The sequence below is a fragment of the Mus caroli genome, unplaced genomic scaffold (assembly GCF_978045245.1).
Source record: "Mus caroli unplaced genomic scaffold, Mus_caroli_1 scaffold_17, whole genome shotgun sequence".
Taxonomy (NCBI): Eukaryota; Metazoa; Chordata; class Mammalia; order Rodentia; family Muridae; genus Mus; species Mus caroli.
Genome location: NW_028227272.1, coordinates 52,704,251 through 52,833,295, shown reverse-complemented (window position 1 = coordinate 52,833,295; position 129,045 = coordinate 52,704,251). Strand labels below are relative to the sequence as shown.

Here is a 129,045-nt window from a genome sequence, read left to right as displayed (position 1 = left end):
CTTCTCCACCATATATACTGACGGTTCATTAGGGGTCACTCACTTAACCTGGAGCACAGCAATTCAGCTAGCCTGGCTAGTCAGACAGCCCCCCAGGAGTCTTTGCCTCCTATGCTGGGATTATAGACTTCTATGCCGTGCACTTACATTTTACAGTGGTGCTGGGGACCTGAACTCACACACCTTACACTTGCATACAATTCACTTCAACCACTGACCATCTCCTCATCCTCTCTCGTTATTATTATTACTATTAATTATATTTTAAAAGTTGCATTTAGTTATTTCTGTATTGTGCATGTGTGTATGTGTGAGAGTGTGGGCGTGTGTGTGCTATGGTGTGTGTGTGTAAAGGCCAGAAGACAACTTTTGAGGGCTGCTCTGCCCTTTTTACATGTGGGTCCTGAGATTGAATTTGTGCCTTCGGGGTTGACTGTTAAGTGCCTGTTTACCTTCTGAGCCGTTTCCTGCGTCATCCAGTTGTGTCATCCAGCTGAATGAGTACAAAGGGTTGCCTAGGGACCACTTTGAAGAAAGAACTATTAGAACTTTCTTATAGTGAAATGGAGGAGAGAAAGCATCAGACCTTTCCTGCACACATATGGAGAAGGTTCCATGTGCATTGAGCAAAGAAGCCTCAGGCCAACTCAAACAAGCCTCAAGACAAGTCAAACTTGCTGAGCCTAACTGCACTTCCTGTTTCCAGAACAGTGTGGGAATGAACCTATGGGATTTTGTTCTCGTCGCTTGGTTGGTGGGTTGGTCGGGTTTTGTTGTCCTTTAGACTTTTCTGCAAAGGTGGGGTGTGTACGGTGAATGCATTTAGATGTGCGGGTGCGTGTGTGCACGTGCAGAGGCCAGAGTAGGACTCCTGGTGTCTTCCTTTGGATGTCTGCTGTTCAGCCTTGAGTTAGGGTTTCTCTGTCAATCCGAACTTGCCCTTTCTGCTAGGCTGGCTATTGACAGCTCTCAGCACGCGCCTGTCTTCACCTCTTAAAGCCAGGGCTGTGGGCACATGCAGCTGGACTTGACAGTTGTACGTGAGTGCTACAGATTTGCACTCAGGGTTTTGTACTTGGAACAAAAAGTTCTCTCTCAGCAAACCTGACCATCTCCATAGGTCATGAAGAGAGTCATTTGGTGGGTATATTGGTGCAAAGAGGGAAAATGAGTTGGGTCACCTCCCTCCCTCCCTCCCTCCCTCCCTCCCTCCCTCCCTCCCTGCCTCCCTCCCTCCCTGCCTGCCTGCCTCCCTCCCTCCCTCCCTCCCTCCCTCCCTCCCTCCCTCCCTCCCTGCCTCCCTCCCAGCCTGCCTGCCTGCCTCCCTCCCTCCCTCCCTCCCTCCCTGCCTGCCTGCCTGCCTGCCTCCCTCCCTCCCTCCCTCCCTCCCTCCCTCCCTCCCTCCCTCCCTGCCTGCCTCCCTCCCTGCCTGCCTTCCTTCCTCCCTCTCTCTCTTTCTTTCCCTCTTTCTTTTATATGCCTATATGTACATGTTTGTGGGTGCACGCACCTATATGTGAGGTGTGCATGTGTGGTGTGTGTGCATATGGAAACTTGAGGACAGGCTTGGGTATCCTACCTTAGGTGCTGTCCATCTTTGTGTGTCTCTCTGTGTGTGGTCTGTACATGCTTGTGTGTATGTGTGTACACACATGTGTGCTACCACACTTGGTATTTCCTTACATATGTTCTAGGGGTGGCACTAAGTTCCTCCTGTCTATACCACCTATGACATCTCCCAGAGGTTAGGTCTCAGACCTGTCAGTCACATTTGTGGCAGCATGGGATATGGGATTAGAATTCAGAGGTCAGGCCAGCCCCAGCAGCCGGAGGCTTCACTCGGGTGAGAGCTGAGCTTGGGGGTGATATTTAAAGTTCAGGAAGAGTGAAAAAAAAATCTCAGGTCTGGTGCACACTTTTAATCCCAGCACCTGGGAGGCAGAGGCAGGGGAATCTCTGAGTTCAAGACCAAGCTGGTCTGCAGAGGGAGACTGCCTCCGATAAAACCAAACAAACAACAAAAATCCAACCCAAACCAGAAGTCTCAGGTGTCAAAGTGCTCTGTGTGGAAAGCGGTGGAAGCCTTCCCTGTCCATCTGAAATGGAACTTCTGGCTTTCTTTACCTGATGCCTGCTGGCACATCAGACCACTCACCCTTCATTATGCAGCAGTTCGATTGTTGTCTGTCCCTGCTGTGAATGTCAGCTCCACAAGAGACTGCATTTCTGTCCAGCGCTGTTCAGCACACCACCCGGAAGGGTGTCGAGATTGCTATACCTGCTCCTTAAGCAGTTACTGAATGAATCAGTGAATACGTGCGATTCTGTGCTAATGGAATCTAGATTGGTTTAAGTTGGTTATAGTCCAGATATTGCCTTTTTGTTCCCTGCAGAAGGTTTTTTTCCTTTAACAAATGCTGTTTGATAAATGAACACTAACACAAATCAAAAAGACTCAGCATGAAGTATTGGCCTTGTTTCTGCTTGCATTTTCCCCATTTGTGCCTTCTCCTGACTAAGATCAGTGGTGTCCTCCTCAGCCACTGTGCCTAAGAAACTAGATGTGTCTCTGTCTAAAAATTCAGGCCTTTCTGGTTACCCCTCTCTTTGCATCTATATTTTTGTTGTTATTTGTCGAGTTTTGGGTTTTTGCTTGCTCTCTTTCCCCTTTACTTGATGAACTTAGGCTCTTATCTCATTGTAGCTGGGTGGGTATCAGAGCTCCATTTACAAATAACAAGTATGCCTGTCACCCTTGTCTACACGTTTCTACAGTAATGTTGCTGCTATGGAATAGGGCCATGGAGTTGTCATGAAATACAACCGTAGGTTGGTTAGGCATTTAAACCAATTCCATTCTCTCCTAAGGAACCACACAAGGTACATCTGAGACTATTTTTGAATTCTCTTATTATCACATACCTCCTCTTTCAGCAGTCTGAATCCTATAAGTGACATTGGAATTATTGGGTGAAGGGATTTAAATGAGGGTGCTCTAACAGATGGGGAATTCCTTTGTTGGGGGGGACGCTATTGAAATCACTGGGGAATTGTACCAGGTGCCCCACACCAGTGTGAAGATCGTATGAGGCACAGAACACCAGTTGGTAAGAGTTATACCCATCTGGAAACTTGGGGAAATGGCCGAGAGTCACTGATCAAGGATTCTGATGAAACTTTGGACTTATAAAACTAAAGCCAAAACCAAAACCCAACAAAACCAAACCAAAACCAAACACCTTGCTTCCATCCTTAGTTCTTTCTGCAGAATCTTTTTTTTTTTTTTTTGTCATCCCCCCCCCACCTCAGACTCTTTGTTGGGTTTCTCTGGGACTCTATACTGTATTGGTTGATGTAGGTGGATAGAGCGGTTGCCCTGCAGGTAATGGGACAGGCCTGTAAAATCTAGAATGAGATTCAGGAGCTGGAATGTTACCTGATGTTTGGAAACGGGAAAGATGGAAGAATGTTGAGAGGAGCCCTGATTTGCTGACTCATTGCTGATTGGCACATCTTCAGGAATTGTTCATTCTAAGTTTTCTAATGTATTAATTCAACAGTACAATATTTTAAATGATATCTGGCTCCTTTTAAACCAGTTTAATGACACAAATGTGAAAGTGTGTGTGTATGTGTGTGTGCTATACAGAAACAAGCTAAGACTGAGCTACATTCTGAGACCCCAGCTAACTTTTATGTTTTGATTCATTAAATCCATTTGCCTGACTTGAACTTTAATAGTTCTTTTACCCATAGTTGATTTTTGTTAATGTCTTGCATTGTTCATCTGGAACGCATAGTTAATTGAGGGATGTAGATTCTCTAATGCTTTATCTCGGGTATAACGACACACACACATGTATGTTTCATTAATTTAAAAATGGCCTCATCACAGAAGTCTTTATGTACCCATCAGGGGGCTATCCAGCTCAGGCGATCTGACAGAGATTGCCTCAAAGTTTACTTTTTCATTAAAAACCTTAAATTCTTTCATTGTCAACAAATACTGATAGTTATTCTTCTCGAGAGAGCAGATTTACTTTGTAATTAAAAAGATCAGAATATCTAGGTTGCCTTTCACATGAAATTGGTATTTTCTGACAGTGGCTCGGCTTACAGCCCAGTGTTTGATTAGAACAAATTGCAAGCCCTACTCTTCACCCTGGTGAGCAAAGTACGATTTTTTTTTTCAAAGCACTCTTTATTTTTTCTTTTAAAGATTTATTTATTTATTTTATGTATATGAGTACACCATCGCTCTCTTCAGACACACCAGAAGAGGGCATCAAACCCTGTTGCAGATGGTTTTAAGCTGGGAATTGAACTCATGACCTCTGGAAGAGCAGTCATTGTTCTTAACCACTGCGCCATCTCTCCAGCCCAACGCACTCTCCTTAAAGACAATTATCGTACCTCACGGTACTGCACAAACATCTATGTATGTCTCTTCCTTCACACAGAAAATTAATGTGATATTAATGTAATACTTCAGGGATCAGTATGAATAAAATTTAGAATCATGATTCTGTCTAAGATGCCCTTGAGTGAAACATACGATTTTGTTCCCCTAGCCTTAAGTTAAGATTAAAAATGGTGAGTGCACATTTCAGATGTCTCAACGCCAGCTGCATCTGTAATCTGCTGGGCTGATATCAGGTGAGGGAGACCAAGTAGCAACAGCAGTCTGTAGAACTGTCCTCTCAGGTGGAAGCAGAATTCTTCACAAGAGCTGTTTGCTGAGGTGCCCTGTCATTTGAAAGTGGCAGTGCAGTCATTCCCCCCCCCCCCATTTCCCTCCCCTTCCTGTCAGCAAATCAATGAGCAGCCATTCCTGCCTTCTTGCCTGCTTACTTCTGCCAATACAGTATGGTAGCTCACCCTCTTTGATACTGGTGTCTCCATTTCAAATAGGAAATGCTGTTCTAAACTATTTACGGTAATAAGAAAGTTCATTACATTTACACCTAAAGAATTCTGCTCCATTTTTAGAGCTCTAACAATGCTGTTACAACACTACCTGTACCATAAAACAGTTCAAACTGTTCTGTCGTATGAAACGCAATAAAGTAAATTATTAACACCTGTACTGCCAGGGTGTCTTCAGGTCACTTTGGAAGAGATTTCTCCTTTCCACGAGTCACAGAGCTCTAGGATACATTATTTTCATCTTTTCCATTGTCCTGAGATGCAGACGGTGTGCATCTGAGCCTAAAAGGCCACAAGTCTTCTCATCTTCATCTTTAGAACAGCGTCAGACCCACATTAGACAAATGAGGGTTTTAATCATTGTGACAGCTCACGTGTGTGTGTGTGTGTGTGTGTGTGTGTGTGTGTGTGGTTTGCGCATGTGTGTAGAGAGGAGACAAAGATCTGAAAGGAGGGTAGAGAGAAGATGATGGAAGCAGAGGGTTAAAACGTGTGTTCTAGAAGGTTATCTAACCGGTGGGGGCAGGGAGCAGCTAGTGGGGGAAGGAGATGAGTTGTGGAAGGAACAGATCATATAAAAATGCCACAGTGGCACCCATTGGTTTGGTATGCTAACTTAAAAGTTAATCACACACAAGAAAGGAGGCAACATTATTCAAGAGCCCTTAATTGGGCCTATTGAAACAGTGGGGGGTGGGAAGAACCACAGGCAGTCTGCTTCTAGTATAAACCAGAAAAGGAGTGTTTGTACTCATCACCTATGACCTTCAGGCGAAGGAAGGGCTGTATTTACACCAATCACAACACTGTTCCGTCTGCAGCAGTTGCAGCAGTCTCTCCTAGACTACCACCAGGGGACATGCCTTCAATCTGGCAGGAGTGGGAAGGGTTCCAGGGTGGGGGGTGGGGTGGGGGTGGGGGAGGAAGTGTGGCTCTGAGGCTGTACCTTCAGAAGCTGAAATTGTGTTTTAGAAGCTACAGCTGCCCTGTAGCTCTCTGGAGTGTTGAACATGGTTTGACAGTTCTTTTCTCTCAAGGCTGCCTGCGCACAGAACAAGAGCCTAACAGCTAACAATTAGGGGAATCAAATCCCCTCACTTCCCCATATTTGTTTATTTCCAGAAAACAAGCAGGTGTGTGAACAGCAAGGCGTCATTGATATTAATTTTAGCTGTGCTTTTAGTCATGCTCCACACCTGCCTAGCCCTGTAGCACCTGTAGGCTGCCTGCTAATCACCCTCATCAGCCATGCTGGATCTGTGGATTCTGCCTAGCCGAGCCTAATGATCTAGTTATTTCTACCTTCCTCTTTGCCACTGTTTCTTCTTCTAGGTCAGGTCTTTTTTTTTCTTTTTTTTCTTCTTCTTCTTAGGCCACTAGGACTCCCCTCAGTCTCATCTTCTCTAAAACTGTTTCATTTCTGCCTGCTTCAGATTCCCTTACTTACTTACTTAGACCTTTAAAGTTCTAGTAACTTCGCTGGTCCCTGTAGGTGCTCCGCTCAGGTTACCTTTCACATTTATGCTATTTTCCCCTTGGCAGTCCTAAAAGGCACTGCAGATTCTTCCCTGACTCCTGGCCTTAATTCTTGGCAGATGATTTTCCTGCAAACGCTTTAGGGCCATCCTTTAGGGCTCATCTCATTCTTTGCGAAGACTTCCCCCTTCTCCCCCTCTCCACAAGAAAGTCTCTTTTTAGGCTGTTCACTGAACTTTGTACCTCTCACGATGCTTAATCATAGTTCCTTTTCATCTGTGTGTGTATACCTTACCCCCACGTGTTAAGATGTTATTCGAAAATTTAGACTTACTCATTCTTTCTCTCCCTTAAAAATAAACTTCCCTTGACGGTTCGCTAGATGGATTTGCGGCGAAAGTATAAACATTGAAAAAAGTATTCAAGGTAGAGGCATCAAAATTCCTGTGTTTATCAGGACAAGGTCAAGTTGTGCAGAATAAAACGTTACATAATACGTAAAAAATAATATAAAACATACAAAGAATATACACGCATATATGCGTATTCATCATTTTGCTATAAGACTTTTTTCTAGTATTCTGTTTATTCTAATACTGTACCTAAAAAAAAAAAAGATTACTTATGGCCCAGATATGAAGTTAGAAAAACTGCAAGAGCTCTGAAATTGAGTCCAGGCCAGAAAGTCCGCGGGCAACCGCTTCCAGGTTTGGAGGCGGGCTAAATGTTGGAGGCAAGGGAGGAGACTGAACTCTGCACGCACCGCTCTGGCTTCCCACTCCCCGAATTGGGCGGACCTGTTCTTGCAGCAGCCCGGGGCTCCCGCTCGCCCCCGGGCATCGCAGCCCCTGCGCAGACAGCGGTTGCCACGGACCCCGGGCCCCTGGGGATGCGGTGCGTCCAGCGCAGGCCAACCGGGGAGGCTTGGAGCTGGCCCCGACGGGGGTTCGGGGCGCGGGTGCTAGCCGGGGTTTCCAGGTGAGCCGCCGGAAAACAACCGGTCGGCCCGGGCGGGGCGGGGCGAGGGCGGAGGGCACATTGCCTCATCCCGGGCATTTTACTGGAAACTAGACACATCCGGAGGCGGGGCGGGAGGCAGCCCAGGCGCCGCCTCACCGGGCGGAGCGCGGAGGAGGAGGAAGAGGTCAGTTCATTAAATAGCCCGGTCCCCTCCGGGCGCGCACGTACTAGTCGCTCTGCCCTAGCCAACCGCGTAGCCATCCGGTGGCGCAGGTGTCTGGGGACCCGGAGCGCCTAAGCCTGGGAGCATGATCGTGGACAAGCTGCTGGACGACAGCCGCGGCGGAGAGGGGCTGCTGGACGCGGCCGGCGACTGCGGCCTCATGACCAGCCCGCTCAACCTGGCTTACTTCTACGGCGCCTCGCCTCCTTCCGCCCCCGGCGCCGGCGACACCGGCTACCTGTCCGCCGTGCCCTCCGCGCCCGGCTCGCCCGGCTCCGACTCCTCCGATTTCTCCTCCACTTCCTCCGTGTCCTCCTGCGGGGCCGTGGAGTCCCGTCCCAGAGGTGGCGCCCGCGCTGAGCGCCCTCAAGGTACCCACCCGCGAGATTCCTTGCCCCTCTATTCGAGGTTCACACTTTGGGAGGATGGGGAGGGACTTCCCTCCACCCCCCCATAGTCGAGACGCTAAGCGGCCCCTGTGACTTCCTTAGCGGCGGGACAGACGAGAATAGTCATGAGTGACTAGATGCCTTGTCCTGATTCTGGCACGTTGTCCTTGCTTAGACCTCTGCGGAGTCCAGCGCCCAAGGGACCCTGAGGGCTCGCGCGCTGGCTTCCTGGAAAAGAACTTGAGAGCCTCGGATTCTCTTTTCTTCCATCTCACAACCCTTTCCCTTTTCACTTCATCCCCGACCTCCGAACTCAAGAACCTCTGAGAAATTACTACACTATTATGAGGTTTTTGGATCTGATGGCGAGCGATGTAGTTTCCTTCTTGTAACTTTTTCAGTGAGAAGCAGTGGCAGAGGATAAAGCGTTGGGAACTGGATTTTAAGCCACCCATATTCCTAATCTATTTGTAGGGATGAATCAAAGAAAACCCACTGTTTGGGACGTAGAGGATAGCCTGGTTCGGGAAAAGTGATTTAGTGTTCTGCGCTTAGTTTACGATGTTGGCGTTTCAGAGGCTTGCTCAGAATTCTGATTTTCTCTGTGTGCTTGAGAATGGAAAAGTTACATCTAGCGAAGCCCTTTCTTTAGCTGTGGGTTGTATGGTTTCCTTTCTTCACGAACCGAGTTGCATAATTTGGGGGGGATGCAGGAAACAGGATGCAGTTGTGGGTAGATTTAAACACCGCCTAAATTTTCTCAGTTGTTGGAGCTTCTCATCGCAATTATTTTAAAGAATGACCCCTTGCTGTTCCCTAACGCTGGCTACTCACAAGCTTTGGTTGTCTTTTATTTTTAAAAAGTTATTTTTGATTTAAAACACTGTGTCTTAAGCCACAGTGTTGCCCACAGCTACCTGAAAAGCGAGGTGTGCGTGCTTTGACAGCCCTTTCTGAAGTCCGTAGGCCCGTAAGCCCATGGACATCTGGCTGAACCTATCGATTGTTTCTAGTTCTTGGTTTACCACACAAGGCATGGGAGATTCCTGAAACTACGTTTTCTTCTCCCTATGACGTGGGCATGGAAGTTTTAACCCTTGTCACTCCAGAGGAGTGCTGCTAGATTCTGGCCATTGGGGTGTTTGTGGAAATTACTGAACTTGAATCGAAAGGCTATTTAATCATTTTATTTGCCCTCATCACTGTCTCTATGTCACATGTGTGGCACAAATAGCCAAATTATGCGTTGTTCTCTGTTTGTTTTCCTCTTCATCTTCCAAATATGTTCAATTCATGGACAAGAGCTTGTTACATAGTTGTGGCACTCAGTAAATTCTAAACTGCCTTCTGAAGTTCTAAGGTGAATAGGCCTGTTTCCGTTTTACTTAGAACGCCCATGTACGTAAGTGAGGGGGAAATCCTGTGTGTGTGTGGAAATGTGCTAAGTGAATTTAACAGAAATTAATTAAGGGAATACTAAGAAATCTTAAGTCCCTATTGCTGACTTAAAGTTCGCCTTGGTGCCTTGAGATCTTTAGAGGAAGTTAGGTGAATGGCATAAAGGTACTTTGTAATTTCTATATGAACATAAAAGACCTTGTTTTAAAAACTACAAATGCCTCATTCTGCTCCAAGGATTTCTCAAAGTCAAGACTAGTTATATATAAGTCTCCGATCTTGGCAAAAGCTCTGTTCCTATTTCATGAGTAAATAGTAGTGAGAGACAGAGAGGCTTTCTTTGTTGGGCCCAAGGATCCTCTGCCACATTTGATAGAGCTTTAATTCCTTAGGGTGCCAGGTTGGAGGATCAGTCAACACAGACCCACTTGAGAAGTACTCGATATAGATAATAGGAACCCATTGACCAAGGATGTTGGCAAGGCTTTGAGCATGGGAAAGGCTTTGCAATCTGCTGCTTGAGGGCTTTATCCACCAGGCTGCATCTGGGGGGGTTGGGGGGGAGCTGTCGGGATTCATGTCTGAAGAGATGTCATTGAGATTTGTCCTTTCCTTCTGAACAGTTGAGCCCCACATGGGGGTTGGCAGGCAGCAGAGAGGCCCCTTTCAAGGTGTTCGGGTGAAGAACTCAGTGAAGGAGCTCCTGCTACACATCCGAAGTAACAAACAGAAGGCTTCCGGCCAACCCGTGGATGAGTTTAAGGTGGCGGCGTCTGTTCTTTGTTTTGAGTGGGTGGGAGACTAGTCTGTGAAGGTTATTGTGGTTTTCTAACCTAAGTCCAGTTAAGTCCCTTGTGGTCTTTCATAGGTGACCAAGTTCCTAGAACAGGAGGTAGATATCTGTCTGAGTACGCGGGACTCCCTGCCCTTGGCTCAGTGCCAGGTGTGTCCGAGAAATTTAATGAGCCAACAAAAGAAAGCCGTTTGAGGACAATGGGATTCTGAGGGTTCAGTACACAGAGAACATTTTGATTAGAGAGGAATGAATCAGATGGTCTTACTTATTTTATCCTGACCAGGATTGAATAGACTAAAGTGAAAACAGAGAGGGGGGGGGGTGCTGGGAGGAGAGAGAGAGAGAGAGAGACAGAGAGAGAGACAGAGACAGAGACAGAGAGACAGAGAAAATATGAGAATGAGAATGGAGATAGCGTTCTGTCAGGATTTATTTCCCCAGAGGCTTATGGGGTTCTGTAGAGGGTAGGAGAGACAGATCTTCAACCGAGCGAGAAACTATATTGTATGTACTAAGCTGGAACCTTTCCCTTGCAGACACAGAGTGTGAACATTGAGCAGCTGACAGGTAAGAGCTCCATCTATTTTTTTTTTTTATAATCTTACCGGGTCCTTTTCGAGTGAAACGATTCCGTGGGGGATATAAATGGAATTTGTCAGGTTGGAATGATGACAGATCGCACCTTCTTTCTTTGGGAACAGACCTGAAGAGTGCAGTGTCTGCAGTGGGGAAAAGAAAGGGACCCGATTCTCTGTCCGATGGACCGGTTTGCAAGAGGCCATCTCTGTTGCCTTCTCACTTCGTGGTAAGCGTCTCCCTGTTTTCCTCTGAACACTCTGTGGAACTCATTCTGGGATATTGTTGCTATTGAAAAAAACAAAAAACAAAAAACCAAAAACATTTTTGCTCCCTGGGATAGAAGCCGGAGTCATGAACCTAGCACTGAGCCTAACCCCTAGCTTTTGGAGTTGTTTTAAAGGAAGTGCTTATGAGAGCTGCTTTTTCCTCTCCCTTTCCAGACATCACCGCAAACACCTACACCTGGGGAGAGCATGGAAGATGTTCGCCACAGCGAATCCAAGCTGGATAGCAGTGCTGCCCTGCTTCAGAATATTATAAACATCAAGAATGAGTGCAACCCAGTTTCACTAAACACTGTTCAGGTTAGCTGGATGAGCCCCACGGTTCCCCAGAACTCCCCAAGAGACCAGTGCCAGGATTTCCATGGAGGCCAGGCCTTCTCTCCACCTCAGAAATACCAACCGTTCCAAGTCAGTGGCTCACCACAGATGATGGACCAGGCGTCAATGTACCAGTATTCGCCACAAACACAGAACATGCAGCAGCTGCAGCAGCAGCCGCCGCTGCCACCACAGCAGCAACATCAACATCAACAGAATTATCCCCACCACCCACCTCTGCAGTTCAGTCCTTATTCCAGAATGTCCCAGTCTCCCAAGTATGATTCCAACCTCTTTGATGCTCAAGAGCCACAGTTCTGCACGGGCCAAAGTTTTGTGTCTTTACTGACTGGCCAAGGGGAACCTGAGTCTCTTGCTGTTCCCGTTCCGGCTCCCATCAGCTTTCCACCCCAAACTGAGACTCAGCTGCAGACCTTCAGCCTGATGCCAAGCAATGCCTGTGAGGCCGTCGTTGGGGTGCATGATGCGGGCTCCCACTCTTTGGGCACGTCCCTGTCACTCCAGAACATCATGGGAAGCCAGATGAACACCACCCAGCTAGGGAAGTCATTTTTTCAGTGGCAGGTAGAGCAGGAAGAAAGCAAATTGGCAAATATTCCCCAGGACCAGTTCCTCGCTAGGGATGGAGATGGTGACACGTGAGTATCTTTTTATTTCATGTCCTTTCACGCTTGAACCTTATTAGTTGGCTTGATGGTGATAATTCATATTTCAAGGAAGGCTGTTCCTTTTATCTTTTTCCCCCTCAAAAGAAATTACTTTTTGTTTTAAATTAAAAATATGTACTTTCCGTGAATAACCTGCTTTGAAGACTAATGTAGATTATATTTTTAGAGGAGAAACAGTTAGATCATGACTAGCCATCGATAAGGAGTGAACCAGTAGGCTAGATCCTATCCAGTACTAATTAATGTCTGTAGAGCTTTGGGTAAGTTACTTAAACTCTCCCTGCTTCTAGTTCTTGGCACATAAACAATAATGTTTTCAGGCATAGAATTTTTATCAGTATTAAAAAAAAAAAACAATAGGGCTGGGCAGTGGTGGCACAAGCCTTTAATTCCAGCACTTGGGAGGCAGAGGCGGGTGGATTTCTGAGTTCGAGACCAGCCTGGTCTACAGAGTGAGTTCCAGGACAGTCAGGGCTACACAGAGAAACCCTGTCTCGAAAAAAAAAAAAAAAGGTTTTTAAATGCTCAGCCTGGTGTTTAGCATTCTTATCCTTATTCCGTTTCAGTTCAGGTAGACTACCACCATGTCAGAAATGCCAAATTTCTCCTCTGTGTTGTTTCATTTTGAGTGTATCAATGTTTCATAAATAGGGTGAAGGAAATTTTTCTCTGATCAACCTAGTGAAGTCAGAAACAATTCATCTTTCTCTTGCCTCTTCACCAGGTTTCTCCATATTGCTGTTGCCCAAGGGAGGCGAGCGCTCTCCTATGTCCTTGCAAGAAAGATGAATGCTCTTCACATGCTGGACATTAAGGAGCACAATGGACAGGTGAGGGTGCTGCCTTGGCTAAGATAGAGTGCTGGAGTGAGTGGTAGCCAGTCTACAGTGCAGACTGTTTAAGAGCCTCAAATCAAGAGACTTCCGTTAATATTAACTTGGAGATATTGACTTTTTGCCACCATTAACCTTGAAGTTATTAATGCTTACTTTGTAGTTGTTTGGCCAAAGATTGTGTATAATTAAGCCGCACCCTAAGCTTATTTTAGTTTCCTCTTCTTGCTGTGTTTGGTTGCTTATTAACAGGGTTTATTTTCTTTCTGTGGACATTCCTCTCAGCCACAGTTTAGTTTCATATTCCTTGTTATGATAGGTTACAGGTTTTAAAAAAAACCATCTTCTCTCAATATGTCCACAGAGTGCCTTTCAAGTGGCGGTAGCTGCCAATCAGCACCTCATTGTGCAAGATCTGGTGAACCTTGGTGCCCAGGTGAACACCACGGATTGCTGGGGAAGGACACCTCTGCATGTCTGTGCGGAGAAGGGCCACTCCCAGGTGCTCCAGGTAAGAAAAGAGGCCAGAAAGCAGGCTTCCGTTATCAAAAGATGTGGGGCTTGGATATGAGCCGTTTCCCGTAGACTGCTTGTTAAAACAATAATGCTTTGAGTTGATTTATCCCTTAGCCCAATAGTAGATGCCTATTTGTCTACCCCACCTTTGGATAACAGGCGTGTATTTTAAAACCTTGCAGGCCATCCAGAAGGGAGCTGTGAGGAGCAATCAGTTTGTGGATCTTGAGGCAACGAACTATGATGGTAAGAGGCTGATACTTTATTGGCTAAAGCACTGCATGGAAAGTGGGGTGCATGAAATCTAAGAGCATTCAGTGTCCTAAGACAGAAAGAAAATAAAGCAAGTTGTTCTACAGGTAAAACCGCCTCAGTATATGCGGATTATCTTACTAGGTTTTATGGAGCCCAATATAAGTGAACCGAGGAAGCATCCTAAGGATAGTTACAGGGACCAGAAGACTTGGCGGGATGCCTGACTTGCTTTGTACCCTTTTTTCCTAGGCCTGACTCCCCTCCATTGCGCGGTCGTGGCTCACAATGCTGTGGTGCACGAACTGCAGAGGAATCGGCAGTCTCATTCACCCGAAGTGCAGGACCTCTTACTAAGGAATAAGAGCCTGGTGGACACCATTAAGTGTCTGATTCAGATGGGAGCCGCAGTGGAGGCAAAGGTAACTTCACAGTGGAAGGGCGTGGCGGAGGAAAGTGGGCGTGGCGGAGACCTGGCTTGCAAGCGCAGATTAACTCCTCCCCCCTCCCCCCACCCTCCCCACCCCAAGTTTTAAGTTGGTGGAGAGAGGGGCTTTATATGTGTAGTTCAGAAGCTAACCTTTGAAAAGATCTTTTCATCCGCTTTCTTGATTTCTTTTTAATCTGTGGGGTTATCCAAACAAACGGATCATTTAACTATGAAACGAGTTAATCTTTGTTTTTAATGAAGCTGGAAATCGATGGTACTTTGATTTCCGTTTTCATGACAGTGCTTTTTTGGAATGATTTCAGTTCTTTGTGCGATCTGGAATTTTTAAATTTTGATTTTTTTTTAAAAAATATTTTTATAATGAGATTTTTACGTGTTTTCTGTGCGCTTGTGTGTCCCTGTGGAAGTCAGAGGATCACCCGTGGAAGTTGGTTCTTCCCTTCCACTCTGAGTCCTGGCACTTAGCTCAGCTGTTTAGAATTGGTAGCATGCACCTTACCCCCTGAGCCATTTCTCTGGCCCTCTGTTAAACTGGAAAATATTCTTTCTAAATCTGGGGATTATTTATCAAGTATCTGCTGTGTCCTGAAACACCGTGTTAAATACTTTGGGGATTCAGATGCCCACGTGGGTCCCCATAGAGCCTGCTGCTGTCCTCTCCCACTATAGCACTACATGGTGGCTGCCAAGTCTGGCGACATAATACACCATCAGTGGACTTTGATATAAATAAGAAAGTAACACTTTATATTTCTACATTGTTAAGGGCTGCTCTGTGTATGAGTGGAATGTGACAAGAATCAAGTAGGAAAATTAGTTGGGAATACAAGAGGAATAGGAGAGCCCATGTACCCTGGGCTTTGGGGAGACTGAAGAAGGAAGCGTCTGAAGTTATCTCTAAAGCTGCTTTAGACTTTTGAGAGAGGAGGGCCAAAGCATATTGTCTAAAGCGGCTGTTCTCAACCTGTAGGTCACAACCCCTTTGGGGGTGAGGGGGGCGTCAAACCACCCTTTCTCAGGGGTTCCGTATCAGATATCCTGCATAACAGATATTTGCGTTATAATTCATAACATTAGCAAAATTGCAGTTATGAAGTAGCAAGGAAAGTAACTTTTGGTTAAGGGTCAGCCCACGGTGAGACTGTATGAAAGGGTCACCGCGTTAGGAAGGCTGGGGACCGCTGCTCTGAGGCGTGGCATCTGGAGTTTCAGTCTTCGCCTTTCTTGCCTTCCCAAGGATCGTAAGAGTGGCCGCACAGCCCTGCATTTGGCGGCGGAAGAAGCAAATCTGGAACTCATTCGCCTCTTTTTGGAGTTGCCCAGTTGCCTGTCTTTCGTGAATGCCAAGGTAATTTTCAGAACCTCAGTGCTGCCAGCGTCGGCGTGACCTTCCCACCTCCACGCCTTTGAGCTCCTTTCCTGGAATGGCCCTCTGCCTGACGCATGCGCGGTTCTGTCGCTTTGCTTTCAGGCGTACAATGGAAACACCGCCCTCCATGTTGCTGCCAGCCTGCAGTATCGGGTGACACAGTTGGACGCAGTCCGTCTGTTGATGAGGAAGGGAGCCGACCCCAGTACTCGGAACTTGGAGAATGAACAGCCCGTGCATTTGGTCCCCGATGGCCCCGTGGGAGAACAGGTGAGGGCCACTGGAGGGAGTGGAAGTTGCTTTAGGCCCTTGCAACTGAAATATAAAGAGGGAGGAAGTCGTTCAGGGCAAAGGCCAGCTGATGCTCTGCCGGTATACTTGTCAGTGTAGAATATTTGAAGTAGTTCAGGCACAAGTAAATAAATGCCTAGTGAATATCAGTTTTTATAAGTCTGTCTCCTAACTGATCCTCCATAAGAGATGGAAAAGAACCTACAATATTTAAAAAATTATCCTGTTCTTATTAAGTGTGGTTATATTTCATCATTGGGGGTTGAATAGTTACACGTGAGTAAGCTCTTCTCTGTAAGAACTTAATCTTTTAAGAAATTATTTTTGGCAAACATCTTTTTTTCCAGAGGGAATCATCGTGTTCGGCAGTATTGGATAGACAATTATATACGCTATTAATCATAAGTTAATTTACACAGGTTGGCGTTTTCTTTGATTCCAAGCTGTCATCAGAACCAAAATGGCCTAGTAACTTGCCCACGGAACTCTTAGGAAGTTTGTGGCAGTTTTCCCCGCATATCATTTAAAAGTTGCAAAACCTTTTTAGGCAGGTTTAACTTCGAGAATTAAACCTGTATTTAGAGAGGACAGGAAGCGTGATTAACTAGGAAATGGCAGTCTCAAGCTCAGTAGTGGCTGCTTCCTCGTGGTATGCTGTCACACACCCAGCCCTGAGGCTGGGGTATGAGGCTTGTCCTCATCCCTAAAGGTTCTTACAGTGCTGCCGTTCTTCCTTCTGTATTGTGTGTGCTGTCACAGAGAGGGGCTTCTCTTTTCCTTCCTCGGTAGGCGGTGGCCGTTGGACAGGTTTCCTTTCAGAAAGCAGCTCTCAGCAGCAGCCACCAAAATCTCTTCCTCTAATTGCTTCTAATCTCTCGTGGGCTGAAAGGCAGATACCACAATTTGTCTGATTGGAATACAAAAAGTCAGCCTCTAAATGAGTGTGGGGGCTTTCCTGAGACCAGTAGAGCTACACACAGTTGCTTGGACATTTGGATATCCTGGCCGCTGCTCTACCACGAGTTTGACTTGGCTGTGCTCCTAAGTTAGGGGTACTGTAGAGGGTTAATGAGAGGAGTGAAAATCTGGGAGACAGATACCGCTTGGAGCATTGGAAGTAAGTTCCACGATTCATTTCTCTTCCAGATCCGACGTATCCTGAAGGGGAAGTCCATTCAGCAGCGAGCACCACCATACTAGGTCCACTGGTGTGGAGCCTGGTTCAGCGACACTCACTGTCAGTTAGGCAGTCCTGATGTATCTGTACATAGACCATTTGCCCTGTATTGGCAAATGTAAGTTGTTTCTATGAAACAAACCCATTTAGTTCACTATTATATAGTGGATTATATTAAAAGAAAAGAAGACAGATATCTAATTTTCTTGGCAGATTTGCGTATTTCATACCCAGGTATCTGGGATCTATATATCTGAATTTGATCTTGAATGGTAAAATTGCCTTCAATAACCAGTAGCTTTCGGGTAGGAAAAAAAAGACTCATGGGAAAAGACTTGATTTGTGGCATAAAGCATTGCTCATGTAGAGATTGCCAGGTCCAGATTAGGTGGGCTTGAAACATGAGGTGAAAAATGAAAGCATTTGAAAGGGGACAGAAATTTGGATGTGAAGTTGACGTGCACTTTGCCGTCGTCGATGCTTCTTTGGTCAGATGCAGACCTGGCGGTTAATAATGCTCTCACTCTAGGTGAGGGAGGCCTCTCGATAGGATGTGATCTTTGAAGCTGTATATAATTCTTAGTTTTACCTTTTAAAATCTTGTACATATTTGATTTGAACCACGGACATTTGAAATGTGTAAATCAATCAAGTAGAAAAGAGCTAGTGAATTGTTAACTACTTTCAAGATTGTGTACCCACAAAGCAACTTTTACTGTGTAATCGTCCAGCTAGAGTTTTTCACAGATAAAGCAAATGGGGAAGTGGGTCCCAACGTTGCTGTGGTTGCAAGTGGGTTTCTCTTGCATTGGAAACAGACATGTTTGTAGGCATTTGCATATTCTTGAAGAGACTGTTTTATGAATCACCTCTTAGATTTATGTGATTTACCTAAGTTGTTGAAGTTTCTGTTTCTCCTTAAGAGAAATTCAAAATTCAACATTGAAGCATACTTTCTCGTTTTCTGTTGTCAGATAGTAATAATGTGCTGTGATGTTTATGCTTATTCATAAAGATGCTTTACTTTTTAGTGTAATGTTAGTTCTTTTAACATTATTTTGCTTAAATTTGATAATGCCCGACAAGAATATGTTTTGCTTTGATTTATACACTGATTCTTTGTGACAAATATGACCCATTAAAAAAATGCCTTTTAATAGACTAACTTACCTTTTGTAGCTAGGTACTCATGTTCTTTTTTAAAAGATGCCCTTTGGATTGGATTGGATTGATCATGTTTTTTAACTCAGCGTGTTTTATGAATGGAAGCTAAATACAGATATTTGGCATCTCTAAGGTGGAATGAGCCCACTCCATGCACTGATAAAACTCATGCATAGTTTTAAATGAACATTAATAAACTCATGTTGTCTTATGTGTTTTCTAGTGCCTTATTTGTGTGTAGTTTGAAGAATACTATTTTTTTTCCCACTACTAAAAATGGACTCTAGGGCCTTGTGTGTGCCAGGCAAACTCTTTAGCTGCTGAACTCTAGTTCCAGCCTAGAAAAGGTATTCACAACAAAGACAGAGTATTACAAACAAAACCTTTAAGTTTCTTACTTTTGGATTTGTGTGTGTGTGTGTGTGTTTGTTTTTGAGAACATTTCCTGAAATTATATGCCGTTTTTAACATCCAAAAATGGCTTGCTATATTCATGAGAAGTTTACGTTCCGAAAACACAACTGTTTTCGGAACAGTTAAACTGTTAAACTCAGAAGTTTATATAATAGGAAAGACGGGCAGGTCAGTGGACACAGCAAACAGTGTAGGCATTATCCGAGTCATCCTGAGAGGGAGGGATGCCAATCTCTGAACAGTACCAAGTAGTGTTTTCTCTTTCCCCACTATTACAATTGCTGTACCTGTATCCTGGTTCTTGAGAGTACCCAACGAAAGCCTTGAATTCTTGGAAAATGTACATGAGTGTATGCTGTATGTACAGGAATGACTATCCACATTGCCACCATCTTCTTGAGTTCAGCTATGGACAATTGTGATAAAAGATTGTCACAGCTGAGCTATTGACTATTAACCTTCCCTCAGAAGGAGGCAGTAGGAATGTCAGTGGACTCTCACCTGAATATCCAACCATTCCTCCTAATTAGTTGTATTTCTGCTCTAATTTCAGGGTCTTGGGAAGGGGCTAGTCTATTAGGCTGTGGAAGACTCTGGGGAAGAGGGTCTACCTGTGAGGCATGGACAATCCATACGGGGCATACATTTTTTTGGTGTGACTAATTTGGGTTCATCAATGCTCCTGTTGGTAACCCCCCTACTCAGTCTATATAAACCTGATTAATACACTTGTTGGATCTCCAGGGGGAACTTATATGGTGGTTGTCCCTTCCCAGAGTGAAAGTTTTTAGTCAGCATATGTGCAATGATGCATACAGTATCAGGCTTAGTAGCCCTAGAAGAACATGGCTCATAGGCCAAGGCTCTGTTTCACAGTTTTTCTTTTAGATAATGTCTTGCGCATCGATTGTAAATGTACCTGCTTGGATAGCCATCAGAGTAGGAACAGAACACACTACTGAACATGCCTACACAGTGGGTTCTCCTTAATGAACTTATGAGGGCTCCATAATTAGTGTTCTCAGCAATCCGTTCTTTCACAATCTAGTTAAATCTAGTGTTTAACAAAGGGGTGTGTGTGTGTGTGTGTTGCACATGCATAGGGGATAATATAAGGCGAAGATGTAAGAGGTGTGGTATGCAGCTGGGTGTAATAGTGCACATCTTTAATCTCAGCACCCAGGAAGCAAAGGTAGTTGGGTCTCTATTTGAGGCCAGCCTGGTCGACCCTATCTTGAAAATTCACAACCAACCAAGCAAAATAGAGGCATGCCATGTACTTTATTGGGTAGACTAGTTGAAGCACCGTTGTGAGAGATTCTAAAAAGGACTGTACATCTGGGAGGATTCAAGGATAGGGGATTTGGGCTAGATATGGAAGAGTTGATCCAGATGCTCAGAAAGGGAGGAGGAAAGTGGAAGAAATAGAAAACAGTGAGACCTGGGTGGTGATCTCTGTGCGGTTTGGTTAGAATCTAAGATAGTCAAGTGCTTGTACTTGTGTTCTACATGGGACTGGTAATAGTCTTATCACACTGAGAAAGATCCTCAGCCTTCCTAGGCGCTTAGCAGGGAGGAAGTACAGTGGTGGACTCCGCTGCAATGGTATGGAAGGCAGCCCCACAGAGGCCAAGACCGCATCCCATACTCGTTGCTTAGCGTGTGGCCAAATAGTAGGAGATTCATGAAACATTAGTTAAATGAGTGAACAAGTTCATGCTAGTTATGGTTAGAACCACTGGTTATTGGGGGAGGAAGTACTGTGAACAAGGGTTCACTATTAATGAATTAAAGTCTAATGTATTTAGCAATGTAATTTTACATCAGTCATAGGTAGGGATAAGGGGCCTTGTTGGGCTCTTAAAAATTATCCTGTGTATGTCCCTCTTTGCAAACAATATTAGTTTGGGTATAGACTACAGAGTCCCCACAAGTCACACACCAATGTTTCCAGCTTTGTTAGCCAAATTAGTAGCATTTAATGTCAGGAGTGGAAAAATTTCTAAAACTCTTCTAGCTTTTAGAAAATATCGACTTCTTTTTAAATTATGTACTCATTTTTATTTTATGTGCATTGATATTTTGTTTGTATGTGTGTCTGAGCACTGTTGTTTAACCTGCATGTGTGTCTGTGAGAAGATGTAAGATTCCCTGAAACTGGAGTTAAGGACAGTCGTAAGCTGCCATGTGGGTGCTGGGAATTGAACCCAGGTCTTCTGGAAGAGCAGTTAGTGCTCTTAACCATCTCTCCAGTCCCCTCGCCCCCCCCCCCCCATATCAACTTATACATAACATCAAAGTTTCTGATAGCATCAGTTACTCTATTCTTGAATAGAGTATAATTATTTGCAGCTTCTTTATATTGAAAGTGGCCTCGGGGAGAAATCAACTTCAAAGTTCTGAGGTCAGTGTATAAAGTTTGAGCTTATTTAGACCAGTATCAGACACACAGTTGATAGATATCTCATGGTTTTTAATTGAACCTTGTGTGGCTTTTCAATACATTCCCCGTCCCTGCTTGACACAGTGTATACCTTAAAGTGTATTTTATCTTTGACATAGAGCTCATGCTCTGATCCAGATCTATTTCTCTTCATTCACCATGCACAAATCCAGTTTCAGGGTTCTTCTTAAAGGTCACACTGTACAAGGGAAGTATTTCCAGGAAGGTTGTAGATTCCTCTCATATATATATGTATGTGTGTATATATATATATATATATATATATATATATATATATATATGCCAATAGAGTTGGAGCATGAGAATAGCCCAGTGGTTGTAAAAAAAGAGGTTTAATTTTTAATTTTACAAGAAATAAGTTATCATTAGTTATATTTGTTTTCTGTTTCACGTATGAATAAATCTGCTGTTTTTCATGTTGGATCACAGTATCTAAAGTTGCTCATGGGGGAAGCAATATGGTCATAAGATTAAACACTAGTTCTCTACTCGAAGCATTTGACTTTGTAAAGATAACAGCAAGGTGGGAGCTCGAAGGAGGTTGCAGATGTTGGAATGTGAAGCATTAGGCAGCTGGTCCTGAGTCCACATGGCTCACACTCTAGTTGATACAGGCTGCTCTCCTTGAGTGACAGCCTTCTGGCTATTGTTCTGCAAATCAAGTCTTCATCAGCTTTGGGAGCGGTTTAGATGGATCAAGCATGTGTTTCCTGTTAGAACAACAGATTAGCCATAAGTGGGTTTGACAGGAGAGATGCATGCCAATTGGGAAATAATACTAGATTCCTTAGCTTAACAGATTCAAGGCTCAAGTTTGACAGCTTTGTTTTTAATCAGCTCATTATCTGTCAGTCCTCTTGGCCTGCCTTCCATTTGCTGCCAATGCCTCTCCTATAGAGCTTGAGTGCCAAGAGCTTGCATCAGTGTGGAACCTCAGGGCTGGTCTCCACCAGTGCCCATGACTTTTTCTCTTTTGGCACTCATTCATTACTGAAGACCATGTTCATGGAGAACAGACTTTCACAACTGGGTTATTTTTTTTTTTTTTAATCTTTCTATCTGGAATTTAAAAAAAAAAAGATAAACATCTGAACTTGACTTAGCAACAACTTCAAATAAAATGCAATATACTATACTATATATATCTTGGTTTAAAGGGAAACAGACCTCTTCAGGGACCCACTAACTGATTTTTTTTTTTTTATAGATCCAATAAAGCTGTTTATTAAGACAGATTGCTTTTCAGTCTCTTTAAATTTTATGGGTAACTGTTGGTTTTTTCATGTGATATAGTAAAGATCTATACAGAGAAATTTAAGTATGCATACTATTTCTTTTCCTATATATTCTAGCCCCACAGAGAATAAAATGTAGCATGTTAAATACAAGGGGTTTAAACAGTTGACAAGTTTATCTTTTATGGCATCTTCTATTTCCCAAGAGGTATCAATAGGTAGTTTTATTTTTCTTTTAACCAAAGTTCTATAGAATCTACTACAAAAGGCACATTATCTGTTGAATTAATTTTTGTTTCTATTTTTTGCTTGTCATTACTGCATGCCAAGGCTTTTGCATGTTTTCTAGATTGCTACAATAATTTTTTTGTTTGTCTTTTTTGTATGTGAGATGAGTATGAGTAAATGTGGTGTGTGTGTGTGTGTTTGTAGTGTATACATGGTTGACATTTTCCTTGATTGCTTTTCAGTTTATCCATACAAACAAGAGTTTCCTCTGGCTGTAGTAGAAAGAGGATGCCAGAGTGATTTTAAGTCTGAGAAGGATTCAACCCTCAATTAGTGGCTTGGAGGATAAAGGAAACGGCATGTGCCATGGAACACAGTAGTTCCTTTAAATCCAGAGAGCAACTAGGCTCTCAAATCTTTTACACACAAGGGAACAAACTCTTTCAATAACTGAATAATCTCAAAAGCCAATCCTCCTCCACAGCCCAGGTAACACTGGTTGAGTTTCACATTAACATTCCAGGCAGATAATGAAGCCAAGCCCATCCAGAATTCTGGCCTGCTCAACTTCAGGTTAAACACAATCGGCTTTTTAAGCTGCTAAATTTGGAAGAATGGCACTCAAAAGAAAAACAGACACCACAAACAGGTAATACAGTGTTCGAGCTTGTAGTACAAGTTTGTGCACTCCTGTTATCCTAAGACTCTGAATCAGCAAGAGAGATTTCCCAATAAGTGGACTCATCGTACAGGCTTTGTTTATGATTCCTACTGTTATCCATCAGTTCCCCATGGCAGGCAGAAATCAAAAGAAAGGGAGGTCTCGGTATTGCCATTGTTTCTAACACCAAGTGTGTAAGCACTTCTTTGAGCAGAGGAAGGTAATAGGACAGCATATGTGACTACCAGTACTGTCAGCCGACTGGTCCTACTCTGACCATTCACGAGCGTTATCAGGAAGGGGCAGGTAGAGAGCAGACATTAACCTCGCCAGCAGCTGTGATGTCAGATGGTGTGACCTGCTTATGAAATAAATACAGATACACACCTCAGAAACTGGTCTTAAAAAAGATGGTTACTCAGAGTTCTTAGAAAGTTGAGAACTGCAGTTACAGCCTTCTTGCCACCTAAAATCAGAACCAATGCGCATCTCCCCAGGTATGAATATGCAAGGCAAATGGCTAGACATTCATGTGGAGTACCTGGGTGTAATTCATAAAGAACATATTTCTAATAGAATTTACTTCTGAATGATTCATCATAGACTCACCATGAAGATAAGGCTTCCAGTTTAAAGGGATGAATGTCCTTTAAAAATCAACTTTTTTTAAATAAAAAATTTGGAGGGGAATTCAAACATAAGGACTGTAGTTACATAATTTAATCTCTTGCTCTATCCTTTGATATTCAATTCCATGTCTCCCTCTCAAATTCATGACCATGTCATCTATAATTGTTATTTAGAAATGATTATGTGTATATATTGTTTTTGCATATATATACATATATGTATATCCTTATCATAAAATGGTCTTATGATTATACAAAATCAACTTTGTGAGGTATAATTCATATGCAGTAAAATGGATGCATCTTCAGCGTACAGTTCAATAATGTGTGCACCCATGTAATCAACACTCAAGTCAAGATGGAAAACATTTCCATCTCCCCAGAAAGTCACCCCACCCTACCTTTGCCATCAGCCCCTCCACACACTGATAAAGGTGACTATTGATCTGTTACTACAATTTAGCTTTGCCTCTACTAGCCCTTAATGGAAATGACAGCACACAGTATATTTACTCTTTCTGTTCAGCATCTCTCACTCATCCTCGTGTTGTTGAGTGTCATCAGCATTGATGCATTTATTGAGGTATATTTCTATTGTTGACTAGTTGTGTAAATAGCAGTCTGTTAGTCATCTTTTGGTGGCTGTCTTAGGGTTCTATTGCTGCAAGGAGATGCCATGGCCACAGCAACTCTTATAAAGGACAACATTTAATAGGGGCTGGCTTACAGGTCAGAACTTTAGTCCGTTATCATCATGGCAGGAAGCATGGTGGCACGCAGGAAGTCATGGTACTGGAGAGGTAGCTGAGAGTTCTATATTTGGATTCACAGGCAGCAGGAAGAGAGAATGAGCCACAAGGCCACCCCCAGTGACATATTTTCTCCAACAAGGCCACAATCACTCCAGCAAGGCCACATCACCGAATAGTACCACTCTCTATGGGTTTATGGTCCATAAACCACCATAGTGGCCTTTGGGGTTTCTTTCAATTTTCAGTTTTGGCTTTCATGAATAGAGTTGCTACAGATAGCCTTTGTGTGGGTGTATGTTCTCATTTCATTTTGGTAAACACCCAGGTGGGGAGTTTATACTTGTGGATGTTTAATTTTATCAGAAACTGCTGAGCTGTTTTGTTTTGCAAACCTCTTTATCACTTGTTACTTCCTTGTACCATCTAAGAGATTTAACTTTGTCCATCCTCTTGAAGAGTTAGCACTGCTAGGCCTGTCAGTCTTAGCTCATCTAAAGGGATTTCTAGTATTACTGTATTATTTTATTTTTCATTTTTCCCTAATGGCTAAGGTAATTGATAATTATTTGTTTATTGACCAATTGTATATATATGTTAAAATAAGACAAGTTGGTTTTTTTTTTTTTTTTTTTTTTTTGGTGTTTTTGTTTTTACCTCAGGCTGGCTTCAAACTTATTATGTAGCCAAGGATGACATGGAACCTCTGATCATCCTTTATGGCCTGAGTATGGGGACTATTGGCCTGCAGTACTATGCCTACTTTGAGTGTTTATGGGGCTTGAATCCAAGGCTTCATGCATGCTAGGCATCAGCTAGATGGAGGTGACACTTGCCTCTAATCTTAGTATTCAAAGTCTGTTGGGGGACAATCACAAGTTAGAGGTTAGCCTAGGCTGCCTAGATACTGAGTTTGAGGCCAGCCTGACTTATAGAGTGAGACTTTGTCTTAAAACTGTATAATGATTACTGTTGCTACTTAGTTTTAAGTGTTTAAAATATACATATATTCTGGATATTTCCATTGACGATTTATTTCAAAAATATCTTTCAGTCTGTGGCTTGCCTCTCCATCATTTCTTAGGAAGGTACTTTGACCCATTCTCTCTTTCTCTTCTGGATGTTTTAAATAATTATAGAATTTCGAATTGTCCTAGTATGTCTGTGATCCCTACTGCCATCTTTGGTTTACCATGACTTATTTGTTATTACTGTCATTGAACTTTTCAGCCTCAGACACTTCACAGTTTTCAAAATAGAGTTTAAATTTCTCTGCTGGGATTTCCTCTTTTCACTCATGGGGTTTCAACTTCCCTTAGTTCTCCCAACACATGCTCTTCCTTCAGTGATGTTTATAGTAGCTAAACTAGAATCTCAGGAATAACTATCTTTGTGTTCCCCTTTTCCTGGGGAGCACATCTGCTTGATTTTTGTTGTTGTTTCAGGCCCAGCAAGTGTTTAACTGTGTAGACGTTAATAGTTTATGTATTGTGTAGACGCTAGGCTCTAGAATTTAGTAATCTAAGCATTACCTTTCTCTACTCTGTAGCGCAGTTACTGGCTGTCTTCCTGGAAGTTCTATATGCTTGTTCTCTTGCTTCCTGAAGTTTTCTTTGGAAAGCTCAATGCTTTACAAGTCCCATCTGTTTTGCAACAACTCTATCCCCAAATTTCGTTTTCTTTGTTGACATCTAGAGTGGACCTTACTCTAGATTAGGGTTCACTTCTTTTCTGGTATCTCAGTTTGGGGCTTAGTGTATTAAGAAATTGAACACACGATTTGGCCACCCGCGTCCAGCAGCATTGTATGATGTTCTTGTTCTTTCTTTTTGTTCTTTGTAGTTATGACAGGCCTTGGGATGTCTTGCCATGGGCATGCTTATCTTAGACCCAAGCCAAGAATTTGTAAGGAAGCTTCCATACCGCTTTTGGGGCATTCTCTTCTTCCCACTTTTACATACCATCCTTCCTTCTCAGTGTTGTATACTGCAGACATTGACTGCTTCAGTTCTCATCACTGACTTCCGCTGACCTGTTTCCTCAGTTCAGTAGGACTGTGACACTTGAAGTTTGAACTTCATCTTCCTGTGGCATATTTGGAAAATTGTACCTAGCATTGTGCTCTAGATCCAGGGCAACCTTTGTGCTTACTAAGTGAATTTTTGCTTTCTCAGTGTTGAATTTCCCTTGTCCAATGCTTAAAAGCCTCATGTTGTGTCTCTAATGGTAGTGTTTAGAGTTGGAGAGCTAGTCTAATACTAGTTGCTTTATCATATTTGGAAGTACAAGTTTGAAATATATACTTTTAGAGATTACATCACAGGACCTTGAGATATGGTTGATATGAGCTTAGCGTGAGAAAAGCCTGGCTTCAATCCTATGCATATTAGATTTCATAATCAGATACCAGATCTCATAAACAGGAATGGATTTAACAAGGATGTATTCCAAACTTTTATTTAAACTGAAAAAGAAGTTTTAACATCATGAGTTCATCCAGTGTCCTATAACACTGGCTCTATTCATAGGAAGTGAGTATGGTAGAATGTAGTTTCTTTGTAGTTCTTAAAACTATGTAGCCAGCTTCTCTAAGAAACTAAAAGAAAGGGTCTAATATAGCACTTATAAGAATAACTTACTGTTTTTGAATACTCCATGTTTTAGGTGCTATTTTTAAATTTTATTTCTATTAACTATAATAATATATTCTTCATAATATCATCTAATTTATCCCCAGTTAATTGAGAATTAACTACTAGTCAATACTCAAACATTTACTAGTAATTGCTAATCTATTTAAATATGAAGTCAAAGTACAAATAGATGAAATAATTTTCTTATAGTGGCATATCTGGTAGGTGGCAGATAAGGAAACCTGTGGAAAGCTTTTGCCAGTGTCTATTCAAAAAGTGTTGTACACACTTAAAAGGTTTTAGAAATACAACCCATGTGAATTTATGAATGGAAGGTAGACCTTTGTGGTATGTGAGAGCCTGTGGGCATGTGGAAGCTCCTACCTTTGGGGTATTTTCAGATGTAATTTTATTTTAGCCATGACCTTCAATTGGTTAACATATGCTTCAGAGCCTTGCTTCAATACCAGCACTACAGGGAAACTTGTTACATGCTTTTATAATAGGCCACTCTTTATTTTTTTCAATCACACTTATCATCAGACTAATATAACTATTTACTCACTAGATTCCTTTCCTTATAGACCACAAGCTCCATCCAGCCCAGCAGCCAGACACCCTTTCTGGGATGGAGTACTTAGTAAGTCTTTGCTAAGAGGATGACTGGCAGGTTCTCACCCTTCTCAACTTCCTATAAACTCAGTGCAACACCGATGATTTCCTTTTTTTTTTCCTACTTAAAAAAATAGCACATACAGTAAACATTATTTTAACAGACATTTATAAATTAGATAGCCACTACCACAGTCATGATACAGAATAGGTTCTATCTTCCCACCAAACATTCTCTCTTGTTAACTGTTTCTGGTTAAACTCTACATACCCAGCCTTTACTTAATAGCAATCACTGAGAGCTGGTCGTTTAGTCTGGGCTTTTCTCTCAATTTCCATTTTGGTTTCTCTGTTCTGTATTTGTCTTAATGCTGGCTTGCATGCCCACTTTATTAAATGATTTAAACATTTAGATTCATTGCCATTTTACCATTCACATGGAGTCATTTGAGCCAATGACTTGACCACCAGGAAGAAGAGGGATGTGAGATCACCTGGGTACCGTTGGAGGTCTGTTATTTCTCCTCTTCCATGAACTCTAGATGCTGTGTTCTCCTCTTTTCCTCTCTTTGCCTGAACTCATGCTACAGAGACTTGTGGAGGCCATTGTAATGGCCTCCATATTGGCTTCCAGGTTTCTGATGTTTTCCTCGTGGAGTCTTTGCATTTCACCTCCAGGGTAACATGTAAGACCTTAAGACCCCCCAAAAATACGTCATGGGAACACTACTGAATCTTAGCACTCGGCACAACAGTCCCACTTCTTCACAAGGTCCTTGCTTATTTCTGAATTATCCTTACTGAGTCTTGTTTACTTCATTGTATGATGTTCCAGTGTTCCCAAACTAGTTGACATTTCTAAAGGTGTCCTGTGTTTGTTCAGCTGTCCTGAAGGCCTTTCCTCACATTATCTGCCAAGAAACACCTATTTATCATCAAAGATAACACATGTGACAGTGCTTGCTTGCTTTCTAAAGAGCACCTGACTGTTGAGGTTTTGTCTTTTAGTGTTGATTGTAATGCTAAGTGCTGGCCTCCAAGATTTGGAGTCTGTGAGTAGCCTTTGGGACCCCGCCCACTGGTAACTGGTTGGTAAATAAAGATGCTAGCAGCCAATACCTGGGGAGGAGAGACACAGGTGGGGTTTACTTTTCATGGGCTTGGGACTATGAGGAGAGGGAGAAGAGAGAGAAGGACCATGGGATAGAGAATCAAGAAGAGTCGCCATGGCCACTAGGTCAAGATAACGTGCCCCACAGCAGCCCAATTGGGTTAAGAGCAGCCAAGATGGAACATAGTAAATAATAGGTGGTAATTTGGTGTTATTGATGGAAAAGTAGATTCTAACAACACAGAGGATAGGCAGTTAGTTGTCCAGCTATTGTGCTACCTAAGGCATACTTAAATATAGAGGCTGTGTGTGTGAGTCCTTCATCTGGGAATAAAAATGGTCAAATAAAAATGGAAGGAACCCCATGCCGGTATTTTTAAAATATTTTATACAACATGACAATTCTTTATTTTGTCTCCACAGTTAAATGGCTACCTATCTGTCAAAAAACCCTGTCATTTCTAATAGCATCTCGTGCTCACACACTTATATTTCAACCAGTAGAAGTACTCTTTGAGGGGCTGGAGAGATGGCTCAGTGGTTAAGGGCATTGACTGCTCTTCCAAAGGTCCTAAGTTCAAATCCCAGCAACCACATGGTGGCTACAGTGTACTCATATACATTAAATAAATATGTCTCAAAAAAAAAAAAAAAAAAAGAAGTACTCTTTGAGCTAAGTCTGTCTCTTGTTTCTTTGAATGCCAGTGTCTAGAACAGCATCTGCCTTGTATAGGCACTCAACACCATTCTTACAAATTGATTAAAATGTAATGATAAACATTTCCCCCTCCCTTTCCTTCTACTTTCCCTCCCATCTCTGTCATCTCCCAACTTCTTCCCAAATTCATGGCCTTTTATTCTTGAGCCATTGTTATTACACAAACACACACATACACACACACACACATGAATATATATATATATATATACATATAACTTGTTGAATCCATTCAGTGTTGTCTGCATGCATAGGGCTGAGCACTTGATATTGGGTAACCAATCCAGGGGTTCATCACTGGGGAAGATTAATTCTCCCTCCTCAGCAGTTGTTAATTGCTCATAGCTCTTCATGTAGGGGTGGGGTCTGTGAGATTTCCTTTGTCTCTGTTGGATGTCAACTAGTATTGGAATTGCTTGGCTTTAGTTTAGGCCACCATGCTCTGTGCTCAACAAACGTTTGAGGAGGACCACTAATGCACCAATGAATAGAGTTTGTTATCCTCCTGCCCACCGAGCACGTCAATGCATTTTATAAATGTGCTTACAATGTATTTAGTTTTTAATGTCCTAGATTCCTGTGTCGATACCAATGATCCTGTGTGTGTGCACAGGCATGGGTACCTATGCCGGGGTGTATTCTGATATGTGGAGGCCAGAATTTGATATTAGGTGTCTTCTTCAGTCACTCTCTGCTTTTTTTTTTTTTTTTTTGGAGACAGGATCTCTCACTGATTCTGGATCTTTCTGAATTGGCCACCTGAGCTGACCAGTAAGCCCCAGTGATCTTCATGTCTCCATGTCCCCAACACAGAGAGGGCAAACACTTGTCACTGCTCTTGGCCTTTGACATGGGTTCTGGAGGAGTGAACTCAGAGGTCCTTACACTTGCACAGCAAGTTTATGACCTGAGCTGTTTCTGTTTTGACATCTTCTCTGGCCCTCTGGCAGACAGTATGCAGCTATGTGTGGCTTTGCCACTTGGCATTATTTCAACTGGGCTGACCCATAGCTGTTTGCTTTCGTAAAGAAACTCAGCTTGCAACTATGGAAATGAAAAAGGGAAAAGCAAGGGATGTCGAAAGTGAACATGAATTTCCCACTGGTGTTGTGTTGCTGGCTTTGAACTTCCTCTCCGCTGCAGCTCACACGTGTGTCTGCTGTGTGGCGTTCAGAGCGTTGTTTACTCTCTGAACTCTCGCCTCTTGGGTCTTGGTTTGGGTTGAAGATATTAAGGTATTTGCTGTGCAAGTGGAGATTTAGTATTTCAGTTTTATTATTTTATTTTATTTTAGTGAAAGGAATAGTGTTGAGTTTCTTCACAGTATCATAGCCGAGCACGTCATTCCATTATATAAAACAAAGCAAAAATTAACTAAGCATGCTGGGACTTTCTCCCTCAAACTTCATCCCCCTTTAGTGCCTGGAATTTAAAATGATTTTGTGGAAAACACCCAGAAGTTCAAAGTAGAGATTTTTTTTTTCTTTTTAGGTTTACAACATAGCCCAGCCTCAAACTTGCCATCTCTCTGTTTCTACCTCCTCAGTTGAGGCATAGCAGATGTGGACCACCACGCCGAGCTGAAAGTGAAGGGCTGAAGTCTTGGTCAGTGGGATACTTAGGTCAGCAGGATATAAAGGTCCTGATGTTTCTCTTTGACAGCATTCCAGAATCATCCAAGTTTGCATTACTAGACCCTCCGGGTCTATAGCCGTGAGGAGCAGGATGTGGGCATATTTGACATGGTGGTACAAGTGGGAATAGGGAGCAGGGACGTGGGATGCCCAGCTGCTGAAGGATGGAAGACATATGCCATCTCTTAACCTGTGTTCAGCTATGACTTGAAAAGTTGCCTCAGGTCTCCAGGAGGTAGGCTTTGTTTCACTGTAACAGTTTTCTGCAGTTAAGCTCTGGAATTAGAGGTGGTTAATGGGAAGGCAGTGGGGAATTCTGCATAGAATAGAATAGAATAGAATAGAATAGAATAGAATAGAATAGAATAGAATAGTAAGTTATGTGACATTTGTGAGACTACAAGACATTTTCAGAGAGAGCGTTAAGCCATTTCTCAAATGTTGCTTTGATCAAGCACCTCCACAGGTCTCTGAGGTATGAATGCTACTTGTTCCTCAGGACAGGCCCTGGTTGTGGTGTTTTCTTGAAGAACAGCTTCCATGAGACGGTAAAGGTCAGTTCTCTATCTATATTGTCCTGGTTCTAGAAGTTATACTTTCTTGATGTTGGGATCTGGATCTAAATGTCCCCCGAAGGTTTAAATGTTCTTGAAGGCTTGACCAAATAATTGTGACTTTTCTGGGAGGTGCTTCAGCCTTTAGGAAGTAGCACCTAGTTGGAGGAGGTGGGTCTCTGTGGGTGCATTCTTGAGGATTGTATAGAGGAGTCTGTCTTTCCCAGTCTCTCTTCTCCTCTCTTCTGAGCAAACTTCTGGCTTTGATGTTCATCCTTGCCAGCATCCCAGAATCAAAAAGATCAAGTGAGCATGGAGGGCACTGTGGCTCAAATGAGTCTTTCTTCTTGTAATTTAATGTTCTGAGGCACTTTGTCACATCAAAGGAAAGCTGACTGACACATTGAAGAGAATTAGATAGACTTGCCTTCAGAGTTAGAGAACTAGAAAATGGTGCTAACAGATAGAACATGCACTAGAGGAGGGAAGGGACCATGGAGGCACTGGGATGGGTTCCATAGAATCACTATCATACCTGTAAGTCAAACAGTAGAGTGGCTTTCTGACGGCAGGACAATATCAGCCAATGCTATTCTCCCTTGATGTCATGAAGGTTGACTGGCAAGGCTGGCTGATCTGCCTGTGCCACTGTGGAGTGGACTGCTCCTGAACCAGCTGTTCCCAAACTCAGAAAGTATAATTCCAACTTTTGGACAAGGTCCCCTATGGGCAGGACATAAAGTCCGGTGCATTTTCTCTGGAGGGAGAAACTTTCTTCAGCCCTAAGCCAGAGAGATCCCTGTATGTTTGTGTGACATTGGTCATGTCATTCCCTCTGTCAAGGTCTGGTGTTTTCATCTCTATGATGTTACCACCTATAACTTACATAGGCTGAAAATACTTTTTTAAAAAATTTTATTTGAAACAGGGTTTCTATGTGTAGCTCTGGCTGTCCTGGAACTGTGGCCTTAAAACTACAGATAACTGCTTGCCTCTGCCTCCCAAGTGCTGGGATTAAAGGCATGTGCCACCACCACCTGGAGACTGAACAGTAATTTAAGTGCAAAATGCTTGGTATAAAACAGATACACAATTATACACATTTCTAGGGCCAAATAACGTTTTATGATTTTAAAAATTATTCTCCCTTACCGATTGCATTCTTCTAAAGTAGGATTGTTGTGACTAGACCTAAAACTGGAATGAACACACACAGAGAGACAGAGACAGAGAGACAGAGAAATGCAATTTGGAAGCATAGGTCAAAATTGTTAGAGAACAACAAGCCAAGATGATTCTCTTTAATGTAAGTGTACTGTTTGCACCCTGCCAAAAGCACACACACAGGCACACAAATCTTTGATATTGCCCTAAGAAGAACAGGCTCCAGCAATGTTTGTATCTGTGGCAAACACTCTTAAAACGTGTTACTACAAATTGTTGTGTTTTGTGCCAACCGGTTCACACGGAGTACGGTTTTCTTCTCCCATCTCATTCTCGTAATTTTGTGCTGCTCTAACTCATTGCCTCCTCTGCCATGTTGGTCAGCCTACCTTTGACCCTTCCTTACCTGCTCCCTGCTCCCTCAAGTCCTTTCCACAAATTGGGAAGGCTTCCCAATTTCTCCCTCATTTCTAGCCTCCCACTCCTTGCCCATTTGATTGGGAAGGGTATCCAGAGTCAGCAACTTGCCACCATAATGCCAAGAGTAGCACCCAGGGAAAGCCTTTGTACTTTGATTCTGAGGCCTGACACTCTTTGCTCCTCCCAACAGCTTTGTGTGGTAGCCTATCTCACTTTGAGGAGTGAAGAAGCTGATGTCGAAGGAAGTGTCAAAGCAAACAACACCATCATGGCACAGCTCATTCTGTATTTAACTAACCGTCTACTGCATGTATCTTACAATTTATCTTACGTTTATCTCCATTCCAGAGAAGACTCTGGCCTTGACCAGTTGTTCCTGAATCCCACATTCAAAAACACCGTGAATTTTAGCGCTGTGCGTTAGAGTAGTGTTTTATGGAGGTTCTCGAATTTATGAGCTTTTGTATTAGGAAAGTCAAAAGGGAAGTTGTCAGGGTAGCTAAACTGCTGATCATAAAAAAAAAAAAGGAGGAGGAAAGCTATTATTTAACATGAAAAGAGAGAACATTTGAGTTACCAACATAAAATGTAATTTGAATAATTGTGAGTCTATAACCTGCTTGCGTCTGCACTCTTCCCACTTAGAGATTTTCCTGAATGCTATTTTAGAATCTTAGTCAGCAAACAGTGGGATAAAGATGGATGGAAAAAAAAAAAGACAACCCAGACCCTTCTGCTAGTTCCTTGTTGTGGTTGTGAGATGAATTTTATGATCGAAAGTGCTATTTAAAGAACGAGGGGCAGTTTTCCGCAGCTGACTGTACACAATTTTAAAGGAAGAACATGAGCGCTTTGTTTTCGTCTATTGGGCTGTAGCTCTAACCTCAAATTTATTTAAATTTTACAATGTCCTGTAGAGGTTGGTAAATATTTTTCTCTTATGTTATTGCAGGCCAGATATAAATAATGGTATTAATAATCGTAATATAGTCTATGAAATCCTCTCATCTCAATAGCAGTTTTTACAATGGGAACCCATGCTTTGAAAAAGACACTTCATCTTATTTTCTATTTAAGCATACATGCGTGTGTGTGTGTGTGTGTGTGTGTGTGTGTGTGTGTGCATGTGTGTGTAGGTAGGTGCACATGGGCCCAGGAGCTCATGGTGGCCAGAAGTGGGCACTGGATTCCCTGGAGTTGGAATTATAGTCAGTTGTGAGCTGCCTCAATTGGTACTAGGCAGTATACATTCTGAGGCCCTGAGCTGTCTCTCTTGCCCAGAAACTCATTCTTTATATTAATCAAATTGAGCTGGAGACGCAGAGAGGAAAAAGGCAAACTCTAAAGTGCTTCAGGATTAGTTTGCCTTCGTATTGGTTGGTGATGTCATGGTACACATTCTTTTTCTTGTTTGTTTTTCTGCTTTTTAGAGGCAGGGTTTCTCTGTGTCTTGGGCTGTCCTGGAACTCATTTTGTAGATCAAGCTGGCCTTGAACTCATAGAGATCCATTTGCCTCTGTCTCCTGAATGGTGGGATTAAAAGTGTGAGCCATCACACTCATGGCAGACAATTTTTTTTGAGGTATAAGAAACTACAGTAGCCAATGGATAGTTATGAAAACCTTAGCGCTCAACACATTATGTTTCCACTCTTTTATCTATACTCAGCATATTATGCCTTTACACACATTCATACACATTTTAAACTGTCCTACTGTCAACTTTCAGTAATGTGATTATCCTTTTGACCAACACACTTTCTGATTCTACTGTCTCCTTTTTGCAAAGCTTGGCCCCATCTTGCAGACTGTCTGTTCCTGCTGTTATCTTTGGTTACCTGTCTCAATCAACTTCGTTGCTGCTATTGACTGCTGCTATTTCACTGACGCACCATTGTCCATGCCATTCTTTAAGGAACAGGTTTTGTCATAGTCTCAATTGTTTGCATTTATTATTTCTTTTTTCTTCTAGAAAAGCTTTCTTCATTCATGATGAGTACCAACTAATTTTTACACATTCACATAATCAGAGTTCCAAAATCTTCCTGATTGTGACTTGATGGCTATTAATCCTCCATAGTATTCTGTGATTCCCTCTGATGATCATCTTGGTACTGGATTCTAAGTTTTTGGTTTAATACCTTTGAGTCTGTAGAACTAGCGTCTGTCCGTGACTTGTACATGATAGTCAATATTGTTATACTGACCAAGAAGATGACTTCAAGTGGACTTACAAAGATAATTTTGAGACATGGAAAAAGCTTTCAAGGTACTTCAAAGGCAGTATTCACTGGGTGTATACAATATATACTCCAGTTTTAAAATAAAATTTTAGGGGTCCAGAAAGTTGTCTCAGGTTAAAGTGCTGGCTGCTCTTCCAGAGGACCTGGCTTTCTTTCCCAGCTCTTACATGGTGGCTCACAGACTTATGCAATTTGAGTCTAAGGGCTTCCAACAGTCTCTTCTGGCCTCTGCAGGCATATGCACGGCACACAGACATACATGCAGGCAAAGCATCCATCAGTATAAAAATAAAATTTAAAGTGTGCCATGATTTTAGACACCACTTAGTGGCATATTGCTTGTTCACTATCACTTCTAACAATATGACTTTGGAAATCCTTCCTACAAGAGGCTGGATTTTGGCATCTAGATACAGAAGTGATGCTGCACAATGAACTTTTGCAGTTTTCTTTACATACCTGGGACCTTGAGATGCTGCTTCTGCTCAGCAGCTCAACTGACTCTGAAAATAACACATGAAGAGGAATTGAGGCATCTGACCCATGGTCCTGGCTAACTTCCTAACTGGCATCTTTGAACCGTGAGTGTACCAATGTGAAGGTGGATCTTCAGATGGCTCGCCTTGATGTAGCATGGAGCAGTGACTGCTGTTTCTACTAAACAGGTTCAAACTACACACAACTGAGCACATCACACCATGCTCTTTTCAAATCACTCATTTTGGGTTATACAAGCATAGCTAAGTAGTCCATAAAGCATGTAAATACAGATCATAAAGTTTTAATTTATGTATTATGCTATTGTCCTTGCTTCAGAGATGAGGAATGTCTAGGACAGAGTTCAGGCTGATCTCAGTTGTGCTGTTACTGTGTGTATTTGGCTGGAAGTCGATAGTTGAAAGGAGAGACATCTGGGTCAGACATGAGAAGATATTGGTTCGAGATTTATTTCTGCAACTTACTACTGAGTAAATCTGAGCAAGAGGGTTAGCTTGCTTGAATCTGGCTCATTTCTTCTTTAAAACTGACTGGGATTACTAAGCTTATATTACCCTTTCTTTTCTGTTCATTCATTTGTGCATTCATTTTTTCACTTATTTAACAAGATTTATAGATTAACTGTAACAAACTATGTAAGCAGCCAGGAGATAAAGATACTATATTAGTTTTCTTCATAGAGTTTATAGTTTAGTAGAGGGATTATATATAATGGATTTATTGCAAAACATCTCAATAAATGCGATCTTATACATAAACACAGGGTTGCATTGTGATGAGAAGAGAGAGCTATCAGCTCTGCCTTGGGTAATGTGGGATTAGTCCATAGAATGGGAGACATCAGATCTGTCTCAAAAGGCAAACAGACATCAGCAAGTGGATAAAGGTCCATGAGATGTTTCAGAACTGGAGAGATACACAGAGTGGTAAGACGTAAGAACGTATGTGTCTGTAGCTAACTATAAAAGCTTGATTACAGGGAGCCACCGGGCAGCTTTTGGAGATCTTGGTGCACTCTGTAAAGGATCTTGTGTGTACTGGTAATGGGAACCACAGAAGTAATTAGATCATACAGGTAACAGGCTTGAGCTGAGATCTGGAGAGTAGATTTTGTAGCGGGCATGCAGGAGGGTAATGCAAACAGGATGCTGGCAATCTGTTTAGCACGCAGATTCAAAAGTTCAAGAGGAGGCTGATGAAGGTCTGAGCCAGGGTAGAAGTGAAGGCTAGAGGAAGAGTTGCTTGTGTCAGACATATTTAAGAAACAGAAAAGATAGAATTTAAAACCAGACCTTTGAAGAGATGTAGGGATTGGGTGTAATACTCTACGTTTAGTGATAAAATATGCACTCCGCAAAGGTGAGGACAAAAACTCTCACGGAAATCAACTTAGAAGGAGAAAAGATTGATTTTTGCCTCAGGCTCTCAGAGGATTCCAGCCTCTGCTTGGGCCTGTTAGTGTAGGCCCCTGGCAAGGTGCAACACCACAGTGAGACAGAAAGTCATGGTGAGGGTGGGAGCAGGATAGAACAGAGCAAAGCTGCCGACCTCCTGGTGGCCGTGGAGCAAAGACACACTGGTGTCAACTCGACCTTACCTCCCGAGTTTCTCCCACTGCTCAACGGCTCACCATCATCAACCCTTATGACTCGTTCACCTTCCAAAGGCCCCACCTCTCCCCATGGCTATTTAGGGACCAACCCATCAGGACAAACGCCCTTTAGAAACATTTCCTATCCAAACTGGAATGTGATTTTCAAGAGAAATAGTTGAAGAAATAAGCTTTTGCCTCCATTCGTTATTGCTTGCTGAATTACTTTTCTTGGAGAGATGGGAACAGATGCTTGCTTACCCTGGATAAGGCTTTGGTGGCAGGCCAAAGTAATGATTCCACCCAAGTGTAACTTGGTGAATGAATGAGTTTATTGAACATGCTTACAGAAGTATGGATTAGTCGGTACTTATAGGGGCATAGGTCCTCTCCAAAGCTGCACTACTGGTATCCCAGCTTCATTCAACTTTCTGCCTCCTGCACTCCAGAACTTTCCTTAAGACTCTGTGCCTCTGGTGGCTACAAGAGAGGGAATATTGCTTGTGCTCCCAGGTGAGGGCCCTGTGACCCTCCCTCTGCTTCTCTTCCTAGGGAGTGTTCACAGCTCCACCACTCTTATCTTAGACTTAGATATTACTCTTGTGTTCTGATTTTTGCCTAGTCTCTAAGACTAAGCAGTCTTTAGGTTATCCCAACAACCTCTCTGTCCATGATGGCTGTGTAATGTCCAGAGGAAACCACCTTCCCTTAACAGCTGATAAATAATTAATACAAGCTCAGTGACGTGACAACACTAACACTGATGGAAATGGAGAGAAATGTGGAGAAAGACTGGGAGGCAGTGGGTAATGGTAGGTAGGATCTCAGATCCAAGTCCTCGGTTCTGCCGTTAGGGTATGGACCTTTGCTTGATGGGGAGCTTCTCAGAAGATAAATGCTAGCGAGGAGCATCAGCTTGTCTTCCTCTATTATCTTCCTTTTTGGTATGAAGGGTTGGTCCGAAAAAGGCGGCTGTTTGTTCACTTCTCACAAACAGTGAGATCTGGAGGAGTCTAGTGAAGTCGATTGCACATAGCACGTCAGGTTGAGCAAGAAACCCTTCCTGTTCCTCCTGGCCTCAGTTACATAATGCCCCAGGGAATGAATGGCCTTTATTTGCTCTAACTCAGGAAAAACTGAGGATTGACCATATCGTCAGATAGTTTGAGTTCATCGAACAGCCAGTCCAACATCAGAAAGAAGGAAAGACATAAACAAAAGCACACATAGAAAACAGAATTTGAGATCTGAGATCTGAAATGTTAGGAAATGAGTCTGGAGGGAGAGGCTAGTGTGTGTGTGTGTGTGTGTGTGTGTGTGTGTGTGTTTTGAGATGCAGTCTCATATAGCCCAAGCTTGCCTTCAACTTAGGTAGCTGAAGATGACTTTGAACCTCTAATCCTCCTATCTCTTCCTTTTTAGTGGAAGACTGTAGGTGTCCATGACTATATCTGGCTTCAGGGCAGCTACTGAAGGCTTCTTTGTTGTTTAGGATGTTAGGATATGGAAGAGTAGGGTCTCCAGAAATAACTCAGTCAACTAAGACCCAGGATCGGGTTGCAATCTATGATGTCTTGAAGCTATCTATGTATAGAGGTAGTCTGTGGTCCATAGCAAGCATGGGAAGGGCTTGATTTCAATTTGTTGTTACCTTAGCAAGGACACATACATCTGTTATGAGTACTTCCCCTTAATAGTGCCCAGGTTTGAGAGCCCTTTACTTGCGATTCTGACACTAACCAAGACACCAGGCTTCATTATTTTGCCATGTTACCATTCCTTTTACCTCCAGCCTGGGAACCCTTGCCTCTTTCCCGGGGTAGTAGGAGGGGGAGGAGAGAACAGAAAGTTCCCTTGGAGCATTAATCACCTAGGAGAGGCAACTGGCAATAAAACCCACAGGGAGCCTGGGCTAGGCTGGCTTTCTAAGTGTGGCTGAGACCCAGCAAATAACTCATTCTGATTATACCACCCAACCCTTGGGTGAAAATGAGTCAGTCCAGGGAGCATCCAGGCGGAACCCTGGAGCAGCTGGGTCCTTTACAGAGGGGGAGGAGGAGGGGGAGGGGGAGGAGGAGAGGGGGAGGGGGAGGGGGAGGAGGAGGACCGCATTGCCATTATTAGGGAGCAAAGGATTCCCAGGGGTTCTGGGAGTTTCTGGGCTTTCTGGTTTTCTTCTTGACTAGATGATCCCGTTTTAGTTTCCTTTCTAATAAAATTCTCTTCGCATTTCTATGCCTGTGCTTGATCAATCCTGAACTACGTAGAAATCACTTGCCCACGAACTACGCAGAAATGAGGAAGCAGAGTCAGATGCAGTTTATATTGACCACTCGGGATGGAAAGGCAGTTTCAAAAAAATCTGAGTTGTAACCACTGAGTCCCCTGCCCCAGTGCCTCTGACTTAATACTCCCGCTGTAATCTCACCCTGCTGTGAATATGGCCCACCCGCAGTGAGAATTGCTTCCTCTGTGCTTGTCCTCTACCCATAATTCCACTTTCTTACCCGGAAACACCCTTGACCTTTAGTAGTGAAGGGAGACAAACCCCGAGGCAGAAACCACAACCACAGCCATTGTCTTCTTGTGCAAAACTGGGGCTACCACCATGTTTTACTGCTAATCACTCTTTGACTTTCTTTCCTTGGCAAGTGGACTGCTCTTCCTCTACCCCCATCCTGTCCTTTCTTTGGGTCCATTTGTCCAGAATCTAAAATATATAGGATCCCATCTTCACCAGCACTAACATAAATATGGTGATGTAGTTATTTTATTATTTTAAAAACCTTTATGTAAGTGCATGTGTGTGTATGTGTGTGTGTGTGTGTGTGTGTGAGAGAGAGAGAGAGAGAGAGAGAGAGAGAGAGAGAGAGAGAGAGTAGTTTCCCATTGTGTACACAGGTCACAGGATAATCTTTGGGGTCCTTTCTTGCCTTCCACCTTGTCTGAGACAGCCTCTTGTTCAGTACTTTGTACAACGGGCCAACTGGCCCACGCGTAAGCTCTTGGGGACTTTCCTGTCTCCAACTCCCATTTTGCCGCTGCGTCCAGCATCGCTGTGTCCAGTTTTGTGTGGGCTCTGGGGATCCGAACTCAAGCCTGCATGCTTGCCCTGACCAGTGCGTTAAGTGTTTGGTTCCGAAGCCATTCCCAGTATTTATCACAAGTGCCCCTGTTACTCTGAGCTTCACATTAGCAGCTGAAGGCATATTCCTCCCAGATCCCCAGCGAAATACTTCAGCTGAAATACTTCAGCTTCGGTAAGAGGATCTAGCAAAGAGAAACTTCCAGAATTCCTGTCTCCCAGCAACAAGATTCCCAGACTTTCCCACAACCTCTGTCGGATCTTTGGGTCTTAATTTTCTTTCTACTAATGTGACTATTCAAATTATCTTAAAACAACACGGATTAGTCATGACTCAAGGTGCAGTTTTGAAGCCTTGCTTCTCTATGTGACCTCCCTTCCTCTTCCTCCGGGCACGAGCAAGCCGAAGGAAGAGGTGGGCTGGGGAAATGGAGTTGTTTTTTGTGTGGGTGAGTATCATAACCTTTTCTGGTTGTTTGCTGCTACACCAGTAGCCTTCTCTTAACCAACCCCTTCCCACCTCTTTACCCTCAACCCCACCCCCCGAAACCACAACCACAGTTAAATAATTAAGGGCACGAAACAAATAAAACTGCCTGTGTGTGAATATGTCTCTCTGGTCACGCTATCCCCATGAGAGACACCACCCCATCAACAGAATTCTACGGGCGAGGCAGGTTCACAATGGACGGGAAAAAAGAAGGCCAGCAAGTCTGGGCAATGGCCTGTTGGTTTTTGGAAGCTAGAGGAGGGTGGGGCAGAGGCACTCCCAAGAACTCTGGCAAACTTAGGTGGGAGAGAAAGAACAATCTCACCTCCTCAGCCATTGGGGCCATTTATTCATGTTCCAGCTCCTGGCTGTTTGGGAGAGTCTCCAGGCACTGCAGCTTTGAATGTGAATGAGACAATTTTAACACTTTTTTTTTTTTTTTGAGACAGGGTTTCTCTGTGTAGCCCTGGCTGTCCTGCAACTCACTTTGTAGACCAGGCTAGCCTCGAACTCAGAGATCCACCTGACTCTGCCTCCCAAGTGCTGGGATTAAAGGCGTGCGCCACCACGCCCGGCTTCTAATGAAAACTTTTAAGGAGACTTCTAAAGTTGCTGTCTCAGAATCCAAAGGATCTACTTAAAAATCTAACTAAAGAGTTAAATTTGAGACCGATAATTACACCTTTTGCAAATTTCTGGGCTTTGGAATCCTGGTGTGAAGTAACAAGGTTATCTATCCATTTAGATCCCCTAAACTGAAGAGGGAAATTTACAAAATACAACCTCTGAGCTTCACCCACGGTCCGTGAAATCAGAACGATTTCCAGTGAGTTTAAAACTTCCTGTTGAGTTTAACGAGAAGCTAGGTAAAATGTTGCACTCCATCCTGCCAACTAGCATTTCTAGGCATTTGATAAGTATTTGGCGTGATGCTGCATCTTGGGTCCAGAGATAAAGAGGTAACGTGCCCCCGCGCCCCCTCCTCCACCCTCACCCCTTGAGAGGGATCGAGAGTGGGTCTCCAAGTCAGAGGAGGGCTCCAAGTTTCAGGAAAGGGGGGAAACCAATGGAGAGCAGGCAGAGGAGGGCGACTGTGTCGAGAGCCCTAGAAAAGAAGGTCTGTATTGCAGAGCAGAGCAATAAATACAGTCAGACTCTAAACCGCTATCTACTGACCACAGAAAGCTCACTGAAGGCAGGGTTGAGATAGATCAGTTGCAGCGGGACTTCAGTTAGCTGAGGCAAGGGGGAAACAAACACGAATGAGCGCTATACTTTGTTCTCTTTCCTTATGTCAGAATATGGCCATCACTGGCCTTAAGTTGGTTTGTTTTTTGGTTTTGTTTTTTAAAATTCTGTATTACAAACACTGCAAGTCGGATAGTCAGCCGGCACACCGCTACCTAACCAGAGGGTCCTTTACTCCCACGAGGCTGGCTGCTTGACAGAGGGTGTTGGAAAATATTGAACGCCAAGACATTTACTGTCTTCCCTGGGCTTACATCCTTACATCCTCGTATTATGGTTTCTGTATTTATTTCTCAAAGCTCAAGCCTGGGAAATTTTGGTGAAGGCCCTGAGAGATAAGTTAAAAATATATATCAGTTTTAAAAGTAAGCCACAGGCCTGGCTCTCTTGGTTCAGCATCTGGTTAGAATCAGGCAGTCTTGGACTCATATTCTACCTAGGACCTTCACCCACCATCTCCTCTTCCCATGTACTCTTTTAACATTTTTGTTTTGAGAGAGGGTCTGGTTAACTTATCTGGGGCTGTTTTTAACTTTCTTTTCAGCTCAGGCCTTGAATTTGCCATTCTCCTGCCTCAGAGTAGCTTGGATTACCATAATCTGGCAAGTTGACTTTTTTTGCTTTCTTTTTAAAAAAATTCTTACTTATTTTTAGTTTACGTGTATGGGTGTTTTGCGTGGCCTTAAGTCTACGAACCTTGTGCTCATGAAGGCCAGAGAGAATATCATTTCCCCTGGAACTGGAGTTTACAGATGGTTGTGGGTCACCATGTGGGTGCTGAGAATTGAACTTGCGTGTACAGGAAGAGCAGCCAGTGAGTACACTTGATCACTGAGCCATCTCTCCAGCCTCAGGATGATTTTCTTATGGAGTAATTAAAAATAATGTGCAATGTAAGCTTATGCGTGGTATAAAAATTTTAAAAAATTAAAAAAGTATGTCTGGTAAGACACACACAGAACTTATTACCACTTAACAGTGCAGTTCCTTGGTGTTCAGATGATTCACTGTGTGTGTGTGTGTGTGTGTGTGTAATTATCTCCAGATCTCTTTTCATTGTGTAAAACTGAAGCTCCAAGGTAAAATAGTTGCCCCCACCCTCTTGCCCCACTCCTAGCTCTGGAAACCACCATTCTATGTGTGTATTAATTTGATGACTCTTAAGTACCTTTCACAAGTGAAATTCTACTGTAATTGCCTTCTTTTGATTAGCATATTTCCCTTAGCGTGATTTCTTTAAAGTCTATCCAAGTTGGAGCACATGCCAGAAATCCTTTCTTGTAAAGTGCTGAGTCATACTAACCTGTGTGTCCAGGCGGGCCCAGCTCTGGTTCCCCTGCATCCATCCTTCTGTTGGGTGTGTTGCTTCCCACCTTCTGTCTGTCGTGAACCCTGTGTCTATAAAGACAGATGCAGGGCTATCGGCTCAAGCCTCTGCTGGACAGACTTTTTAAGGAACTGCACGGCTCTGTTCCATGGTATCTGTGTAATTTCTCACCCCTCTGAGTGTGCAAGGATCCCAATTTCTCTCCCTCCACGCCAGCACATGTGACTTTCTGTATTTTAGAAAAGTTATCATGGGAGCCATGCTCCAGGATGAAGCAGTAGCTCCCTGTGGTTTATGAGTGGCATACTTAATATTTAGTGATGCTGAACAATTTTTTGGTAATGTGCTTATAGGCCGTTAGTATATTTTCTTTGGGGAAATGTCTGTGAAAGTCCTTTTCCCATTTTGAGTCAGGTTTTGTTGTGGTTGAGAGAAAGAATAAAATCGTTGCAGTGTACATTTTGAGCAGCATTGCCAAGTCTCATGAAGACTTTATTATTTACTTATTTTCTTTCTCTTTCTCTCTCTCTCTCTCCCTTTCCCCCTCCTCCTCCCCCTCTTCTTCCCTCCCTCCCTCCCTCCCTTCCTGTGATGACATAGCCTGCTGTGAAACAGTTGGCTCCCCTGGGGTCAATCACAACTTTTTTTTTTTTTTTTTTTTTTTTTCGAGACAGGGTTTCTCTGTATAGCCCTGGCTGTCCTGGAGCTCACTTTGTAGACCAGGCTGGCCTCGAACTCAGAAATCCGCCTGCCTCTGCCTCCAATCACAACTTTTAAATGAGGGTGAATATTGCCCAGTTACTCCCTGAATTTTAACTTAGGATACCTGTGCGCACCAGTTGTTTCAGTTGGTAACTCTCTCCTTTGCTCCTACTCTTCTTTTTAGTACTAGGGATTGCAGCCCGGGCAAGTGCTCTACTACTGAGTTGTCTCTCCCTCACTTTTCACCTTTTGCTTTGAGCCAGGGTCTTGCTAAGATGCTCGGGCAGGCCTTGGCCTGACCCTTCTCCTGCCTCACCTTCCCAGGAACTGAGATCACAGGCCTGTGTTTTCAGGTCTGGTTAGATGCGGGGACTCTTGACACACAGGAAGGCACCTGCTATTCTTTTTGGAAAAGATGTAGTCCTACATGGATGGCTGGTTTCCATCAGGAGTGATAGCTCAGTATCAAGTCTGGACATGTTCAGTTTGAGCTACTCAGCTCTACTGAGCACTTAAGCACACTTACGCTTTAGGATCTCAGGGACTGAAGTGTGGTTTATGACTCACAAACCTAGTAGGCTGTCCAATTCTGTGATTTTTAGTAAATTCGCAGAAGTTGGCTGCTAGCATCACAGTTCTCTTTCATGATATTGTCACCATGTCACATAGAATCCCCCCCTTTAAAAATCTCAGTCAACCCCCAGTTTACTCTGTCTCTAGATCTGCCCTATTTGGCATATTTCATCCTATTTGGAGCTGTTTTTGACTGGCTTATTTCATTGAGTCCAGTGTCTGACAAGGGATGTCTAACACTCTATCACATGGATAGACTAGTGTGTAGCTCACCTTTGACAGGCAGCTGGATTGGTTCCCAGTGTCGGACATTATTTCAGGAATGCAAGTTTATGTTGATACACATCTTACTTCTCCCTTTCTCATTCTTTTATTGTTTTTTCCAGTCTTGAGTGTGTGTGGTATACATAGATGTGTGTATGTGTACGTGCATGTGTGGGGTGCATTTGTGTACCTGGGTGTGTGTGTACCTGTGTGGAGGCCTGATAATGATGTCAGTAATCAGCCTTCATCTTTTTTATTTTTGACATTTTTCACTGGGGCAAGGTCTCCCAATCTAAGCTAGAGCTGGCCAATGTAGCTAGATCCATACTCACCTTGCTTGTTTGTTTACTTTTTCCCCCTGAAACACAGTTTGTCTGTATAACCCTGAGCTGCCCCAGAATGCTCTGTGTACAAGGCTGGCCTTGAACTCAGAGATCCCTGCCTCTACTTCCTGAGTGTCGACTCTCACCAGCTGGTTGGAGCTAGCTTGCTCTAAGGACCTCTGGTCTCTGCCTTCTGAGGCTGAAATATAAGCAGGCCACTACACACAAGGGACATTGTGTGTGTGTGTGTGTTCTATATTTAGTTACTGGGCCATTTCGTGAGTCTTCTTTCTGTCGTTTTGATTCAGGATCATGCAGCTCGGACTGGTTTTGAACTTGCTATGTAGCTGAGAATGACCCTGTACTGTTTTTTGTTTGTTTGTTTGTTTGTTTTTAATTTGCTTCCCCCAAACCCCACCCCAACGGAGGACCAAATCTAAGTGAAGCATTGGGATTGACCACAGGTCCTCAGGTCCTTAAACAAACTAGATTCCCAGTTCCCCATTTCTGTTGAGTGGGTCAAAGTAGAAGTGAGGAATCTTATTGTTAATTTGTGTTCAGTTAAAAACAGCATAGGCATCAGGCACTACTATTAAGATGAACAAAAATATCTGGTGGAGAGGTGGGCAGACAGAACAATGGAGCTGTCCCTGTGCTGTGGAGAGAAGAGAACTGGATTACACATCCAGTGTAACACATACAGTGTAACACATACAGTGTAACACATAGGTGTTACACATAGGGGTGTTGACACATAGGAGAGAAGGCCGAGTTCCACATGTCATTGCCCAGTGGAGTCAGTGGGGTGGTGTGCATGAGGGGTTGTCACCTCAGGGGTTGCATACTATACAAATTGGGTCTTTCTGACCTTTGTTGTAAGAGTTCCATTACATAAGGGGCTCTTACAACAGAGGTCAGAAAGACCCGATTTTTATGAATATGTGAAGGATTTAAAAGAAACAAAAACTCTAAGGGAGCTATGTAAAGGGTCAGCCAACTCAAGAAGATGCTTATCCACACTTGTAACTACAGAAATTCAAGCAAAGCGAAAAGGAGACCCACGGAAGGAATACAACCCCAAGGACAGATAATGGCAAGTTTTAGCAAGGACATAAAGAACCAGGACCCTCATACAACCCCTGAGGTGACAACCCCTCATGCAGATGTACATTTACAGTGCAGCTCCTTTGGAAAAGCAGGCATGCTTTGTTTGTGGTGTTTGGTTTGATTATTATTATTATTTAATTTTAATTTTTTACAGTCCAGTTGTTATCCCCCTCAGGTCCACCCTGACTGTTCCTCATCCCATTCCTCCTACCTCTATCTCCAAGAGGATGTTCCTACCCCGCCCCCCATCCCACTAGACCTGCCCACTCCCTGGGGTTGTTGGAAGAGAGAATGAGCACATGGCTAATGTTTTTTTTTTTTTAATTAGGTATTTTCCTCATTTACATTTCCAATACTATCCAAAAAGTCCCCAATACACTCCCCTACCCACCCACTCCCACTTTTTGGCCCTGGCATTCCCCTGTACTGGGGCATATAAAGTTTGCAAGTCCAATGGGCCTCTCTTTCCAGTGATGGACGACTAGGCCATCTTTTGATACATATGCAGCTAGAGTCAAGAGCTCTGGGGTACTGGTTAGTTCATAATGTTGTTGCACCTACAGGGTTGCAGATCTCTTTAGCTCCTTGGGTACTTTCTCTAGCTCCTCCATTGGGGGCCCTGTGATCCATCCAATAGCTGACTGTGAGCATCCACTTCTGTGTTTGCTAGGCCCCGGCCTTGTCTCACAAGAGACAGTTATATCTGGGTCCTTTCAGCAAAATCTTGCTAGTGTATGCAATGGTGTGAGCGATTGGAATCTGATTATGGGATGGATCCCTGGATATGGCAGTCTTTAGATGATGGCTAATGTTTTAAAGAGTAAGTTGGACCACAACTTATTTTGCTTCCCTTGTTCCCCCCCGTTCCATCCCCTACCCTGCACTGAACATCTGCTTTTCTCTTGTGAGAGGAAGTGAAAGATTTGGGTTAGGCATAAAACCCAAACTCATCTTTAAAGCATTCTTCTCCTTTAAGAGCTTTCACCCACGACCCTGCTGGGTCAGATCAGCATGGGTGTACCTTACATCAACAGCGTTAGAGTGAATTTTACACAGTGTTTTTTTTTTTGTTTGTTTGTTTGTTTGTTTTTTGTTTTCCCTAGGAAGTACAACCGTGGCTACTGTATCTGAGCATCGTGAAGTTAAAAGCTTGCCCTTGTCGAGGATGCTGACAAGAGTTAAAAAAAGACCATCCTTTGAATGTCACAAAACTTTCTCTTGTCTTTTTTTTTTTTAAACTGATGTGTTGCCGACAAGACAAGAAGAAACATCTGAAGAGGATCAGTGGTGGAGCCGGGGATTTTTCCATATTCAGATCTTATGTGTATCTACAGAGGGCTTGATAGAGTAGAGAGAGACCAGGATTCTTGGGGAAGTCTGTCTCTAGGGAAAAAATGTGATTTATTTTAATTTTGTCTTTATAAGGATGACAATGGTTACATCTTCCCATATAGAAACATACTGGGCTCTTCTGTAGCAGCTGATGAAGTAGCTGTGACTAAGGTCCTCTTCTACTCTGCCATTGCCAAAGTACACCTACAGTTAGGGCTGTGATCCCTTCCCCCCAAAGTAATAGCTAGCAAGTACACATCTGTTATACACACGCTAATGTGCGGCCCGACCTGCTCTAACCCATTTAACTGTGCCTCAGGTGCATCGATGCGTTCATTATTTGTGGGGATTGGAATGTAGAAACACCTGAGGTTGGTATCTGGAGAAGGAGAAACTGCCCCTCGTGAAAGAGCTTTGATTCAGAAAAACCTAGAAGACTCTTGAAGGGCATATTGAGCAGCAGAGTCATTTTCTCTGCCTTGAATTTTCTTGAAACTTCCAGAATCCAGCTGAGGCAAAGAAGTAAGTGGGAAGAAACACCTGTCTCGATTTTCTTGCTTTTGGTTTAACATTATTTTCAAGTTTATAATTTTTATGATTTTAAAATAAGCTTGTTTTGCCAGGTGGTACCTGGTATAGCAGATTTTTGCTATAGAAGGGTGTGCCCCTTCCCTGGTCCATTAGTACAGAATGCACTACCATAGTTTAAAGCCCAAATGTCCCCCAAAGTCCACATGTAAAAAGTGTGGCCTCCAACACGTGGTGTGGCTGGGAGGTGCTGGAGCCTTTGAGTGGAGGTTGCCTGATGTCTTAGCTTCTTTTCTTGTGACAAAACATCCTGACAGGGAGAAAGGGTTGGCTCTAGTTCACATTTCAGAGAGCACCATGGCAGGGGAGCTAGGGTGGTAGGAGATGAGAGCAGCTGGTCACTTAGGCCCACAAAGAAACATAGAGCACAGAGTGCATGCTTGCTGGTACTCAGCTCACATTCTCCATTTTTATACCACCTAGGACCACCTACCTGCCCAGGAATGGTCCCAGCTGCAATTACTATATATATATATATATATATATATATATATATGAAAATAAAATATGAAAATCCCTCACAGGCACACCACCCAGGAACCTGACTCCTAGCTAATTCTAGGTTCTGTCAAGCTGATAATTAACACTATATAGCACATGCTGTTCAGGGGATATTGGGTTTCAGGCCCCTTCCTGTCTTTTTCTGACTACCATTAGGTGAACAGGCTTCCTGTACCATATGTCCCTGCCCTCACATACGGTGCCACCATAGACCCAAAGGAACAGAGTTAAACCATCCAAGATTTAAATGTCTGGAACCATAAGTCAAGATAAACCTTTCCCCTTTAAAGTTGATTGCCTTAGGTATTTCGTTACAGCAATAAAGAGCTGACTCACGTATTTCACAAGCAGGACTCCGCTCTACAGTGGTCCTAGAGTTCCTTTTAGTGTATCTAAAATTTAGGCAGGCTTCTTTTTTGACTCCTGGCTCCTGACCTCGGCTTCTTAGCATGCTTACTTCAGAAAATTTCTCCTTAAGACATGTATCTTATAAAATGTAATTTTTGTAAGTCACAAATGGCTTTCTGTGTGGGCTGAGGGACTTCCATTTGTAGTGTGACCATCAAAAAGCAAACAAACAAAAACATGAGGCCTCTACCTGTGTGAGGAGCCCAATTTCAGAGAGCACCAACTGGTAAACAGACGGTCATTTGACTTTGACAAGGCTCTCTCTCCAATGTCCTTCATATATGTCCATTAGCTCACCCTTTGTATTAAAAAACTGCTTTACCGTGCTTGCTTCAGCAGCCTGCATACTAGGTATGACTGACTGAGGTGACCTAGAGAATATTAGCATGATCCCTGTGCAAGGATGGCATGTGGATTCTTGAAGTGTCTCATACTGTTTTGCTAAATCAGCGTAATCCCTACTTTCTAAGTATTTGTTCTTATACTCATAGTTAAGTACAGTGCTTATCTCTCATCAAGGAAACCTCTCTTTGTATCAGATGGAGGCCATTTCAGAAAATCACAGTCAGTCAGAATGCAGAGATGTGGAGCCCATTCCCAATGGATACATCTACAAAACAATTCCCGAATCTCAAGGAACATTTGGGAAGTGATGTGTGTGTGTGTGTGTGTGTGTGAAGATTGTAAAAGCCCAAGGACCAGTGAGTTTGCTGTGAGATGCTGTGAGGTTGTGTCCCCTAGTAACATTAGAAACTTGCATCATTATTGCCTAAATATGAACAGAACAAGGACTACAATAGATGTGCTGACATGGATGGGGAAAGCCCATGATGCCTCAACCCCACACAGAGAACTGTAAATAACTAAGGATGCTGAGAGTGGGAGAAATGATCCTACCCAGGGAAGAGCACACCAATGCATTATCCAATGCCGAATGGTCAGCCATGATAACATACACTTAGGAAACATTATATAGACGGAGCAGGCTATATTTAGGAGTATATATGTGTATACACATACATACATGTAACAATAATTAATGAAAAAGGAGCTCATGAATTTGAAAACTATCGAGTGGTGGGGTATGGGAGGGTCTGGAGGGAAGAAAGTGAAGAGGAAATTATGTAATTATATTATAATATTAAAAGTAAAAGAAATAATATATTTTAAACACACACACAAACACACACCATCCCTTCCCTTCCCTTTTGTTTTAAGGGAATTGAATTCACTCTTATCACTTAGACTTGACTCCTTTAGCTGTCTCTCCCTCCCACGTAATATTCTTAATAATTCTTTAAGAATTTCATCAATGCATACTTTTGGTTATATTCATTCCATGCCTCTCCCTAACTCCTCCCAATCCACTCCCTCCTGACTCCATGCCTCTCCCCCCTCCCAACTCCGTGCCTCCCCCCTCCTCTCTTTAACACACACACACACACACACACACACACACACACACACACTCGACTCATCACGTCAAGTTTGTGCTGCTCACATACTCATGGGTGTGAGGTCATTTCATGGTTGACCTACCCTTGTCCTTTAAGGTCCATGCCCTTAAAAAGAAAAGCCCTCCTGTTCCTGGTCCAGAATCCATCAACTACCAATAGCTCCTCTCTGGGGTGGAGCTTGCTGAGCCCCTCTCCTCTCCTTGCTGCTGTCTGGATGTTGTGCAGGCAGCCATAGCTGCTGATAGTTCATGAGTGAAGTGGTCCTGCCACATCCAGTAGACCACAGTTTCAGTGCCATCTTCCTGACCTTTGTCTCTGGCAGTCTTTCTGTTCCTGCTTCCTTGATGGTCTCTGACCCTTGAGTGAGGGGCCCGATGAAGACGTCTTATTATTGGAGGGGCACTTCACATATACTGACTTTCCACCCTTTGGCCAGTTGTGGGTTCCTGTGTTAACTGAAGGCAGCCATCTTTGATCATGTGTTTGTTTAACTCTACCTGGTGCAGTCTTTCTTTGACATATGGAAACTTGTGTAAGTAAAATAGTATTTTACTTAACCTGATTCCCCAGTGAGTTTGAAAAGCCAATAGCCCAGAACACAAGATGACTTTGTTTTTAGTTTTTTCTTTTTTTTTTTTTTTTCTTTTGGTTTTTCGAGACAGGGTTTCGCTGTATAGCCCTGGCTGTCCTGGAACCCACTCTGTAGACCAGGCTGGCCTCGAACTCAGAAATCTGCCTGCCTCTGCCTCCCAAGTGCTGGGATTAAAGGCATGCGCCACCACGCCCAGCTTCTTACAAGATGACTTTGTTATGGTGCACTGCTATTTCGAGTCATTACTGGGGTCTTGTCATAGAAAATATTTTTTCATACTTTAATTATATGTAATAATTCTAAAACCAAACTGCTTTTCATATTTTCCTTGTCAAGAGGTCTACTATATACCCCAATCATACCCACATGATATAATATACAGAAAATGCATACACACACACATACGGCACTTTATAAACATTGCTTCATTAATTTTTATAGCATTTCTGTGTTAGGTACAATGATTTATTTCATAAATAAGGAAGTTGAGACTCAGAGAGGTTGAGTAAGCAGTATACAGGTCACACACCTTGTACGTATCAGACGTATGATACAACCCAATCAGCCATTCCTCACAAAGCGCACATCATCCTTGAGCTATCTTGCTAGGATTCTGCCCCCAAGTCTGTATTTCCAAAGGAGCCAATAACAAGCTTGCCATGTTTTATCTGTATGCTACCTTCCAGAGGTACCGTAGAAAATCTCGCTACTGTGTACAGGGTTTCGTCTCAAAGCCATCTGCTCCCTCCCCATTTCCTCTGTGTTTGTCACCTGTCATTCTGCTTTGTGACAGGGTTCCTGGAGCTGAGCAACCAGGCTGATCTGGGTTCAGGATTGCTCAGCCAGGGACGTCTGGGGATCTCCCATGGCGTGTCCAGCACTTCCTCAGTGGAACTCGAAGACAGAGTGCTTTCCTGTTTGACTCATGTGCAAGAGGAAATTCCGGCATTTTCTCAACCACCTGTTCTTTGCAGCGTTGGGCGATGAATGCAACCCAAATAATACACCATTGTATCATCCGTTGTGAGCTGATGACATCATAAGGCACAATAACAAGAACCCTAGAAAGCAGATGGCAGCAGCTTCTACCTCAAAGTCTTCCCAGCAACAGACCAGTCCCTATTAAAATGCCTGTCTTTTTAGCTTCCAAGTGTCTTTTTTTTTCCTTGAAAGTAAAGGGTTCTTTCCGGTGCTGACCTCAGTCAATTTATCTGTCCATCCCTTAAAAATCATAGGTAAACTTTCAGGACCACCAGCTGTGGAAAAAAAAGTCATCTTGGGTATCACTCATGGCGCCATGCATCTGGGAGTCCAATGAGTCATACTTTACGACAGAGCCCACCCTCTTTCTCATGCTTTACGACAGAGACCACCCTCTTTCTCATGCTTTACGACAGAGACCACCCTCTTTCTCATGGGACGCCCCCAGGTTTTAATCTGTGAACTCAGGAAACGGTCTGTGGGGTTGTGAACCGGGGCCATCTGAATTCAGGGAAGCAACTGTGAGGTTGCCGACATGGGCTACAGCTGGCATTTCTCTTTTTGCCCTGCTGGGGTGACTGCCACTAGCTAGCTAGGCTTCTGATACATACAACTTTTGACTTGGGTAAGTGCACGAACATTATTTGTTTTTTACTTCTATGGTTTCTGTCATTCCTGGATACTTGCCAGTTGGTGCGGTGTTTTATATACATCAACAGATGCTGTCCAAAACAAGGAAGGTTAAGTAATTAAAAGATATATTATTTTTCAATGAGTGGCTTATGGAAAACTTAGAAGAAAAAAACTTACCCACAATCCCACTGACCTAGAATAAGCTTGCTTCTTTTCCCTTTCACCCTCCTTCCATTCCCTCCCCTCCCTGACTTTTCACTCTTTATTCCAAAGTTGTGTTGTTTTCAAGAAAAACAAACAAAACGTGGACCTTGCCAAGAAGGAATTTACAACCTTAAGGCCAACACAAATGTGAAAATTAGGAAAAAAAGAATATTGAAAAAAAAAAAAAACAACCCAGGTAGCATATGGAATGATGATGAGAATAGAATTTTGATTATCCTTTTATTTTAGAAACGCATTCCCAGGAACACAACTGAGACGTATTTGGCCTGGATTGTCATTTGGCCTTGGCTCTCACTTGCTGCACATCAATAGGCAAGTAAGCTTAACCTCTCCATGTTGTATTCTCATCTATGACCTAGGGAACATAGGCTCTATAAATAAGATAATACACCCCACATGTTTAATATAGACCATGTTGCATAAGCCCCTAAGAAATATTAAGATCATTCCTTGTAGCATAAGGTTGTCAAGAGACCAACTAACTGCAGGGTTGAGATTGCTTTGTATCTCTCAGGGCTGTCTTCTTGCTTGTGAGACCCAGTCATTAATAATGACCCGAGTTTAAAAATGCATCAGCTTCCTATTTGAATTGCTTTAAGATATATCCATGGGGATTTATCAATGAAGGTGTTTGCCAAGTGCTTCTGGGATATCCTGGTCTTTTTTTGATGAGGAAGTTACAATGGATTCCTTCAGAGTGGCAGACTCTTATTTTTAATGAAGATTGCTATTAACGGTTTTCATCACCAAGATGGCAAAACCAGAAACTAGCTTGTAGTTTTTTTACTTAGAAAACAACTGCTTCATTACAAACTAGACCTTCGGCGGCACTCCTCAGAGCTGACTCTGTGACACCTGCCAAGGGGAAGGCAGAGAAAATCTGCATATGTATTTGTGAAGAGCTCAAAAACCTTTTAATCTGGTATTCAGTGTGTGTTGCACAAGATTACAAGTTTTGTTTTTGTTTTTGTTTTTATTTTTGAGGAAAGATCTCCCTGTGTAGCCCCGGCTGTCCTGGAACTTACTACATAGATTAGGCTGGCCTTGAACTCTGTGATCCACCTGCTTCTGCCTCCTGAGTGCTAGTATTAAAGGCACTTGTCACCATGCCGAGCATAGAATAATTTGTTAAGGAATATATTTTACGAGTTACTTTTATTTTTATATTACAAAATCAAATGATGTTTATTAGAAAAAATAGCAGAAATAAAAGATAACAGAAAAAACTTAACATTTGATTTACTTCCTCTCAGTTTAAAAAATATAGTATTTTAAAATACATATTAGTAGAATTTCTCTCTCTCTCTCTCTCTCTCTCTCTCCTTCCTTCCTTCCTTCCTTCCTTCCTTCCTTCCTTCCTTCCTTCCTTCCTTCCTTCCTTCCTTCCTTTCTTTCTTTTTTAAATTTCAGTGCTGGAGATTGAATCAATACGCACATGTGTCTGTCTTAGTTAGTGTTTTACTGCTGTGAATAGACACCATGACCAAGGCAACTCTTTTAAGGACAACATTTAATTGGGGCTGGCTTATAGGTTCAGAGGTTCAGTTCATTATCATCAAGGCAGGGACATGGCAGCATCCAGGCAGGCATGGTGCAGGAGGACCTGAGAGTTCTACATCTTCATCTGAAGGCTGCCAGCAGAATACTGGCTCTCAGACAGCTGGGACAAGGGTCTTACAGCCCATACTCACAAGGCCACACCTCGAAACAATGCCACTGTCTGGGCCAAGCTTATACAAACTATTACAACATGCTAAGCAAGTGCTCTATCTAGGAGTTGTTTTCCTGTCCTTTTTAAGTTTTATTTTGCAACAAGGTCTCACTAGTTTGCCCAGGCTGGCCTCCAACTTCCTTGGTCTTCCTCATTTATCATCCTTCGGCTTCTGCCTCTTGATTGCAGGCCTGCACCATTGGTGGCCTTCATAGATTTAATATGGGTATTTAAAAAATTCCAAATTCTTAAAGAATCATTAAATCATCTTTGCTTTGGTGGGTTGGTGAGTTATGTTGAAGGAGGATAAGGGTTCGATATTACAGTCTCGTTTACCTGAGTTCTAGCAAGAAGGAAACTTGTCATTCACTGTGATCTGGAAATTAATATTAACAGCATCAGCTGAGAACATCTTAGAAGAAATTTTATCCCTTCTCCAGACCGAGTGAATCCTAACTGCATTTTTAAAAATGATTTTTGGGTGGTTTATGTTCACATTAAGTTTTAAATAAACACCATCATTGGAAAAATTTGGCAAAGCCTCTTTTCTCTAACAGAATTGTTAAATGTCTGATTAGTCTCCACTTTTGGAATAACATCCTCTCCTTCCAGACAATCACTGGCTTCCTGGATCCTGACTATTGCAGAGGCTTTGTTGAAACAGAGCTGATTGGAGATCCCCTAAGCAGCCTGCCAGAGAAGGTGACAGGTGCCAAGTCAGGAGATAGATGACTATTGGGCACATCACTCTGTCAATAACATGTTGTCAGTCTGAAGTCTGCACTTAAGCCTTGTGTGTCTATGCATGTTTGCATATGCATTCATGTTTGTGTGTGTACGCATGGACACATGCAGGTCTGAGACAGCCTTGAGTACCTGAATGAGCTTGGCCTTTTTCTTCGTGGAAGACTCTCACTGGCTTGGAACTTGCCATCAAGTTTACTTTGGCTGGCAAGACCTTTGGATTCTCCTGTCTTAGTCCCCACCCCCGCCCCCCCAGCATCAGGATTACAAGCGAGTGCTGCCATGCCTGGCTTCTTATACTGGTTCTGGGGATCAAATGTAGGTCTTCGTGTTTGCATGGCAGTGCTTAGTAGACAGGCCAGATCCCCAGCCCAATTTCAACATTTTGTTAGTCTATTGAATATTCTTCCTGCCATCACTGTTGGCTTACCAGGAAATGATGTTGAGCTAATTGAAAAAACACTCAACGATAAAGCTTACCAATGGTGTTTTCATTACTCAGCCCTTGGGGACAGCAGTCTATTGACTTGGAAAATTGAGACCAACTTGAAAAACAAGTAACAAGAAGAGAATTCTTCAAAGCAACATATCCTGGAAACAGTTGCTCTTTTTTTTTTTTTAAAGACAAAGTCTCTCTACCATATCCCTGGCTATCCTGGAACTCACTTATATAGACCAGACTATCCTCAAACTCACAGACACTCACCTGCCTCTGTTTCCCAAGTGTTGGGAATAAAGGCATTGCTTTTAAAATGGAGGTAGGGTTTTCTCAGCCCTGTGCACTTACTGGAGTTGGAATGTAGCTACAAAGCAGGGCTATGGCAAATTTATGGTGTTCATGTCTAATAACAATAGCCCTCATGTGATAGTGTCTTATGATCCCCCCAAAAAAGAGTTTGATGGTGCATCTCAAACTTCAATATGCAGACAACTAGACCTTAGGGGTCTAGTTGAAATGAGGACATGGTATTGTGTTTATTAGTAGCCCCAGCGTGGGTCCTGAATTTGACTGTCTCCCAAGTTTGACGCCGAGCACACACATGGCAGCTCCCCACCATCTGTAACTGCAGATCCAGGGAATCTGATGTGGTCTTCCAGCTTCTTCTAACCTCAGCTTGCACACAGTGTGCGTATATGCACACAGGTAGGCAAACACTCGGACACACAAAATAAAAATAGATTTGAGGTTAGGGGTTGAGATTAAGGTTGAAGCTGAATACCTGACATATCTTAAAAGAGAAAAGCTGTCGGGTATTAGACACACCCGAGTAGGGCACCTCCTTATGAGCTGTTAGTCAGGAAGGCCACAAGAGATCCCCCAAACAACACAAGATTTTTGCCTTTACTCTTGATTGGCCGCCAGAATTAGATAACAAAATTATAATGTTCAAGATATCACTCACTTTGCTTGCGAGATACAGAGAGCTCAGGTTGGGACTGAGGCTGGGGGCTTCCTTCCTGCTGGCCTGCTTTCAGTCTCAGAAGATGCTACGCAGGCTACTAGGGAAGAAAAGGAATCAACAATCTTTCTTTTTTTTTTCTTTAATCTAAGATTTTTTTTTTATTATTGGGTATTTATTTCATTTACATTTCCAATGCTATCCCAAAAGTTCCCCCCCCCCTCCCACACCCACTCCCCCACCCACTCACTCCCACCTCTTGGCCCTGGCATTCCCCTGTACTGGGGCATATAAAGTCTGCATGACCAATGGGCCTCTCTTTCCACTGATGGCCGACTAGGCCATCTTTTGATACATATGCAACTAGAGTCAAGAGCTCTGCGGGGGGGGGGGGGGGCGTACTGGTTAGTTCATATTGTTGTTCCACCTATAGGGTTTCAGATCCCCCCAGCTCCCTGGGTACTTCCTCCAGCTCCTCCATTGGGGGCCCTATGATCCCTCCAATATCTTATGCAGCTTCAAACCCTACGGTCTATGGACCAAACTACCAGGCAAGATGCTCTTATTTGTGTAATAGTGGCACTACTGTTGTGACAAAACTATTGTTTGTTGATTGGATTTAAGGTCCACACCACAGGGAGTCAATACCTGAGGCTGGGGGCTTCCTTCCTACTGGCCTGCTTTCAGTCTCAGAAGATGCTATGCAGGCTACTAGGGAAGAAAAGGAATCAAAAACTATTGTTTGTTGTGACAAAACTATTGTTTGTTGATTGGATTTAAGGTCCACAGCACAGGGAGTCAATACCTCGTAATGTTAACCTGTTCCAAAAAAAAAAAAAAAAAAACATGTTGGGGGAGGTCATAGGTTTGTGTGTGTGTGTGTGTGTGTGTGTGTGTGTGTAGTTGTTTTGTTAAATTACCATAGCATCAAACTGTCTTCAGATATTTATGTTTCAATCTTTAGACAAATGCTACTCTCAGACTAACTCAGAGAGGCCTCTCTTTCCAGTGAACAGTGGCAAATGCAGAAACTCGCGGGTGCACAAGGTGTGAGAATAAGTGACAGGTGGGTGCTCAGCCCTCAGCAGGAGGAGGTGGCTTTTGTGTATAACCACAAATGGGTGATCGGTCTCTGAATTAAAGACTAGAAGAGTCCCTGCTCCAGATAACTCTGAATGAACACGCTTCTCTTTCATGTAGAGCCAGAAAAGTGAGTTTACTCCTGTTCCCATGGTGATCAGTGTAGAGAAAGAATATTCTAAACAATTAAACTACCTTGTGAGAGGCACTGATGTTAGTCACTGAAATGTGAATCACTGTTAGCTGATCATCCTTATTGCAAAATAAGCCTAGTCCAGGTGAGGCTGATCTCTCAAAGAAGGAAAACCCAGCATCGGGCAATATGAGCTGTAGGGGATGTAGTGGGTATGATTTTGCACACAAAGTTGTGTCTGGCTCAAGTTCTGATCTCAAGTCCCAGCCTCTTGCTTTTATGTCTTCTATTGGTTGGCACTATTAAATAGAGCGGGACTTTCAAAATTAAGCAAGACTTCATATAACCTGAAGGATTTGTTAAAAGGTATTCTTTCTGGGTGTGGTGGCACTCATCTGTAATCCTAGCACTTGGGAGACTGATATAGGAGGCTTGCCATGAGTTCAAGGCTAGCCTGTGCTATATGGCAAGGGCTAGTCCAGTCTGGGTGAGACTGTGCCTCAAACATAAAACAACAAAAACATCAAAGACATGTAGTTTTGGGTCCTATTGATTCAGTAGGTCTGCAGTGGAGGCCAGAATACTCAATACAAGCCCCACCCCTTTTGTGGCTAAGTTGTGAGTCACGTGTTGTATGGTACCAACTACAGAGGTTTAGAAGAAGAGCAGAGATCTGGGGATGGTGTCTGAGTGTCAAGTGTTCCTCGGAATTCATTTTGTGTGTGTGTGTGTACTTCCTATAAACAGAAGGATATATAAAACCATAAAGATAATGATTTGAAAAACTCAAAATACCTTCGAGCTAGGTCAGGAGATAATTTAGTACATAGACAAACCTTTAGGGGTAGTTTGGTTATTTTTTAGTATCTATGTTTTATTGGCTCCTCTTCAGGGCTGGGGTTACAAGTGGGTGACATATCTGGTTTTTACATGGTACTAGAGACTGAATTCAGTTCTTAATGCTTACAGAGCAAGCATTTTACTGACTGACCGGTTGATCTATCTCCCGAGTCCTTGTGTCTTAGTTAGGGTTTCTATTGCTGGGAAGCGTCACCATGACCACAGAAGCTCTTAAAAGGGAGTATTTAATTGGATGTGGCTTACAGTTCAGAGACTTAGTTCACTATTACCTTGGTGAAAAGCATGGCGGGCATGCAGGTAGACATGAGACTGGAGAGGTAGCCAAGAGTTCTACATCCCAATTGACAGGCATCAGGCATCGGGCATCGGGCATCATCAGGCATCAGGCATCAGGCATCATTAGGCATCGGGCATCAGGCATCAGGCATCAGGCATCAGGCATCAGGCATCAGGCATCAGGCATCAGGCATCAGGCAGCAGGCATCAGGCATCAGGCATCAGGCATCAGGCATCAGGCATCAGGCAGCAGGCAGCAGGCAGCAGGCAGCAGGCAGCAGGCAGCAGGCAGCAGGCAGCAGGCAGCAGGCAGCAGGCAGCAGGCAAGTGACATTGGGCCTGGCTTGAGCATCTGAAACCCCAAAACTCATCCCCAGTGACACACTTTCTCTAACAAGGCCATACCTCCTAATAGTGCCACTCCCTATGAGCCTATGGGGAGTCATTATCATTCAAACCACAATACCCTGTGAAAATATGGATTATTATTATTTGTTTGAAACAGAGTCTCATTTTGTAGGCCCTGCTGGTGTAAGGCTTACATCAATCTTTTTCTACTTTGGCCTCCTGACCCACTATACCCTGGTAGAAGTGATATTTTAATAAAAATGTATATACCACTTAAGTTTTCCAAAGTTTAAGTTTGTGGTATTTTTGTATCCTCTTTTCTTTCTCTCTTTTTATTAAAAGTGTATTTTTTCTCACATAATGTATCCCAATAACAGTTTCCCCTCTTTCTCTGCTCCTCCCAGTTCTTTCCCACCTCTCCTCCCATCCTCACTCACTTCCTTTATGTCTCTCATTAGAAGACACACATATTTCTAAGGGATAATTATAAGGTAAGATAAAATATAATACCTTAAAACAAAAACTAACATGGGACTATGACAAAACAAACAACCAGAGAGAAAAGGCACAGGCAATGACACACTCATTCGCATACTCAAGAGTCCCATAGAGACAATAAACTGCAATATATATGCAACAGAACAACAGGGTAAGAAGAGGGAAATATTAATAAAATAAAAATAAAACCAGTACAAAATTAAAAAACAGAAATACCCCCCAAAAACCCAACCAAACCCCCAAAATGAAAAGCCCTGCTATGACATTATATTATGAGACAAGGAACCTCCAAAGATGACATTGAGTTCATTTTCTGTTGGCCATCCATTGCTGGGCATGTAACCTACCCTTAAGGGTAATTTGTTTCCCTAGTAAGACTTCCTTGGAGAAAACTGCATATTCATTTTTTTATGAAATAAGAAATGGCTTCTGGGCTAGGGATAGGGGCATGTGTCCTCTCCTGGGCTAGGGATGGGGGCATGTGTCTTCTTCTGGGCTAGGGATGGGAGCATGTGTCCTCTTCTCCTTTCTGCTCTAGGACCAGATCTAGTGCAGACCCGTGTGCATCCTAGGCACGCTGCCTCAGTCTCTGTGAGTTTATTTGTGCATTAGTCCTGATGATTTTCCATCCTGTCTGAGTCTTACATTCTTTCTGTCTTCTCTTCTAATGGGTTCCTGAGCCCTGAGGGTAGGGATTTGATAATGACATCCCATTTAGGGCTGAGTGTTCCAAGATCTCTCACTCTCTGCATGATGTCTGGCTGTGGGTCTCTATATTTGTTCCTATCTGCTGCAAGAGGAAGCATCTTGGATGATGACCAAGCAAGACTCTGATCTTTGAGTAGAGTAGAATGTTCTTAGGAGTTATTTTATTGCTAGTTTTTGTTTCATTTTGTTTAGAGCAGTCGTATTTAGTTTATCCTAGGTTCCTGGACTATCTAGTCCCTGGTTCTTGGTGACTGTGGTGGTTTGAATAGGTTTGGCCCCCCATAGACACATATGTTTGAATGCCTGGCCAACAGGGAGTGGCATTTTTAGGATGTGTAGCCTTGTTAGAGTGGGTGCAACCTTGTTGTAGGAAGTGTGTCGCTGTGGAGGTTAGCTTTGAGGTCTCTTATGCTCAAGCACCATCCAGTGTGGAAGTCCAGTCTCCTGGCTGTCTACAGAAGACAGTCTTCTTCTGCAGCCTGCAGATCAGGATGTAGAACTCTTGGCTTTTTCAGCATCATGTCTGCCTGGCGGGTGCCATGCTTCCTGTCATGATGATGGACCAAATCTTTGGAACTGCAAGACAGCCCAAACTAAATGTTTTCCTTTGTAAGAGTTGCCTTGGTCATGTTGTCCCTTTGCAGCAATGAAGCCCTAACTAAGACAGTCACCTAGGCAGCTTTGGGTATGGGTTCCGTCTCATGAGATGGGCCTTAAGTCAAATGAGACACTGGTTAGTTACTCCCACAAGCTTTATGACATCATTGCCCTAGCGTATCTTGCAAGAAGGACACCATTGTAGGTCAAAGGGTTTGTGGCTTGTGTTTCCATTTCTCCCTTGATAGCATGAAGAGAGCCTACCTTCCTGTACTAAGGCTATTAGCACAAGGTAGTGAAGGCTCTTTGTGGGCACCAGCTAAATATCTGTGTGTTCAATGAGTTATTTAGCAGGAGTGTTCAGTGATGGGGCCTTGATGTTAGTTTATGGAGAGAAAACTACAGTCTTGGCAACAACCTTGGTTGTTTGGGGATTTCCATGGGACCCTTTTGGCCAACAACTCAATGAGATATAACAGAGAACTGGTGCTGGAAGCTTCATTTGGTATCAAGAGCGGGCCAGTTGGAGGTCTGTCTTCCCCGTTATTTGGTAATTTCATTTAGATCACTTTTATATGTGTATATATTTTAGGAAGCATCTACTTCATTAGGTTTTCATACTACCCTTAAAATGGCCCTTAATTTTGTCAGTCTCTCCTTATATTTCCTCCCTTATCCCCCTTTTCTTCCTCCTTTCTACTTGATCCTCCAATTCTAGTCACACCCTACCATCCATCCATAGCTATATATTCTATTTGCTTTTCTTAGGGAGATCTATCTGTCCCTCTGGTCACTTACTCCACTCTTCACTTCTGTGGTTCTATGGATTGTAGTTTGGTTATCACTGACAACCGCTAATATCCTTATATACATGAATATATTCTTGTCTTTCAGGGTATGTGTTAACTTATGCAGGATGATTCATTCATTAACTTGCAAATTTCAAGATTTCATTTTTTAAAAAATGGCTGAGTAATACTCTATTGTGTAAATGTACTACACTTTTTTGTCTGTCCATTTATTAAGGGACATCTAGGTTGTTTCCAGTTTCTGGCTATTATAAATAGAGCGAGTATTTCTAGTGGGATGAAGCATCATTTGGCTATATGCCCAAGAGTGGTATAGCTGCATCTTGAGGTAGTTCATTTCCTATCTTCCTGAGGAAATGCCATGTTGATTTCTTTAGTGGCTATAAAAGTTTGCAGTCTTACCAGCACTAGGTGCATGTTCCCTTGCTTCCTATCCCCACCAGCACGAGCTCTCATTTGCTTTATTGATCTTAGCCATTCTGACAGGTGTAAGATGAAATCTCAAAGTAGTTTAATATGCATTTCCATGGTGACTGAGGGTGCTGAACATTTCTTTGAGAGTTTCTCCACCATTTGAGCTTTCTCTATTGAGAATTCTTTCGATAGATCTGTACCTCATTTTTTTAAAAATCTGGGTCTTTTTTTTTTTGATACCTAGGTCTTTGAGTTCTTTATATATTTTAGATATTAGCCTTATTGTGGTTTGAATAAGAATGATCTCCAATAGGCTCACATATTTGAATGGTTAGTCATATGAGCACATATTAGAAGTTATGGCTTTGTTGGAGTAGGTGTGACTGACCTTGTTGGAGGAAGTGTGTTATTAGGGATAGGTTTGAGGGTACTCATGCCAGCACCACCACCCTCTGCCATGATAATAATGGACTTAGCCTCTGAAACTGTAAACAGTCTCCCAATTAAATGATTTTATTCATGAGTTGCTTTGGTCATGGTGCCTCTCATAGCAATAGAATAGTGACTAGGACGTCTCTATTGGGTGTGTAGTTGGCAAAAATCTTTTCCCATTCTGTAGACTGCCACTTTTTCTGATTGACAGTGTCCTTTGCTGTACAGAAGCTTCTCGGTTTGATGAGGTCCCTTTTTATTTAATTTTTGATCTTAGTGCCTGTACTATCAGTGTTCTGTTTAGGAAATTGTCTCCTGTGGTAACACATTCAAGGCTATTCCCACTTTCTCTTTTATCAGGTTCAGTGTATCTGGCTTCATGTCGAGAAGATTTTGATCCATTTGGAGTAGAGTTTTGTGCAAGGTGATAAGTATAAATCTATTTGCATTCTTCTACATGCAGCCATTCATTTTGACAAGCACAGTTTGTTGAAGAAACTATCTTTTTCCCAGTGTGTATTTCTGACTTCTTTATAAAAAAAAAAAAACCAGGTGTCCATAGGTGTGTGGATTTATGTGTGGGTCTTCAACTCAAGTGAACAATATGTCTGCTTTTATGCCAACACCATGTGGTTTTTATTACAATCTGAGATAGTATATACAATTGTGATACCTCCAATAGTTCTTTGATTATTCAGGATTATTTTAGCCATTCTGTGATTTTTATTTCTACATGAAGCTAAAAATTCTTTCAAGATCTGTGAAGAAATGTTTGGAATTTTGTTGAGGATTGTGTTGTCTGAACATGAGAGCTCTTTTCATCTTCTGATAACTTCTTTATTTCTTTCTTCAAAGACCTGAGGGTTTTTTTTTTTTTTTTTTTTTTTTTTTTGAGACAGGGTTTCTATATAGCCCTGGCTGTCCTGGAACTTACTTTGTAGACCAGGCTGGCCTCGAACTCAGAAATCCACCTGCCTCTGCCTCCCGAGTGCTGGGATTAAAGGCGTGCGCCACCACGCCTGGCTAGACCTGAGGTTTTTTGTTATATGTCTGTCATTTGCTTGGTTAGAGTTACTCCAAGATGGTTTATATTATTTGAGGCTACCGTGAAAGGTGTTGTTTCCCTATTTCTCTCTTAGTCTGTTTGCCATTTGTATATAGGAGGGACACAGGTTTTTTGTTAGTCAATTTTGTATGAACCTACTTTGCTGGAAGTGTTTGCCAGCTATGGGAGTTCCTTGGTAGAATTTTTGGGTCACTTATGAAGACTACCATATCATCTGTAAATAAAGATCTTTTTGCTTCCTTCCTTCCCAGTGTGCATTCTGTTGATCTACTTAAGTTGTCTTACTGCTCTAGCTACGATAGCTATATCGTATAGGTGTGGAGAGAGTCAACAACATTTTCTTGTTCCAGATTTTAATAGAATTGATTTGAGTTTCTTTTCTCCACTTAATTTGTGTTGGCCATAGACTTGCTGTAAACTGCCTTTATTATGTTGAGCTATGTCCCTTGCTTTCCCAATCTCCCAAGGACTTTTATCATGAAGGCTGTTCGATTTTGTCAAAGGCCTGCTCTGTAGCTAATGAGAAGATCATGTGGGGTTTTTTTTTGGACTTTCAAACAAAATAATTACATTGATCTATTTCTGTGTGTTGAACCATCCCTGCATTTCTGGAATGAAGCTTACTTGATGGTGCATCAACTGTCAATAAAGTTCTGTTGGTCTGTTAGCTTACACGGGAAATCGGGAGGTGGAAGTTCTGGTACAGAGAGAGGATTTCTGGGGTAATACCCGGTGTGGAAATATTCACCATGAACTCTCAGGAAGATAGTCACATGAAACTATAGAGAGGTAAATAGACACGTGGCATGACTTAGACTAGTTTAAATGGGATAACTGAATTATAAGCTACTGGAAGAGAACCAAACAATTGGCTTAGGCATTTATTCATATATAAGGATTCTCAGAGTCTTTATTTTGGGAAACTTGGGAATGGGTGGAAAGCCACCCCCCTACACCCCCTGTTACAGTTCCTTCTACTTCTGTTTTGTGGAACATTAGGTCTTCTTTGAAAGTCAGGTAAAATTCTGTGCTAAAGCTGTCTGGCCCTGGGTCTTTTTTGGTTGGGAGACTTTTAATGACGGCTTCTATTTTAGTAAGGGTTATAGATCAGTTTATATTGCTTATCTGCTCTTGATTTAACTTTTGTAAGTGGTATATATTGAGAAAATTGCTTATTTCTTTTAGAAGTCCAATTTGGCGGAGTACAGGCTTTTAAAGTATGTCCTTATGATTCTCTGGGTTTTCTCAGTGTTTGTTGTTATGTCCTCCTTTTTATTTATAATTTTTTTTAATTTGGATATTTTCTTTCTGCAGTTTAGATAACTTTAGCAAGTGTCTATCAATCTTGTTGTCTCAAAAAAAAAAACCCACAACTCTTTTCTTTGTTTCATTGAATAATCTTTTGTTTGTTTTTATTTTATTGACTTCAGTCCTGTGTTTGTTTGTTTCTTGCTGCCTTTTCCTTGTGGGTGTGGCTTCTGTTTGTTCTAGAGCTTTCAGATGGGCTCTTAGTTACTAGTATGAAATCTTTTGAATTTTTTCCTGTTCTGGTCCAGTCTATTTGGTTTTCTGTTTGCTTCTTGGACTTTGAAAGTCATCTCCTTCTTTAGAATAAGAACATTTTCTTCTATAAGAACAAAACTGTGTTTTTATGCAGACATATAGGCATTTGCCTTCGGGAAGATTGTAATTCTAGGTGCTGATATCTGGTCTTGTTTTTTTTTTGGGGGGGGGTGGTAGGTGGGAAGGGTGGGTGTTTTGTTTCTTGATTTCTGTTGCCCTTTCTGGTTTTCAGGGTTGGGGTGTGTGTGTGGTGGTTGTGTGTTTCTGACCTGAGTTCCTCCTCTCCCTTCTGTTCTTATTATTTTTTGATTTGGTGTTTTCATAGTGTCACAGATTTCTTGGATGTTCTATGCCAGGATTCTTTAGATTTAACATTTCATTCCACTGAGGCTTGGCCTGTGAGATTTCTGTTCACATTCCTAAAATTTTTATTGTCAGGTTTCTCTCAGTTTGGGTTTTTTTTATTGATTGTATTTCCACTTTCATGTCTTGAACAGTTTGCTCTTTTTTTCTATGGTTTGTGTTCTCATCGATTTCTTTTTTTTTAAATTAGGTATTTATTTCATTTACATTTCCAATGCTATCCCCAAAGTCCCCCACACGCTCCCCCACCCACTCCCCCACCCACCCACTCCCACTTCTTGGCCCTGATGTTCCCCTGTACTGAGGCAGATAAAGTTTGCACAACCAGTGGGCCTCTCTTTCCACTGATGGCCGACTAGGCCATCTTCTGATACATATGCAGCTAGAGACACGAGCTCTGAGGAGTACTGGGTAGTTCGTATTGTTGTTCCACCTATAGGGTTGCAGATCCCTTTAGCTCCTTGGTTACTTTCTCTAGCTCCTCCATTGGGGGCCCGGTGATCCATCCAATAGCTGACTGTGAGCATCCACTTCTGTGTTTGCTAGGCCCCGGCATAGTCTCACAAGAGACAGCTATATCTGGGTCCTTTCAGCAAAATCTTGCTAGTGTATGCAATGGTGTCAGCATTTGGAAGCTGATTATGGGATGGATCCCCGGATATAGCAGTCTCTAGATGGTCCATTCTTTCGTCTCAGCTCCAAACTGTGTCTCTGTAACTCCTTCCATGGGTGTTTTGTTCCCAATTCTAAGACGGGGCAAAGTGTCCACACTTTGGTCTTCGTTCTTCTTGAGTTTCATGTGTTTAGCAAATTGTATCTTATATCTTGGGTATTCTAAGTTTCTGGGCTAATATCCACTTATCAGTGAGTACATATTGTGTGAGTTCTTTTGTGATTGGGTTACCTCACTCAGGATGATGCCCTCCAGGTCCATCCATTTGGCTAGGAATTTCATAAATTCATTCTTTTTAATAGCTGAGTAGTACTCCATTGTGTAAATGTACCACATTTTCTGTATCTATTCCTCTGTTGAGGGGCATCTGGGTTCTTTCCAGCTTCTGGCTATTATAAATAAGGCTGCTATGAACATAGTGGAACATGTGATCTTCTTACCAGTTGGAACATCTTCTGGATATATGCCCAGGAGGGGTATTGCCGGATCCTGTGGTAGTACTATGTCCAATTTTCTGAGGAACCGCCAGACTGATTTCCAGAGTGGTTGTACAAGCTTGCAATCCCACCAACAATGGAGGAGTGTTCCTCTTTCTCCACATCCTCGCCAGCATCTGCTGTCACGTGAATTTTTGATCTTAGCCATTCTGACTGGTGTGAGGTGGAATCTCAGGGTTGTTTTGATTTGCATTTCCCTGATGATTAAGGATGTTGAACATATTTTCAGATGCTTCTCAGCCATTCGGTATTCCTCAGGTGAGAATTCTTTGTTCAGCTCTGAGCCCCATTTTTAAATGGGGTTATTTGATTTTTTTGGAGTCCACCTTCTTGAGTTCTTTATATATAATGGATATTAATCCCCTATCTGATTTAGGATAGGTAAAGATCCTTTCCCAATCTGTTGGTGGCCTTTTTGTCTTATTGATGGTGTCTTTTGCCTTGCAGAAGCTTTGCAATTTACCAATGCCCTCTGTAAGGACCTCTTCTTTCACATGCACAAAGACTGCTTTAATGTTTCTGTCTTGTGCTTCAGATATGTTGCAGCTCTCAGGGCCTTCTGTGGTGGGCTTGCTGGGCTTAAGTGGAGACACGTTGCCTGGCTCTTATTGATTATACTTTTATGCTGACAACTAGGCACTTGGCTTTGGGAAGATTGAATTCTGGTCTTGTCTTTTCTGGGTGGGTGTTTTTGTTCCTTGGTTTCTATCGCCCTTACTGGTTTTCAGGAGGGTGTGGGGGGCTGTGTGTTGTCTGGTAGGGAATTCTTCTGGGATCCTGGTCACTGGGGGTTCTTGGAAGAATGTGCTTCTAGGTATCTGGTGTTGACCCTTAGGAATAAGGATGGGCTGGAGGGAGGTTTAGGAGGTTCATAGTAGGGATGAAAGCAGGGTGTTCCATCAGGATCTGCTTAGTTTCCTGGGACTGGGGCAGAGTGCGGAGAGGCCATGATAGGAACTACAGAGCTAGGGATGAGATTGGAGGATTGGATCCTAGGAGAAATGATCTGTAGGAGTGAAGTTCTGAAGCTTCTGACCTGTTTTGATTCCTTACTCAGGCTTGCTTGGATGGTGGTACCCAGGGAATGCCTGCTAGAGAGGTGGGGGCTGGCATAGCAAGATGAGTGGAGAGGAAGGTTGGAGATCTGTTTGATCCACTGGAGATGGAGGCAGAAAGGTGGGTTATCCCAGAACAGGTACTCTGCCACAGAGTGGGAGGCAAGCCTGGGGGTGGGGTAGGATTAGGTACAGAGAAAGGGAGAGGGGAAGATTCCAAGTTGGGCTTTGAATTCGAAGGGGGCAGGGAGGAAGGGGAGGGTGCAGTATGTGGTCTGCTACAAAGTTGGGGATGAGAGTGGGGGATAGGATTTGGAGGAGGGGAGGGAGAGGCAAAGATCTGTAGTCAGTCTACCTTCTTCCCTGGGTGGAGTCACTGGGGGGGTGTGGTCAAGGGTATAGCCCCGACTAACCAGGAACTTACTCTGTAGACCACCTGCCTCTGCCTCCAGAGTGCTGAGACTAAAGGCATGCACCACCACTATCTGGCTTTTATCTTATTCTTCTAGAAAAAATCTTTTGATTTTTGTCATTTATTTCTATTTTATATTGCTAATTTTCACACTTATGTTTTAGATTTGGTATCCTTCTTAGGGGGTAGATAGGTTCTGTGTCTCCTGTCCTTGGATCCTGCTAGCCTTGTGACTGTTTTGATGATGAAGACACAGTGAAAATTACACTGGTGACCTCTCAGGCTTGGTCTCAGGAGCAAGGTACATTTTCCTGCTCCTTGTTATCGCTTGCTTTAAGCTCCTTGAGCCATAACAAAAGTCTGATTACTTGTAGCCTACCAAATAGGAAGGCACGTGTATTATTTCACTCTTTGTTGCCGTGATAAACCATTACAACCAAAAGCAACTGGGCTGGGGTGTTGTGGGGGAGAGGTTTATTTGACTTATGGATCCTGAACACGGCCCATCACTGAGGGAAGTCAGGACAGAAACCTGGAGGCAGCAACTGAGGCAGAGAACAAAGAGAACCGTTGCTTACTGGGTTTCTCAGTTTGTTTTCTTATATAATCCAGAACAACTTGTCCAGGGATGGCACCACCAACAATAGATTGGAGCATCCCACATCTATCCTTAATCAAAATACCCTACAGACAGATGGATCTGATGGAGGCAATTCCTCAAATAGGATTCCCTCTCTCCAGGTCATGCTAGCTGTGCTGTGTTGACTAACCACATATGTTAGGGACTCTAACTGCCAGCCCCAGCTGTCTGTCTTTCTATCCTTGCAAGGAGCCAGTCATGTGGTTAGAGAGGTGAGATTGAAAGTGGAATCGCCTATTATTCTTTTTTTTTTTTTTTCTTCTTGTTAGCATTTATTTTCCTCCTGAGCTCTGGGAAGATGGCAGTGCCAGGCAATGGTTAGGATGTCACACTGCAGGGACAGTGGAGAGGCTGGAGCCCACATTCCAGCCACAAAGGTACTGAGGAGGACACAGACTCCTTATAGACCTGGGCCGGCTGCTCAGTGCTTGGTGACCAGGGGTGTGATCATCTGAGGGAAGGCATAGTAGCGGCAGTCGGCTGGGGGCACCAGTGCCATCACCTCTGTGCAGATGTTTTCTTTCAGGAAGCCAGCTTCCTGCAGTGCAGGCACCTGCGTCTCCTCAAACATGGTGGTGATGTCTGTGTACTTGGACTTCATGAGCTCCCCCCAGGACGTGAGGTTGCAGTAGGTGAGGACGGCCCCGGTCTTCAGCAAGCGGAAGGCATGATTCTTAATAAAGTTGAATTGGTGAGTGTGCCAGGCCTCTTCAGACAGTGGGTACGTATCCTATAGAATCCCATCAAAGTGGCCGTCAGGCAGGGTAGGCGCCACCTCCTCCCACAGGCCTTTCAAGGGAACAACCTTATGTGGCTGCCGCAGGGCCCAGTCTTGTAGACGCTGGAAGACCCCATCATTGCACTCAATAATCCAGTGTTCCTCTGTGGGGGCCTGTTGCACCCTGGAGGCTGCAATGGCCATACCGAAGCCCACTTCCAAGATCCGGCCTCCTCTGGAGGCAGCAGCTGCCGCCAGTGCATGCATATAGGGGGTCTCCCAACGTTCCATCACTGGCTTGCCCAGAATTTGCAGGTGTGTGTCAGATGCGTCATAGGCCGCGGGGGCCGCGCGCCACGCGGGGCCGCAGTCCTCGCGGGGCGTGAAGAGCAGGCTAGCTGCAGAAGAGCTCATGGTGAGGCTGTGCATACCAGGCCCAGAGTGCAGGGCTGCGGAGGAATCGCCTATTCTTAATGTTGCAGGCTTAACCTTTGAGTTACTCTGCAGTTCCCAGAGACTTCGAGGCTAAAGGTTCAGATGTCTGTGAGCAGAGACAGACGGAGACCATCTCCTCCGTTTCCCGTTAAGATCCCAACCATCAGAATGAGAAACACAATAGCACGTGCCTTATGCCAGCGTGTTGTGTTCCCAGCTGGCTTGTTATGCAGCCAGGTAACCAAACTAATACATAATAATGATAGTAACATTAATGCTCCTGCAAGGCAGTTCAGAGTGTAGCTTTTAGTTGGCTGCTCTTCCTTGATTTATTAACATCTGCTTAGCTGCAAAGGTCAAGAATTTTGTTTGGCTAGAGACAGGTTTGCTCAGTAACTCCTGGACTTGAGCTTGGCTTAGAGTCTTTGAACAATGGCTGCCAGACTGAGCTGGAAGAAACATTGTAAAGATTTAACTGTCTCTGGACACTTAAGCCATCTTGAAAGTCAACAATGCCCCCCTGCAACTCCCCCCTCCTGCCCCCAGATTCATTCCTCACAGATGGGCTTCTTCCTTCTGTGGCTAACTTGTCAGTAACTCAAACAAGCAAGATTTAAAACTAAACGTTCTAAAGCAATACAATCCAAAGATAAACCAATTCCAACGGCTGAGGATAGGGAAATATTAAAAGTTTCTTTTTTTTTCTATAATTAAAACATTATGTTTCTGTAAAAGGCAGAAAACTTTGAAGGCACAGTAAACACTCTGCAACAGACTCATTAGTCTTGAACTTGAGCTGCCTGTTGAGTAGCCTGCTGGTATGCACAGTGCAAAGGATACATATTGTGTGCTCAGAACCAAGACTCCAGTGAACTCCTGACCTCACGAGGACTAGGACCCACGGTTAAGAAGCTGGGGTCTAGGGAAACAGTGTCTTTAACCCTGGCCTGTTCATTTGATTTTGAATGAAAACCAAACAGTATTTCCTCCCTCCCTACATCTACTGTTCTTTTTGAAATGTACTCAGAGATAGTTTAAATTTCACTTCTGCGTGGGCTTCAGGAAAGGCAGCCTTAAGCCGGGCACTGGTGGCGCACACCTTTAATCCCAGCACTTGGGAGGCAGAGGCAGGCAGCCTTTTGAGTTCAAAGCCAGCCTGGTCTACAAAGTGAGTTCCAGGACAGCCAGGGCTATACAGAGAAACCCTGTCTCCAAAAACAAAAAAAAAAAAAAAAAAAAAAAGGAAACGCAGCCTTATGGGAGTTGTATTCCAACTTTGCCAATGCTTGAGCCTGGCTTTTTCCCACTGAGGTATTAGAGGCCATTGTCCAGGAAGTATATGAGAATAATGAGTTATATCTGTTTAACCAGGAGTTTAGCATTTTTAACTCTGTGGTTGCTATAAAACAGAACTCTAGTCTTCATCCAGTGCCTGCAACTAGTTCCTCTTCTTTGATACCGTCTCACCTACGTACTCAAATCCTTGACTAAACTCACCAGCAGTCCTTATTCTGTTTATTTGTAGGGTACACCAAGCAGATTACTCAATAAGGCCGCCTCTGAACTTCACTCACTTAAGCAGTTCTGGAGAGCTTTCAGCTCTTACGGGGGAAATCCCTGAATCAATTGAGCGTTGGTAAGGAAAGAATACTTGACCATAAAATGGGCGAGTTCAGTCAGTTCTGTTTCTAACATGGCCTTTCTGTTTCTTCAGCGTCACCATCTTCTTCTTTGACAACGAGAAAAAGTCCGCTGCTGTGCCTTTGCCCTTGCTTGGCTCCCTGCCCCTTGTTCTCCACGTCTCAGCCATGATGGCCTCTGAGGGCACACGCACGTCTGTTTGTGGTGAATCTTCATTGTGTAGCACGGTGTCCATGCATTCCATTGGAAAGGAAATTCCTTGAAGCAGGGACTTGGTCTGTTGTGGAAGTGGACTGGCTACACCTGGAATCGAGGATGGGCTGTAGCTGGTGCCAACTGAGCATGTGCAGAAAGCCCGAGTTCATGAAAGAGTAAGTGAGAGCAATGAAAAAAGTTATTGTGAATGAAGGGAAACTGGTTTTATACATGCTTCTTAGTAAATGCTAATTTTAATGAAGCTGAGTTGAACTTTGTGGAATTAAAAAAGGACAAGGAAAGAAATGGGGACAGAGACAGAGTCAGGGATGCAGAAGGGATGATAGAAAGATGGCGGGAGGTGTAGGTGATCAGTGGTGTGCCTATTTATCTGAACTAGCAGAAAAGGACTTATTAAATCTGAAAAAGTCAATTCTTAGGTGAAAACCTATGAGAAGATTGTATGAATGATTAGTATTTTTAGTTTAAAAATTGTATGGATATTTGTGTTTTGCCAGCACGTATGTAGGTACACCATATGCATGCTTGGTACCCAAGGGGGTCAGAAAAAGGCATTGGATTCTCTAGAACTGCTGGAAATAGAACCTGGGTCCTCTGCAAGAGCTGTAAGTGCTCTTAACTGATGAACCATTTCTCTAACTCCTTCATGAACGCTTTTAGAATTTTTCTGACCAACGATAAATTGGTGAAATGTTTTTTTTAAAGGATTAGATGTGTGAGGGAAAGATGGTTGACACTTAATACAGAAATTAAAAAATTAAAACACTTAAGCCAGGCTTGGAAGCTCATATCTGTAATCCCTGCACCTGGGAGGCCGAGGCAGGAGAGGAGGACCAGGAGGTTAAAGCATCCTTGGCTGCATAGAGTGAGTTTAAAGCCAGGATGGGCATAGGAGACTTTATTTCAAAAAATAAAAATGAGAGAGAGAGAGAGAGAGAGACAGACAGACAGACAGACAGACAAAGTTAAAGACATATTAGAGGTGTTGATAAGATCATCCAGAGGAGACACTGTGCTCAGGGGGAGACTTCAGGGGCTTTCAAGGGTAATTTGAGTTGCATGAGATTTCCCCCCACCATTCTTTGGGTTTACATGCCCCATCTTGGAATAAGATGTGACTCTATAGAGAAGAAAGTCAAGAAATAAGGGAGGAAAGAAAGAAGAAAGAGAAGACTAGAATTTTATCTAAGTTTACACTAAAGTTGGTAGGGTTGTTAGAGGGATAGAGAGAAGAAGAGGTCCTGCTGTCTCGCTTTCTAGATGATAAGTATCCAGGAAGGACCTTGAACTTGAACAGAACCAAAGTCTCAACTTTAGTTATGAAGTCTAAGCAGTGTGTAGTATTGGCTTTAGAGAATAAGGAGGTCTTAAGCGTCCTTTTCACACAGCTGATGCTTCCGCAGGAGTTTCCAGTATCTACTTAAATGTCTTCTAATTTCTCATCACAGTTTGCCTGCCGTCTGAAGCCTCTGTGAAGGTTTTAGACTTCCTGGCTCCTCTGTGCATTGTTTATGTAAGTCGCTGCCATTGGCAGGCCAGAGTGGGAACACATGTTCTCACAGCCGTGAGAAGAGGTAACTATGGCAGCAAAGGCTGGAGTTGAGAACAGACACAAGTTGACACTGATTCAGTGTGCCCTGGGACACACCAGGATGCCTTTCAAAAATGAGATGAAGGTTGATACAAAGACAAATGTGTTTCTTTGCCCCTGGGGCCAGATTTCATGTTTTCTCTTGGGTTTTGTGGCCTTAGTTTTGTGCCCGTTTAGTAAGGACATCCAATGAACTGTGCTATGGTTCTGGTTCACACTTACTGAGAAACCACTGAGGCTTTCTTTTTCTTTTTTTTTTTTTTCCCACTCTAAGAGGAAGATGAGCAACAGACAAGTAATTATGACGTTGCCACCTATATAACATAGGAAGCTACTTTTGTGACCTCATCATGAATTCTGAAATGTGTTACTGACTCGCATGCACTCATTACTGTAAGAGTTCCCAGACCTATTTATCTAACTTTGCATTCCAAGGAAAGAGGAGATGATAGCCTTTTGTTTTCTTAGAGAGTTTTCATGTAACAATGCAGTTAAGTAGGTTATGCTTCCAGGCTAGTCAGTATGGCAAACTTGGGATCCAATCTCTACTGTCTTCCATGGTCGAGACCAGTAAGGAGAGCAGTTTCCCTACTCTCTTTCCCTTTTATCCCAGGTCAGTTGTTTGTTCACAGGAAAGTTACAGTGCAACTGACAGTTCAACAAAGATGAACGATGGTTAAAACGCAAACGCCTGGCCATTCATCCACCGGCTTAATGATGGAAAGGACCCAAGTTGGTTTTTACACCACTGGGATTGAAATTTCACAGACCCGGGATGACTCACCGCTTTGCTGTGTCATGAGTTTCATTCTGAAATGAAATACACTCTGTGGTTTCACTTGAGGCTTCGTGTTGATGCAAAAAGGAAATGAGCCCATATTGGGAAGTCGGGTTGAAATACATATATTGTACCAAGTTGTTGCTCAGCCATCCTTACACCCTGTGCTTCGGTCTTACCTCGCATCCTTACAGGATAGGCTTTGATGTCACCACACTGTTTTATCATCGATTCACACCTGTCTATCCTCCTCCCTTGTCTGAGAATTGGGTGAAGCAACTAGAATGTACTCAGAGAGCAGCCTGTGAATGAGCCATTGACTATCATCTCTGTGTGAATGACGTTCTTCCTGGGTTGGCACTGAGGAGAGAATGCTCATCTTTTTTTTTTTTTTTGGTTTTCCCAAGACAGGGTTTCTCTGTGTAGCCCTGGCTGTCCTGGAACTCACGCTGTAGACCAGGCTGGCCTCGAACTCAGAAATCTGCCCGCCTCTGCCTCCCAAGTGCTAGGATTAAAGGCATGCGCCACCACTGCCCGGTGAGAACGCTCATCTTTATGGCGCCTCCACTCTCGTGAAAACAGTCTTGTTTTACGAAGACCATTTTACTGTGTCATTTCACATTAATAGTTACATCTTCAAACTTGGATAGTCCCCAAGACCAATGAGTAGTGAGAACAGGGAAGAGGAGTAGAAATAAAACTGTGGTGGAGAATGAAAACAAAACAGAGCAAAAACACCCAAGGCCTTCTACATGCGAGGCAAGCACTCTAATACTAGGCCATACCCTCATTTCCAAATATCAATCTTTTATAAACATATTTTAATATTTTAAACTTATTTTCACATTTTCGCGTACATGAAATGTTCCAGACAACTCTCAGGGTGTTTTATATCCGATTTCCAAGACTGTCAGGACGAGGCACCAGGCCAGAAAGAGAACAAAAATAAGTCCTGTATTGAACAAAATCCAACTAAGTTGTTCCCCTTAGCGATTAGATAGACAACTTTTCATTCAAAGCCAGATCAATGCTGGTTTCCCCCTTACTCTGAGACCCTAAGGGAAGTCACATGACCCAGTCCTGATTTGCTTATTTCCAGGCTGGGAAGGATGATGGTACTCATACCTCAGCATGAGGCTGTTATGAGGATCAAATGAAGTCATCCCTTCACCTCACACCTTCAACCCAGAGTACCAATAAATGTGAGCAATAAAAAGCGGGAGCAGGAAGCATCAGGAATAAGTCTCTGAGAGCTGTTTTCAGTCTTATTATCTGATTGATTTAGTGTGTGTATGTGATGTAATGTGGAGTGGGCATGTATCTTTGTGTACGTGATTGTGGGGAGAGTGGAGGTTAACGGTGGGCATCTTCCTCTAGCACTCTCCACCTTAGTTCTTGAGACAGAGTCTCTCATTGTACCTTAAACTCCCCATTTCAGATGGACTCAACTAGTCAGTGCACTCTGGGGGACACTTCTCTCTGCCTGTCCATCTTCCCTAGCACTACTGATAGGGACATGAATTGCCATGCCTGACTTTTATATGGGTCCTGGAGAGATCTGAACACAGACTCATGGTTGTGCAGCAAGAGCTTTAGCCACTGAGGTATCTCCCAGGTCCTCTATTTTATTTTAAAATAATCTCTTGCTAATCCACAGATGATATGTTGTTTTGATTAAATGTGGCATTTACTGTTCTTATGTAATGCAGTACCAGCATAATGAGTACACACAAAGAGTTTCATCATGTGAAAACATTTAAAAACCACAGCATCTAATATTTTTAAGTGAGTGAGGCTAGCTACATCCTTGGCAGGCTTTGATGATAAGCACTGAGATCAGGATTTATTTGTGCAGGTAAACTGCACAGGTTATGACTGTCTGAAGCTCTCATAAGAATGCAGAAATTTAAAATCCAGAGAGCTGCTTCTGCTTCCTTTTCTGATAACTTAAAGGCTGTCTTTGTCACTTAAAGTAGAATTATCATGCAGTCTGAGAAAGAAATATGCAGTTTTACTTCTAAATATTGATTTTACTTTTAATTATGTGTCTGTCTAGGCATAGATACCCGAGGAGGCCAGAGACATAGGATTCCTTGGAACTGGAGATCCAGGCAGTTGTGAGCTGCCCTAAGTGGGGGTTGAAACTCAAACTTTGGTTTTATGAAAAAGCACGACAGATTCTGCTGCACCATGTCTTTGCCCCTGAAATGTGTATTCCCAGAGAATAAGTTTATTCTCTCTCTCTCTCTCTCTCTCTCTCTTTCTGTCTCTGTCTCTCTCTCTGTCTGTCTCTGTCTCTGTCTCTGTCTCTCTCTCCTTGTTTCTTTCGAATGTCTGTATCTATGTGTTTGGTGTATGTGCGTAATTTGATGTACCCACGTGTATGTGTGGTTGCATGCATCCCTGTCCATATGTGGAGGACAGAAGGTGATGTGTGTGCTAGTTCCAGCCTCTTTCTTTCTTTCTTTCTTTCTTTCTTTCTTTCTTTCTTTCTTTCTTTCTTTCTTTCTTTCTTTCTTTCTTTCTTTCTTTCTTTCTTTCTTTCTTTCCTTCCTTCCTTCCTTCCTTCCTTCCTTCCTTCCTTCCTTCCTTCCTTCCTTCCTTCCTTCCTTCCTTCTTTCTTTCTTTCTTTCTTTCTTTCTTTCTTTCTTTCTTTCTTTCCAGATTTATTTTATGTATGAGTACACTCTTGCTGTCTTCAGACACACAAGATAAGGGCATCAGATTCCATTACAGATGGTTGTGAGCCACCATGTGGTAGCTGGGAATTGGACTCAGGACCTTTGGAAGAGCAGCCAGTGCTCTTAACTGCTGAGCCATCTCTTCAGCCCCCTCCAGCTTATTTCTTTGAGACAGAGTCTGACCTACAGCTGGGCTGGTGGCCAGTAAGCCCCAGTGAGTCTCTGGTTATATGCCCCACAGTTTTGGGATTACAGGTATATGTGGTCATGCTTGGATTTTTATGTATTTCTGGGGATTTGAACCCAGGCCGTCAGATCCTCAGGCTTATACAGCAAGAGGCAGTACTCACTAAACCATTTTCCTAGCCCAAGAGTAACAGTTTTAATTCTTGAAGTAGAATAACTGCTATAGAAAGTAGCTAAGAGAATTGTTAATGTCTATATGGTTGCTTCTATGTATTTTATTAATGATGCCACTATTAACAAGTCATCTTCTAAAGTCTTAAGTGATTTTAAAATCTTTCATCACATCTCATGCAGAAGGAATTGCTGTGCTGTTGGCTTTGTGGTCCATAGAACACAGGGTTTCTATTTTAGCATCAGGGATTTGCTATTAACCCTTCTGTCCTGAAGTTATGTAAGCTCGTGGAGTCTTGGTATCCTTATGTATAGAGTAGGAAACTGACATTCCCTGTATGGCTAGTTGAGAGGACTGGACGAGAGCTGCATATCACATCTTCATTCTTTCCTTTATCTAGGTTGTGGCTCTCATTTCCACCTTTATTATTCATCCATGGAATTAGACATTCCAAGGCGTTTTATGCAGTGGCCGACATGTGGGTATCCCTCACTTGTGTCTTTCCTCTTTCTTCCTCAAGCTGCTTCCTCTTCTGCTCAGGTTTGCGTTGCTTCCAGTGTGAAGAAGGACTGCTAGCACGGCTCTGCTTCCTCTCTTGGACATTTGGGTTTCATTCTTAAAAAAAAAAAAAAGTCTTTGAAGTCTGTTTCTACTAAGATGTGTCTCCCGATCATCCAAATTCGAGAACTTACTCTCCTCTGTGTGGATACAAACTTTGTACCCTCTTCCTTTTCTTACTAAAAACTAATTTCAGTGGTTATTTATGTGCTTATTCACACCTGCCCAGTTTTTACTCCAAGAGACCATAAGATTTTGGAGATAGTATTTGATAATGTATCAACTGAATATTATTTAAAGCGTGATAGTTGGAGCAAAATAAGTGCTTCATATGTGGTAGGCAAGTACTCTACCACTGAGCTGCATTTCTAGCCCCGTATCTCCTATCTTTTTCTGTTTTCATTTATTCATTTTTAAAACGAGCACACAAAGCGTTAAGTTTCTCGATGGTATTTTAATTAATAATTTGTGGTTTTGATTCCCCTCCTCCTTTCTCCTCCCTCTTCTCCCTGATGCATCCATGCACCCTTCTTCCCCGATTAACCTTCGTGGTCATGACTTATGGCATCCCCTGGGACCTCTGCTTTCTATCTCTTGGTTATCTTTTTAGTTTCATGACCCACACTTGCCTATTTTTCTCCTGTCTGTTCTTAGTTAGTGAATTTATTATAGCCTCAGTGCTCATGAGTTCAGTTAGAATAATAAATCTCGTATGCAGACCTTTTTTTTTTTTTTTTTTTTTTTTTGAGACCGGGTTTCTCTGTATAGCTCTGGCTGTCCTGGAACTCACTTTGTAGACCAGGCTGGCCTCGAACTCAGAAATCCACCTGCCTCTGCCTCCCAAGTGCTGGGATTAAAGGCGTGCGCCACCACGCCCGGCTATATGCAGACCTTTTAAAAAAAAGTCCCATAGGCAACAGAATGATTGTTTATGAGAGGAGGAAGGGGAAATAATAATGATAATAATAATAATAATAATGATCACAGATGAAGGCAGAAGTAGTTTGGGCTATGCAGCATTATTTGGATTGGGTTAGAAAGGCAGGGAAGGCAAAGAAGTATGTGTTCTAAGACGGGTAGAATCAAGAATCACTGTGCTGACAGAGTGAGATCATTTTTGAAGCTGTCTCTATCTCTAGGCCTGCTCTAACCATTGACATAGCATGAGGATCACTATCCCCAGCAGAATATATGATGGCAAATTGTCCTGTATTTGAAAATAAAGGAAACGTTCTAAGAAGGATCAGATGCAGCAGAGAGAGGGAAGGACAGGGTCCTGAAGGGACCAAGTATAAGTTAGTAAGTCACCAGAGCCCCGTCTCCTTCCTGTCCCAGCTTTTCTCAAGCAGGCTGATGGAGTCCTGGAGTTCCTGTTGCTGTTGAGCAGGGGCAGTTACTTTGACAGATGCAGAGAAAGTCTAAGTTCATGAAGGAGTTTAAGATTTGGGGTCTGAATGGGAATGGGTGGGTAGGGAAGTGGGGGGGGGAGGGTATGGGGGACTTTTGGGATAGCATTGGAAATGTAATTGAGGAAAAGATGTAATATATATATATATATATATATATATATATATATATGAAGAATAGAAACAAAGTAGCATTGGAAAAGTACTTATTTTTAATCAAAGTTTCATATGAATAAATTGTGACATTAATTATAAAAAAAAAGATTTGGGGTCTGTGAGTAGATACAGGTCTATGACAAAACTGCTTGATGTCACATTCTCCATTATGGGGTCTAAGAGCAGGATTAAGCATCTTAGCAGACATTGAAGTTGGTGGTCATTAAACATCACTGGGACAAGTGAGTTTGGCTCAGCTCAGGTTTCATCATAATTGTTCTTTCTACCCTTCCAGAGGCCATTTGCTTCACCGTCTCAAGTCACACACGGAGAATTTTGATGGAGTTAATGGTCTTTGGATGGGCAGAGTATGCAAGTTTTAAAACATTCTTCAAGATGAAAAACAGCAACGTAACCCCAATCACCCCCATCTGTTGCTGAAGACAATATATAATCTACGTGGTTGAAAGAAATTTGATTTCATCAAGAGTTTTTTTTTTTTTTTTTAAATGAGAAGTAGTACACTGACTGTACTACTGAGTGCTTTGGAAGTCGGAAGGCAGCCTCTGAGAAGCAGAGATCCCCATGTGTTTTACACAAGTTACCCGACGTTCAGGCTTTGCAATGGCCTGCCTACAGTTGTCACTCCTATGGCTTTGCGTGTTTACATTTAAGCGCAAGCATGTAACTCAGGCAAAATGTGCCCACTCACCATTTTATCACCAAACATACTGCAATGAACATAGCAAACAGAGACAAAGAAATATCAAATTGTTGATATTGATCTCTTAATTGAAGTTCAAGATTGGGGGAAAAAACCTCATTAACTTCAATCACACCAATAGCATGTGTGATTTTTGGACTATGAAAATGAGTAATTTGAAATTCTGATTCAAAAGTTTTCCTTACTCTAAGTCATTCATTCTAGTCTCCATTCCTTCTCCCAGAGTTCAAAACCCCACTTGCCAATAACATATTGTCTGTATTTCCTAAGCGTGATAGTTTGTAAGTTTGTATATGCTTAGCCCAAGGAGTGGCACTATAAAGAGGTGAGGCCATGTTGGAATAGGTATGTCACTGTGGGCATGGGCTTAAAACCCTCACCCTAGCTGCCTGGAAGTCAGTATTTCCACTAGAAGCTTTCAGATGAAGATGTAGAGTCCTCAGCTCCTCCTGTATCATGCCTTCCTGGATGTTGCCATGCTCTTGCTTTGATGCTAATGGACTGAACCTCTGACCCTATAAGCCAGCCCCAATTAAATGTTGTCCTTTATAAGACTTCCCTTGGTCATGGTGTCTGTTCACAGCTGTAAAATCCTAACTAAGACAGTTCGTGTGTCTGAAATACCCTTTGAGGAAAACTTCATGAACTTGGCTCATTTGGATTGTGCTTTTCATTAAATGTTGGGCGTGCTTAGTCTTTGTATGGTTGGGTTTTCAGTAATTCTGTGAAATTCACGGTCTTATCCAATTTCTCTTTAACAACACTAACAATTCTTAATTCAAACCACCCCATGACAAAAATTCTTTTAGCTGGCAAGTGAGGACAGCTTGTGGCCACTGTCTGTTCATCTGCAGCCTGTCTGGTAGGCTGTTCTAATCAAGGTTTTCAGTCCAGGCTCACATGGGAAAACAGAGGAAACAGTCTATAACTGTCACATCTGTGGACAATTTCAGATTTTTCTGAATTTCCCTGATTGTCTTCTGCATTTTCACTGGTTTCAAGTTTACTCATGGAACTTCCTGTTTTTAACCACCCATCCTTGCTCCTGTTTGAAACTATAATCTGAAACTGTTCACTTGAAAAAGTTAAACGTAGTATAATTTCACAGCACAAAATTTCCTCAGACTTTGGGTTATTTGTGTCATGAGAATTTGTTGTGTTTAGAGAAGGAACTAAGTATAGGTATACATTGCAGGACAACAGTATTTGATGACACAAGTTACAGCAGAAATTTGACTAATAATGGGAGGTGTGTGGAGCTATGGGTATATACAGAAATTTGAAAAGTGGATTAAAATATTATTTTTTCTTAATTACCCCTTTACATTAACACATTAAATGACAATGGCTTCTTTTAAAGGTGCATTTTTAAGATTATTATTTTTTAGTTACATATAGGCGTGTGTGTATGTGTGTGTGTGTGTGTGTGTGTGTGTGTGCACAGATGTGGTTATGTGCATGTGAATACAGTTGTTTAAAGAGACCAGAGGCTTCAAATCCCCTAGCTCTTGAGTTGCAGGCAGTTATGAGCTGCCTTATGTGGGTGCTGGGAACTGAACTCCAGTCGTCTGGAACTGCAGCAAGTGCTTTCTCTGCAGCTTCACCATAGTGTAATGAAACACACTCATTGCAGAACACCAGCTGTGAAGTCCTATGGACTTGCAATGATGCTGTGTACTCTAATAGGTAGGCCCTGTTCTTCCTAGCGGGCAGTGGCATTCTCATCAGCTGTTCTTGCCTTAGCTTTTCTTGCTTTAGGTGTCAAGTTAAGCTAATGATGTGAACGCTGATTGGAGAGGTGATAATTTGATCATTCTGGACCAATCACAGTGCTGTGTTCTGTAACTAGGGATTTGGCTTGAAAACATTCTAGCTCAGTTACATTGTGAGGCAGTTGGACTACTAAGATGTCCCAAGTACCCTTTAAGTTAGATGTTGTTATGATTCACATATTAAATGCTCTGTCAAAGGCTCCTGTTGTTGAAAGCTTGGTCCCATGTGGCAGCACTATTGAGAGGTGGCTGGAAGCCAGAGCACTGCCTTCATCAGCACTTGACTAATTAGTGCATATTGAATGGGCTATGAGAACGTGGAACTTGCATAATGGATTCATCTACAGAGAATGCCAGAGTCCTCCTGGTCCAACCACATCCCAACAGGCCTGACTTCTGAAGACCGCTGAACCTGATGCCTTCAACACGTCAGCTTTTGCAGAACATTTCAGATCCAAATCATTATATCTGACAAAAGGGATTTTGACAAAAAAAAAAAAAAAAAAACGAGTACAGATATGGAGTGAAAATGTAGGTTAGAAGGAGAGAACAGAATTTATTGTTTTTTTTACTGTAATTCATGTATCTAGCATTTTTATGTACTTTTTTGTTTTTGTTTTTTTGTTTGTTTGTTTGTTTGTTTTTTGTTGGTTTTTTTGGTTTTTGTGAGAAAAGGTCTCATTATGTAGCCCTGGTTGGTCTGGAACTCAGTATGTGGACAGTCTGGCCTTGATGCCATAGAGATTGGCTTGTATCTGCCTCCTGAATGCTGAGATTTAGTGTGTGCCACCAGGAATTTTTATAACAAGGAGTGCCTACTGCAGCAGAATTTTTCAACCTAAACATAGGGGAAAACAACAACAACAACAACACTCCAAAATCAAACCCTTAATTTCTATCACAGCAGAAATGGGTAAGAGGAGGTTTTTTTTTTTTTCTTTTTCTTTTTCAATTTATTTTCTGCACTACATACCCATTTACAACAACAATACAATAACAATGTTCTAATGATATGCTTAGGAACACCTTTCATGTTTTCATATTCGCTTGATCCCTAAAACTGAAGGCTTGAACTACGAAGTTGTGAGTTAGATATTTTCAAGATTCCTTTAACTCAAGCGTCCTGTGACCTTTCCTTTGTAAAAATGCAGTGTGAATTCCAGCTCTTTCTAAGATGGTTGGTCACTAAGGAGGATTGGTGGGCGCGAGTGCAGTCTAGCAGCCTTTGAGGTATCTGAGGAAGCTGTTGATAGCACTCAGTGATGTTTCAGATTCTGTCAATATTTCCTCTGCAACCCAAGAACTGGTGATCTTATGGAAAGGGAAAATTACCCTATGCCTCTTTTAGCAGTCACAGCACTAAAATCTCTCTGTCTCTCTCTATGTCATTGTCTCTCTTTATCTCTGTCTCTGTGTCTGTCTGTCTGTCTGTCTCACTCACACACACTTTTCTCTCTTTCTCTTTGAAACACAGCATGTACACACAGATAGTGTTTCTACTTAACCAACCACATGGGAAATAATCATCTTTTCATTTTCTTAAGAATCAAAGAATTGTTCTTTCAAAGAAAAAAGTTCTCAGCCCTTAGCTGAGTGAAATACAGAAAGTCAAGACACATGGGAAAATCTCGAAGCTTTTCTGCCCAACTCCCTATGGTATTCTCCTGAAAATATGCTCAGAAAACACTATATGAAATTCTCAAAAAATAGTCAACACATTTTCAAAAATACCCCTGGGACAGGCAGATTTAGGACAGCTTAATTTTTGCTGTCTTGCTTGTGATATTTCTATGAAGGCCACTAAGATTCAAGAGTTCTCCTGTCTAATGATAGTTCAGAGGTAAACCAGGAAGTTTATTTGAATAGAATCTAATCGTCTTCTGGGGCAGGAATACTAATGTTCATGTCCACAGTGGCAATGACCATTTCTGAAATGTGTTTACACTGGAGGAACACATTATTCAACAAGATAATTAAAGACTCATTTATTCAAATCATGGTATGAAGTATGTATTTCAATTAGTGACACTTCATGTATCTTAATTCATGCTTACATTTCCAAAAAAGAAAAAAAGCTCCAATTAAAAGCAAGCTTAAACATGGCAAAAGATATATAAAAATATTTTTCTTTCTTCTTTAAAAAATTTTATTGGCTATTTTATTTATTTACATTCCAAATGTTATCTCTCTTCCCAGTTAAACCCCCTACCCCCCCCCCCACCTGCTTCTATGAGGGTGCTCCCTGCCATCCCCTCCTGTCTCAGTGCCTTAGCATTCCCCGACACCGGGTCAGCAAGCCTCTACAGGATCAAGGGGATTCCCTCCCATTGATGCCAGATAAGGGCATCCTCTGCTATACAGCTGGAGCCATGGGTCCCTCCACCTGTACTCTTTAGTTGGTGGTTTAGTCCTTGGGAGTGTTGGGGATCTGGTTGGTTGATATTGTTGTTCTTTTTGTGGGGTTGCTAATCCCTTCAGCTCCTTCAGTTCTTCCCCTAACTCCTCCATTGGAGTCCCTGCGCTGCATGCATCTGTATTGGTCAGGCTCTGGCAGAGCCTCTCAGGGGACACTATACTAGGCACCTCTCAGCAAGCACTTCTTGGCATCAGCAATAATGTCTGGGTTTGGAGTCCTCAGTCCCGTAGGTGGGGCAGTCTCTGGATGGCCTTTCCTTCAGTTTCCGCTCCACATTTTGTCTCTGCATTTCCTTTTAGCAGGAGCAATTCTAGATTAATATTTTTGAGATGGGTGGGTCGCTCTATCCCTCAACTGGGGGCAGTGCCTGTCTACTGGATATAGTCCCTACAGATTCTTTCTCCCCTTTGTTGGGTATTTTGGCTAATGTCATCCCTGTTGGGTCCTGGGAACCTCTTGGGTCCCTGGCATCTGGGGATTTCTGGTGGCTATGGCCGAGTTCCCCATCCCCCATGGCTACTACACCACCATTCAAATTTCTGACCCTCTGTTCTTCTTCCCTGTCTCCTCCCTCGCCTGATCCTGCCCTCCCATTTCTCACCTCCTCTTCTCTGCCTCCTATAACCCTCCCTCACTCTACCTCCTGTGATTATTCTCTTCCCCACTTCTGAGTAGAACCGAAACATCCACACTTTGGTCTTCTTTCTTGGGTTTCATATGGTCTATGAATTGTATTGTGGGTATTCAGAGCTTTTTTTTTTTTTTTTTTTTTCTTCTTCTTCTAATATCCACTTATCAGTGAGTACATACAATGTGTGTTCTTTTGTGACTGGGTTACCTCACTGAGGATGATATTATCAGGATGTGATCTAAAGAGTTTGCAATGATTGTCCAAGAATCCTGAGCCTGGATGACTGAGGCTGAAAATGCTTTGGTGTGTTATGGGGCTTTAGGGACTTTTATTGCTTATATTTTCTTTATCTCTTTCTTTCTTTCTTTCTTTCTTTCTTTCTTTCTTTCTTTCTTTCTCTCTCTCTCTCTCTCTTTAATTTTTTTATTAAACTAATAAAATTTATTTTAAAATATACAATTCAGTATTGGCATTTTTTAAGTCATCAAAATAATTTATAATAGTTAAATGCCACTTAGATATGTATGATATCTTCTGAAACTAAAACTAATATGCACTCAACCAGTTTAAAAAATATATTTGGAGCATTAAACATGATAGAAGTAGAAAAAAATCTCTTATGAAGTCCTCTATTAAAGGAAACTGTGAAAAGTTCCTGATTAGACAGAAACCATTCCATCTCCAAGGGAGAATACGCAGTGTAACTGTGGCTTCATACAATGAATTGGATAGTATTCCTTTTCTTTTTATTTTGTGGAATAGTTTGAAGAGTATTGGTATTAGGTCTTCTTTGATGGTCTGATAGAATTCTGCACTGAACCAATCTGGTCCTGAGATTTTTTTATTATGGAGACTTTTAATGATTGCTTCTATTTCTTTAGGGGTTATGGGACTGTTTAGATGGTTTATCTGATCCTGATTTAACTTTGGTATTTGGTATCTGTCTAGAAAATTGTCCATTTCATCCAGATCTCCAAGTTTTGTTGAATATAGACTTTTGTAGTAGGATCTGATGATATTTTGAATTTCATAGGTTTCTGTTTTTATGTATCTCTTTTCAGTTCTGATTTTATTCATTTGAAAACTGTCTCTGTGCCCTCTGGTTAGTCTGGCTAAGGGTTTAATCTATCTTGTTGATTTTCTCAAAGAACCAGCTCCTGGATTGGTTGATTCTTTTTATATTTCTTTTTGTTTCTCCTTGGTTGATTTCAGCCCTGAGTTTGATTATTTCCTGCAGTCTACTCCTCTTGGATGTATTTGCTTCTTCTTGTCTAGAGCTTTTAGGTGTGCTGTTAAGCTGCTGGTGTATGTTTTCTCCAGTTTCTTTTTGGAGGCACCGAGAACTGAGTTTTCCTCCTAGCACTGCTTTCATTGTATCCCATGAGTATGGGTATGTTGTGCCTTCATTTTCATTAATTTCTAAAAAGTCTTTAATTTCTTTATTTCTTCCTTGACCAAGTTACCATTGCTCAGCTTTGTTCAGCTTCCATGTGTATGTGGGATTTCTGTTGTTTTTATTCCTATTGAAGACCAGCCTTAGTCCGTGGTGATCTGATAGGATGCATGGTATTATTTCAAATTATTTCAAACAAGTCCTTACTAGCTTATAAATAAATAAATACAATTGCTAAATCCTTTTGGCCCCATTTGAGTGAGTTGTAGGTTGGTTGATTGTGCCAGTGAACTGGGCTCAGTTAACATTTGTGTGCTTCTGCACCCTCTCTTCATTCCTTCCATCAACCACAAGAGCAAGTGGCCTCTTAAAGAGCTTAAGATTTCTGTGTGTCAAGAGTATTTCCATTGGTTCCTTCTAACTTTGTGGAGCAATGAATAAATGTAATTGAGACTTAAGTATGTCCACTTAACGTTTATGAATCATCCACTCCTAGCCCCTTGCTTTGTTGACTATTATTTTTCTGGTCTGCTACTCAAACAGACTTTGAGTTGTGCTGGGTAGAACAAGTCACACATAATCAAACAGAGACAAGTGTAGACTTCTAACCTGTATTTCTTTGTACTCAATTCTTTTACTTTCCTCCTCTCCCTCCCCTTCTTTCTCCTCCCATTCCTTCTCTTCCTCCCTTTCCTCCCCTCTCCTTTTCTTTCATGTTGTATGTATATTTGTGTGGGTGTATGCATGGGTTTCCACTAGTATACACCTCTATGTAGAGACCAGAGGTCAATGTTGATTGCCTTCCTTGATTGCTCTCTGCTGTTTTTGGCTCCATGTTTCTCACCCAGCCCAACTTGCATCAACTGGGTGAGGCTGATTGACCAACAAACTCTAGGGACCCACCTGACTTCATCCAGTGTTCTAGTTACAGGCAGTCACCATCATGACTGATTTTCACTTGGTCTCTGCAGATCCAAACTCAATTTCTCATTCTCATTTGCAGGCATTTTACTCCTGAGCCCTCTCCTCAGCCTCTGAACTTGTTTCAAGATATGGATTCAATGGTCTGCTTTGGAAACAATTCTGAGTTAACATTGTATGGAGACATGTCTCATTTCAGAGCAGGGAAATCAACCATGTAGCTCACTAAATCATAATATTTGGAAATGATTTTTCCAGTAGTGTGTTTTCTGGACTTCTTACACATTTTAATTATGTAATATAATTAAATATATAATAGATTAGTCAGACTGGTATATATATGTGTGTATATATATATATATATAATTATATATACATATATAATTATATATATATACACACACACATATATATATAATTATATATATATATATATATATATATACACACACATATATATACCAGTCTGACTAATCTATTATATTGCTGGATTTGTCAATTATATTACTTTGTGGCTATATACAGGCTCTGAAACTATCTGTCTACCTAGTCATATTTTTGTGACTTATCATCCGAGGGAACACAGCAAGAATGAGAAAGTGAGGCAAAGGCATGAGGGTGGTTGAGTGCAATGACTTGCTTCTGCATAAAACTGAACCAGAGCAGCAGTGCACAGCTGTCTACAGAGTAACTGTGGAAGAGCCCCGGGTTTTAATAGTAGAGAAATGGACATCAGTCCAGCAAGGCAAACACAATATTCCATCACTTGCCACCTTCTACAGCCGTGGGCGGGACTTCCCTTACATGGAGGGGAAAGGTGAAATGATCTCCAGCGAACACTGTATTTTTTTAAAATACAGTATATAAACTTTAGTTAACTAAACAGGTAAAGTAAAACAGGCATTTATATTAAGAAAAAACTACAAGAAAATTTATCTTTAACAACTTAATATAATCTACTTGCTGTTGGTTACATTTACCTGAGCTCTGTTGCTGTGACGAACACAGCTCATGCACAGGTATGGATGAAAGGTTTGTACATTTTTTTTTCAAGTATTCACTGAATACTACCTTATATATGCACATACATTAAATTTGAAAAAGGTTAGATGATCCCAGCTGTACTTCATTTTTGTTGTTCTTTTGGAAGAGGTCGTCTACAGAGAAGACTATGCGGTTCTGGCTCATAAACCATGTAATGAACTCATCCTAGACTCTGTCGGACACCAAGTCTCCTTCATTCCTCTTCCGACATCAGATGAGTCTTGGGTACTTGTTTAGAGAGTTCTCTGGGTAACATGACATGCTGGTACTCGTAGTGCTCATCGAAGTACTTGTCTGAGTAGTAGATATGCTTGTGGGCCATCCTGCCGGCATGTGGAGGAGAAAATAGGAGCAGGAAATGGGGCGCAAGGGGCTCCATGTCTGCCTAGGGCCTGCGCATCAACTTGAATGAGGCACCATTGAACACTGTTAATGTAGATGTAGTTAATTTAGATATAGATAGGCTTCACAGCCCTTGCAGATTTATAGTTATAAAGGTAAGAGACCTTGAAATCCTCATCATAGATTAGCCCCAGAAGAGGAGAGCACTTTGAATCAGCTTTTTTCATGGTAGGAGTACTCCTCTCGGTGGCCTTGAACCATCTCGAGAGACCCCACTGCCTGAAGTTGAATTGCTTTGGGAACAGAAACTCGTATATATTCTCATTGCTGGGCCCTCCAGACATCCCAACACACTGGATGAACAGGTGACTGTGACTGACCCACAGCCAGGCTGGGCTTAATGAAGTGACTCTGACACCTCTCACTGAGTAAGGAACTTACTAAGGCACAGCTATCATGAAATGGATGGGATCAACAAGTATCATCTAAAACAACTTCTGTCCTCTAAAGCCACAGAGGGGGTCAGTCGCCTGTGGACCTATGTGAGTTCCAGGATTGAGGGCAGTTATTTTGAGGGCAGTTCCTGCTTATTCTTGCCATCTCTCACTCCTGGGACACCTGTTCAGTTTCCATGGCTCCCTTGCCCACAGAGGCATACTGGGGTGTTTTAAACAAGATGTATCAGTCCTGGCTCTTAGCTCCACCAGCCAAGCACAGTCTAGGATGGTATGGAGTAAGACATCTTAGGGCTGACTGTGCTCTGCTCTCCCTTGCTCATGTGAGCACATTATCTAAGAGGAATGTTGCTTGACTTCAGCCAGAAGCCACTCCTACACAGTCCCTGGCAGGCGTTTTAAATGAAGGAAACTGAGGCAGAAGGGAAGAGAAGGGAAGTACATAGAGCTCAGAAGCCAGTCACTCTTCCCTCAGGGCTCACTGTCTAAGGAGGTCTGGGTAGAAACCATGCCCAGTGCCAACCATATTCTTCCTGTTCCCTGTCCTTCGAGCAACTCAACTGACATGAACTTTGTTAATCTTTAGCCATGACTTTTTTCTTGCTTAATCTCTAGTGGTCACTGTAGCTACAAGAATCAAGGGTAGGGGTAGAATAATTCCAAGCCATTACCCTGTCCTTAGCATGCACACCTATGGAGGGTCTGAGATCCTGATGCAAGCAAGGCATGCATGCATAAAGTAGTGGAGAGAGAAGAGGGAACTTTTTAGCTTCGGTGCACAGGTGAGGCCCTAGCATACATTACTCCTGCACCTTATTTTTACATTACGTGGACTCATTCATCAAAGGCAAACCACAGTGTCCTTCTGGTAGCAAACTTTAGAAAATCAGGTTTCTGAAGTGCTTTTTAAATGTCTAGAGCTATTTTTTTTTCTTAAAAAAAAAAAAAAGAAAACCGAACTCTCATTAATACTACCCATTTACATTTCAGCACTTACTATAACACAGTCGCAAGGATGCCCAAAGCTTTAGCACATTGTGTTAACATTAAATGTATAGGCAGGCTATCATGTTCCACTGAGGAAAGTAATCCGCAGAGAGGAATGAGGTCGCTGGAGGTGCCACGCCTAGCTGGTGGAGTCAGTGCTGGTATCCAGGCAGCTGCTTCTAGATCTGCATGATACAAAGCCTCCAGCAAGCCATCCCTTTGTAGCGGATGAAACTGAGATCCAGAGACTTGACAGGACTTGCCAAGTAATGCTAAGTGGCAGAGGTAGGCTTTGACCTCCAGTCTCCTGGGCTTCTAGTCAACACTGTTGTTTTATTTAAAGCTGACCTACAGGGAACCATTAAAGAACTGGAACCATTTATTCCAAAAAACAAACAAACAAACAAACACAAACAGCTGAAAGGCTGCTTGCTTTTGTTCTCTTATGTCAGACAAATGCTTTCTTTCTCATTTCCCACTATAATCCTGGTGTGTGTGTGGTACCAGCATTTCCTGATCGTGCTTCTTGGTCTCTGCCCCCAATGCTCTACCCCAACAGATGAGTCGGGAGCCAGGGCTGACAGCTTAACACAAAAATAAGCTATCGAGTCAGTTTAGTCCTTCCTCAATGAAGATCTCCTTTGTCCTTCTTCGGGAAGCTAGCGGAGCAGATAACCCAGAAAAGTCCAGTGCTATAAACTTTCTCATGTGACCTCAAGGTAAGCCTTATGGTCGTGGTTGCTGCCTTGTACTAGAGGCTACTTAGAGGAAAATCAAACCATGCTTACTCAAAAACCATGTCTCATGTTGACCTCTGATAAATACAAAGATGATATGATGTGAAGATATAATCAGCAAGTGAATAAGCCAGGATGGCTAGCTGGGGCTCGGGTTAGAAGGGGAAGTTCTTTCTGAGCTATTGGAGTCTTTAAAGATGAAAAGACTACAGAAATATTTGTGGCAAAGTAGGCACAAAGTTTGTTGTTTTTCTGCTTCTCTGTTCTTCCCTTCCCCATGGATGTAAGCCATGACTACATCACCCAAGAAATGTTCTGGCTGATCAACTATTTTAGGTGATTTCTGTGTGCCTGGTTATCCTGGGCTCCAACCAGAGTTGCTTTAAATGAGAAATGGCCCTAATAAATAGGCTTTAAGGGCAGTGGATGCTGAAGTGTGGCAGAGTACTTGCCTAGCAAATACAGGGCTGTGTTCCATCTCCATGCAAAAGATATGCTTAATGCTATTAACATAGACTACCAATCTGACCACTTTAAAGTGTGCAAATCAGTGACATGGAGCATATTCACAGAGGTGTGCAATGATTTCAACTGTCTTCTTGCAGCCTTTTTTTTTTTGTTTGTTTGTTTTAAACAGAAACTTTGTAGCCATTAAAGAATTCTTCATCATTCAACATCTTTAGCCATCAGAGAAGTGCAAATCAAAAGGACTTTGAGATTCCATCACCACCCCTGTCAAAATGGCTACAATCAACATCACAAGTGACAGCACAAGCTGGCAAGGATGGTGGAGCAAAGGGAACACTCCTCCATTGCTGGTGGGAGTGCAAACTTGTATAGCCACTTTGAAAATAAATACGGCAGTCTCTCAGACAATTGGCAATCGATCTGCCTCGAGACCCAGCTATACCACTCCTGGGCATATTCCCAAAGGATGCTCCATGCTATCACAAGTACACTTGCTCAACTATGTTCATAGCAGCTTTATTCACAGTAGCCAGAAACTGGAAAGAACCTAATAAGGAAAATATGGTAAACCTAGTGCAATGGAAACTCCATGGCATCTATGAGAGTAACTGTAGCAAAGACTTCTAATAAAAGAGAAGCCCTCCTTGGGGGTACCAACCCAACCTGGCACCTCAAGTCACTGCAGGACTAGGTCTATCCTCACCCACTGAGGCCAGACTAGGCTGCCCAGTTAGGGGAACAGGATCACAGTTAGAAGAAAGGTCACAGGAACGCCAGTGGTAAAGAACAAGACCTACATTCTACAAGAAATCTGTGTTAGACAGACAACAGAGTCAGGGACAGCCCCTGCTCCATTTGTTGGGGACCTGCTTGAAGGCCAAGCTGCACATGCCATGTACATGCCTCGGGGGAGCTAGGTCCAGCTCATGTATGCTCTTTGGTTGGTTCAGTCTCTGGAAGCCCCCAAGGGTTCAGGTTAGTTCACTCTGTTGGTCTTCCTGTGGAGTCCCTATCCCCTCCGGGCCCCTTAATCCTTCCCAACTCTTCCACAAGACTCCCTGAGCTCCATCTCATGACGGGTCTGGGTTTCTGCAGAGTGTGTTTTAAATAGATTTGATTTTTCTACTAGTCCATTTCCCTAGTTTGATATTTACATCTCTTTGGCGGTTCCAGTGATTAGAGATTACATATCCATCTTCGCCAGGGTGAAGTCAACTTGATTTGTTGAAGCTATGACTCATTGTTCTTTGTGACATTCACCAACTGCTGTGTGGGATTCATTTCAGTGAGAGAAGACCCCATGTCAGCTCCTTCTTAGGTTTTGTCACTTTTTAATTTTTCCTGGGACATAGATGGCCAGCAATCTTATGAGACCCTTCGAAGCAGGAAGGGGAGCGATGAGAGCAGCAGGGACAGAAAGTGTCATCATGGAACTAAAGTAACTATTTTTGGCGTGTGCGGTTTTGGTTGCCTCAGTCTTTCCTTTGCTCCAGTTATTTCTTATAGAATATCGGTCTTGTTCCTTTACCACTGGCCTTCCTGTGACCTTTCTTCTGTCCCCACCCTTCCTGTTTTATTGCTGATTTGTGTTATATTTCCATGATATCTTGCAGGTCTGCCAAAAGAGAGTATCACAGAGTCATTGATCTAAACCAGCAATTCTCAACCGTGGGCCTTGACTCCTTCAGGGGTTGACCGACCGTTTCCCTGGGGTCACATATCAGATAGCCTGCATATCAGACATTTATATTATGATTCATAACAGTATCAAATGTACAGTTATGAAGTGGCAACCTCATAATTTTTGGAAAATAGTTTTATGGTTGGGAGTCACCACAATATGAGGGACTGTATTAAAGGGTCACAGCATTAGGAAGGCTGAGAACCACTGCTTTTGCACATTAGAATGGAGTGAGGACATACTAACATTTTTATTTTAGATTTCTGGCCCGGGACTTTGAAGGCAGTCTAGGCAACATAGTGAAACCTTGTCAGTATAAGTTAAAATAAATAAATAAATAAATAAACAAACAAACTGTTCTAAGTAGGAATATATAAGAGTATTCTTTAAAAATGCATAGCACGGTATATGCTGGGTGCTTAACAAATGATTTCTCCTGCTACCCTGCCATGGTTTCTGCTGCAGTGAAATTAAGCTGATTATCTTTGAGGTCCTTCCAGCTTCAACATTTTGAAGTCCCTTTGGGCGACTTCTTTTTCTCATTTTGCCTGTCTGTCTCTCTTATTCTTTTCCTCTTTTGTCCAGTGCATACTCCTAACCCCTTCTAGATCTTTTATCCTCACTTTTTTTTTCTTTTCAAAAAATGATTATCTTATTTATTTACATTTCAAATGTTATCCCCCCTTCCGGGTTTTCCCCTTAGGAAACCCCCTATCCCCTCCCCCTCCCCCTACTTCTATGAGGGTGCTCCCCCACCCACCCACCCACCCACTCCTGCCTCACCGCTCTAGCATTTCCCTGCGCTGGGGCATCAGGCCTTCTTAGGACCAAGGGCCTTCCCTCCCGTTGATGTCCGATAAGGACATCCTCTGCTACATATGCTGGAGCCGTGGGCCCTCTTTGGTTGGTGATTTAGTCCCTGGGAGCTCTGGGCGGTCTGGTTGGTTTTATCCCCACTCTTTTTTCTTAGGCTCTAAGGCTTAGAGGGCGACACTCTCCCTGGTTGGTCCAGGAGCTGACCCCATTTGTGCCCTTCGTTCTGATCCGTTCTCTCAGTAATGTTTCCTTCCTTTCTCACAGGGCGATGAGTCAAGATCACTTGACTTAGAAAGTTAACTCTCCTCCGTCATCACATGATCCACAAAGAACTGTGTATGATTTTAATTGCTCTTGGGGTTTGTCTCCCTAGCAGGATCGAGGGCAGACACTGGGAATGACTTTGTTATTGTTGCTGCTACTCTAAAGCCTAGTGCACGTTCAGGTTCATCCACCTCTGACATCGCATGACCCGCAATGTACCATCTAATGCTTTAATTGCTTTTTGGGGTTTGTCTTCCTGGCAAGATAGAGTGCAATTACAGGGATTTCTTTTTACCCTGCAGTCACTTGGAAATGTGCGCTGGATCTCTGAATGTGCTGAAACGTTAATTCTCTGCATAGCAGGTGTTTGTCAATAGTACACTGTGCAGCTCTTCGTGACAATGTTTTGAAATGAGCCAGACAGTGACCCTGCCCTGGCTTGTCTTCCTTCATTTGTAGTCCTTAGCTCAGAGACCTTTACTTTAGTTCCAGATCAGTGACTCATTTCTTCCTCTTGCCTCACCCACAGCTCTGACAACTGGAGTTATCCAGTTATCCGCACCCCAGTGAGTACGATGCTGACCTGCTTCTCACTGTGGGCACTTGCTTTGGGCATGTGTGTGTGTGTGTGTGTGTCCCTAATTAATACCTCTTCTTCTGCCCAGGCTCCCGGAGGTTTCTCTACATTGTCTGAGCCAGATGTATTTTATCAGCCACCTTGTCTTTATTTCTGAGGCCAAATCCTCTGGCGGTTGCCTCATCCTGTGTTTGTATAAGAGAAATGAAGCAGATAATGAAGGTGGTGATGGGTTTAATTTAGTAAAAGGGTCATTTTGTTCCTGTTGGATGCTAAAATCTATTTATTCAGCTTGCAAACTTAGAAAGCGTAAGTAATGCTGTCTGCAGAGTGTTCTGTAGAGACCATGAAGGTGCCCTGCCTGAAAACCTGCTGTAAGCAGGCTTCACAGCTGTAAAGCCTGTACTTGCCTGCCAGGTACTGTTTTCCAGGGCTTCTCCAAGTAGTGACCGGGAGGGGCAGTAGAGCCAGGTGGCTTCCTCTAGATAGGGATGCACTTTAATGGCTACTCCTTATTCATCCACAGAAATCCTGGGTCAGAAGTTAGAGCTAAACTTGAGCCAGACTCCTGATCCTTTTCTGTCCTTTCTCCAGTGTCCGGCTGGCATCCTGATCTGAGGGTCTCTCTCTTATGCCAGCTGTTTTATCCTTAATCCTTTACAGCCATCTCTCCCAAGAAGCTTCCAGTTGACCAATTTCCTCATGGAAGAGCTCACACAAGGTCCCAGTACAGCATTGTAGGTAAGACATGTACACAAGGAATACAGACTTGTTTCCAAACAGGCATGCAACTTTAAACTTAAAAAGTGTCTATTTAGTATTTTCTATTGGATGCACTTTCCACGAAGCAAGCAAGTATCACCTTCAACATAATTCTTCGCCTAGTTATCTGAACACAGTGATGAATAGCAGCACTTAAGGCAATAACAAGATAATAGTTCTAAAGTGGGAGTGACAGAAATTTATTGGAGGTTTTCTCTGTACCAGGCTCAAGTACTTGGTGAGTATTTTTCCTAGTCCTCATAGCATCTCTGTGGAGAAGGTATTGCTGTCATTTTCACAGGCAAGATAAGTAGAAAGAGAAGTTAAAAAAAAATTTACTCAAGGTTGCCCTGGGGCCAGTGAGCAGGCACACAAGCTTTGAGTTCATGGGATTATGCTGTTCTTGTGTTTAATTGAAAGGTGATTTTGGAATTAGGGTAGACTGTAGTCATCCTGAGAAGTTTGAAGTTTGAAGAACGTTCCAGCTCATGCGCTGGAGATTCTATAGGCTAGGTCAGATCACAGCCCATCAGAGCTCACGAGTTTTAAGCGTTCAAAATATCATTTTATTTTATGGTAATGGGTATGTGCTTGAGTGTATGTATGTGCATCACAGACCTGCATGAGCTTGCAGATGTCGAAAGAGACCATCAGATCCTTTCAAATTGGAGTCACATGCATTTGTGTGCCACCATGTAGGTTCTAGAAACTAAAGTCAGGTCCTCTGCAAGAACACTAGGCGATTCGAACTGCTGAGCCATCTCTCCAGCCCTGAGTTTTAAGCATTTTACAGAGCATTGCAAGACATTTCTGAAAAAGAAAGCTGATAGCTTTAAGAAAAGCTCTCTTATTAGTGCCTGTGGTCTAAGTTTATAGAGCAAAAAACCAACACAGAAAGAAACCAGGCACAAAAAGTCATAGATTCTATTACTGCATTTGTTTACAGCATTCAGAGTAGGTGATCCCATAGGAAAAGGAGGACCTGCAGTTCCTAGTGGCTGGCTTACTGAAGAATGTGCCGTCAGTGCTAATAAGAGGTTTATTACTTGGGTGACTAACAATGTTCTGAAATTAAGTAGAAGTAATGGTGCCTTTACATTGAAAATATGCATTGTGTGGACACTTTTAAAAGGGTTTATAGTATGGGAATCATATATCAATAAAATGGTAGCTGAGAATTAAAAATAGGTTTATAGCTTAATAGCCTTCCAGGTTTTTCATTAAAGACTCAAAAAAACTATTGACTTAGATGAAGCTTCTCTTGTAGACTTTTAATGTTTAAATTATAATTCAGCACTAACTTCTCACCTTGTCTTCTAAGAGGCTGAATAGCCTTTCATATGCTAAAATATATGCATATACTCTACACCTACAGATGTTTTTAAAGGCTTCATAGCAATCCACTTGGATGTGGGCGTGTAACCCTAGAGGTAATCAAGTTCTCAGCTCTTGACTTGTTTCTATAGACTTTTGATGGTGTCACAGTGGCTACCCAGACACGATGACCCAGACAACACCGTGTTTATAGATGGAGTGTGAGCAACTTCTGCCTCCAATTATCTGGCACGGACATTGATGAAAACCATTTGCAGGGAGCTCAGTGGTTGTGCTGCTGACCTGCCCTGTTTTCTCCCAAGTGTGGGGATCTATTCATGGTGGAGACCAGAAGAGCTCTGCTTCTTTCTGTGTTTTCTTGCTCATCTAGGCCACTTCTGGAGGCCAGCCTTCTGACAGGAAAGCCTCCTGCTTCTGTTCCACCCCAGCTGAGGCAGCTAGTTGCTGCGGGGCTCTGGTATGAAATGGTGTAGTGTTTGTGTTTCAATCCTCCTAACGAGAATGGGGCTAATGACAGTGAGTCCAGATGTGCTTATGTGGAAAGAGCTTGACGGGACCATGAATCACTATTTCCAGTACTAGGCGTAGGGAGGTGCACAGGCAGTAATAACAGGGCCTGGATGAGCTCCAGACCTCTCAAGTCCTGGTGGAGGATTCTTTCCATTTTGACTTTCCATAAGCAGCTACATGATCAATCCCGGGTGTATTTCCAAATTTTCAGTTCTCTGATTTATGAACCCAGAACCTTCTCCTTTGTGTTTTGTACTTCTGCACTTTCCTTTGGAGGCTCTTGTCCAGCCAGGTTTCTGTGGGTACAGTAATATTCTGTCAGGTTTTTATGGCAACCCTCAAAAATGAAACTGGTTTCACTTCTAGTGTTCTTAGCATTTTAAAAAACAAAACAAAACAAAAGGTGTTTTTAAGCATTGTTGTGATATTTGGGCGACAAAAGATGGGCAAGCCTGGAAGATCTTACAGTCCCGAAGATGAAGCCGATGCCAGTACGGAGTGTCAGCACTCTAGTAGAATATGCTTAAGACTGGGCAAGAAAGTCAGATGAGCAGCTTCAGGATGCTGGGGCAAGGAAGACAGGGGGCGGTAGCTTCCCTAAGTGGATGAAATCCAAGCTGTGACGGAAAGAAAAAAATAGCAATTGGAATAAGAAAATCACTTTTGTTGTTTTTTGTTGTCACTTATTCACGTGGACATGAGTCTCTAAGGTTAGCATGGAGGTGCTTTACCACGATGCTTCAGAACAAGGAGAGGCAGGTACAGATTGGTCCTTGGGCTCCATGCTGGAAGCTTACCAGGGAAGCTTAGGGCTTAGCTTGGATACTGTTTCAGCAACACGCCACAGTTGAGAGTTAAATGGGAACCACTGCTGAGCTTTGCATCCGAGAAAAGATAGTTGTGGCTGTAAAGTTCCACCCAATGATAGTATTGGTAGACTATTAAAATGGATTAATTTTGTTATTGGACAATTTCATACATTGTATTTAATGTGTTCTAATTACTCTTCTTCTCTTAATTACCTTTCCATAACTATCAACTTGCATCTCACTTCTGCCTATCCCTACCCTGCCTTTTCTCATCCCACCCCCTTCATTCTGTCCCCACCCCTTCTTCGTACCAATCCCTTTCCCAGATTAAATTTCTGCCTTAGTTTTGTGACTCATTTAGCTTAACCAGGGCCATCTGTGACCATTGCATTGGTGCGATCCATTGGCTCCTGGTAGGATCTCAGTGAGCACACAAAGGAAGGCCATGTGGCTGTCTCTTCCTGAGTGTATCCATGGCAAATAGTTCAGCAGTGAGGGGTAGGGATTGCTGAGCCCCTCCATGCCTGACTTTTGAGGGACCCATTCTTTTTTTTTTTTATTTTTATTACATATTTTCCTCAATTACATTTCCAATGCTATCCCAAAAGTCCCCCATAGCGCCCCCCACTTCCCTACCCACCCATTCCCATTCTTTTGGCCCTGGCATTCCCCTATATTGGGGCATATAAAGTTTGCAAGTCCAATGGGCCTCTCTTTCCATTGATGGCCGACTAGGCCATCTTTCGATACATATGCAGCTAGAGACAAGAGCTCCGGGGTTCTGGTTAGTACATCATGTTGTTCCAACAATAGGGTTGCAGATCCCTTTAGCTCCTTGGGTACTTTCTCTAGCTTCTCCATTGGGAGCCCTGTGATACATCCAATAGCTGACTGTGAACATCCACTCCTGTGTTTGCTAGAGGGACCCATTCTTATGCAGACCCAGTGTGAGTGTTTGTAGCTACTATACTTTGTGATTTTGACAGCGATGTCTTTCCCAGACAGTGACATTTCACATGCCTCTTGCCCATCTTCTTGTTCTTATAGTTTCTGCAATGATCTATGAACCTTAGATGGGATAGTACAAATGTCTTATTTAGGGCTAAACCTTCATCTTTTACTTTTTCTTATCACTGTGTGCAGCCGTGACTCTATATTCACCACTGTTCACTGGAAAGAAAGACTTCTTTGATAGAGCTAAGCATATCTTTTATCCATGAGTAGAAACATTACTATTTATAAGTCAGTTTGATGCTACATCAACTCATCTAACAACAGTACCCTTCTAGGGCCTATAATCTCTACTGATGTGCCTTTTTGACAAGGTTTCCAGCACCAAGAATGTAGTCACTCCTGTGAAGTGGGTCTCAGATCCAATCAGAGGGAAGGTGGATAACAATAGGTCCACTATCTACTCTACCTATGAGCACATCTTAATTGGCAGTTTGGTCCCATGGGCCATAGGGTTCACAGCTGGATAGGAGCATAGATTTTCTCTTTTCTCTTACAACAGCCTACATGGCACCTTGCAAAATCTTGACCTAAGATAGCTTGTTGTTTGGGAAGCAAGCTTCCCACATCACTTCCAGCTTGATTTCTCCTTATGGTGCATCCAAGGTATGTGGTGTCTTTAGCAGCAGAGTCTTATCATCTAGTTTTTGTCGATAATCAAGAAGAATGGGAAGAGCCTGTCCTGTTTGAGGGGCTTCTGGGATCTCTCTGACCAACAACTCATAAGCTTTTGGAGTATCTACTATTGTGTATGTTAGGAGCATTCTGTTATTAAGTCTCTTAATAAACAAGAATGTTTTAGTACTGAGGTAAAAAAGCAGGTCATAGATGTTAACTAGTCACCTGCTTCAGGTTAAAGAGGAAAGAAATGGCAGAATTTGAAGTTACTGACACATATATGCACCAGCCCTGGTTTGTCTAGAAACTACTGTGTTCTTGGAGTCATCCACCATACCTGGCTCTTACAATCTTTACACCTCATCTTCCTCATAGATCACTGGGCAAGGAGCATTGTACAGATCTCCTATTTAAGTTCGAGCACTCTCTACTAGCTGTTTTGGAATATAGCATTAACTTCCAACAAGCAGATTGTCAACTCTGAATCATGCTTTTTAAATCACTATATGGAAGGAAACTAACTCATTCTATAGGCATGCTCCTGATCAACTGTCAAAGAACAGACACCATCATAGATTTAGAAGTAAGAATATAAGAAGGTTTTTTTTTTTAAGGTATCAAAGAGTTTGGGGACCAGAATTGAAGAACAGAAAGGAAAACATTGCAAAAAGGGAGGGGGGACTTAAAAATTCTTCCAGTTCTGTCTCAGTTCATCCTTTCTTTCTGGCATCACCACTATTGTGGTCTTTGGGGAAGAGGTCTCATGTCAGAAAACAAATACAATAAGAACCACTTAAAAGTTTTGCAAAGTGCTTGCTTTTCAAAGATTTACTTACTAAAGCTGACTCTATTACATGCAAATGAGAAAATTTGTCTAAAAGAATCGTGAGAGCACAAGTTTGAGTGTTCAACATCCTGCATTCAGATTATGAGTCTCGTTCAGTTGCCACGTGAACGTGGATGCAGCCAGACCCTTTCAGAGCCGTGATTCTCCCAGGCAAGAACACCATTCACCATTCTCTAAGATGTAGGTGTATTTTCCTCTGCGTGTGTCCCAAGGCCCCACCCAATATTATGCACATGCAGGACCTCAGCAAGTTTTCATAGACAGATCTAACCCCATGATCTTTGTGTGTTCTCGTGGCTAAACATTTGTCCTGGTGTTATCTTTTGTTTGGTTTGGTTTTTGTCAACTCAAATACAAACGAGACTCATCTAAAAGGAGGGAAGGTCAATTGAGAAAATGTGTCCATAAGACTGGATTGGTGGTGCATGCCTTTAATCCCAGCACTTGGGAGGCAGAGGCAGGCAGATCTCCGAGTTCAAGGTCACCCTGGTCTACAGAGTGAGTTCCAGGACAGCCAGGGCTACACAGAGAAACCCTGTCTCAAACAAAACAAAACAAAACAAAACAAAACAAAACAAAACAAAACAAAACAAAACAAAACAAAACAAAACAAGACTGGATTGTAGGCAACCCTGTGGGGAATTTTCCTAGTTGATGATCGATATGAAAAAGTCCAGTCCACTGTGGATGCTGTCATCCACGGGCAGGTCGTCTTGAGGTGTATAAGAAAGGAAACAGGGCAATCCATGAGCAAGCCAGTAATCAGCATTCCTTCATGGTCTCTACTTGAGTTCCTGCCTTGAGTCCTAACCGGAATTCCTCATGAGGGACAGTAATCTATAAGCTGAAATAAACCTTTTCTTTCTTAGGCTGCTTTTGGTCATGGTGTTTATCAGAGCAATAGAAAGCAAACTAAGACGGATCTCTATGGAAATATTTTAAAAGTCGGATGAACTCTGGATTATATTCCAACTCTACTCCCAGATTGCCCTTGTGCGGAAGTTAAGATTCAACCCAGGGCTAAAGAGATATCTCTGGGGATCTATCTCTGTGGATCAAGTGTTTGCTGTGCTCGCATGAGGAGATGAGTTTGGATCCCCAGCAGATGCTGGGAGATAGAGACAGGAGGATCTCAAAGGCTTGCTGGCAAGGCAGTCCAGTCAATTGGAGGGCTCCAGATTCTGTGAGAGATCCTGCCTCAAATAACAAAAAAAGTAGACATCAATTCTGTCCCTAACACATGTTTTGTTTTGTCCTCTCTCCTCTCTCTCCCTTTCTCTCTCTTTCTCTCGCCCTCCTCCTACTCATATCCTCCCCCCCCTTATAAACATGGTCTTTTTATGCTCTTTGATTTTAGTTTGTTTTGGTTCTTTCTTCTAATAGAGAGAAAGAATTGTGAAGTGGAATGGGTGGGAGTGGTTAAAAATAATAATAATAAATAAAAAGAGTTGATATTGCATGTATTTTCTAAATGTAGGGAGAATAACAGCCTTAGTCAAGAAAAAAATGTAAAAATAAAATTAAGTGAGGTAAAGTTGAAAGCTAGATTAAGAAGTTATAAAAGGAGAGTGGTGACATATATTCTGAAAGGCTTATTGGGGCCATTTGATTCATGGGTTTAGCAATAAAATTTATGAGGTCTCCTTCTACAGTCACAGGGCAGCATCCTAACTATGATGTACCCAGGGTTAGCTTTATGACAGGATTAGCTTGAAGCTGGAGGGACTTCAGAAAGGGCCTCTGAGGACAGAATTGATGTCTACTTTTTTTGTTATTTGAGGCATTATCTCTCACAGAATCTGGGGCCCTCCAATTGACTGGACTGCCTTGCCAGCAAGCCTTTGAGATTCTCCTGTCTCTGTCTCCCAGCATCTGCTGGGGATCCAAACTCATCTCCTCATGTGAGTACAGCTTTACTCTCCCAACACTGCTAGCAGAGTCTCGTTCTCAGCTGAAAATGTTTTTAAAGTTTCCTCTTAGAACATGTAAGTTTACATGTGTTTATTTATCTTTTTGTTTATATGGGTATACATCCACATGTGTGTTACAGCATACTTGTGAAGGCCACAGAATAGGACATAGTCCCCTTTTTACCTATAGTGTGGATCTCTGGGGTTAAACTTAGCTTACAGAGAAATCTCATGAGTTAAAACATCAGTGGATATTAGCCCAGAAACATAGAACACCCAAGATACAATTTGCAAAACACAAGAAAATAAAGAAGAGGGAAGACCAATGGGTGGATACTTGATTCCTCCTTAGAATAGGGAACAAAATACCCATGAAAGGAGTTACAGAGACAAAGTTTGGAGCTAAGACCAAAGGATGGACTATCCAGAGAATACCCCACCCGGGGATACATTCCATAATCAGCCACCAAACCCAGACACTATTGCATATGCAAGCAAGATTTTGCTGAAGGGACCCTGTTATAGCTGTCTCGTATGAGGCTATGCTAGTGCCCAGCAAATACAGAAATGGATGCTCACAGTTATCTATAAGATGGAACACAGGGCCCCCAGTGGAGAAGCTAGAGAAAGCACCTAAGGAGCTGAAGGGGTCTGCAACCCTATAGGTGGAACAACAATATGAACTAACCAGTACCTCCAGAGCTCGTGTCTTTAGCTGCATATGTAGCAGAAGATGGCCTAGTCGGCCATCACTGGGAAGAGAGGCCCCATGGTATTGCAAACTTTATATGCCCCAGTACAGGGGAATGCCAGGTCCAGGAAGTGGGAGTGGGTGGGTAGGGGAGCAGGGTGGAGGGAGGGTATAGGGAACTTTCAGGATAGCATTTGAAATGTATATAAAGAAAATATCTAATAAAAAATGCAAAAAATCAGTTTTTAGAAAAATAATGTTTTAAATCTACTCTTTAAAAATTTCCCATACTTATATTCTGACCATATCTATCTACCATTCCCTTACGCTAACTTCTCCAGGTGCCCTCCACCTAAAATCACTTTACTTACTTCATGTCTTCCTGTGTGTGTGTGTGCACACACGCATGTGAGTGTGCATGCATGAGCATGTATGTGTGTGTGTGTTATTAATAACTTGTGAGTTTACTCAGTGCTACCCCTATGTGCATAGGGGTGTGGCCCTCCAGTGGGGCATGAGCTATCATCCAGTTACTACAGCCCTAAAGAAGAACAGCTCCCTGGCAGTAGCCACATAGTTCATATAACATAAAGAAAAGGTATAAAGATGAATTGTCTATGCTGTAATTTTATTTCCATATTGTAAGAAACTGTGTGAAAGTCTTCTCCTGTGTATCAGTTCATTTTATTTAATCATTCCTATGGCTTTAGGCTGATAAATTTTATTTGGTGAATTTATTGTTTTGGGAGATGATAGCGATTGAACCTGGAACCCTGTGTATGCTAGGCTAGTGTTCTCTCACTGAGATAAACCCCAGCTAATGTATCTTAAAGCTAGTATATATAAAATTCGTCATAGACTCCTTCTTGTTTCTGTGAAGAACTGGCCTGCAATCTCATTCTGCATTTGCTTTTATAGCTAAACATTTGTATATACATTTTTGTATCTCTATTTATGTTTGTAATTTTCTTTATGTTCTAGAGATAGCATAGAACTAGATTTGTGATTTCCCCCTTAATTTGAACTTAGTACTTTCAAATTATTTGTGAATCCGGATATATCTCATTTGTAGCTGCCATCTTCTTTCCCTCTTTCTGTAGACGAGTAACCCTTCTTTCGCCCTTCCCTTTCTCCATCCTTACCCATCCTTTCTGCCTCCTTGTACTTCAGAGGTGAGATACATGGAAATGTTTTGCTTACTGGTTCTTGGTGAGAGTAGAAGAGTTGGGAGTGTTTATTATTTGGGGCCCAAGCTGGTCCATAGAGTTCTGTAGTACATTCATCAGGAGACCTTTGTCATCAAAAACTTACAGAATATGTACTGCAACATAGCATACTGTTCCAGGTCACAGAACAATGTGGTTACTCTGCAACCTTAGGACAGTTGTTCTTCTGCCTGACCCATCACCAGAATTATCTAGGAGGACTATAAGATATACACTCCTGGTTTTCATTTTGCATATTGCTTCAGATAAGTCTGGTGGATATATTTAATATTTAAACAGATGTTTTAAAATATGAATGTAGCTTAGAATTTATCAGTATCTGTAGCCTCTGTAGAAGAAGTTTGCTTATCTCTTCCTACATTAGCCTTACAGTGCTGTAACGATCTAAATCCTCCAAGCCAGATGAATATCTGTGTTCATAAACAAGAAGTCACATTTGTGTAACCACAAGAAGTAGTCATTAATACTTTCCCACGCTTCAAGCCCATTGTATATTACACCCATGATAAAAGGTATAAAGTTTCTACTGTGGGAAATAAGCATCAAGAATAGAGGTGTGCTGTGCCCAGTGCATTTGAATATCCTAAACACCTGTCCTTAAAATGTTCCTCATGGCTCGGCTTCACTTTATTTATCAAGGTGGATACATCTGGGGGACTGTGAAATATACTTCTTCTGTCTAGATTATACCATCACTGTTAAAATATCACCTTTTATTTTTGCCTTAAGAATGGGTTTCTAGAAGACTGATAAAGAAGTCAGGACAATCTTTGTAGTGCATAGAATATACATGTGTGCTGGACTAAACACATTTATGTTGGAAGTAGCCAGAGTCCAGTCAAAGAACTGAAGAACCACACATATGCTGAGGACCACATGGGTTCTGTGAAGGCTTAGTGGTTTGATGGTGTCTTGAACTTAGAAAGATATATTGAAAATTAAGGTGGTGTGAAATGGGGAAAACGGAGGGCAGGGGGACTAGTTAGGATCTCAATGTGATGACGAGATAAGATGAAGCAGTGGCCATTAATGGATAGATGAAAATCTAAGGACCATTAGGAAATAAGGGACTGGACTATAATTGCATTAAGAAGAAGGTGAGACCAGGGTGAGGATAATGTCATTCTCTGGAGCATCTGTCATCTAATGGCATCACTGTTCTTGTTGGGACTGGCTATGTGCCTCTCAGCCTTTCTGCCATCTGTAAGCATTCTTCTAGGGCACGGATAGAATTTTCTATTTTATGGTTAATTTGAGCAATGCAACTTGCTAAGGAATTGGCCATATACTTACATGGTCTTTTCTACTTGGATTTTGTGAATTAAATGCTAATTTGTGATGAGTTAACTTAAGACATTTAAACTAATTTTTTTTGCAACTCTTGTCACAGAAACTGTTCATTACAGCACTTCTAATGAACAAAAGTTAAACCTTGAGGTTGTCTGGTAACCAGATTTTCTACAGGTTGTGAAGCTAAAGTAACCACAGAGCAGTCATAGAGCTGTGGCTTTTTTTCTAGACCTCTCTGTTCAAGGGAAGGCAGAGGCAGAGTGAGCAGGAAGCCCCATTATTCTGGCTCTGAGATGTGAAAGTGTGTTCTTGGTTCACTTAATTCAAGATGAACATCAGCTATCTTTGAAAGTATTTTGAGCACATTCAAATTTTTGAGTTTTTGAGAAACAGGTAGTAGAATACTTGGATCTATAGCCAAGATTGTTTTCCCAGAGAAGAGAATAATAAACATTCTAAGACATCACTTGAGTGTCCTGGTAGCCAGAAGTAGACTGTAAACTAGAGAGAGTTGAAAGCGTATCTACACAGCCTCTAAGCTGAGAAAACTTAAAGGGTCTTCAAGTTTAAAAAAATAAAGCTCACACAATCCAGAACTGTATAAATAGGTCTGAGAAGGAAAATTTAAGGATAAGATGATTTATTATTGTACATAATGCTATGGGTTCTGGGAAACATTAGGTGACATTAGTCACATTAGTGACATTAGTGACTCAGGTGCTGGTCTGAGATTGACTCAGTCTTTTTTTGGCAGCACATGTTCCCATGTAGGCTCCTTTTCGAGTGTGAGTTTTCTAGATGTGGTACTCAGTTGCTTTCAGTGTTGCAGGAGTGACCCTGATGCTCAGAGGAGACCAAGCCTCATGCAGAGAAGAATGTGTCAGGAGCCCTTGCCCATGCATAGTCATGAAGAGTCAGATGCTTGTCAATCGTAATAATAGGTTTCAATTTCATCATGGGAAGGTGTCAGCCAGGAACGGAATTTAGAAATCATCAAAGGTTTATGGAAATCAGAGCAGTGTCAGGGATGGAAAGTCAAACAGGATCATACGAGTCTCAGAAGGTAGGGGAACATCATATTAGAAAGGATGGGTCATCTTTTTAAAAAGCCACCTTAGTCTGTGTCATAGTCAGTCTTGAGTACCAACTTGATGGGGTTTAGAATCAGCATGAAAGCAAGCCTTTATGTGTGCACTCGGGAGCTTTTCTAGACTCATTAAGTTGTTAGTGGAGTGGGGAAATCCTATTATAAATGTGGGTGACATCATCCCATAGACTGCCCCTGGACTGAATAACAAGGAGAAAGTAAGGTGAGCATCGGCTCTCATCCCTGCTTTCTGACTATGGACACAACAAGCTTCCTCGTGGTCCTGATGCTATGATCTTCTTGCTGTGATGGACTTCATCTCCAAGTTGTGAGCTGTAATAACCTTTCTTTCCTTAAATTATTTTGTATCAGGTATTTTGGGAGATAAATAACTAATACAGTAAGGAAGGGAAATGGGAAATATAGTGAACATACAGAGGAAAGCAGAGCTTGATGTAGAGGCTTTTGTTTGTTTGTTTTTAAAGTCCTAAGTGAATGAGTGTTGCTGAAATGGTAAGTGATGCCTTGTGAATGATGCCAGTTTCTCAGACTCATGTTCCTCTGGTCCAAGTACTGATGCTGAGAGTGTGTGTAGACAAAGTATCAACCTCAGCTTTTCCTTCCCTGACTATTGTAGCCTGACATTGCTTCCCTACATTGACTGCCTTACTGCCATCATCTAACTGACCTCATACAGCTGTGTACACTAAGACTACCTCCTCACTCAGCTGTATATAACAAATACACTGAGTTTCCAGGCTTCTGGTGCAGCTCCATCAGAGTGCACAGCCCACCCAATTCTAACTTTTCTGTACATGCACCTGTCTTCATTTCCCATTGCCCATGTTGCTCAAGTCAGGCCAGTGCCAAAGCTGTTGCAGGTCATGGCAGTCAAGTGTTCAAACAACTGAGCCCATGGGGACAGTTCTCATTTAAATGAGCATACACCCTGTAACAGGAAAACAAGAAATAAAACAAAATAAAATGACTGGCCATCAAACAACCTCCTCCCCCATTCAAGTCCCCTAAGCTTCCTCACCTCTAGAGAGGCTGTCTGGATCCTCAGGACGATATCAGCCATCATTGTTTATCGCTTCAGCTATGAGTGAGGAAAGTATATATTTCCCATCTGTTTGCGGCACATCTGTTCTCAGCTGGTTTCTAAGCTTTGCTAAAGACAGCTCCTTAAGGAGCCCAAACTTGGAAGGTGTAAAAGAATTGCTTTACAAGGCACTGATATTTGCTTTGCGTTAATTTGTCACCTGATATCTCCATATAGAAGGAGATTATTGTGATCTGGTTCCCACACTCTAAACAGGCTGTCTGGATCCCCAGGGATGCAAATAAATCCATAGAAGAATAAGATAGAAATAGGACTCCATTACTACCCCTTTAAAGATACCCAGTGACTTTGTCCAGAGAAGTTTGTTTAACTCTTGACTGAATACCTCTGTGGGAATCAATGCATTATTCACTGCGCTTCTCAACCCACTTCTCTTCCCCCTCTCACCCTACTATTATATTTCTTTAATCTCTTCCCTGGTGTCTCAATGAATTTGTTGAAAAAACAGTTCTGTAGACCATCTTCACCTCCATTTCTGCAGACCCAAAAGCTGTCTCCTTAGATGTCTTCATATCTCGGGAACTAGGATGCCCAGGCATCTTCTCCATTTTCTCCCAGATTTATATTTGTAACATTTGAATACTAGATAATTTGTCTATTTACTCCTACTGTACACTCATTGTTGACTCTATTGAATTGTCTTTGAATAGTTCTTTCCTTTGTTTTCTCTTCCTTTGTATGTTCATCTGCACTCTTCATGTTTCTTGTCCTTATGTAAAAACCTCTTGTCCCCCTCTTTCCAGGCATATTCTTGTAGTATAACCATTTTACAATAAAACCATGTGTTGATTTCCTGATGAAATCAAATGGAAAGAAAACAGAGACCCTGGATTTTCCACAGACAGAACAGCTCTGTGAAGACACGGAGCACGCTATAAAGGCAGCAGTTACCAGGTGGGTTTTTCAGCTCTTCGGTCAAGCTGTGTCATTGCTCCATCAAAGTTGGGACTGAATTCAAAGACCTGGGTAAATAAGAATGGTGTCATTTTTCAGGTAAATACTTGACATCTACATCTGTTGTCCTTATGATGAATGAAGAAGGAAGGTGGAGGATAGAAATGTGTTAATGCTATAGCAATCTGGATTTGAATCAAAGAGTTCAAGACAGAGGTCAAGATGGTGTCAAGCACTAACTAGATTTTTTCCCCTATTCTGTTGTTACTGGGGCATCCCCTGGCAAGATGACAATGCCTGTGGGTCAGAGATAAAACAGTCCATTTTCAGGGAACGTGCCTGCTTTACTTCACTCTTACAGTGGAAGCCCACCAACTGTGATTGGCTAGCACATTATCTCATAGTGGCTAGTGAGAGCTCATACCACCAGAGCCTCTATGAGGAAGAAACCCGTTAAAGGAGGTGTGGAGAGTCCAGACTAATCTTTAAGCCAGCTACCAGTTATTCGCACTACTTCAGAAGTCAGTGTTCTGACACCAGAAGCATGGTGTGCCTTGCTTCTTACTTAGAAGTGCTGTGTGACAGGTAGGGTGGCTACCATCCTGGTCATGCCTGCAATTTCTTCTACACCCAAGAGAAGCTAAGGCTTCTCCTGACCAGTGTATCAACTTTCTTTGATTTACTTTTTCTGTAGCTGTAATTTCTCATTTGATAGATTCTGCATTTCCCTTGTATAGTATTTCTTCCCCCTAAACATCATGAATGGCCTGGGAGGGCAGAGGTTTTGCTGTGTTCTCACTGCTCTCTCCTCAGCTCTGGAATTATAACTAAGGATTTCTATTGCTGTGATCAAACACTAGGACCAAAAAGTAACTTGAGGAAAGGGTTGATTTTATCTTGTAACTGTCCGGTCACAAACTGTCACTGAAGGAAGGCAAGGCAGGAATCTGGAAGAAGAGGCTCTGGAGGAGTGCTGTGTCTCATATTGGCTTGTGTCTCATGGCTTTCTCTGCCTGCTTTCTTATGCTATTCAGGACCACTTGCCCAGGGATGTCACTACTGCAAATGGGTGGGGCCCTCCCACATCACCCACATCAATCATCAATCAAGAAAATACCCCACAGACTTGCCTACAGGCCAACTTTAAGGAAGCATTTTCTCTCTTAAGATTCTCTTTCCCAGTGACTGGAGAGATGGCTCAGCAGTTAAGAGCACTGAATGCTCTTCCAATGGTCCTGAGTTCAAATCCCAGCAACCACATGGAGGCTCACAACCATCCATAATGAGACCCGACACCCTCTTCTGGCGTGTCTGAAGTCAGCTGTAGTGCACTTTGATAAAATAATCAATAAATCTTAAAAAAAATTCTCTTTCCTAGATACATTTAAGCTTATGTCAAGTTGACAAAAAACCAGCCAACACACCAACACAAGGTACATGCTCAATGTTTACTTTGGAAGTTTTTTAAAAACACAAATATATGTTTTCTCTAATAGAAAACCTCCTTCTGGTCTAGATTTTCTCCTCATGTCAAGGTTCTTTCACAACTCTCATTATACTCCTTAGATCTTAACCTAACTACTGCTGGATGTCATACCATGAAAGACAAATGAAGTAGATCCAACATAAGCCTCAAGAACATCATATTTACACGAGACTTAGAATATTAACTAATAAAAAATTTAATATTGTGCAAAGCTGTAACATTTTAAAAGATTTTTTTATGTGTGTGTTCCTAGTGCATATCAAACAGTGCTGTTTTCATGAGCTCAACCAATGTGTCAAGTGATGGAAAAGACATTAAATCTGTCAAAAATTTAGATTATTAGACATGAAGAATTTATGATTTGGTTGTCATATAGCTAGCTAGAGGAGGCTCTGAGTTGAGGAGAAACTAGAGGTCATGACTCCCAGATCAAACATATTTTTTCCTACATCTTTGTTTCATTATCAGACAATGCTGAGAACAAAAGTTGTTTATGTAAACATTCAGTTAACAAAGCATGTATTAAATGTCTACAGGGCTAATAATATCAGCCAAGTAGAATATCTCACATGAAAGTGTTTAATGAACCTTGGATGCTTCCTTTGGTCAGATTTAGAAGAATAAAAGATGCTCCCAGGCAAATGTTTCTAACCAGATGTAAAATTCTTTGTGTTCACTAGAGCATGACCCTGTAGCCTCCAGTAAGCAGCGGTTTCTGCCAGGACCATTGCTTGGGATATCTGGAAATATTTTTGTTGGGTCTATCTTGACTCTTCCTGGCTAGAACTCTGGTTTCCATCTCCTGTTTTATCATATTTGTCTACATTAGGTAACAGATATCCCTGGAAACTGAGAAACAGGACCACCAGGGGTCTCCGCTTCTTGATTATTTTGCCTCGTCTTCAGCCATGTTGTGGTTATTGTGGTAGCCATCACAAGAATCTTGGTTGTTTTGATTTGCATGCTCAGTCCCTATTTGGACCTAGGCTTTTCATTCTCCGCAAGGTTAAGCACACAAGCTATTGTTGTCCTTTTCAAAAATTCTAGGTAGTTTGGCAGTGGGCACATAAATAAAAGCAGGTCTGGTAACTTTTTTTTTTTTTAAAGTTGGTTTAAATGTACGATCCCCTCTTCCCCTAGGCTCATGTGTTGGAATACTTGATCTCCGGTGGTGGAACTATTTTGGCAGGGTATGAAAACTTAACTCTCTTTGACAACATTTTACTTAAAAATTTTGAGAATTTCTTTCAATGTGTTTTGAATATATCTACCCCACTCCCCCCAACTCCTCCTATTATCACTCTCTCTACTCTTTTCTCCCATCCAATTTTGAGATTATCTCCTCCTCTTCCTCCTTTTTCTCTTCCTTCTCCTTTTTCATTCCTCCCAGTATGGGTTGTCTGGCTAGTCTTAGAAATTTTTTCTCTCCTGCTGTGAAGTTAGCTTACCATGGCTCACATCACGAAAGAAAACTAATTTTCCCTACTTCAGCATCTATAAATACCATTAACCCTTCAACTAGTGGTCGGATTTTGTATCTGGGAAAAATGGTTTCCTCGATGTTTTTCTACTGCCTTTGGGTGTGGAAAGTTTAGGAGGTGGAAACTTGATAAAGGAATTCGGTCCCTGGGGGTGGTGGTGGGTGGTGGTGGAGGGGTGGGTGGTAGTGTGTAGTGGTTGTGGTGGGTGGGTGGGTGGGTTTATAGACCAGTTCCTCTTCTTGTTTTCTTCCTCTGCTTCTTGATCTGTGGAGATGTGAACACACAATGTTAGGCTCCTGCACCCACAGGTGCAAGCCATTCCCACCATGTGGCCTTTCCCACCATAATAGAGAGTGTCTCTGCAAACAAGACTCTCAGATAAAACCTCCTCTTGTGCGTTGCTTCTTGAAAGGTTTATAGACACAGCAGTAGGTGAAGTGACCTGTGCATATGTCCATTGAAAGTGACCAATTCTGAGTTCTAGGTAAGTTATAATACTTTTAATTTTGGTGAGGGTTTTCATGAGAATATTATGCAGAGAAAACCAATGGGAGATAATATCTACTCAAGTATGAGTTCTTATATAAAGTAATGAAAAAATTCCATCAAAAAAAGAGAAAGAGTTCCAAATTTTTTTTTGCTTCTGCCTTATACCCTCATTTTTATGTATAGGCATCAAGAATAGGTTAGAAAATATGTATAGAAACAATATGAAATGAAATATATTAAAATAATGACCATGCTTACCTTAAAAATAAAAGCCAAATTAAAAAATATGAACTGGCTACAGAGACATGGGAATCTTCAGGGAATCTCCTTGCAAGCCATGTAGTATCCTTGCTCCTCTTGCCTCATGGCTATCATACACCACGTGACACGTGAAGAATGACTTCCATACCATGACAGGACCTTCTTCAGTGCTAGTAGGGAGGTTAGTAATGTCGATGTAAGGGATGGACTATCTTCCTCCTTTTATTAAGTAATTACTATTCCTGTTAGTCAGGAGCTAGTCTGTGAGTTTTGCCTTCAGAGATGGCTTGTTGTTTTTCCATGAATTATAACCCACTAGCGTCTCATGCTCTGAGAGAGTTCAGTGGTGGCAGAGACAAAAAGCAAGCCAAAGCTGTATGTGGCTACAGTAGATTTGAGGGACAGAAATGCTGACTTGATAGTACTGTGGATATGTGGATGTTCCTCAACATGCCTGTGAGTTAGAATCCTGGGGCAATCGTCATCCTTTTCCCTTCACCTTGTGCCACATTCTCCATGAAGTTTCATTTCTAGAAGAAGGGAACCTGATCAAAAGGGCCAGTCCACAAGCAGAGTGCTTAGTGATGGAGGTGAGATGGAGAGTGCTTCGTAGATGAGGCACCTCAACCCCCACCGTGGGACCAGCAGCAGATCTATCTATAATCAGGTTCCATTTAAATCAAACACTGGCAATCTCACTTTCATCATGGGTCCATCTTTTCCCATTACAGTCTCTTAACTGTTCAACGGGATGCTGTATAAGTACCAGCAATCTGTAAGTTGTGTCTTTCCAGGAAGCCTGGAGATACTGCCTTTTACTGATGCATATGGTCTATAGAAGCATTCTAGTTTTTCATTCTTGGATGATCTTGAACTGATGGTGACCCGATAGCTTAACAGAAACAGGGCGTCTTCATCTTAACTGATCTTTTGTGGGAGATGTCTACACAAATCCTACATCATTAAAGTACATAGTTGAGTTGGAGAGCAGGACCATTATTATAGTACATAGCCAGATTGGAGGATTGAAGCATTTTAGACTACAGAGTTGAGTTGGAGGGCAGGTCAATGGACTATGCACTGGATGCTGTTGACCAAGGAAAAAAGAAGCAAGCAGGCAGACTTACCCTTACAGAACTTGGGAAAACAGTAAATGCTATAGAATCAAAGCTATTAAAAAATGCTGCCCTATAACCTATTCCAAATTTTCACTCTGGATCTATGTTTCACCCACACAGTTTGAAGAAGGGGTAGCTATAGTGTAGCATTCGCTCTCACCCTAACTGTACCCCTGACTCTTGTCAACACATGGAGCTTTGAATTGAAAGCATGACTTACTTGTTTGAACCTGGGATTGGTTCTGTTCCAAATGTATCTACCACATTCCCCCAGGGCAAATGCACGGTCCTCCATGGCTTTGCTACATGGGTTCTTCCTAAGACTGGGACTGAGAACCTAAGACTGATAATATTCCAGACTTTGCCAAAGTGTCTGGACTTGCCTCTGTGGAGCAGGGCTAATTTCTGTGAATATGTTGTTTCTCCAAGGTTGACAGGGTTTATGAAGCAGAAATAAAGCTGTTACTTTATAACAAGTTGGAGCCATACTTTTTTTCCTGCCCCTTGGTATCCTATTCAAGATTAAGATATATTTATTTTCCCTATGGCAGGGTGGCACAATTTCCCTAAGATTGAAGGAATGCAGATTGGTGTATGCATGCTGAAGAGGGAGAGCAAGGAGGACTGACTTAGCTGTCTTCAAGAAGAATGAATGTGAACTATGAGCCTTCTCTGTTGTTTATGTTTTTTCATTGCAGATACTTTGACTATGAATAATAGTTTCAATAAGAAAGACAGGATGTGTTCTGACAGGAAGACCGGGAGTTGTGACAGGCAGAAGAAAAATGAAGCCAAACAACATGGAGGTGTGTCATCACCGCTGGATTTTGTCCTGATCTATGTCCATCTATGTCAGGCACCCATTCAAGAAGTGTGCTCTGAGTTTGAAGTCATGGGTGAGCTTTCAAAGGCAACACATGGAAACAGGTTTGACTACTTCCTTCCCACGACATGTGTTCATCACTCATCCATCCATTCGACAATCCTATATCGAGAGCCCTCTCTTTGTGTTAGAGTTAATGACAGGTACTAGAGGTCATCAACTGCATGGTTCCTAGAAGTTATATAATAGTGAACAGGAACAGTTTGATTTTTATCTTTAAAATTAACTTTATGTTGCTAGAGAGATAGCTTAGTGGTTACGAGTGCTTGTTGTTTTTCCAGAAGACCTAAATTTAGTACTCAACATTTTGGGAGGTTCATAACATCCTGTAACCCTTGCTCTGGGGGGCTGGGGGTGTCAAATGTCCTATTCTGGCCTTTATGGACACTTGTACACACATAGCAGACACAAATAAATAGAAGAATAAAACAACTTAAATATTATAACTCCAGGTAAAGTCTTCTAACCAGAAATACTTAAATGGATAGACAAAGGCAGTGCAAATTATAATTAGTTAATAAATTTTAATATATCAATATGCTAGTGGTCTTGTAAAAACACTTCCATAATCACTTTTTGAAATTTCAAAGATTTTGTGCATGTGTGTGGTGTATGTATATGTTTATATCCATGTGTGTGTGTGTGTGTGTGAGAGAGAGAGAGAGAGAGAGAGAGAGAGAGAGAGAGAGAGAGAGAGAGAGAGAGAGAGAGAGAGAGAGAGATTTCATCAATTTGGGTAGGTTGGCTGGATAAATATGCTCTAGAAATCCATATATCTGTGCATCTTTACACATATATAGCACTACACTTTTACAGGCGTGTGCAGGTGTCTGTGTCTGGCTTTTACATGAGTGCTGGGAATGCAAACTCAGGCCTACCTGCTCATGTGACTTTTTCTTAGCCAATGGATCCATTCTTGCAGTCCCGGAAGAATGCTGTTATATGTTATCTTTTAAGAGCAGCTACAAGTCAGACTAAACATGACTGAGTCTTGAGATGCTCTATTTGTTGCTCAGGTGGAAAAGTAAACAGCTTTTGGAGAGCTTTCCTTTCTGTTTAATCAGCAGCATCTGCAGCAGTGATACCCTTCAGTTTCTCAGGATGGATTCTCTGCCTAGCATTGTTTACAATGCAATGTTACAGTAACAGCCTTATACATCCACAGTCATTAATGTGGGAGATTAGATAGGAAAAAGAAGGAGTGGATCAAAAAAAGTCATTAGTCAAGACAGAAAGTCACAGCTGAACCATAGAAGTATTTGTTTGGTGAGATAGTGGGGGACAAAAAAACCAGTGGCTGTTTGAAAGGATTTATGAGAAAGCGACCTGCACAATGGTTACAGTGAAGGAAATATAGGTGCTGAGACCCCACCCCTATGGTAAAGAATCAGGGTAAGCAAGAAAGTAGGACTCAGCTGGTGACTTGTGGTTGCCTATTGCTACCTAGTAAGTTATATAATGACTTTCCTTTCCTTTCCTTTCCTTTCCTTTCCTTTCCTTTCCTTTCCTTTCCTTTCCTTTCCTTTCCTTTCCTTTCCTTTTCCTTTTCCGTTTCCATTTCCGTTTCCTTTTCCTTTTCTGTTTCCTTTTTCTTTTCCTTTCCTTTTCCTTTCCTTTTCCTTCCCTTTTCCTTTCTTTTCCTTTCCTTTCCTTTTCCTTTTCAGCGTTGTCGTTAGGAAAATCTGTGGTGTAGTTGGTGCTCCTCAAAAGTTTGTTTTTAGGGGCCGATGACTGATAGAATGCTTGCTTAGTACGCATATAGTATGTGAAGCCCTGGCTCTCATTAGAAGATCCGGATAAACTGGGCATGGTGGTCCACACTGGTCATTCCAGAACTAAGGAGATGAGGAGTTCAAGCCTATGCTCAGTACATAGGAAGCTGGAGGTCAACCTAGGACGTGTGACCTTGTTAAAAAGAGAAGGAGGAAGAGGGAGAGGAGGAAGAGGATGATGATGATGAGCATATCAGAGGAGTGTGCAGCAAAAGATGTCTTCTTGCTATGATATAGCCAGTTGCAATTTTGAACAGTGTTTGGTTACCTGCATAAAACATAAGGTCCCATGCCACCTGACAGATTAATGACAGTTGATAGGTACTAATAATTATTGTGTGTTATTTTCTTCAGTGATGTGACTGTACATAAGTTGACCTTGCTTCAGTAAATAACCTCCCACCCACGCTCATGCCAACAACCCTGATTATACCCCGTGGGTCACACACAAAAGAAGACATGAAAGTAGGAGGGGGAAACTTGCTAGGGTGTTACAGGCAAGAGGTAATAAGGTGGTAGAATGACTAATGTTCATTATATACATGCATGAAACTGTCAGAATGGGAGAGAAGGGGAGAGGGAGAGAGAGGGAAAGAGAGAGAGAGGGGCAGGGGAGAGAAGGTTAGTGTTTTCTGTACTAGTGGATACTGTATAGAAAGGGTGAGTCAGCTATTCAGTGAAAACAAAGCTAAGACATGTGTGGGAGGAGACTGAAGAGCTTATTTGCTCTGAATTCCCAGGAAGCAGAGTGCAGGAGTGTCCAGGTCCTACCTGTCTGCCGGGGAAAGGAGGAATTGATGACTGGTTGTAGCTAGGGAGAGTGGGTTTATATATATTATGTTACTCAGAAAGTTGTAGCATCAACACACAGATTTATCACTTAGTTTGATTTATGTGACGACTTGGAGTTTTAATTAAACATCCAAGTATCACTGTGTTAGTAAATTTCCTGGTAGTGGAATTGTCCTCTATTTTAAATGGTGTCCAGTGTGTGGGAAAATCAGGATCAGGCTTGTTAGTCTGGTCATTTGATTTTTTTTTTTTTCCCGGATTTTCAATTCTCTTCTACCCTCAACACAACAGTTCCTTAAGGATTGGGTTCACTGAGAGTTGACCTGCAGCAAGCTTGTGTGTGGACATCATTTGGAGAAACTGATGTGATCTTTTTCTTTACTTCTCTATTCAGATGTCACACGGTTGGGAAGAGAACATCTGAGGGTATGCTGTGGTTTGAGTGTCTTCCTGGGTTCATGTGATAGTGTGGTCCTCTGTGTGGTGATGTTGAGAGGTGCCTGATGTGCTTAAGTGGTGGACTTAATTCAAGGTTATTAGGATGCTGGGGATGTTGCTATCCGAAGGACACTTCGGGACTCCTCAAGGGAGTGCTTTCAAGGCTATGAATGATTAAGACTGGTTTCTTCTCACTCCGCTGTCCTGTCTCATCATGCGAGATATCTCTCCCACCTGCCCTCTTACCAGGATGGAATCTGCCATATGATTCAGCCAGTGAGGCCCTTGACAGGACTGAGCCTATGGTAACATGATGGTTTTGAATCTTCAAAATTATGAGCTAAATACAACTAGTTGCTTCATATGTTATCCAGTTGTAGGCATTTTGTCACAGCAATGGAAAGTAGACTGATGAAGTTTGGAAAAACGTATGGAATCCCAAGCAACACTTGTAGTCACTTAGGAAACCCTCTGCCATACTTTCTTCAAGAAGTGCATACTGACAAGAGTCATGGACTCTTCGTTCTTTACTAGTGTTTTACTTTATTCTTTGAAAATTTCACACGCATATACAATGTATTTTGATTATACCCTACTTCCAATTCCCGACTCCAACTTCATGTCTCCCTCCCTCCCTAAGTCCAACTAATGCTGTCTAAATGGGCAAGGGTGTGGGGCTATCCACTGGGGCACACTGATGGTGGACAGCTCTAGGAACAGCTAGACAGAGCTTGTCTGAATGCAATCAGAGAGCAGGAGCTGTGGATGTAAAGAAGCCAAGGAAGACCCGGAAACACCGGATTAAATTCAGGAGGAAGATGAACTCACTCCCAGGAGGCACTGTGGGCGCTGGCGAATCACTCTCCTCCACTAACCATGGAAGTTAGATAGAATGTGCTAGCATCCCATTCTGTAGCAGTGAAGAAAGTAACTCTCCATAATGAGAGACAAATCTTTATAACAAAACTAGACTGACGAATGACCTTTTGCTCTGGAGAGCTACCATTTAGATGGATCATGAAATGAGAGAGTTTCTTCTGAGGGTTAATTTACATGTTTTCAGTTCTCAATATATTATAGTAAATGCAGGTGGTTAGTGATTTTCTTATTCTGTCTCATTGATAAAGAAAAATGTGTCAGCCTGACACACCTGGATAGAAGCAGTGAGTTAGATGATTCCTATGAAAGCACTGACTAACTCCAGATTAACCTTTACTAGGGCAAGAGGCATGGGGTAGGGGTTGTCCCAAGGCGATATTTTGACAGCTTTGCAGGATTTTTCTCCCTAGGCCATCATGGCTGATACAGAATTTACAGTAGAGGAGAAAGCTCTAAGGGGCAAAGAATACATTTGCCTGATACTATAGCATGGTGCTAGCTGACCGAGAAACGTTTTTGATGGACTGAGGAAAACTCTAAGTGCTTCATGCTCTAATTCCTGGAACCTGTCAACAAGTCAAAGGAGCTCTGAAATGTAACTTTGGTGATCTTGGAATTAGCAGAGTCCCATCTAATGAGTCATTATAAGATGGTCTGAGAGGTATTGAAGAGAACAGGGGAGAGTAGCTGCTCAGGAAAGGCAGGGACTCCACAGCAGCAGTTTTAGGTTTGATCTTTTAGAGACGAGGAATGTAAGAAGAGAGTTATACTTTCTGGCTCCCAGTTATTCCTTGAATAGCCTGGCCTAGAATCTGAGTGCAAGGATGCAGGTGAAACTGAGAGACACCACCTGGACGTTGCAATAAATGTCTTGAGACATGATTGATCTTCAGGGTGTAGGCAGGCTATCTTTAATTATCTCTCAAGAAACTATTTACTTCCAAATTGTTGGAGATATCTCTGCTCAGGCAAGATTCTCAGACAAAGAACACCTACAATAATTCCCTGAGAGTTTCTCCCCTTTATTTCCTATTGTTAGCTAATCTAGCAATAGTACATTTTAGGCAAAGAAAGAAAAATATCTAACAATAAAAAGAGTTTGTGAGCTTGAAAACCATCTAATTCTCTATAAACATTTAATTAAATGTTTTGTTTGATAGGATGAATATACTTCTTATGTTCTATGTGATGCCTTTTTTGAAAACTTAGGCTAATCTTTGAAAGGATCCACAGCAATTATTGGAGCAGAGCCTGTAGAAATGGGAGAAAGATGGAAAATGTTTTGAGTACATTCAGGGAAATGACTTGCTGCCAAGTAATTAGATGCCATTATTGCTAATTGCTCTCTTTTGTTCTCATGCATGTTGGCCACATTGCTATCCCACACCTGTCTGCTTGTGTCTGCAGAGAGCACAGTGGTTGATGTTGCAGAGAGGATGTGTAGAAAGAGTGTAATGTGAGAAGAAGGCACTAGGAGCAGAGGGTAACTGATCCCAGGAAGAGCCAGAGGCATGCCTGAGCAGAGAGTTAGAGAAACAGCAAGGTTAGCAGGGCAGCAACCACAGCCTGAGACAAGCTGTGAACAAGATGTGGAATGTCACTGTATCCTACCTCACCAGTGAAGAAGTCATTGCATGAACATGGAAGTCACACGCACATGAATTGGAATTCCATAGAGCATGGAAAAAGTCAGAATTCTTTCCACCTTTCTGTTAAATTAATTGCAACTTCCATGCTGAAGCAACATGGCGACTTTGGCACAGATAGAATATCTATCTATCTATCTATCTATCTATCTATCTATCTATCTATCTATCTATCTATCTATCTATCCATCCATCCATCCATCCACCCACCCACCCACCCACCCACCCACCCACCCACCTATCCATCCATCCATCCATCCATCCATCCATCCATCTATCCATCTATCCATCTATCCATCTATCCATCTATCCATCTATCCATCTATCTATCTATCTATCTATCTATCTATCTATCTATCTATCTATCTATCTATCTATCTATGTATCTATGTATCTATGTATCTATGTATCTATGTATGTATGTATGTATGTATGTATGTATGTATGTATGTATGTATCTATCTATCTATCTATCTATCTATCTATCTATCTATCTATCTATCTATCTATCCATCCATCCATCCATCCATCCATCCATCCATCCATCTATCTATCTATCTATCTATCTATCTATCTATCTATCTATCTATCTATCTATTGAATGTATAGGATACAGGCCTAGGACCCACAAATTTTGGCTCTCTAGAAAAAAGAGAGCCTACAAAGAATATCCATCAGGGAAAAAATACACTGGGATTGAAGAAAAACCAGAGAAAAGAAAGGGCTTATGAAAACCTACAGAGGGTAACTTTAAGGTGTGAACTATAGACAAATACAGAAATAGAATAAGTTGTAGAGAAATTCATTGTTGTCACAAAGGCACAGTGCAGCCTCATTAGTGTTATGGGAGAAGAAACCACAGCAAAAGAGATTTATTCACTAAATATTCTTTTTAAATCTTTTTTCCATTTTTATTGGTTATTTTATTTATTTACATTTCAAATGTTATCCCCCTTCCCAGTTTCCCCTCCACAAGCCCCCTATCCCCTCTTCCCTCCCTCTGCCTCTATGAGGGTTCTCCCCACCCACTCCTGCCTCAGTGGCCTAGCCTTCCTATATCCTGGGTCATGGAGCCTCCATAGGACCAAGGGCTCCCCTGCTCTCCCCTGCTCCCAGTGATGCCAGATAAGGCAATCCTATGCTACATATCCAGCTGGAGCCATGGGTAACCCCTGTGTACTCTCACTAAAGTTTCTTGACATTTGTACTTCTTTCTTTCTGTCTGTCTTTTCTTTAATGTGTGTGTGTGTGTGTTCATGAACACCTGTTGACCTTGCAGAGTAAGTGAGAGCAATTTCATACTTGGAAATGAAATTAGTTTTTTTAAGTTTGAGAATTCCATACTAGAGTACATTGTATTTACATAAGTGCATCTTCCCCTCACTCCTTCCTAATTCATGATCTCTTTTTCTGTAATTATTGTCTAGGTTCATATATGCACACAAATACAGCCTATTGATTCCAAGTAGTATTAGCTCTACATGTGTGTATTTAGAGCTGACTGTTTAGAACTGAAGGCTCATCTCTGAAGACAACTGATTCTTTCTCTCATAGCAGCCATTGACTGCCTAAAGCTTTTCATCTAGGAGTAGAATCTTGTGAATTTTTTTTTCATTCCTGTTGGCATGTTGACTAGAGTGATATTTGCAAGAGTTGTGCACGTATTTCTTTAAACATCTAACATGAATACTGGGGGATTGATGGGTAAAAATATAACCTGTCCCTTACTTTCATGGTTGCTGATGGGGAATGAAGATGAAACAAGCAAATCAAACCAAAACAAAAAGCAAAACCCCCAAACAGCCACAAACACCAGTTACAAAGTCAAGGAATAGCCTTGACACACTGATAGAATAAAACTTGCTATTTTATTTGAGGGATAAATAAATAAATAAAGTGAGAAAATGGAAAAATTATGCAAAACTATGAAATGACCAGGGTCCCCTGACATAGGGATGTGTAGACTGTCTGGGAGGCTATATTAGTTACTTTTGTCATTGCTATCACATTGGATGTGTAAGTGTAAGGACTTGGGTTCAGAGTCTCTGAACCCATGTAAAACTGGAGATGCATGTGCCTGTAATCAGCAAGATGGAAGGCAAAGCCCAGAGGATACTTGGCAGCTTGCAGGCTGGTTTGGGTCCACAGCATCAGGCAGCAGGAACTCTTACCATCCTGTCTCAGACAAGGTAGAAGTTAAGGACCAAACTGTATGTTATCCTTTAACAAAATAGTCATGGCACTTGAGTGCTCATTGACATACATGCCTACTATCTGTCTGCCTGTCTGTCTATCTCCCCTACACACACCCACAAAACCAAAACCAAAACAAAACCTGGTAAAGTAACTTAAGAAAGAAAAGTTTTGTATGTGTGTGTGTGTGTGTGTGTGTGTGTGTGTGTGTGTGTGTGTTTGTCTCACAGTTTGAGGAGTCCAGTCCCTCACAGATGGGAAGGAATAGCCGATGAAAGCCTGAGGCAGCTGGGTGAATTGTGCCAGCAGCCAGGAAACAGAGATGAATGCTGACTCTCAGCTGACTTTCTTATCTTTCCCTTCAGTCTTGAACCCCAGCCCATGCTGAGCTGCATCATATACTCAGGGCCTGTCATACCCTCAGTTAATCATCTCTGGACCTCCCCCTCACATACTCAAAGGTGCATCTCACTAATCCCTTGGAGGTTTCTTAATCTATTCAAGTTGACAGTGCAAAGTAATCATCAAGGAAGGAAACTCAATTTTATCCCAACATGCAATGTTTACATGTTTCCACACAGGTTGAGGATATTATTTGATTTTTGTTTGGACGAGCAAATGAGAGTTAAGGAAGTGGAGATTGTCACCACTCTAGAGGTGGGACCTGGGAGTATGGAACTGATAAATGAGGGGGACTCAAGCCTCATGCCATAGCCAACTTTCTTTAGAGCATCAGACAGTTTATACTCTGAGGTTAAAAGGGATCCCATGAGTGAAGTGTACCATCACAAGGGCAAACCATGTGTGGTGGACAAGTCACAAGTGGCACGGGGTAAAAACATGTTTTTCCATAAGTCCATATACAAATAATGGTAGCCGGTTGTAATGAATAATCTGAAATAAACTCATTCCTATCTGCTACACTGCAGAGGGTCATAAAAGTATAATCCAAGAGAAATTCTGTTTTTTAGGAAACTGAAGTTACAACACTGTTGTCTTATTTCCTCACAACTACTCGGAATTCTTCTCACATGACTCCATTTTTGGATCGTGTTCTGACTGGAGGTCACTGTTACACTACCAATACTGGATTCTTACCGGGTCTCCTCTCAGATATCTTGTTATTGCCCCGTGTCAAAAAGATCCTGCAGCTTTGATTCTGTAGGACCAGGCCCTTCCCATGCTCCATCAGTTCATACATGTGGTAGATGTTGGGGTGGACCAACTCAAAGCCCGTGATCTAGGCCTGGGTGGTAGCTGAGTTGGTCAGACCACCTGCTATCTCATACCTGTGCCACCAAGGTCAGCTCTTCTACTTTGTCCAGATGGGGTGGAACTAGGTCTCTTGCCTGAAGGACCTGGCAAAAGGTGGGACCAGCTTTCCCACACTCACACCATCTGGACCAGCTCTCTTCACCTATGCCAGCTGGAGTACCTTTCAGCATTGATCTGGGGAAGGGTGGGGCCAGTTCACCCATCCAAGCTCAAGCCCTGGGGGCCAGTTCACCTGTGCCCATACCACCAGGGCCAGTTCTACTGTGCTGCCCAGGCAAGGTATTGGCCCGCTCTCTGGAGTGCTGTAGCTAGCTATAGCTGGGGCCAGGCAGGCCAGCTCTGAGTGGCTCGTTGACATCACTATGGCCTCAGGTGGCATTCCAGACCAGGGATGTCTGCATGGCTTTTGGTGGTAACATGGGTCATAGAGATTGACATGGACCCTTTCTGCTCCAGGACCATGGAACCAGATATGGCTCTCCATGATAGCATGGGCAGAACATCACTGTGACCTCAGGGGGCAGCACAGGCTACTTATATCCTACTGTTCCTCACCACCCCTTTGTCCCTAGTTCCCCTCTTTTATGGTGCACAAACCTTTCTGCTTCTCTTTCTCTCCCATCTATCCACCACATACTTGCTTGTCATAGTGGCACCTACCCTGCCTGTATGATAGCAAATGGGGGCCTCTCCTTGTTATTATTCTTATAAACAATGAATAAAGGAAAAATACAGAGAAGATATAGACTAAATTTGTTTTTGGATCTATGTATGTATGTATGTATGTATGTATGTATGTATGTATGTATGTATGTATCTATCTATCTATCTATCTATCTATCTATCTATCTATCTATCTATGCTCTCCATCTTTAGTAGGACAGAAGTAGAACTTAGTTTAATAAAAGAGAAGATGGAGAACTTGGGTATAAGTACAGATAAGATTGTTGACTTGGTAGAAGTTATGAGTTTTCTCTGATGGGGTCAGTTTTCTCAGTATTCGTCAATTATGGGAGAAAGAATAAAGCGGAGTGGCATGAAAAGTGAGTATTAGGAAGGCCAGCGAGTAGCACAATGGGAAAAGACTCCTGCTACCATAATCTAAATCTCAACTTGAGCTCAAAAGCCCGAGGACCAGGAGCCTCAGTGTCCATTTTTGGCCTTGGGTTGGATGATATCCATTCACATTGGTGATGGACACCTTCTCTACACAGCTTACCAATTCAGTGTCACCTCCAGAGACACACCAGAAATGTTTTACCAGCAGTTTGGGAATCCCTTACTTCATTCAGGGTGACACATAAATTAACCAGTACATTACAGAAATTCAATTGTCCAGCATTATTGACTAGAATAGTTATTCTCTACTAATGTACAGTGCTTCTCTGTCAATCTGTGGTTAATTTTACATGGCTGGGCCTGTTTCTGCACTCTGTTCTGCTCTTTGGTTGGTTGAAAAGCTTCAATTTCACCAAGCTTTCAGTTTCCACAATGAAGGCACAAATAAGTCCCCTTTGGTTTACTTTAACAACTCCAGGAGTTTTATCAAGCTTGGCCCAGTTATCTACTTACAGAACAGAAGGTCCTTCCTTGTTCACTTACAAAGAGTGTGAAGTGATTAGAAATGGGAAGTTTCGATGTGATTCTCGTACAGGAGAGACATATATCCTTGACCTCTGAGCTTGCTGTCAGCATTTGGCCTTTCACAACCAGCTGTCTCAGGGATCTCTCAAAAGCCACATCTCTTCTGCTGGGGCAAACACAAAGTTACTCTTAACCTGCTGAGAACTTGGAATTCATTGCTGAAGTGCATGGGAGGCAAGGGTACTACAAAGATGAATAGAGCTTTTCCTGGGTCTCCATTTTTAAGAGTTTCCTAAAGATTGAAACATTCTACTCTACAGGGATTCTCCTCAAGACAGAAAGGAAACAGCTCCAGGAAGTCCCTGAAACTGACTATATTCACTAGTTCCCTCCATCCCCAAGAGTAAGCAGAAAAGACTGCTGAGGGTCACTGTGGGAACTAAAGGGGGGCAGGGGAAGGAGAGGGAGGTAAGATAGGCCACGTCCGGCCAGAGCTCCTGTGCTCTGGACAGGCGGACATGGGAGGGCTGCCAGATTCTTTCTACTTGGCCCTGGGTGGGCATTTAAGCCACTGACCCCACTTGATGGGTGTGTGTGTGTGTGTGTGTGTGTGTATTTACAAGGGGCAGGTCCCCAACTGGGGCTCCAGGGCAACACCCTGTAGCCCTGGGGTAACAGAAGCGAGGGCATAGGGAGAGAGGTTCCCATGCATGGAGAGTAAGTGCAGCGGGCCTTGATGAACAGAGATAGTCTATGGTTTTAGAGCTTTATTGTAGAAAGGCAGGGAGAAAGGAGAGAAGGAGAGAGAGAGAGAGAGAGAGAGAGAGAGAGAGAGAGAGAGAGAGAGAGAGAGAGAGAGAAGCTATGGACAAGAGGAGAGAAGGGGGAAAGGAGAGAGACAGAGAGAGAGAGAGAGAGAGAGAGAGAGAGAGAGAGAGAGAGAGAAGAAAGGCTAGAGAGTAAGAGGGAGAGAGAGGAGAGAGGAGAGTAAGGGGAGGAGTTTAGCCTGAAGGTCAGAAGCTTGAGACATTGCCTATATGACTACTAACCATGCTTCTCCTGTGGGGGCTGAGGGGGTGGTAACTTCGACAGGAGCCAGGGTTCCAGGAGACATGAGAGAACTCCTTCTGTTCCATGTAGGTGAATTATCACCACCTGGTCCCGGGGTTCAACACCTCAGCTTGCCTGGAGACCAGACTGTCTGTGTATAGCCCAGTGCCCCACAAGTCACTTTCAAGTGAGCCAAGCAGTTAAGATAACTCTCACACCAGCGTCTGGAAGAAGTAGAGACCAGTCAAGCTGCCTGGAGGTGATTTAAACCAACTACCTGGAAAGGACACTGTTGAACTGCCTGTAGGCTGTGTAGTGAGTCCCAGGTCTCCAACTTTTGTGTGGTAGGGTGAGCTTTGGAGATAAAGCAGTCTTTGAGTAATTTCTGAGAACCCTTGTAAGTAATCCCTCATCTATATTCTTTAAATAAAAGTTGGATTTGGTGATGTTCATTCTTTGTTCTCCGAAATGGCCTCCTTATTTGGAGTGAGTAGATGTGTATCTTTTGTCTACCCTAGGAGAAGTTTGCCACTCAACTGTCTCCTGTAACAATGCCATTGCTTTGAGTCTAGAATTCTTAACAACCCCCCTTCTAAAAACAAAAACAAAAAACAAACAAACAAAAACCCTGGGTTTCAACAACAGGAAGCTGATACACAAGGTTAGAAATTATCTAAGTAGATCCATGCCTGCTTTCACTTCTTGCTCCTTATCCTGTGTATTATGCCTTTTGTGTATCTAGTATCATATGAAAATAAATGATTTAAAGTGTCATAGCCTGAAGCGGTGGTTCTTAACCTGTGGGTGTGATGCTCTTGGGGATTGAATGACACGTTCACAGGGGTCGCATAACAGATATTCTGCATTTCAAATATTTACATTACTAAACACAATGGTAGTAAAATTACAGGTATGAAGTAAAAATATGAAAAATAATTTTATGGTTGGGCATCACCACAAGATGAAGATCTGTATTAAGGGTCAGAGCCTAGAAGGTCAAGAACCACTGTCTCTGCAAGATATGGCATTTCAGTTGAGCTTGCTTTTAATAGTATACAATTGACTAGTATAGTCATCTGCCAGCTCCTGCAACTCCTTTGTTGTGGTTCTTTTGGCAATGAGGCAATATTATGTAAGATGATGATCAGTGGGTCAATATTTTCTAAGCCTCAGACCTGTAATCAGAAGGGGCAAACTCATAGATGAAATATTTGCATACTATTCACAAGATGAATTGCTCCAATGTGGGAGTGATCTAATGCAATCAGTACCCAATGACTGACTGGCAGGTAGGTCTTTATTTTGGGGAAATAAGCCACTATAATATTTGATGGCTTAAAATAAAATAAAAAAGTAAAATCATTAATTCTTTATTTATGGATTCTGGATAGAATCAGAAAGCTTGTCTTCATTGAACGTAGCACCAGCTGGGTGGGTATGGGGTAGAGAGAGGCTTTCCTTCTGTGGAGATGACTCCTCACATGTCCATTTCAGGGTGTGTTAGCGTCTGTTTCTCTGCACAGACCGCTTGTTCTTCAGCGCATCTCTGTAAGGTTTGTCAATTGCATCACAGCATGTTTGTTCCAAGGTAGCCTGACCTCTAATATGTGGCTGGTTTCTCTTATGATACTTACTAAAGACAGAAGCTCAAGAATTTCAGAGGGTACTCACAGGACTTCTGACTTGGCCTTCGAAGTCCCGAGCTGGTAAATCAGACTATTGGAATCCATCCCAGATTCAACCACTGAGGATTTCATTGAGAGTTTTCTAATAGCTGCCAATTATTGAATGAACTGTTTATAGATTTGGCATTTGACAAAAGAAAGGAGCTAGATTAAAGTAGGAAAATCAGATTTTGTAATTTGTGTGTGTGAGGTCTATCTTGTTGGATGTTTTCAGCCTCTCACCTTAATACCGTGTATGTTGCAGACAGAGAAAGACAAGTGACAAAAGCTTACCAAATGCCAGCTTGACCAGAGACCTTTTTTTCAGTGTGGTATGCATTCTCTGGTACTTGAGACATTTGACCCATGTCCATATGTACATTCATGTGAT

General features: G+C 42.4%; 2 protein-coding genes and 2 pseudogenes across 4 annotated transcripts; 2 read left to right on the top strand and 2 right to left on the bottom strand.

Moving 5' to 3' along the window:
• Positions 1–7,500: 7,500 nt before the first annotated feature.
• Nfkbiz (NFKB inhibitor zeta) lies at positions 7,501–48,484 on the top strand. 3 transcript variants are annotated; one of them, XM_085832046.1, is made up of 12 exons: positions 7,501–7,956; positions 9,996–10,135; positions 10,705–10,735; positions 10,870–10,973; positions 11,188–12,008; positions 12,763–12,868; positions 13,236–13,382; positions 13,570–13,633; positions 13,892–14,061; positions 15,328–15,438; positions 15,562–15,729; positions 48,419–48,484. In XM_085832046.1, the coding sequence occupies exons 1-12, from the start codon at positions 7,671–7,673 to the stop codon at positions 48,467–48,469; spliced, it is 2,199 nt and encodes a 732-aa protein (XP_085688172.1). In that variant the 5' UTR covers positions 7,501–7,670; the 3' UTR covers positions 48,470–48,484. The 3 variants fall into 3 exon arrangements, with proteins under 3 accessions (XP_085688172.1, XP_085688173.1, XP_021040806.1); XM_085832047.1 differs by lacking the exon at positions 48,419–48,484 and adding an exon at positions 35,289–35,364; XM_021185147.3 differs by lacking the exon at positions 48,419–48,484 and adding an exon at positions 16,897–18,308 and having other exon boundaries at positions 7,502–7,956.
• A 1,484-nt stretch (positions 48,485–49,968) lies between these two features.
• On the top strand, positions 49,969–50,034 carry LOC147000657 (U6 spliceosomal RNA; annotated as a pseudogene).
• Positions 50,035–70,010: 19,976 nt separating this feature from the next.
• Positions 70,011–70,913, bottom strand: LOC110311897 (guanidinoacetate N-methyltransferase-like). The gene is made up of 2 exons (XM_085832133.1): positions 70,507–70,913; positions 70,011–70,438 (listed from the first exon to the last, which is right to left on the bottom strand). The coding sequence occupies exons 1-2, from the start codon at positions 70,909–70,911 to the stop codon at positions 70,328–70,330; spliced, it is 516 nt and encodes a 171-aa protein (XP_085688259.1). The 5' UTR covers positions 70,912–70,913; the 3' UTR covers positions 70,011–70,327.
• Positions 70,914–89,285: 18,372 nt separating this feature from the next.
• Positions 89,286–89,526, bottom strand: LOC110311124 (cyclin-dependent kinases regulatory subunit 2 pseudogene; annotated as a pseudogene).
• Between the last annotated feature and the right edge of the window lie 39,519 nt (positions 89,527–129,045).

What these genes read in the sequence shown, in the direction of transcription:
- Nfkbiz (XM_021185147.3), top strand. Translation starts at nt 7,671, where the DNA reads ATGATCGTGGACAAGCTGCTGGACGACAGCCGCGGCGGAGAGGGGCTG. An exon ending in TTAAGGAGCACAATGGACAG is followed by an intron (nt 12,869 to 13,235) that starts GTGAGGGTGCTG and finishes ATATGTCCACAG; the next exon opens with AGTGCCTTTCAAGTGGCGGT. An exon ending in GCCACTCCCAGGTGCTCCAG is followed by an intron (nt 13,383 to 13,569) that starts GTAAGAAAAGAG and finishes AAAACCTTGCAG; the next exon opens with GCCATCCAGAAGGGAGCTGT.
- LOC110311897 (XM_085832133.1), bottom strand. Translation starts at nt 70,911, where the DNA reads ATGCACAGCCTCACCATGAGCTCTTCTGCAGCTAGCCTGCTCTTCACG. An exon ending in TGCCTGACGGCCACTTTGAT is followed by an intron (nt 70,439 to 70,506) that starts GGGATTCTATAG and finishes CAACTTTATTAA; the next exon opens with GAATCATGCCTTCCGCTTGC.